This window comes from Pongo pygmaeus, chromosome 9, assembly GCF_028885625.2.
Source record: "Pongo pygmaeus isolate AG05252 chromosome 9, NHGRI_mPonPyg2-v2.0_pri, whole genome shotgun sequence".
NCBI classification, from domain to species: Eukaryota; Metazoa; Chordata; class Mammalia; order Primates; family Hominidae; genus Pongo; species Pongo pygmaeus.
Genome location: NC_072382.2, coordinates 541,868 through 645,723, shown reverse-complemented (window position 1 = coordinate 645,723; position 103,856 = coordinate 541,868). Strand labels below are relative to the sequence as shown.

The 103,856-nt window shown below is 56.6% G+C and overlaps 2 protein-coding genes across 14 annotated transcripts; one reads left to right on the top strand and one right to left on the bottom strand.

Annotated features, from left to right (window-relative positions):
- Positions 1-17,731: 17,731 nt before the first annotated feature.
- On the bottom strand, positions 17,732-50,797 carry EPS8L2 (EPS8 signaling adaptor L2). Of its 11 annotated transcripts, XM_054437699.2 has the most exons (28): positions 50,168-50,687; positions 50,033-50,079; positions 47,461-47,480; positions 46,113-46,206; positions 45,638-45,730; positions 43,158-43,359; positions 41,657-41,758; positions 40,027-40,174; positions 36,883-37,004; positions 36,726-36,781; positions 35,848-35,912; positions 25,356-25,517; positions 24,790-24,939; positions 24,627-24,706; positions 24,371-24,513; positions 24,221-24,291; positions 23,882-24,008; positions 23,632-23,720; positions 23,463-23,537; positions 23,079-23,227; positions 22,822-22,954; positions 22,134-22,246; positions 20,661-20,766; positions 19,645-19,764; positions 19,316-19,388; positions 18,980-19,160; positions 18,707-18,839; positions 17,732-18,557 (listed from the first exon to the last, which is right to left on the bottom strand). In XM_054437699.2, exons 4-28 carry the CDS (start codon positions 46,183-46,185, stop codon positions 18,477-18,479), a joined length of 2,847 nt encoding a protein of 948 aa, XP_054293674.1. In that variant the 5' UTR covers positions 46,186-46,206; positions 47,461-47,480; positions 50,033-50,079; positions 50,168-50,687; the 3' UTR covers positions 17,732-18,476. The 11 variants fall into 11 exon arrangements, with proteins under 11 accessions (XP_054293674.1, XP_054293673.1, XP_054293672.1 ...); XM_054437698.2 differs by lacking the exon at positions 50,033-50,079 and having other exon boundaries at positions 50,666-50,797; XM_054437697.2 differs by lacking the exon at positions 50,033-50,079 and having other exon boundaries at positions 50,642-50,752.
- On the top strand, positions 39,235-103,623 carry DEAF1 (DEAF1 transcription factor). Of its 3 annotated transcripts, none has more exons than XM_063670647.1 (12): positions 39,235-39,743; positions 54,888-54,985; positions 58,054-58,183; positions 58,459-58,605; positions 59,518-59,657; positions 61,541-61,606; positions 65,370-65,496; positions 66,621-66,749; positions 67,613-67,741; positions 74,419-74,666; positions 96,473-96,562; positions 103,204-103,623. In XM_063670647.1, the coding sequence occupies exons 5-12, from the start codon at positions 59,580-59,582 to the stop codon at positions 103,306-103,308; spliced, it is 972 nt and encodes a 323-aa protein (XP_063526717.1). In that variant the 5' UTR covers positions 39,235-39,743; positions 54,888-54,985; positions 58,054-58,183; positions 58,459-58,605; positions 59,518-59,579; the 3' UTR covers positions 103,309-103,623. The 3 variants fall into 3 exon arrangements, with proteins under 3 accessions (XP_063526717.1, XP_054293683.1, XP_063526716.1); XM_054437708.2 differs by lacking the exon at positions 39,235-39,743 and adding an exon at positions 51,440-51,728; XM_063670646.1 differs by lacking the exons at positions 39,235-39,743; positions 103,204-103,623 and adding exons at positions 51,440-51,728; positions 96,802-99,118 and having other exon boundaries at positions 96,473-96,587.
- Positions 103,624-103,856: the final 233 nt, after the last annotated feature.

Below are 103,856 nucleotides of genomic sequence, written 5' to 3'. Positions count from 1 at the left end.
CGTGAAGACCCTCAGGAGGGATTCCGGCTCCAGCAGTGGCGCCCACTCAGCCCCCGTGAAGACCCTCAGGCGGGGTTCCGGCTCCAGCAGTGGCGCCCACTCAGCCCCCGTGAAGACCCTCAGGAGGGGTTCCGGCTCCAGCAGTGGCGCCCACTCCGATCCCGTTTAGACCCTCAGGCGGGGTTCCGGCTCCAGCAGTGGCGCCCACTCAGCCCCCGTGAAGACCCTCAGGCGGGGTTCCGGCTCCAGCAATGGCGCCCACTCCGACCCCGTGAAGACCCTCAGGCGGGGTTCCGGCTCCAGCAGTGGCGCCCACTCAGCCCCCGTGAAGACCCTCAGGAGGGATTCCGGCTCCAGCAGTGGCGCCCACTCCGACCCCGTTTAGACCCTCAGGCGGGGTTCCGGCTTCAGCAGTGGCGCCCACTCCGATCCCCGTTTAGACCTTCAAGCGGGGTTCCGGCTCCAGCAATGGCGCCCACTCAGCCCCCGTGAAGACCCTCAGGCGGGGTTCCGGCTCCAGCAGTGGCGCCCACTCAGCCCCCGTGAAGACCCTCAGGAGGGATTCCGGCTCCAGCAGTGGCGCCCACTCAGCCCCCGTGAAGACCCTCAGGCGGGGTTCCGGCTCCAGCAGTGGCGCCCACTCAGCCCCCGTGAAGACCCTCAGGAGGGATTCCGGCTCCAGCAGTGGCGCCCACTCAGCCCCCGTGAAGACCCTCAGGCGGGGTTCCGGCTCCAGCAGTGGCGCCCACTCAGCCCCCGTGAAGAACCTCAGGCGGGGTTCCGGCTCCGGCAATGGCGCCCACTCCGATCCCGTTTAGACCCTCAGGCGGGGTTCCGGCTCCAGCAATGGCGCCCACTCCGACCCCGTGAAGACCCTCAGGAGGGATTCCGGCTCCAGCAGTGGCGCCCACTCCGACCCCGTTTAGACCCTCAGGCGGGGTTCCGGCTCCAGCAGTGGCGCCCACTCCGATCCCCGTTTAGACCCTCAGGCGGGGTTCCGGCTCCAGCAGTGGCGCCCACTCAGCCCCCGTGAAGACCCTCAGGCGGGGTTCCGGCTCCAGCAGTGGCGCCCACTCAGCCCCCGTGAAGACCCTCAGGCGGGGTTCCGGCTCCAGCAGTGGCGCCCACTCCGATCCCCGTGAAGACCCTCAGGAGGGATTCCGGCTCCAGCAGTGGCGCCCACTCAGCCCCCGTGAAGACCCTCAGGCGGGGTTCCGGCTCCAGCAGTGGCGCCCACTCCGACCCCGTGAAGACCCTCAGGAGGGATTCCGGCTCCAGCAGTGGCGCCCACTCAGCCCCCGTGAAGACCCTCAGGCGGGGTTCCGGCTCCAGCAATGGCGCCCACTCCGATCCCCGTGAAGACCCTCAGGAGGGATTCCGGCTCCAGCAGTGGCGCCCACTCCGATCCCCGTGAAGACCCTCAGGAGGGATTCCGGCTCCAGCAGTGGCGCCCACTCAGCCCCCGTGAAGACCCTCAGGCGGGGTTCCGGCTCCAGCAGTGGCGCCCACTCCGACCCCGTGAAGACCCTCAGGCGGGGTTCCGGCTCCAGCAGTGGCGCCCACTCCGATCCCCGTGAAGACCCTCAGGCGGGGTTCCGGCTCCAGCAGTGGCGCCCACTCCGATCCCCGTGAAGACCCTCAGGCGGGGTTCCGGCTCCAGCAGTGGCGCCCACTCCGATCCCCGTGAAGACCCTCAGGCGGGGTTCCGGCTCCAGCAGTGGCGCCCACTCCGACCCCGTGAAGACCCTCAGGAGGGATTCCGGCTCCAGCAGTGGCGCCCACTCCGATCCCCGTGAAGACCCTCAGGCGGGGTTCCGGCTCCAGCAGTGGCGTCCACTCAGCCCCCGTGAAGACCCTCAGGAGGGGTTCCGGCTCCAGCAGTGGCGCCCACTCCGACCCCGTTTAGACCCTCAAGCGGGGTTCCGGCTCCAGCAATGGCGCCCACTCCGATCCCCGTGAAGACCCTCAGGAGGGATTCCGGCTCCAGCAGTGGCGCCCACTCAGATCCTGTGAAGACCCTCAGGAGGGGTTCCGGCTCCAGCAATGGCGCCCACTCCCACCCCGTGAAGACCCTCAGGCGGGGTTCCGGCTCCAGCAGTGGCGCCCACTCCGACCCCGTGAAGACCCTCAGGAGGGATTCCGGCTCCAGCAATGGCGCCCACTCCGACCCCGTTTAGACCCTCAAGCGGGGTTCCGGCTCCAGCAATGGCGCCCACTCAGCCCCCGTGAAGACCCTCAGGCGGGGTTCCGGCTCCAGCAGTGGCGCCCACTCAGCCCCCGTGAAGACCCTCAGGCGGGGTTCCGGCTCCAGCAGTGGCGCCCACTCAGCCCCCGTGAAGACCCTCAGGCGGGGTTCCGGCTCCAGCAGTGGCGCCCACTCAGCCCCCGTGAAGACCCTCAGGCGGGGTTCCGGCTCCAGCAGTGGCGCCCACTCCGATCCCCGTGAAGACCCTCAGGAGGGATTCCGGCTCCAGCAGTGGCGCCCACTCAGCCCCCGTGAAGACCCTCAGGCGGGGTTCCGGCTCCAGCAGTGGCGCCCACTCCGACCCCGTGAAGACCCTCAGGAGGGATTCCGGCTCCAGCAGTGGCGCCCACTCAGCCCCCGTGAAGACCCTCAGGCGGGGTTCCGGCTCCAGCAATGGCGCCTACTCCGATCCCCGTGAAGACCCTCAGGAGGGGTTCCGGCTCCAGCAGTGGCGCCCACTCCGACCCCGTGAAGACCCTCAGGCGGGGTTCCGGCTCCAGCAGTGGCGCCCACTCCGATCCCCGTGAAGACCCTCAGGCGGGGTTCCGGCTCCAGCAGTGGCGCCCACTCCGATCCCCGTGAAGACCCTCAGGCGGGGTTCCGGCTCCAGCAGTGGCGCCCACTCCGATCCCCGTGAAGATCCTCAGGCGGGGTTCCGGCTCCAGCAGTGGCGCCCACTCCGACCCCGTGAAGACCCTCAGGAGGGATTCCGGCTCCAGCAGTGGCGCCCACTCCGATCCCCGTGAAGACCCTCAGGCGGGGTTCCGGCTCCAGCAGTGGCGCCCACTCCGACCCCGTGAAGACCCTCAGGAGGGATTCCGGCTCCAGCAGTGGCGCCCACTCAGCCCCCGTGAAGACCCTCAGGAGGGATTCCGGCTCCAGCAGTGGCGCCCACTCCGATCCCGTGAAGACCCTCAGGAGGGATTCCGGCTCCAGCAGTGGCGCCCACTCAGCCCCCGTGAAGACCCTCAGGAGGGGTTCCGGCTCCAGCAGTGGCGCCCACTCCGACCCCGTTTAGACCCTCAAGCGGGGTTCCGGCTCCAGCAATGGCGCCCACTCCGATCCCCGTGAAGACCCTCAGGAGGGATTCCGGCTCCAGCAGTGGCGCCCACTCAGATCCTGTGAAGACCCTCAGGAGGGGTTCCGGCTCCAGCAATGGCGCCCACTCCGACCCCGTGAAGACCCTCAGGCGGGGTTCCGGCTCCAGCAGTGGCGCCCACTCCGACCCCGTGAAGACCCTCAGGAGGGATTCCGGCTCCAGCAATGGCGCCCACTCCGACCCCGTTTAGACCCTCAAGCGGGGTTCCGGCTCCAGCAATGGCGCCCACTCAGCCCCCGTGAAGACCCTCAGGCGGGGTTCCGGCTCCAGCAGTGGCGCCCACTCAGCCCCCGTGAAGACCCTCAGGAGGGATTCCGGCTCCAGCAGTGGCGCCCACTCAGCCCCCGTGAAGACCCTCAGGCGGGGTTCCGGCTCCAGCAGTGGCGCCCACTCAGCCCCCGTGAAGACCCTCAGGCGGGGTTCCGGCTCCAGCAGTGGCGCCCACTCAGCCCCCGTTTAGACCCTCAGGCGGGGTTCCGGCTCCAGCAGTGGCGCCCACTCCGATCCCCGTGAAGACCCTCAGGCGGGGTTCCGGCTCCAGCAGTGGCGCCCACTCAGCCCCCGTTTAGACCCTCAGGCGGGGTTCCGGCTCCAGCAATGGCGCCCACTCCGATCCCCGTGAAGACCCTCAGGAGGGATTCCGGCTCCAGCAGTGGCGCCCACTCAGCCCCCGTGAAGACCCTCAGGAGGGGTTCCGGCTCCAGCAGTGGCGCCCACTCAGCCCCCGTGAAGACCCTCAGGAGGGATTCCGGCTCCAGCAGTGGCGCCCACTCCGCCCCCGTGAAGACCCTCAGGCGGGGTTCCGGCTCCAGCAGTGGCGCCCACTCAGACCCCGTTTAGACCCTCAGGCGGGGTTCCGGCGCCAGCAATGGCGCCCACTCAGCCCCCGTGAAGACCCTCAGGCGGGGTTCCGGCTCCAGCAGTGGCGCCCACTCAGCCCCCGTGAAGACCCTCAGGAGGGATTCCGGCTCCAGCAGTGGCGCCCACTCCGCCCCCGTGAAGACCCTCAGGCGGGGTTCCGGCTCCAGCAGTGGCGCCCACTCCGATCCCCGTGAAGACCCTCAGGCGGGGTTCCGGCTCCAGCAGTGGCGCCCACTCCGACCCCGTTTAGACCCTCAGGCGGGGTTCCGGCTCCAGCAGTGGCGCCCACTCAGCCCCCGTGAAGACCCTCAGGCGGGGTTCCGGCTCCAGCAATGGCGCCCACTCCGACCCCGTGAAGACCCTCAGGCGGGGTTCCGGCTCCAGCAGTGGCGCCCACTCAGCCCCCGTGAAGACCCTCAGGAGGGATTCCGGCTCCAGCAGTGGCGCCCACTCCGACCCCGTTTAGACCCTCAGGCGGGGTTCCGGCTCCAGCAGTGGCGCCCACTCCGATCCCCGTTTAGACCTTCAAGCGGGGTTCCGGCTCCAGCAATGGCGCCCACTCAGCCCCCGTGAAGACCCTCAGGCGGGGTTCCGGCTCCAGCAGTGGCGCCCACTCAGCCCCCGTGAAGACCCTCAGGAGGGATTCCGGCTCCAGCAGTGGCGCCCACTCAGCCCCCGTGAAGACCCTCAGGCGGGGTTCCGGCTCCAGCAGTGGCGCCCACTCAGCCCCCGTGAAGACCCTCAGGAGGGATTCCGGCTCCAGCAGTGGCGCCCACTCAGCCCCCGTGAAGACCCTCAGGCGGGGTTCCGGCTCCAGCAGTGGCGCCCACTCAGCCCCCGTGAAGACCCTCAGGCGGGGTTCCGGCTCCGGCAATGGCGCCCACTCCGATCCCGTTTAGACCCTCAGGCGGGGTTCCGGCTCCAGCAATGGCGCCCACTCCGACCCCGTGAAGACCCTCAGGAGGGATTCCGGCTCCAGCAGTGGCGCCCACTCCGACCCCGTTTAGACCCTCAGGCGGGGTTCCGGCTCCAGCAGTGGCGCCCACTCCGATCCCCGTTTAGACCCTCAGGCGGGGTTCCGGCTCCAGCAGTGGCGCCCACTCAGCCCCCGTGAAGACCCTCAGGCGGGGTTCCGGCTCCAGCAGTGGCGCCCACTCAGCCCCCGTGAAGACCCTCAGGCGGGGTTCCGGCTCCAGCAGTGGCGCCCACTCCGATCCCCGTGAAGACCCTCAGGAGGGATTCCGGCTCCAGCAGTGGCGCCCACTCAGCCCCCGTGAAGACCCTCAGGCGGGGTTCCGGCTCCAGCAGTGGCGCCCACTCCGACCCCGTGAAGACCCTCAGGAGGGATTCCGGCTCCAGCAGTGGCGCCCACTCAGCCCCCGTGAAGACCCTCAGGCGGGGTTCCGGCTCCAGCAATGGCGCCCACTCCGATCCCCGTGAAGACCCTCAGGAGGGATTCCGGCTCCAGCAGTGGCGCCCACTCCGATCCCCGTGAAGACCCTCAGGAGGGATTCCGGCTCCAGCAGTGGCGCCCACTCAGCCCCCGTGAAGACCCTCAGGCGGGGTTCCGGCTCCAGCAGTGGCGCCCACTCCGACCCCGTGAAGACCCTCAGGCGGGGTTCCGGCTCCAGCAGTGGCGCCCACTCCGATCCCCGTGAAGACCCTCAGGCGGGGTTCCGGCTCCAGCAGTGGCGCCCACTCCGATCCCCGTGAAGACCCTCAGGCGGGGTTCCGGCTCCAGCAGTGGCGCCCACTCCGATCCCCGTGAAGACCCTCAGGCGGGGTTCCGGCTCCAGCAGTGGCGCCCACTCCGACCCCGTGAAGACCCTCAGGAGGGATTCCGGCTCCAGCAGTGGCGCCCACTCCGATCCCCGTGAAGACCCTCAGGCGGGGTTCCGGCTCCAGCAGTGGCGCCCACTCAGCCCCCGTTTAGACCCTCAGGCGGGGTTCCGGCTCCAGCAATGGCGCCCACTCCGATCCCCGTGAAGACCCTCAGGAGGGATTCCGGCTCCAGCAGTGGCGCCCACTCAGCCCCCATGAAGACCCTCAGGAGGGATTCCGGCTCCAGCAGTGGCGCCCACTCCGCCCCCGTGAAGACCCTCAGGCGGGGTTCCGGCTCCAGCAATGGCGCCCACTCCGATCCCCGTGAAGACCCTCAGGCGGGGTTCCGGCTCCAGCAGTGGCGCCCACTCAGCCCCCGTGAAGACCCTCAGGCGGGGTTCCGGCTCCAGCAGTGGCGCCCACTCAGACCCCGTTTAGACCCTCAGGCGGGGTTCCGGCGCCAGCAATGGCGCTCACTCCGACCCCGTGAAGACCCTCAGGCGGGGTTCCGGCTCCAGCAGTGGCGCCCACTCAGCCCCCGTGAAGACCCTCAGGCAGGGTTCCGGCTCCAGCAGTGGCGCCCACTCCGATCCCCGTGAAGACCCTCAGGAGGGATTCCGGCTCCAGCAGTGGCGCCCACTCCGATCCCCGTGAAGACCCTCAGGCGGGGTTCCGGCTCCAGCAGTGGCGTCCACTCAGCCCCCGTGAAGACCCTCAGGAGGGGTTCCGGCTCCAGCAGTGGCGCCCACTCCGACCCCGTTTAGACCCTCAAGCGGGGTTCCGGCTCCAGCAATGGCGCCCACTCCGATCCCCGTGAAGACCCTCAGGCGGGGTTCCGGCTCCAGCAGTGGCGCCCACTCAGATCCTGTGAAGACCCTCAGGAGGGGTTCCGGCTCCAGCAATGGCGCCCACTCCGACCCCGTGAAGACCCTCAGGCGGGGTTCCGGCTCCAGCAGTGGCGCCCACTCCGACCCCGTGAAGACCCTCAGGAGGGATTCCGGCTCCAGCAATGGCGCCCACTCCGACCCCGTTTAGACCCTCAAGCGGGGTTCCGGCTCCAGCAATGGCGCCCACTCAGCCCCCGTGAAGACCCTCAGGCGGGGTTCCGGCTCCAGCAGTGGCGCCCACTCAGCCCCCGTGAAGACCCTCAGGAGGGATTCCGGCTCCAGCAGTGGCGCCCACTCAGCCCCCGTGAAGACCCTCAGGCGGGGTTCCGGCTCCAGCAGTGGCGCCCACTCAGCCCCCGTGAAGACCCTCAGGCGGGGTTCCGGCTCCAGCAGTGGCGCCCACTCCGACCCCGTTTAGACCCTCAGGCGGGGTTCCGGCTCCAGCAATGGCGCCCACTCCGATCCCCGTGAAGACCCTCAGGAGGGATTCCGGCTCCAGCAGTGGCGCCCACTCAGCCCCCGTGAAGACCCTCAGGAGGGGTTCCGGCTCCAGCAGTGGCGCCCACTCAGCCCCCGTGAAGACCCTCAGGAGGGATTCCGGCTCCAGCAGTGGCGCCCACTCCGCCCCCGTGAAGACCCTCAGGCGGGGTTCCGGCTCCAGCAGTGGCGCCCACTCAGACCCCGTTTAGACCCTCAGGCGGGGTTCCGGCGCCAGCAATGGCGCCCACTCAGCCCCCGTGAAGACCCTCAGGCGGGGTTCCGGCTCCAGCAGTGGCGCCCACTCAGCCCCCGTGAAGACCCTCAGGAGGGATTCCGGCTCCAGCAGTGGCGCCCACTCCGCCCCCGTGAAGACCCTCAGGCGGGGTTCCGGCTCCAGCAGTGGCGCCCACTCCGATCCCCGTGAAGACCCTCAGGCGGGGTTCCGGCTCCAGCAGTGGCGCCCACTCCGACCCCGTTTAGACCCTCAAGCGGGGTTCCGGCTCCAGCAGTGGCGCCCACTCCGACCCCGTTTAGACCCTCAAGCGGGGTTCCGGCTCCAGCAATGGCGCCCACTCCGATCCCCGTGAAGACCCTCAGGCGGGGTTCCGGCTCCAGCAGTGGCGCCCACTCAGCCCCCGTGAAGACCCTCAGGCGGGGTTCCGGCTCCAGCAGTGGCGCCCACTCAGCCCCCGTGAAGACCCTCAGGCGGGGTTCCGGCTCCGACAATGGCGCCCACTCCGACCCCGTGAAGACCCTCAGGAGGGATTCCGGCTCCAGCAGTGGCGCCCACTCCGACCCCGTTTAGACCCTCAGGCGGGGTTCCGGCTCCAGCAGTGGCGCCCACTCCGATCCCCGTTTAGACCCTCAGGCGGGGTTCCGGCTCCAGCAGTGGCGCCCACTCCGACCCGGTGAAGACCCTCAGGCGGGGTTCCGGCTCCAGCAGTGGCGCCCACTCCGACCCCGTGAAGACCCTCAGGAGGGATTCCGGCTCCAGCAGTGGCGTCCACTCAGCCCCCGTGAAGACCCTCAGGCGGGGTTCCGGCTCCAGCAGTGGCGCCCACTCAGCCCCCGTGAAGACCCTCAGGCGGGGTTCCGGCTCCAGCAGTGGCGCCCACTCAGATCCCCGTGAAGACCCTCAGGAGGGATTCCGGCTCCAGCAGTGGCGCCCACTCAGATCCTGTGAAGACCCTCAGGAGGGGTTCCGGCTCCAGCAGTGGCGCCCACTCCGATCCCCGTGAAGACCCTCAGGCGGGGTTCCGGCTCCAGCAGTGGCGCCCACTCAGACCCCGTTTAGACCCTCAGGCGGGGTTCCGGCGCCAGCAATGGCGCCCACTCCGACCCCGTGAAGACCCTCAGGAGGGCTTCCGGCTCCAGCAGTGGCGCCCACTCCGATCCCCGTGAAGACCCTCAGGAGGGGTTCCGGCTCCAGCAGTGGCGCCCACTCAGCCCCCGTGAAGACCCTCAGGCGGGGTTCCGGCTCCAGCAGTGGCGCCCACTCCGACCCCGTTTAGACCCTCAGGCGGGGTTCCGGCTCCAGCAATGGCGCCCACTCCGATCCCCGTGAAGACCCTCAGGAGGGATTCCGGCTCCAGCAGTGGCGCCCACTCAGCCCCCGTGAAGACCCTCAGGAGGGGTTCCGGCTCCAGCAGTGGCGCCCACTCAGCCCCCGTGAAGACCCTCAGGAGGGATTCCGGCTCCAGCAGTGGCGCCCACTCAGCCCCCGTGAAGACCCTCAGGAGGGATTCCGGCTCCAGCAATGGCGCCCACTCCGCCCCCGTGAAGACCCTCAGGCGGGGTTCCGGCTCCAGCAGTGGCGCCCACTCAGACCCCGTTTAGACCCTCAGGCGGGGTTCCGGCTCCAGCAGTGGCGCCCACTCCGATCCCCGTGAAGACCCTCAGGAGGGGTTCCGGCTCCAGCAGTGGCGCCCACTCAGCCCCCGTGAAGACCCTCAGGCGGGGTTCCGGCTCCAGCAGTGGCGCCCACTCCGACCCCGTTTAGACCCTCAGGCGGGGTTCCGGCTCCAGCAATGGCGCCCACTCCGATCCCCGTGAAGACCCTCAGGAGGGATTCCGGCTCCAGCAGTGGCGCCCACTCAGCCCCCGTGAAGACCCTCAGGAGGGGTTCCGGCTCCAGCAGTGGCGCCCACTCAGCCCCCGTGAAGACCCTCAGGAGGGATTCCGGCTCCAGCAGTGGCGCCCACTCAGCCCCCGTGAAGACCCTCAGGAGGGATTCCGGCTCCAGCAATGGCGCCCACTCCGCCCCCGTGAAGACCCTCAGGCGGGGTTCCGGCTCCAGCAGTGGCGCCCACTCAGACCCCGTTTAGACCCTCAGGCGGGGTTCCGGCTCCAGCAGTGGCGCCCACTCAGCCCCCGTGAAGACCCTCAGGCGGGGTTCCGGCTCCAGCAGTGGCGCCCACTCCGATCCCGTTTAGACCCTCAGGCGGGGTTCCGGCTCCAGCAGTGGCGCCCACTCCGATCCCGTTTAGACCCTCAGGCGGGGTTCCGGCTCCAGCAGTGGCGCCCACTCAGCCCCCGTGAAGACCCTCAAGCGGGGTTCCGGCTCCAGCAGTGGCGCCCACTCAGCCCCCGTGAAGACCCTCAGGCGGGGTTCCGGCTCCAGCAGTGGCGCCCACTCCGATCCCCGTGAAGACCCTCAGGCGGGGTTCCGGCTCCAGCAGTGGCGCCCACTCCGATCCCCGTGAAGACCCTCAGGCGGGGTTCCGGCTCCAGCAGTGGCGCCCACTCAGCCCCCGTGAAGACCGTCAGGCGGGGTTCTGGCTCCAGCAATGGCGCCCACTCAGCCCCCGTTTAGACCCTCAAGCGGGGTTCCGGCTCCAGCAATGGCGCCCACTCCGATCCCCGTGAAGACCCTCAGGAGGGGTTCCGGCTCCAGCAATGGCGCCCACTCCGACCCCGTGAAGACCCCCAGGCGGGTTTCCGGCTCCAGCAGTGGCGCCCACTCCGACCCCGTGAAGACCCTCAGGAGGGATTCCGGCTCCAGCAATGGCGCCCACTCCGACCCCGTTTAGACCCTCAAGCGGGGTTCCGGCTCCAGCAATGGCGCCCACTCCGATCCCCGTGAAGACCCTCAGGCGGGGTTGCGGCTCCAGCAATCGCGTCCACTTGGCTGTGTCAACGACCCGTGGCTTCGTGGCTGTCCTGGGAGCTAGCGCTTTCACACTTAAAGAGCGTATTTCTATAAATAGTTATACATTTTTTTTGAGACAGGGTCTCGCTGGGTTGCCTAGGTTGTAGTGCAGTGGTGTGATCATGGCAACCTCCATCTCCTGCACTTAAGTGATCCTCCTGCCTCAGCCTCCCAAGTAGCTGAGACTACAGGCACGTGCTACCGTGCCCAGCTAATTTTTGCGGTTTTTTTGTTTTTTTTTCTAGACGGAGTCTCGCTCTGTCACCAAGGCTGGAATGCAGTGCCGCAATCTTGGCTCACTGCAACCCTCGCGCCTCGGGTTCAAGAGATTCTCCTGCCTCAGCTTCCCAGGTAGCTGGGATTACAGGTGCCTGCCACCACTCCTGGATAATTTTTGTATTTTAGCAGAGACGGCTTTTCACCATGCTGCCCAGGCTGGTTTCAAACTCCTGAGCTCAAGTAATGCATCTGCCTCAGCCTCCCAAAGTGCTAGGATTGCAGGTGTGAGCCACTGCACCTGGCCTAGTACATCTTTGTTAAACAAAAAATCTAGTGAGCAGAATGGCACTGGTATCCACGTTTGCAAAATCTCTGTCATGCTTGGGTTGCTAGCAGCTCTCTCATGCCGGGGTTCCTAGCAATGCCAAAGTGCTGGGATTGCAGGTGTGAGCCACTGCACCTGGCCTAGTACATCTTTGTTAAACAAAAAATCTAGTGAGCAGAGTGGCATTGGTATCCACGTTTGCAAAATCTCCATCATGCCGGTTTCCTAGGCCCAGGGGTCCTCCTCCCAGGGCCTGCCTAGGCCTCTGGGAATCATTGTTCTAGGTGAAGTATGTGAGGAAAATCTGGCTTCATCCAGATTTGTAGTCGGAACAGGGAAGGGCACCCTGATAGCCTTTCTGGATCATTGTGGACCTTCTGTGACTGGCTCTTAGGCCCGTGAGTGATGCTGGAATGTCCTGCCTTGGTCATGGGGTTTCCCAGACCCCCAAGTGCTGACCCCTCCAGTTTCAATAAGGAACATGCACGCTCCCTAACTGAGCCTATCAGAAGGAGCTTCAGGGCTGGGCACAGTGGCTCACGCCTATAATCCCAGCACTTTGGGAGGCTGAGGCAGGCAGATCATGAGGTCCCAGCTATGAGGTCAGGTCACTGCACTCCAGCCTGGGTGACAGAGCAAGACTCCGTCTCAAAAAAAAAAAAAAAAAAAAAGAGCTTCAGGTGGTGGAGCAGCCTTGCCTATGGTGGCAGTTTCCAAAACTCTAATGTTTACTGGAAAATGCAGATTTATCACGGCAGCGAAGACAGTCCATTGTTTTCACTTTATTCATCTTGGAGACAATGACTACCCACGTCTCGACACAAGAGGTTCTTTCAAGTAACGTGGAGAAGCTGGCCAGGTCAGTCACGGCTGGGACATGGCTCCCAGCTCTTCCCGGGCAGCCCCAACACCTGGGCAGCCGGCGCCCGGGATGCCGGATGCTTACGCTTCTGGGCCAGGTGAGACTGCATCAAATCAGTGACGTTTGCTGGTCCACCCAGGGCATCCCCATGAGTGTGTGTGTCGGGGAAGAAGGGGGGCTGCCCATATTCGAGCAAAGGTGAGTGCGGTTGAGAAGGCAGGCTTCTGTGTTTCACGGGGCTGCCATGGCAAACGCCGCACACTGGATGATGTGGACGACAGACGCGTCTCCTCTTTTGGTTCTAGAGGCTGGAGTCTGAGATGCAAGCGTGGCCAGGGCTGGTTCCTTCCAGGCTGTGTGGGAATCTCTGCTCCCGGCCTCTCCAGGCTTCTGTGGGAGCTGCCGCTCCGTGTTGCTCCTTGGCACGTAGAAACCTCCTCCTCCGCTGGTGATCACCCCGATCATGACTGTGTCCACGTTTCCCCTTTTTATTTGTTATTTTGTTTTAATTTTTTTTTGCCCAGGCTGGAGTGCAGTGGTGGGATCTTGGCTCACTGCAACCTCCACCTCCCAGGTTCAAGCGATTCTCCTGTCTCAGCCTCCCGAGTAGCTGGGACTACAGGCGCCCGCCACCACGCCCAGCTAATTTTTGTATTTTTAGTAGAGATTGGGTTTCACCATGTTGGCCAGGATGGTCTTGAACTCTTGACCTCAAGTGATCTTCCCACCTCAGCCTCCCAAAGTGCTGGGATTACAGGTGTGAGCCACCTCACCCGGCCTCCCCTTTTTATGTATTAGGGCCACCGTACTCCAGCATGGCCTCATCTTAATTATATCTGCGGTGACCCAAATAGGGCAACAGTCTAAGGTGCTGGGACAAGGACTGAAATATGAATTTCGGAAGGACATAATTCAACCCAGAGCACCCTTTTTTTTGAGACGGCGTCTTGCTCTGTCACCCAGGCTGGAGTTGCAGTGGCACCATCACAGCTCATTGCAGCCTTGAACTCCTGGGCTCAAACAATTCTCTCGAATCAGCCTCCTAAGTAGCTGGGACCACAGATGCACATCACCACACCTGGCTAATTTTTACATTTCTTTTTTTTTTTTTTTTTTGAGATGGAGTCTTACTCTGTTGCCCAGGCTGGAGTGCAGTGGCGCGATCTCGGCTCACTGCAAGCTCTGCCTCCCGGGTTCACGCCATTCTCCTGCCTCGGCCTCCCGAGTAGCTGGGACTACAGGCGCCCACCACCAGGCCAGGCTAATTTTTTGTATTTTTTGTAGAGACGGAGTTTCACTGTATTAGCCAGGATGGTCTCGAGCTCCTGACCTCGTGGTCCGCCCGCCTCGGCCTCTCAAAGTGCTGGGATTACAGGTTTGAGCCACTGCGCCTGGCCAATTTTTAAATTTTTAGTAGAGACAGGGTCTCGCTATGTTGCCCAGGCTAATCTCAAATTCCTGGGCTCAAACAATCCACCTGCTTCGGCCTCCCAAAGCACTGGGATTACAGATGTGAGCCACATGCCTGGCCTGCTTCTCAGTCTTGCTATAAAAGCAGTGTAGAGGGCCGGGCATGGTGGCTCACGCCTGTAATCCCAGCATTTTGGGAGGCCAAGGTGGGCAGATCACCTGAGGTCAGGAGTTCAAGATCAGCCTGACCAAGATGGAGAAATCCCGTTTCTACTAAAAATACAAAACTAGCCAGGCGTGGTGGCAAGTGCCTGTAATCCCAGCTACTCGGGAGGCTGAGGCAGGAGAATCGCTTGACCCAGGAGACGGAGGTTGCAGTGAGCCGAGATCACGCCACTGCACTCCAGCCTGGGCAACAAGAGCGAAACTCCGTCTCAAACAAACAAACAAACACACACCGTCTAGAGCTCACAATGCTCTGAAAGGGTCTTAGGTCTCCCAGAGACTGTCCTTGGTGTCTGCTGTGCTTGCCAGTCAGCGTCCCATCCAAGTGGCCTTCGGTGAATGCAAGTCTTTTAAAAAAATGTTTTCATTAAAATTTTTTTTTTTTTTTTTTTTTGGCTGGGTGCAGTGGCTCACGCCTGTAATCCCAGCACTTTGGGAGGCCAAGGCAGGTTGATCATGAGGTCAGGAGATTGAGACCATTCTAGCTAACATAGTGAAACCCTGTCTCTACTAAAAGTACAAAAAATTATCCGGACATGGTAGCACCCGCTTGTAGTCTCAGCTACTTGGGAGGCTGAGGTAGGAGAATCAATTGAACCTGGGAGGTGGAGGTTGCAGTGAGCCGAGACTGCGCCGCTGCACTCCAGCCTGGGTGACAGAGCAAAATTCTATTTAAAAAAAAAAAAAAAAGAATTTTTTTTTTTGAGACAGGATCTCACTCTGTCACCCAGGCTGGAGTGCAGTGGTGCCATCTCAGCTCACTGCAACCTCCGCCTCCCAGGCTCGAGGGATCCTCCCCACTCAGCCTCCCGAGTAGCACAGGCAGTGAGACCACAGGCACTCACCAGCACGCCTGGCTAATTTAATAATTTTTTTTCTTTTCTTTTTTTTGAGACAGAGTCTCTCTCTGTTGCCCAGGCTGGAGTGCAGTGGCGCGATCTCTGCTGACTGCAACCTCCACCTCCCAAGTTCAATCGATTCTCGTGCTTCAGCCTCCTGAGTAGCTGGGACTACAGGTGCCCACAACCATGCCCGGCTAATTTTTTGTACTTTTAGTAGAGACGAGGTTTCACCGTGTTAGCCAGGATAGTCTCAATCTCCTGACCTCGTGATCTGCCCACCTTGGCCTCCCAAAGTGCTGGGATTACAGGCGTGAGCCACCGCGCCCGGCCTAATAATTTTTTTTTGTAGAGACAGGGTCTAGCCATTTGCCCAGGCTGGTCTCGAACCCCTGGGCTCAAGCTATCCTTTGCCTTGGCCTCCCAAGGTGCTGGGATTACAGGTGTGAGCTACTGCACCTGGCTGCAAGTCTTTAATTTTGCCAAAATCAAATTCATTGACTCCTTTTTTTAAATTTTCATAATTTTATTTTTGAAACAGAGTTTTGCTCTTTTGCTCTTTTGCTGGAGTGAAGTGGCATGATTTTGGTTCACTGCAACCTCTGCCCCCTGGGTTCAAGTGAGTCTCCTGCCTCAACCTCCCGAGTAGCTGGGATTACAGGCACGCGCCACCATGCCCGGCTAATTTTTGTATTTTTAGTAGAGATGGGGTTTCACCAGGTTGGCCAGGCTAGTCTTAAACTCCTGACCTCAGGTGATCCACCTGCCTCGGCCTTCCAAAGTGCTGGGATTACAGGTGTGAGCTGCCGCGCCTGGCATCCGCTGCTTTTGAAGTTTTGTACAGAAAATTCTTTTTCCGCTTTGTCACATGGATATCCTGGTATCTTCTGTGAACTTGGTCATTTTGCCTCTCATGACGTCTAGTACTGCTGGGGCTGGTTCAGCTTTGTGGGGTTAGTGGGGGGTCCCTGTTGTGTTTCTCCACACATTTTCCCAGCACCACTCTCACCACCTTCCCGGGTAACGGGTGCCCCGGGCTGGGACTGTGGCATCCCCACAGGTGTGAGGAACATCTTACCGCACGTGCTGCTGTGTCAACCTCTTGGGAAATCAACTGTTTTGTGATTTTTTTTTTTTTTTTTTTTAAAGAGACAGCCCTTTCTAAATGGCATGGGAAGCCCCTATTGGGTCCTGCGGGGCCTGACTGGGCATGGGCGGACAGGGCCAGCTGTGGGGGAGGACAGAAGGGGAGCAAGCGCCACAAAGACATGCTTGTCCCGAGACAGACAGGCCTTGTTGGTGGAGATATTTGCTTGTGGCTACTGGCGGCCCCACTGGCAGCTCAGGTCACCCACCCTGAGGTCTGAGGTTCAAAGCCCCGCCCTCCCTCCTCACCCAGTGTGGACTCTCCCATATCCATGGCCAGACCCTCGGCAACCCCGGCCCCACCGGGGCCAGCACCAGCAGACCCTCCTTCTTTCTATGGACCTGCCTGATGGGGAGGTGGGTAGGGAGGCCGGGGAGGGGATGAGTGGTTAAGGACACGTTGGAACTGAGAGAGATTGCATGTTAACCCCAGCCCCTGCCCCAAACTCGGGCCTCGAGCAGGTGACCTGGCCCCTCTACAGGTCATTCTCATCCACGCCTACCTCACGGGGCTGCCGCTGGGGCCTCCAGAGGCCGCAGGCAGCACTCAAAACACCACAGGCCCCCAACAGTGATGCCCTCAGGGCAGGAAAGGGGGCAATCCTCACCCCTGGGGCGGGCGGCCAGAGGGGACACAGAGAGCCGGCCCACCCGATGCCGGGTAACCCTGTGCCCATCACCAGGCCGGTGGGGTCGGTGGTCCCATCTGCTCTTGAGGGGGTCTCAGGAGGTGGCAGGAAGCCCCTTGGAAGAAACGGGAGGTAATTTCTGGAAGCCCAGAGGTCTGAGCAGACAGCTGGGGCCAAGGTGCCTCAGACTCAGGGCTCCTGGGGTGGGAGCCTGCTTGGGGCCTAGGGCTGGGATCTGGGGGTTGGAGTCTGGGGGTCTGGCTTCCTGGGGCCTCCTCAGCTGTGCAGGAGGCAGAGTGGGGCACAGCAGGTGGGGGGGCTCTAAATGGGGCTGGGGGAGGTGGGCAGAGAGGGGGCTGAGGAAGCAGGTGTAGATCTGGGGCCCTCAGGAGCTGAGCAGCCCAGCCTGGAGGCTGCATATGAAGCCCAGACCATCCTGGTGGAGGCAGGGCCCTGTTGCTGGGGGTGGTCGGGGAGTGGGCAGCCTCCCTCACTTCCAAGGCCTGGCATCCTGGGGCCCACAGAGGCCCCTTTTGGAGCAGATGTAGCCCTGGTGCCTATCCCTGTCCTGAGGTGGTGGCTCAGCAGGCAGCGGGAGCTGCAGGTTGCAGGGAGGAGGGCCGGTGCTCCCATCCCTCCCCTTTTCCTCTTGGGCCTGTCTCTCTCTCTGCAGGGTCCATCTGGCAGGGTGGGGGGGCCTCTTCCGGGGGCCTGGAGGAGCGGTGGTGGCCATCAAGCCTGGGTCGTGGCTCAGAGGGCACCAGACACTCCCTGCTGCCCCGACCGGACACTGTGGTTAAGAATTGGCCCAGTGTGGCCTGAGCTGAGTCAGGGCTTCTGTGGCCTGGTGTCCAGGCCTGGCTGGGTGGTGGACCAGGCAAGGGACACGCCCCCCCCAGCCCAGCCCCACAGTCGCCCCTGCCCAGGCCAAGACCCCAGGACTGCCTCCCCGGATGCTCCGCACCAGGGTTGGGTTCACGGCTGCTATGGGGACACGTGGGTTGTGGGTTGCCCCCTGCCACCAATCCAGGGCGAGGACACCCCTAGCGGCCACCCACGGCAGCACATGGAGCGGCCGGCAGAGGGCACCAAAGGCCCTTCCAAGGGTGCGGCTCAGGTGGACGCCAGATGGGCGGTCAGGTGCCCCTCCCAGGCAGGGCGCTGAGTGTGGCCTGCTCCCCCTTCTCGGGAGCCCCCGTCAGCCTGGGCTAAGATCTCCAAATCCAGTTTCGGCCTTGCCCTCTGACTCATGGCCCTCCTGGGGCCTGCCGACCGTCTGGCTGAGCTGGCTCTGTCCCCACCGCTCCCACTAGGGTTGTGCCCAGCGAAAGCTGGGCTTGGGTGACACACTTTGGGCCTTCTGGTCGCCGGGCCTGGGAGGGCCACAGGAAGAGAAGTGGGCAGGGTCCCCTCTGGGCTCAGGGGCAGAGCAGCCTGGCGGCCGGCCGGCCCTCTGCCCGGCAGTGCTTAGAAAAGGTGCAGTTTCCGGGGGCTCCAGGACCCACTTCCGCTCCCAGGGAACTGAGACACACGGCTCCTGGGAGACTTAACTGGTTTAATTGCTTAGCCCTGATGCCTCAGCCACCTCTTATCTGTAAGGTGAGACTCAAGTCCAGGCACCAAAACACACCAGCACCCCCAACACCATGCGAGGATCAGTGGCCTGAAACTTGGCTGGAGAAAGCTCCAGTCCTGTGCCTGTGAGGGTGGGCGCTGGGAGTGTCTGAAGCCGGCACGGTGTCCCCTGCGTCGTTGGCCCTTGCAGGTCAAGTGTGTGTCGTCCCCCCACTTTCCCCTGAATGGCAGCCATGGCCTCCTGCTGGAGCCCCTCCCAGGCCCCCCTCAGGGAGCAGAACCCTGCGTATGTGCGGGGATCAGCCCCGCCAGCCTGGAGCTCCAGCCCACCCTGGGGTGTGGATGGATGTAGAAGTAGGTGGGGATAGGGGAGCATCACAGGGGCCAGGACCCCCCAGGTGCACAGGGGAGGACAGAGAAAGAGGCCCCAGCCCCAGGGAGTTCTGTGGCTTCAGAAGAAGGTGGACAAGGGGCTGGTACCACCAGGCAGCAGGTTTGGCTGAGATTGGTCTTGGTGTGGGCTGGGCCTTGGGTACTGCTGGGCCTAAGGATGGGCCTTGTGCCTCCAGACAGGGGCAGGGACCCCTAGCCAGCACCACACCCCCTCCGTGTCCTTGGTACAAAATACATACACATATAAAAATAATACTCCATGCATTGCGGGTGGGCTTCCCCTCCGCAGGCCCCCGCCCAAGGCAGCTGGGCCTAGCTGTCCTCCCCCCTCCTCTGATTCATGGAATGAAACTTGTTCATGAGTTCTTCCAGCTCCGACCCACTTTGCTGCTTCTAGGGAGGAGAAATGGGGGCATCCTCAGCCGGGGGTCCCACGGGTCTGGGTGCCGGCCTCCCCCCTGCTCTGCGACCCCAGGAACCGGCGGGGGCGGGGAGGGCGCAGAGGCAGGAGGGGCGTGGCGCCGGAGCGCAGGCGGGCTCACCTCCAGGAAGGCCTTCTGCACGGTGAGCTGGCTGTACACGCGGACGCCCTCCTCGCCGCACACCTTCTTCAGCTCCTCCTTGTTGAGGGAGAAGAGCTGCGGCCCGGTGAGGATGCCCAGGTTCTCCACGATCCTGGGGCGGGGGGCGGGCGGGTGGGCGTCAGGGCCGCGCTGTGGGCGAGGCTGCCTGGCCCCCGCCCCGACCGCTGCGCACCTTCGGCCGCGCCTCCCACCCCTCGCCCGGGCCCCAGCTCATCCCCCGCCCCCGCTCACCGCGGGCTGAAGGCCTTGGCTTCCAGCCAGGCGCGGACCTCGTCCGGGCCCGACTCGTAGGTGAGCGGCTGGCTCACGGGCTGGCTGCGCTCCACGCGGAAGTGCCTCTGTGGCTGCGCCCTGATGTTGCTGATTTTCCGGATGAGCTCGTCGTTGACCTCGTCCATGTGCTGCATGAGCTCTGAGGGGGCGCGCGACTCAAGCCCGCCGCTGCCTTGCCCCTGCTCCCGCCGCTGCCTTGACCCTGACCCCGCCCCCGGCCCAGGGACCCCCCCACACTTCCTCCCCCAGTTGGCCCTGGGCCCAGGACCCCCGCCTCGAAGCAGCAGCTCTCACCGTCTTTGTTCCCCGGGAAGCTTGGGGGCAGCTTGTGGGTCGGGCTGGCGGGGCCCCAGTACTTCTGACCGGCCTGCGGGGGCGGGGGGCGATCAGGCTCCCCACGCCCTGCCCCCGCCTCCCAGCACCTGCCCGGGACACCCCCCCACCACCACCACCAATCCCCCTACAGCCCCGGCCTGCGGACCAGCCCTTCCCTTCTGCCCAGGGAGCCCTGCACCTGCCCCAGCCTCTCCCGCCGCGGGGCTGGCCTTGGGGCGGGGCTAGGCGCAGGCGGGGCTGCTCCAGGAGGCTGGGGGCTGCGACCCCAGGGACCCCCGCGGGCTCACCTGCTCGAAGGGGGCGCCGGCGTCCTCGGGCCGCGCCTCGCCTAGGATGTTACAGGGCACGTACCCAGCCTGGCCGCTGCGGCTGCGCAGCTTCCACCACTGCCGGCCGTCCTCCAGCACCTGCGGGGCGCGCCGTCAGCCCCTCCCCACACCCAGCCTCTGCGGGGCTGGGACCACCAGCTGGCGCCGCTTTACAGAGGTCGGGGAGCGCCCTAGGGTCTCCTGGAGCCCCGCTTCGCTCCATCCTCTCCGCACCCGTTTCCACCCCTCCAACCCTCGCTGGGCTGCTCCTCCCCCACCCTGCCTCAGGGAGTCTGGGAGACCCTTTTTTTCTTGAGACAGGGTCTCACTCTGCCGCCCAGGCTGGAATGCAGTGGTGCAATCACTGCCCACTGCAGTCTCGACCTCCTGGGTTCAGGCGATACCCCCACCTCAGCCTCCGGAGTAGCTGGGACCACAGGTGCACACCACCACATCCAGCTAATTTTTATGTTTTTTGTAGAGACGGGGTTTCGAGGTGTTGCCCAGGCTTGTCTCGAACTCGTGGGCTAAAGGGATCCTCCCGCCTTGGCTTCCCAGTGCTGCGGTTACAGGCGTGAGCCGCGGAGCCAGGCTGTGGATGTGGCCCACTCCCCCCTAGCTTGCTCCACTTTCTGTCCCCCAGTGGGTGGCCTGGATTCCGGCTGGCAGATGCAGCCAGTGCAGATGTGGGGGCTCCTGGGTGGGTGTGAATGACAGGCCCCCGCTGGGTCCACGTGGTGCAGATGCTCCCCCCAGCCTGGCACAGGGGTCCCTGCACGCCTTTGGGGATCCCCAAGATGGGAAGGCCCCTCCAACAGGCTGGGGATCCCGATCACAGTCCAAGGGCGGGGACCCTGGAGAAAGGGGCCGGCAGCCGTGCCCCGTCCTGGCATCACCCAGCCTGGCCCTAGACCGCTCCCCATCTCCCCTGGTAGCCCCTCCCTTGAAGCCCTGCCCTGTTTCCCCCTCTTGGACCCCCTCCTCCAGCCCCTCACCTCTAGGACCTCATCCTTGAGCACCGATAGCTCGTTGGCATTTCGGGCTGTGAAGTCGTACAGGATCTTGACGTACTTGGCCATGGCTGGTGTTGGCTGGTAGCCCCTGTGAGGAACAGGAGGGGCTGAGGCCCAGGCTGGTGGGGGTCTCCTCTGAGACCTGGGAAGTGGCTGGGGGGCAGCAGCTTCCCAGGTGCACGACTGGCTGCCTCTTTTCTGCTCTCGAGGTCACCGTGGAGAGAGGCTGCAGGCAGCGTCAGCCGGGAATGGAAACTGTGACAGCCCCAGAGCTTTGGGGCCCTGCATGGAGGCGGGGCAGGCAGGAGGTGGGCGTGGCGCAGGGGCCTGTGGTACAGCAAGGCTGGCCCATCCCAGGCCACCTCAGGGGTCTCCAGTCTGGCACCCCAGGGGAACCAGAGCCAGGGGCGTTCCTGGGAAACGCCAGGGTCACAGCTCCCCCCAGCTGGCCAATGAGGGCCAGCATGTCTTCAGAGCCATGGCCCCTCTGAGGACTGAACACAGCCCAAATTGTCCAGTGGAGGAAGGGTCTCAAGCTCCTCTCTGTGGGGTGGGACCTGCACCTCAAAAGTGCGTGGGGGCTGGCCCTGGCTGAGGGGTCCTGGCTTTGGCATGTAGCAGGCCTGTGGCTGTCACCTGGCCAGGCGGTCCGTCCTGGTCAGTGTGGCCCTGGTCATCAGGGCAGCTCCCGTGTCCAGGTGCTCAGGGAAATGAAGGGGCCATGAACTGTCAGGACAGGGCCAGGGTGGACAGACCAGGAGCTGAAGTCAAAGGGTGGAAATGTTTTTAAGTGTGGTCCTAGGCCAGGGACTACGGGAGCCAGGCTGACACTGTGGGCAAGGGGAGGCCATGCTTGCTTAGAAGATGGATTTCTGGCCCCCCTTTCCCACAAAATTGAATCCTGGGGTGTGGCAGGGTCAGGGGCTTCCCATGCAGATCCTGGACCAGGAATGAGCACAGAAGGGAAGAGGGGAGGCAAGGAAAGACGGGACTCCCCTAGTGCCATGGGCTTGTTCTTTGTCCTCTTTGGAAACGGTTGGGGCTGGGGGTGGGGGGAGGGGAGAGGCTTCAGTAGCCCAGAACCCCAGTCTCCTCTTTTGGCTCTACCAGAGGTTGGGTCTGAATCAGTCCCAACAGCCCCAACAGGATGACAGTGTTTGGTGAAACCACTCAAGTTCAGTGGTTTAGTAGTTTCTAACCTTGGTTCTAAAACATACATGTGGATGCACAGAAAGAGCTGATATATTAGGGTAGAGAATTTGTGCACGAGTTTTGAAATGTTTCCTTTAATTATATAGCATGCAATTGAAAACCGCTTCAAATCTGGAAAAGTATTTTAAACCACTTGAACAATGCACTTGCCACCACCTGATGGCAGCGTACTCATATGTTTTTAGAGACTGTAGGTTCTGAAGGATTTCACTTTCATGCTCCCTCACTTTGAGGGGGGCTTACCTGTGAGTATGTGGGGAGCTGACTGGTGGTAGGGCATCCCCTGGGGGGGTGGGCTCTGAAGTGGGGCTGTGCTTCTGGGAGTTTCGTATGGACTGTCGGCTCGCTGGACTCACCTGTGGGGAAGGTGGGCGGCCTGAGTTAGACATGGGGCGGGGCTGGGTAAGGAGGGCAGGGGCAGGCTGGGTCCCAGGACGAGGGGGCATAAGACAGGGGCTGGGCTAATGTCCTGTGACTGACGCACCACTGAGGGTGATGGAGCCTGATGCCTGGTGATGCCAGCATGGGCTGCCTCTCTTGGCAGGGGCTAGGGGCAGCTGAGCTGCGGCTAAAGGGGCGGTGGGTGGAGGTGGGCTGGGGAGGGGAGCTCTGGGGAGGGGTGGGTGTCGGGGCCGGGGAGGGGAGCTCTGGGGAGGGGTGGGTGTCGGGGCCGGGGAGGGGAGCTCTGGGGAGGGGTGGGTGTCGGGGCCGGGGAGGGGAGCTCTGGGGAGGGGTGGGTGTCGGGGCCGGGGAGGGGAGCTCTGGGGAGGGGTGGGTGTCGGGGCCGGGGAGGGGAGCTCTGGGGAGGGGTGGGTGTCGGGGCCGGGGAGGGGAGCTCTGGGGAGGGGTGGGTGTCTGGCTTGGGGAGGGGAGCTCTGGTGAGGGGTGGTGTTGGGGCTGGGGTGGGGATGGGGGCTGCTGGTGCTCTCACCTCCTCGATGGGGGCAGACGCCAGCCCCTCCACTTCCCAGGGGGCTTCCTGCAGCACATCCATGGGAGGCTCCCAGCCGCTGTGGAACTTGGGCACGTACAGGGGTACCTGCGGCTCCCACGGCCACTCGGAGCTGGGGTGAGGGGTCCTGAAGTCAGCCCTGCTTCTCCAGAACTGGCCCACCCAGAACTCCCTTGCTGGCCCCCATGCAGTGCTGGCCCCCTGTGAAACCCCGGCACCGCTCCGCCCTGCCCTACCGGGGCCGCATCCAGCTCTCTCCCAATGACTCCCACAGCGACATCTCCTTAGGGACCAGGTGGCCGCGCAGGAAGTCCACGGCATCTCGGGAGAGCAGTGGGCAGGAGACGGAGCGTGCGATGTCTGGGCCACCGCAGGTGTTGACAATCTGGGGCACAGTGAGGTTCAGAGGGGACTGAGGCCCACAGACCCTGGCCCAGCACCCCCGTAGCTCCACAGGCTGGCCCTCGGGAAGAGACTTTGGACCCCAGGGAGAGTGGCCACACAGCGTGAACCGGGCTGCCCAAGGCGGGCACTTGCTGCCCCAACCCTGACCCCGGGGCGATGCTCCAGAGGCCTCTGGGCCCCCACCCTGCGCGCCCCTGCCGCCCGGCCCCAGGCACCAGGTCCAGAGGCCCGAAGAGGAAGTGCACGAGCTCCGCGGCGCTGGGGTTCTGGATGTGCTTCTGCAGCTTTGCCTGGGGGTGGGAACAAGTGAGCAGGGGCCGGGGCGGGGCCTCCACCCTCCCCTCATCACAGATGGTGGGGCGGGGCTGGGGCCACCAGACTCACCAGCAAGTTAATCGCCAGCTTGATTTTCTGGAAGCAGTCAATGAACTCGCCCTCAGAGGGGGGCCGTGCCCGCAGTGTGAGGACGCCCTCTGGCATGGGAGGCACCGTGTGAGCCGGGCTGGCCCTGGTCTCCCCAGCCCCTGCGTCTTCTGTCCCATGCAGCCCATCTGTGTGGGCTGGACCTTCCCCCACCTCCATGAGTAGCCCCCATGGATGTCCCTGGCCCCGTCCCCATCCCCGTCCCCTGCACCTGCTGGCGCCTTCTTGCCCTTCTTCTTCCCCTTCTTCCGCTGGTTCAGCTGCTTGAAAGCCTCAGCCGCCTTCTGCAGCCGGGCCACAAACCACTCGATGTCGTCCAGGGCGCAGTTGAGGATTTGCTGGGGTCAGAGGGGGTCAGGGGTCAGACTCAGATACTCCCCACCGCCCCGCCCTGCCGCAGGGACAGCCCCACAGGTGATGGGAGGAGCTGGGCCCCACACCGTCGGAGGGGCAGCCACAGGCTGGGGACTGGCCGGAGGGACAGCAAGGACCAGTGTCCACTGCTGAGGGCGGGGAAGAGAGGGGCCACCTGCCAGGCCCGGGCACCCACCGTCTCCTTCTCTATCTTCTGAGCCAGCAAGGCCCGCGGCTCCTCCTCCTGCGACTCCCGACGGCGGAAACCTGATGGGGGACACGGCGGCTGCTCACCGAGCCCCCGCACAACGAGCTCTGTGGAGCCCCCTCCAGCCCCTCGGCCTACCTGGCTCGCTGAGTGGCACCTGCGGGCCCACGCGATTCTTGGCCTGCGGGGAATCCCCGCCGCGGTGCTGGAAGGGGATGGGCGCCGGGCCCTGGGGAGGGGGCAGGATGGACTGCCGCTGCCGAATCTTCTCCTGGTGTCCCCTGGAGGGCGAGGGGGTCCTGCTCAGCCCCGCCGGGAACACACCTGACCCTCCCTCCCTGCCCGGCTCTTCCCCTCCCCGCCACCTGTGACCCCGCTCCGCCCGCTGCCCTACTTCAGGGTCTGCGGCCGCATCTTCTTGCCCAGCCGGCAGTCGGCCAACGCGCTCTCGATGTCCTCGTGCACCAGCTCTGCCTGGGAAAGCGGGCGTCAGGCGGCCAGGAGGGCGGGGCGCAGCGCTGCGGAGCCCCACCCTGCCCCGCCCGGAGCCTCCTCACCTCCACCTCATCGCAGTGGAAGAAGTGGACATCCGGCTTGCTCTGCTCCGAGTCCTGGCACACGAGCAGCAGCACAGATGGGTAGCGCAGCTGGTTCAGGACCGTCTGGCTGCGCTGCACAGTGGGCAGTGGGAAGTTTTCCAGCTCCTCCTGCGGGGCACATAGCGCGGACACGACTCGCACCCGGGGTCTGGGCACTCTGGCAGGGAGTGGCCGGAGCTATGGGCACCCGCGGGGCACTGGCAGGGAGTGGCCGGAGCTGTGGAGACGCCTGGAGCACAGGCCCCTCTGGCGCCGCTGGGGAATGGGCTCCCAAAGATGAGGACTAGACCCAGGACACACCCCGCAGCTGTACAGCAAGGCTGACCCCGGCTTCCAAACTTCCCTGGACTCTCAGCTCTATGCGGCCCTCTCTGCCCACCCTTGTCCCATCGTGTTCCAGGCACCAGAATGATGGGGCATGGCCGGCCCTGCAGAGAGGACCGGCCGCACATCTGGGCTGCAGCCGGTGGCTGCCACCGCCTCTACCCACTGTGCTCCCTGTCCCCCGCGGCACTGGGCCCCACCTGAGACTCGATGTCCAGCAGCCGCAGCGACTGGTCGTTCACCTGCAGCAGCATCTCCTGGGTCCAGATCTTCTCCTTGGAGCTCAGCTGCACCAGCTTCCGGATGGCGTCGTCCACAGACGTAATGGCTTCGCTCTTGTCCATGATGAATGTGGCCAGGTGCTGGGGGTGGGCGGACGGTCACTGCAGGGCAGAGCCCTCCTTGTGTCGAAAGCCCAGCCCCCAGGGGGAACAGCCTGAGGGGCTGAGGAACCACAGCCAACCCTGGGTAGGGGGCTAGAATGGGGACCGGCCCCGCCTTTGGTGGGGGGAGTCTCTATTCTGCCTTGGCAGGCATCTCTAGGGGCCACGCTTGTGCCCTGAAAATATCCTCAAAAGAATTCCAACTGCTGCCCGGCCCCGCGCCACTGTCCTCACCCCCCCACCTCCTGGTGCAGGCTCAGCACCTGCCCACTGCACTGGCTGCGCCAGCCTCCCCAGCTCTCTTCCTTCTCAGACGTCCCCTCTGTGACCAGCTGGCTACAATGCCAGCCATCACCCCATCCCGACCTGTCCTAATTCCCTGAATCAGACCCAACGTCGCGCTGCACGTGGCGTGCTGTGCGTCCAGCGTGCTCACTACTCCAAGGCACTGTTCCGGTTGCCACTTGCTAAGCTGTGTCCCCAGGTCCAGGGCAAAGCCTGGTGCACAGAGGACCCTCGACAAGTGTGTGCAGGATGCGTCCATCCCTGAGGATCTGCGGCCAGCCTGGCCCCTGCCCTGTGCCCTCCACCTCTCCTCTTTCCAGGCCTGGCTCAGACCCCCTCCTCCAGCCAAGCTGCCCTGTTCGCTAAGTAAAACCCTCCCATGAAGGGTTGGCCGTTCAGTGCACAATGCTGGCACAGCTGGATAAACACTAACTTGAACTACAGGACAAAGGCAACCACAAAACGCAAAACATAAAAGTTTGTGTGGCCGGGCGCGGTGGCTCACATCTGTCATCCCAGCACTGCGGGAGGCCGAGACGGGTGGATCACCTGAGGTCAGGAGTTCGAGACCAGCCTAGCCAACATGGTGAAACCCTGTCTCTACTAAAAATACAAAAAATTAGCCAGGCATTGTGGCGGGCGCCCGTAATCCCAGCTACTCGGGAGGCTGAGGTGGGAGAATCACTTGAACCCGGGAGGCAGAAGTTACAGTGAGCCAAGATTGCATCACTACACTCCAGGCTGGGCAACAGAGCAAGAATCTGTCTCAAAAAAAAAAAAAGATTGGGCGCTGTGGCTGACGCCTGTAATCCCAGCACTTTGGGATGCGGAGGCAGGCAGATCACGAGGTCAGGAGATCGAGACCATCCTGGCTAATATGGTGAAACCCCGTCTCTACTAAAAATACAAAAAATTAGCTGGGCGTGGTGGCAGGCGCCCGTAGTCCCAGCTACTCGGGAGGCTGAGGCAGGAGAATGGTGTGAAACCGGGAGGCGGAGCTTGCAGTGAGCCGAGATTGTGCCACTGCACTCCAGCCTGGGCGACAGAGTGAGACTCCATCTCAAAAAAAAAAAAAAAAAAAAAAAAATTAAAAAATTAGCCAGGTGTGGTGGTACACGCCTGTCATCCCAGCTACTTGGGAGGCTGAAGTGGGAGGAATGCTTGTGCCCAGGAGATCAAAGCTGCAGTGAACCATGTTCGTGCCACTGCACTTAGCCTGGGCAACAGAGAGAGACCCTGTCTCAAACTAAAAAAAAAAAAATTAAAAAATTATTCAAAAACTCAAAGAAAAAATTGTATGCAAACCCACTGAATAAAAGAATTACAATTTGAAACTCTGAGCCTCTTTTATTTTAGTGTTTTGTTGCTTTGGCGGTTTTTTTGTTTTTGTTTTGTTTTTGAGACAGTCTCGCTCTGTCACCCAGGCTGGAATGCGGTGGCGTGATCTTGACTCACTGCAAGCTCCGCCTCCCGGGTTCAAGTGATACTCCTGCTTCAGCTTCCCTAGTAGCTGGGATTATAGGCACCCACCACCACGCCCGACCAATTTTTGTATTTTCAGTAGAGACAAGGTTTCTCCATGTTGGCCAGAATGGTCTCAAACTACTGACTTCAGGTTATCTGCCCACCTCAGCCTCCCAAAGTGCTGGGATTACAGGCGTGAGCCACCATGCCCAGCCTCTGTTTGGTTTTTGGTTAACTTTTTTTTTTTCTTTTTTTTGAAACGGAGTCTCACTCTGCTGCCCAGGCTGGAGTGCAGTGACGTGATCTCGGCTCCCTGCAATCTCCGCCTCCCGGGTTCATGCCATTCTCCTGCCTCAGCCTCCTGAGTAGCTGGGACTATGGGCGCCTGCCACCACGCCCAGCTAATTTTTTGTGTTTTTAGTAGAGACAAGGTTTCACCATATTAGCCAGGATGGTCTTGATCTCCTGACCTCGTGATGCGCCCGCCTCGGCCTCCCAAAGTGCTGGGATTACAGACGTGAGCCACTGCGCCCGGCCTATTTATTTTTTCTAGAGACAAGGGCTTGCTTTGTTGCCCAGGCTGGTCTTGGACTCCTGGGCTGAAGCGATCCTCCTGCCTGTGCCTCCCAAAGTGCTGGGATTATAGGCATGAGCCACCTTGCTCAGCCAGGAATTGTATTTTTTTTACCTATTCTATTGCCCAATACTAATAGTCATTGTGAGTTATACTTATGGGTTAGGATGTGGAGAAAGGGTGCCCTCATCCAGCACCTGCCCAGCCTCTCTGGGGAGAGGCCAGTGGCACCTCTAAAGCTGCACAAACCATCCTCTCCCAATTCTACTACAGGTAATCTGCACACGTGCAAAATGTGGCATTGGTACCAGGTTGCTCATTGCAGAACTATCTGTAATAATAAAGACTGGACCCAGCCTACATGTCCATCAACAGGTTAAAGAAGTGGGCAGGTCCAACAGGTTACAGTGGGCACAGGGCCAGGCACGGTGGCTCATGCCTGTAATCCCAGCACTTTGGGAGGCCAAGGCGGGTGGATCACAAGGTCAGGAGTTCGAGACCAGCCTGACCAACACGGTGAAACCCCGTCTCTACTAAAAATACAAAAATTAGCCCGGCGTGGTGGTGGGCGCCTGTAACCCCAGCTACTCAGGAGGCTGAATTAAGAGAATCGCTTGAACCCGGAAGGTAGAGATTGCAGTGAGCCGAGATCGTGCCATTGCATTCCAGCCTGGGCAACACAGCGAGACTCTGTCTCAAAAAAAATAAAAAAATAAAATAAGTGTGCAGAAACATGCAAGGGACTATGAGGCCGTTCATCTCTGCGAGAGGCAGAGTAAAACCTGAAACACACAATACAACCAAACAAGAAAAACCAGGCTGCTGGGCCACAGAACAAGTCTCAGTAAATCTCGAGTGACTGCAACAGTACAGAATACGTTTTCTGATCATAACAAAATTAAAGCAGAAACCCATACTAAAAAGAAAACCAGAAAATCCCAAATGTTTAGAAATAAAGCAACATATTTCTAAATAACCCATGCATCAAAGATGAAGTCACAAGAAAACTGAAAGCATTCTGAACATACATATCACAATTTGTGGAATACAACTAAACTAGTGCTGCGAGGGGAATGTAGAGCTTTCCATGAATATCTTAGAAAAGAAGAAAGACTTAAGATCAATAATCTGGCCGGGCACGGTGGCTCATGCCTGTAATCCCAGCACTTTGGGAGGCCAAGGAGGGCGGATCACTTGAGATCAGGAGTTTGAGACCAGCTGGGCCAACATGGCAAAACTCTTGTCTGTACTGAAAATACAAAAATTATCCCAGCACTTTGGGAGGCTGAGGCAGGCAGATCACAAGGTCAGGAGATCGAGACCATCCTGGCTAACACAGTGAAACCCCGTCTCTACTAAAAATACAAAAAATTAGCCGGGTGGGGTGGCGGGCGCATGTAGTCCCAGCTCCTCAGGAGGCTGAGGCAGGAGAATGGCATGAACCCGGGAGGCGGAGCTTGCAGTGAGCCGAGATGGTGCCACTGCACTCCAGCCTGGGTGACAGAGCGAGACTCTGTCTCAAAAAAAAAAAAAAAAAAAAACACACACAAAAATTAGCCAGGCATGGTGGTGCACACCTGTAACCTCAGCTACTTGGGAGGCTGAGGCAGGAGAATCGCTTGAACCCAGGAGGCAGAGGTTGCAGTGAGCTGAGATTGCACCAGTGCACTCCAGCCTGGGCGACACAGCGAGACTCCATCTCAGAAAAAAAAAAAAAAAAAAAAAAAAAGATAAATAATCTAAGGTTTCACCTTAAGCAGGTAGAAAAAGTGAATTAACGCCAGGCGCGGTGGCTCATGCCTGTAATCCCAGAACTTTGGGAGGCTGAGGCAGGCAGATGGTGAGGTCATGAGATCGAGACCATCCTGGCTATCACGGTGAAACCCCGTCTCTACTAAAAATACAAAAAATTAGCCAGGCGTGGTGGCGGGCATCTGTAGTCCCAGCTACTCGGGAGGCTGAGGCAGGAGAATGGCATGAACCCAGGAGGCGGAGCTTGCAGTGAATCAAGATTGTGCCACTGCACTCCAGCCTGGGCGACAGAGCAAGACTCCATCTCAAAAAAAAAAAAAACAAAAGAAAAAGAAAAAGAAAAAGTGAATCAAATAAAACCCACAGTAAGTGGAAGGTAGAAAATTAAGAGGAGGTCAACGCACTTTACACAGACTATTGACAGAGACAAATCAACAGAGCCCAAAGTTAGTTATGAGAAGGTTAATAAAATTGGTAAATCCCTAGCAAGGCTGATCAAGAAAAATACTAGAGAAAACACAAATTCTCAAAAACCAGAACAAAGGAGAGGGTATCACTACAGATCCTACAGGCAGGAGAGGGAATTAATAACCAAAACCTTCCCACAAAGAAAATCCTGCGCTCTGAGGGCAGCACTGGCAAATCCTAACAAATATCTAAGGAAGAAACAATAACAAGCTTTCAGAAACTCTTTTTTTTTTTTTTTGAGATGGAGTCTCGCTCTGTCACCCAGGCTGGAGTGCAGTGGCTCAATCTCCGCTCACTGCAAGCTCCGCCTCCCGGGTTCACACTATTCTCCTGCCTCAGCCTCCCGAGTAGCTGGGACTACAGATGTCCGCCACCACGCCTGGCTAATTTTTTGTATTTTTAGTAGAGACGGGGTTTCACCGTGATAGCCAGGATGGTCTCGATCTCATGACCTCACGATCTGCCTGCCTCAGCCTCCCAAAGTTCTGGGATTACAGGCATGAGCCACCGCGCCTGGCGTTAATTCACCTTTTCTACCTGCTTAAGGTGAAACCTTAGATTATTTATCTTTTTTTTTTTTTTTCTGAGATGGAGTCTCGCTGTGTCGCCCAGGCTGGAGTGCACTGGTGCAATCTCAGCTCACTGCAACCTCTGCCTCCTGGGTTCAAGCGATTCTCCTGCCTCAGCCTCCCAAGTAGCTGAGGTTACAGGCGTGCACCACCATGCCTGGCTAATTTTTGTGTGTTTTTTTTTTTTTTTTTTTTTTTTTGAGACAGAGTCTCGCTCTGTCACCCAGGCTGGAGTGCAGTGGCACCATCTCGGCTCACTGCAAGCTCCGCCTCCCGGGTTCATGCCATTCTCCTGCCTCAGCCCCCTGAGGAGCTGGGACTACATGCGCCCGCCACCCCACCCGGCTAATTTTTTGTATTTTTAGTACAGATGAGGTTTCACCGTGTTAGCCAGGATGGTCTCGATCTCCTGACCTCGTGATCTGCCCGCCTCGGCCTCCCAAAGTGCTGGGATTACAGGCATGAGCCACCGCGCCCGGCCCACAAACTCCTTCTGAAAACAGAAGAGGAGGGAATACTTCCCCACCCATTTTATAAAACCAACATAACCCTGCCATACAACCTGCCGTAGGCATTATCAGAAAATTACAGACCAGTACCTCTAATGGACTTCAACGCAAAACATCCCTAACAACAATATTACCACATCAGTCCCTCAACACAGGAAAAAGGATCACACATTTGGAATAAATGAGGATTAGGCTGGTTCAACATTCAAAACTGTCAATCAGTGTGGTCCAGTACATTGAGACTCTGTCTCAAAAAATAATAAAATAATAAAATAAAATAAAATAAAATAAAGAAAATAATAAAATAAAAAATAAAATAATAAAATAAAATAAAATAAAATTTAAAAAATAAAATAAAATATAAAATATAAAAATAAAATAAAATAAAATATAAAATTAAAATAAAATAAAATAAATAAAATAAAATAATAAAATAAAACAAAACAAAACAAAATAAAATAAAATAAAATGGATCCTGGCCCTAAATGCAAAAGCCTACACTGCGAAGCATCCAAAAGAAAACACAGGAACTGGCCGGGCGCGGCAGCTCACGCCTGTAATCCCAGCACTTTGGGAGGCTAAGGCTGGTGGATCACCTGAGATCAGGAGTTCGAGACCAGCCTTGCCAATATGGTGAAACCCCGTCTCTGCTGAAAATACAAAAAATGAGCCGGGCGTGGTGATGGGTTCCTGTAATCCCAGTACTCAGGAGGCTGAGGCAGGAGAATTGCTTGAACCCAAGAGGTGGAGGCTGCAGTGAACCAAGATCGTGCCACTGCACCCCAGCCTGGGCGACACAGCAAAACTCCACCTCAAAAAAAAAAAAAAAAGAAGAAAACACAGGAACATTAGGAACACTGTGAACATTAGGAAGACAGTGAATTCCTAGTTTACAAAAAATAAAAGAAAACACGGAAGAAATCTCCAGAAATTTGGTCAAGGGATGACTTCTTAGGATACCAAAAACCCTAAACCATAAAAGAAAAACACATACGAATGGACATCATAAAAATTAATTTCCACTTATCAAACCACAGTGATGGAGGCCGGACGCAGTGACTCAGTCCGTCATCCCAGCACTTTGGGAGGCAGGTGGATCACCTGAGGTCAGGCATTGGGGACCAGCCTGGCTAACATGGTGAAAACAGGTGGATCACCTGAGGTCAGGCGTTGGGGACCAGCCTGGCCAACATGGTGAAACCCCATCTCTACAACAAAAATTAGGCCAGGCGCGGTGGCTCACGCCTGTAATCCCACCACTTTGGGAGGCTGAGGTGGGTGGATCACTTCAGGTCAGGAGTTCAAGACCAGCCTGGCCAACATGGTGAAACCCCATCTCTGCTAAAGATATAAACAATTAGCTGGGTGTGGTGGTGCATGCCTGTAATCCCAGGTACTGGGGAGGCTGAGGCAGGAGAATCACTTGAACCCTTGAGGCGGAGGTTGCGGTGAACCGAGATCACGCCACTGCACTCCAGCCTAGGTGATAAGGTGTGACTGTCTCAAAGAAAAAAAAATTTAGCCAGGCGTGGTGGCGGGCGCCTGTAGTCCCAGCTACTCAGGAGGCTGAGGCAGTAGAATGGTTTGAACCTGGGAGGCGGAGGTTGCAGTGAGCTGAGATCGCGCCATTGCGCTCCAGCCTGGGTGACAGAGCGAGACTCCGTCTCAAACACACAAACAGAAACTGTGGTGATGAAGGCAGGCAGGTGTTGCCAGAGGTTGGGGGTGGCCACCAAGGTCGGGGATTCACAGGTTTGGAGTGATGGGGCTGATGAGTCTGACTGTGGTGGTAACAGAGCCACACCCCCACATACACATGGCTTTTACTGTGTGATAATTTAGAAAAAAGCAAACCATGGACCCGGGCTCAGGTGCCCCCCACCCACTGTCAGGGCCAATCTGATCCGGCCCCCACCTGGCTGGAGAGACTTCCCACCAGATTCTCACCCTCTCTCTGGTCCCCAGTGTCCTCACCCGGGAGAGGCAGGAAAGCCCCACACACCCTCCACTCCTCACTCTGTTGGCCTCTGGGCAGATGAGGGGAAAGACTCCTGCTGGCTGGGGGCTGGGCCAGGCCAGCTGGGGCCATAGTCCAGGAGCCAGGCTGAGAGGCTCCAGGCTCCTTCCCAAGAGGGCAGAGTCCCTGAGAAAGGTGGTGGAGCTGCCCAGGAAGAGGGGACTAAAGTGAACTCGGCCACCGCTCCGTTCCTTCCCCTGGACACTGAGTTGGCCGAAGTCACCAGCCTGGCTGTATGCAGGGTCTAGCTGCCCAGGCTGCTGGGAGGGCCCTGGTCACCCAAAACAGCCCGATTCAAGAGCTCAGGGACTCCTGATGGCTCTTTGGACCCATTGTACAGACGAGGAAACTGAGGCTCAAAGAATAGTGACCTGTCTCATCTCTGCAGGTGTGGAGGACAGCAAGGGGGAACCAGGGGGCACTGTGGGCCCCCAGCCAGGGCTGTTTGTGGCAGAAAGGCCTGGCCCTGCAGGAGGACCCAGCTCCAGGCTCCCTCCTTTTCCTAGTCCTGTAGGCTTGGACCACAACCAGGACCCCAGCTCGTACCCAGGCTTGGACCACAACCAGGACCCCAGCTCATACCCAGGCTTGGACCACAACCAGGAGCCCAGCTTGTACCCAGGTGCAGGGGCCTTTTTTTTTTTTTTTTTCTTTTTGAGACGGAGTCTCGCCCTGTCCCCCAGGCTGGAGTGCAGTGGTGCGATCTCGGCTCACTGCAACCTCCACCTCCCAGGTTCTAGTGATTCTCCTGTCTCAGCTTCCCAAGTAGCTGGGACTACAGGCTCCCACCACCACGTCCAACTAAATTTTGTATTTTTAGTAGAGATGGGGTTTCACCATGTTGGTCAGGCTGGTCTCGAACTCCTGACATCAGGTGATCCACCCGTCTCGGCCTCCCAAAGTGCTGGGATTACAGGTATGAACCACCGCGCCTGGTTCCTTCTTTTTTTTTTCTCTTTTTTGAGATGGAGTCTTGCTCTGTCGCCCACGCTGGAGTGCAGTGGTGCTATCTCGGCTCACTGCAACCTCCTCCTCCCGGGTTCCAGTGATTCTCCTGCCTCAGCCTCCCGAGTAGCTGGGATTACAGGTATGCACCACGATGCCTGGCTAATTTTGTATTTTCAGTAGAGAAGGGGTTTTGCCATGTTGGCCAGGCTGGTCTCGAACTCCTAACCTCAGATGATCCACCCACCTCAGCCTCCCAAAGTGCTGGGATTACAGGCGTGAGCCACCGCGCCTGGCCTAAGACTTTGTTGCCCAGTCTGCTGGAGGGCCGTGGTGGGATCCTAGCTTGAACTCCTGGGCTCAAGCAATCCTCCTGCCTGAGCCTCCCAAGTAGCTGGACTACAAGCTCACACTACCAGGCCTGGCTAGGAGGTGGGAGGACTGCTTGAGCCTAGGAGTTTGAGACCAGCCTGGGCAACATAGGAAGACTTCCATCTCCACAAAAAAATAAAATAATTAGACGGGCATGGTGGTGCCCGCCTGTAGGCCCAGCTACTGGGGACGCTGAGGCGAGGGGGTCACTTGAGTCCAGGAGGCGGAGGCTGTAGTGAGCCAAGATTGCGCCACTGCACTCCAGCCTGGGCACCTGGGTGACAGAGCTAGACCCTATCTCAAAATGAAAGAAAAGAAAAGAGAGAGACACAGAGAAAGAAAGGAAGAAAGACACACACACGCACACACACACACACACGCACACAAAAACCCCCCCAAAAAATTTCCTGAGTTCTCCGTGTCAATGAAACTGACCTAGGAGAAAAGAAAAGCCCTCAGGGCTGGCGGCTGGTCCAGCGCGCGCAGCAGCCCCGTCTGAGCCCTGAGAAGCAGCCTGGGCCTCCGTGAAGTCTCCATCAAGGGCGTCTTTGTTCTGCCTGCTCCCTCCCGATCCAGTTCCTTGTTTTGGGGCCAGGATGATCATTTCCTCCAGGGGCTCTTCCCATCCAGGGCTGTGCAGCAGCCAGTGTTTTCCCAGCACACCCTGGGCTGCCTCACCCCCCAGGCCGCGAGTTCCCAGGACTGGAACCAGAGGCGCGCTTTCCCCCACCCCGTGGCTGAGCCTGGAACAGTGTGGGCAGTTCTGGCTCTGGCCTCCCCCGGCCCCTGCGGGGGTCAGAACCCGGGCTGACCACTCTCCCTGGAGCTCTTTTCCTTCCTTCCTTCCTTCCTCCCTCCCTCTTTCTCTCTCTCTTTCTTTCTTTCTCTTTCGTTTTGAGACAGGGTCTAGCTCTGTCACCCAGGTACCCAGGCTGGAGTGCAGTGGCGCGATCTTGGCTCACTACAGCCTGACCACTCTCCCTGGAGCTCTTTTCTTTCTTTCTTTCTTTCCTTCCTTCCTTCCTTCCTTCCCTCCCTCCCTTCTTCCTTCCTTCCCTCCTTCCTTCCTTTCTTCTTTCGTTTTGAGACAGGGTCTAGCCTTGTCACCCAGCTTCCCAGGCTGGAGTGCAGTGGCGCGATTTTGGCTCACTACAGCCTCCGCCTCCCGGGCTCAAGTGACCCCCTCGCCTCAGCCTCCCCAGTATCTGGGCCTACAGGCGGGCACCACCATGCCCGTCTAATTATTTTATTTTTTGTGGAGACGAGAGCATGAGGACAGCCATGTCCTGAGGGTGCTCCCTGGGGGCGGGGCCTACCTGGGGGGCGGGGCCTTACCTGGGGGGCGGGGCCTTACCTGGACGTGGTACTGCGAGGTCTCGTGCATGATGACGTTGGAGTTGGAATACTTCTTCCTCTGCTCTGAACCGGGAGACACCAGTCACTTCCCCGACGGGCGGGACCCACAGCCTCCCGTCCAGTTGGGACTGGACCCACAAGGGAAGGTGAAGTCAAGCGGAGGGAGGCTGCTCTGTGGACCTCTTGGCCACCAGGAAGGATGTGGGTGTGAAATCAGGACCTGCAGGAAGCCCCCTCCCTCCCTCCAGGGAAGCCCCCTTGGAGAAGGACGCAGCTCGGAGAAGGCGACGGGCTTGCTCAGAGTGGGGACCGGGAGCCTGTGCCGGGGTGGGGGGGGTTCTGTCCCAGAGGGTGAGGGGACAGGAAGGTGGTCCCAGCCCAGCTTCTTCCCACTCTGAGAGCTGCCAGCTTCACTCTCCCTGCCCTCCCAGGTCTTCTCGCTTTCCAGACTAGGCACCTTGTCCAAAGACATAAGTGAAGGGTGCATCTAGCTAGGGAGAGAGCAGGGTCATCTCTGGGGAAGGGCAGAGTTGGGGGAAGTGGGGGCTAGCCAGGCCCCCCTCCTGGAGCAGACACCTGGCGGCTCATCCTGCCTGAACCCCCCTGTGATCAGGTTGCAGCGAAGAGTGCAGCGGAATCAATATTGATGCTCCCTGAATTATTAGTAAAGGCCTCTCCCCTTACGGGTGTGGGGGAGGCGATCCAGTGGCCAGGAGCTTTCGGAAGGTTGATTAGGGTCCAGAGGCCTCCCTGGGCACTCAGGGATCCCCTGGGCCAGGCCAGGCACAGCTGTGGGGCAGGAGCGGCTGTCCCCCGCCTGGATGCAGTGCTCATTTCTCCCCTGTGACGTCCAGCCCGTTCTCAAACCTCACTCACCAAACAGGTCCTTGGGGCTCATCTTGGCCACACCGTCGGACCGGCCCAGGCTGCCGCTGCAGGGGAGGGGCTGTCAGGGCAGGGCCAAACCGCACCCCTCCCCGAGGACTGTTTGGACGATGAGGGTGGGGTATTCGGGTTGGGTAGGGGGGCTCACTTGGTGGCACCCGGGCAGCAGCTCATGGTCCCGGACTGGCTCATGGTGTCCTGGGTGGCGGCCAGTGGGAGAAGGGCAGACCTCAGTGTGGCCCGGGTCTGAGGCCAGTGCCTGTCCCACACCTGGGTGGACAGAGGAGCTGCGCTGACACTTCCTCCGGCCTGGCTGGTTCCTCCCCTCCTTCCCTGGGCCAGAGCCCTGACTGGCCTGGCCTGGGCGGGGGTCCCTTGGGGGGCACAGCCCCTGCCCGACATCCCAGTTGGCCCCACGTCCCAGTTGGCAGTCGATCAGCCTCGTCATGCGCCAGACCCTAGGTGCTCCACAGGGACCCCCAGAGGCTGACTGGGAGGCTCTGACAAGGGCCTGGGGGGAGAAGGCGCCTTCCAAGCCAGGCAGCATCGAGTTTAAGGCCCTGGTGCTGGGGGGAGGTGGGTGGGATGGGTAAGGGGAGGGGGATGCGGCGGAGGTGTGGGGGGAGGGGGGTGTGGTGGGGCATGGGGGGGTGCAGTGGGGGTTGGGGGAGGGCGGGTGGGAGCTGCAGGACCGCAGGAGAGGTGAGGCTGGAGCTGGGGGGTAGGTCCTGAAGTCTAGAGGGAGCCCGGCTCTAATCGCCACTCCTGCCCCACCCCAGGCCTGCACCCCAAGGGGCTCCTGCACCCACATGTGGACTTGCCACCCACACATGCCACCTCTGTCCAGGCCCCACCAAAGAGGTCGGCCCTTGGCTCTTTCCTGGGCCTGGGAGACCTGGTAGGGAAGAGGCTGTGCGGGCAGGAAACCCTGGGGTCCCCGGGGTGCGGCGTTTCCTCACCCCGAGGGCAGGGATGTGGCCAGGCAGCCAGCGCAGAACCCTTGGCAGCAGCCAAGCCCAGGGGAGGGACTGGGGGGCGGGTGTGGTGGGGGCTGAGACTGGGAGCCAGTCCAGTGGCCCCAACACACAGTATCACTGCCCCTCCAATGAGGTAGGGTGGCTATGGGGCAGGCGCCTCTGGCCTCCCCAGGGGCAGAATCCTCAGAGCCTGTCTCTGGGCTCCTAGCGCTGACCTCTCCCCCGAGCATTTTGGGGAAACTAAGGCCCAGCTGCCAGGGCAGACAGGTGGGCCTGATTTGGGCTGGACCCTAGGGCCTTCCCGGGGGCATGGACAAAGCCTGATGGCCCTGAACCAGGCTGACTTGTCCCAAGGGGACTATGCCCTGTGGGGACCTGGCTGTTCTGTGGCTCTGTGGTCAGCTCCCCACAGGTCCACACCATCCGCCTCCTGCCAGGGCTGCAGGGCCGTCCCCTGTGGCTTCAGAGTTTGGGTCTGCCAGGGTGGGGGTCACCAACCACTGCTGTTGGTATGGAGGGTCAAGGGAGTGGCCCGGAGCACCCGGGACTTTCTGGTTTGACCAGGTCTGGCCTAGTGGGAGGGTCTGGGAGGCCCGGGGGCACTGCCTCTGACACGAGGGGCTGGCCGCACCAAGGGGGCATGGCCACTTCCTCCATCCATCTATCCATGGAGAATGTCTGGAATGCTCACGGGCTCAGTGGCGAGCCTGAATGTTTGCTTAATGGGATTCCTGGCGGGCTCCACCAAGGGCGCCAGGCACGTGTGTCCAGGCACACACCTGGGCGAGACACCAACGCACCCTTGCAGACTCAGGCCTGCGGGCACGCAAACGTGGAGGGCTGTGACACGAGATCCCCCGGGGAAGGCCAGATTCCTGGCCTTCGGTTGCCTGTAGGGTATGGGGGACCTCAGGCCCAGGCAGGGCCGAGCAGCAGTGGGGTGGGTCCAGGTATAGTGTCTGGGTCTGAAGCACCTGGGTATGGGGCTGCCTCCTGACCTGTGGGAGCCCTGCCCCCCGGGGGAGGCTTCTTTGGCCCACGGCGGGTGGGGATGAAGCCCTGGAGACCCAGGCTGCACTTTGTACTGTCGTCATTTTCCCGGTGTGAAGTGAGGCAGAGCAGGGTGCCCAGTCAGTCGGGCTGTGGAGGGGAGGAGGTCCCAGCAGAGCAGGAGGGTAGAGGGACAGGCTCCAAGTTCAAATTCCAGCTCAGCATGCTGAGTGACCTCGGGGAGGAGTCAGCTGAGTCACAGGGGTTCCAGGCTGCCCTCATGGGCGCTGGGTGGGGCCCTGGAATGGGGATGCCCCTCAGGCCCTGGCCCTGTCCTGGTTTGGAAGCTATGGCTTGAGGGAGGAAGGGATAAGCTGGGGAAGCTGAGGGTGGGAAACGAGACCGAGGCAGGCGGAAAAGGCCCGGTGGGAGTGCTGTGCCAACAAGGCCTGGGTGCTAAGCAGGCCCAGGAGAGGCTGGGACCGAGGAGGGGCCGCGAGGGGAGGGGCTGCTGCCAGCTGGGCCTGCCTCCCAGCACAGCCGACCCGGGACTGGGCACGGGGTGGGTGGGGGCAGAGGTCCAGGCATGCCCGGCCCTGCCTCCCCCTCCCCTGCCACCAGGGACACCCCACAGCAAGGGGCAACACCAGGCAGCTGGACCCAGGGACCAGGAATCTAGGATGGCTGAAGTTCGCATGCCCACAGACTCCTGCCAGCCCACCCTCCTGCCTCGCCTGGCAGGGCCTCTGCAGCCCCTGTCCCAGCCTCCCCTCCCTGAAACTCTCACCGCCAACCCTGACCTGGAGACTGACCCAGCTGGTGCTTCCCGGCCACTGGTTTCCTTCTGGGCTCCGACACCCAGGAAGTGCCTCCTGGCTCCGGCCCACAGGGAGTGGGTGTGCAGTGCTACCTCCACGGTCAAGCCCTCGGCAGGGTCCTGCTGCCCACAGAACCGGGAGAGGCCTCCCTACCACCAGCGCTCTCTCGACGCAGGGATTGCCCCCACCAAGCCCCAGAGCTGGGAGTGGGCAGGACGGGGCAGGTGAGTCACCCATCGCTGGCTTAAAAATATCCTTGCTCGCCGGCCGCCGCCCAGGACCGACGGGGGCAGGCCGGGCTGCAGCAGGACCCGTCCAGGAGAGGTGGGGACTTGGCCAGGCCCCCAGCCCCTTGACCCGCGCCCCGGGCCCGGCCGCCCTCCAAGTGCCCCGCGCCCTGCGACGCCGCGTTTGGCCCGGTGTCCTGAACCAGAAACGCCGCGTCCCATCGCCACCGGGTAAACTGAGGCCCGGGCGGGCGCGCTCCCCCGTGTCCGCAGCGCTCACCTGCCTCTGGCGCCCCGCGCTCGGCCTGTCCCCTCGGCGCTCGCCCGTGCGTCCGTCTGTTCGCGCCTCGGCCGCGGCGCCAGTTCTCCCGCGGGCGGGTGGGACGCTCGGCGGGGCCGGGCCGGGGCGGGGCCGGGAGAGGAGGAACCTGAGCGACAGGTTGCGGAGTCACCGGAGAGCGGGCAGGCGCGCGGGGGAGGAGGAGGGCGTGGGATTGAGGCGCCCCCGCCGGCCTCGGACCCAGCTCCGCCCCGCCCCCGGCCCCGCCTGGGCTCCGGCTCCAGCCCCAGCCCTCTCCGTCCTGCCTAACACCCGCCTGGGGTGCCCCTCCGCGGGCCTCACCCCTAGAGCTGGGGCGCTGGGGACAGGCGGGGCGCAGGGCCGCCTCCGCGGGATGAGCAGAGCGAGGCCTCGAGCTCTTCCTTGGGCAGGGCCTAGCTGCGCCCCAGCAGGCCCGGGGACGGGGGGACGCTGCCAATGGGACTTCGGGGGCAGCGCTGGCGCCATGCTGGGGAGGACTCCAGCTCTGGGGAGGTCAGAGCCTCGGCCGGGCCAGGTGCGCCCCTCAGGTGCCCCAGGCGTGGGGCAGAGTTCCTTCCCTCAGCGGGCCCACCCCAGGCCCAGGGAAGCTGGGGCAGAGGCTTCAGTGAGTCGGTGGGTGTCAGGCAGGACCCAACTATGCCCACCCCAGGCCTGGAGCCCTGAGCTCACAGTGCAGGGGCTCCTCCAGGGCCCCCTTTCTGCCCAGCCTGGACACTGAGGGATGGGGTGTCGGGGGAGGTGGGGACACCTCAGGCCCTCTCAGGATGCCTCTCTCCTTGCACTGCCCCGTGGTCAGGCCCAGGCTCCACCACCATCTGCCTGGCTCCTAGGATGGCCCTTCTGCCCAGCTGCTCTGACGGCTCAGAACAGGGCCAGGGTGCAGTGGACACAGTGGGGAGCACCGGCTGCCACAGCAGTAAACTGGAAAAGGAGGAGGTGAAGGGGCACAGGGCACCCCAGGCCCATGCAGGGACCCCAGGCTCTGGCTGCCGGTCCTGGATAGGGGTGAGAATGAGCATGGACAAGAGTCTGGGTCCCCGGGCTGTGGTCCCAGAGGGGCAGGGCTAGCGTGTTTACCCTGGGCTGGCCAGAGCACTTCCTGGGGAGGCGCCATAGGTGAGCTCGGTGGAGGGGTGGCAGGAAGTGGCCCTCCTCCTTTGGGCCCAGTGCCTGCCCCTGAGCCCGGGCAAGGCCTGGCTTCCTGGTTTACGGCCTTTGCAGTTTGATCTCCAAGAACCTGCCGTGATCCTGCTCCATGCATGAGCTTGCCCTGACCCAGAGCTCAGGGTCACACACGCCAACCCCACGGTGCACCCGTGCCCTCACCCTTCCTGGAGGCAGAGCTGGGAGTGGCCAAGTGGGAAATAGGCGCTGGAGAGGACAGCCAGGGGGTGGGGTCCCTCCCCACTCCTAAACGGGTGCCTGTCAACACGATTGTGAGCGCAGAGCCTGCCCTCAGGAGACAGTCCAGGCTGGTCTCTCAGGCCCCATCCACTCTGGGCCACCTGGAGCCACGGCGTTCCCTGTGGAACAGGTGACCGCTGCCTTTGTGCGCCCACTGAGACTGGAGGTATCAGGATCCACTAACCATGAAGGCAACAGGTCTCCAGCTTCAGGGAGGAGGCCCTTCGTTGGTCTGCACGGTTCGTGGGCTGGGTCCTCCAGATGGCAGCTGTGCCCAGCCGGTCCTCTGCGAGTGCAGGCGCTGGTGAGGGAGGCGGCCCGAGGCACTCAGGCGCTGGTGTGTGAAGCGGGTCCTCAGGGCTGTCCTGCAGCTCACCGTGGCCTCTGGGGGCCACACACAGGTCAAAGGAAGTTGGCCCAGGACAACTGGGTGCTCCCACCGCTTCCACGAAGACAGGCAGGAAAGGCTGTCCAGGTGCCACAGCCACAGCCACCCCAGCTCAGGGAGCCCCAGTGGAGGCCCAGGACAGTCCTGCAGCCTCCTGCCCTCAGGAGTCCACCGAGCAGAAGGCGACCGGCAGCCAGGGCCCGAGGGCGAGGCCAGCCGGGAATTGACCAGCTGGCAAGTGGGGTGTGCTCTCTTGCAGGGCAGGAGAACTGGAGATGGGGTGGGGGAGGTGGCCATAATTAGGAGAATTCAGAGAGGCATACACACCTCTTTATTTACAAAATGCGGTGAAGAGAAAATATCTAGATATTTGGGTGTAATTATTCCAAACATAAAAAACACACAATAGAACCAAGTGAAGGGAAAGCTACTATAACAGCTTAGATACTTTTTAAGGAGAACACATAGTAAATCTGGGAATGGGAAAAAAAAATAACAGAGCTAGAATTTGTTTAGCACTCAGTGCAAAAGGCAAAAGTTGATAAAACTGGAGTGGACAGAGGCTCAGAATGTGGGCCCCACAGCTGCTCTCTCTCCTGCAGTCCCGTCCCCGGCCTTAGCCCTGACCTCTCCTCCGAAGCTCCTGAAGGGAGGAGTGTGGCTGAGATGGAAACTGCTAGGCAGCAGAGCTGCTGGCTTGTTTGCATTTATTGCTTTAGGAACCCAGAGTGCACTCTTGCACCCAGGCCTGCCTGCCTGTGAGGCAGAGCTGGGGTCGCTCAGAGCACAAGGCCTACACCATCCTGTGTCTCCAGCCCGACTTGGAAACACAGGTGGGGCCTGGCCACGGAGTAAACTGGGCTCTCGGAACACAAATTAGGACCATCGGGGAACTAGGGGGTGATGGGGGATGCAGTGAGATGAGGCCTCTGTTCCGAAGGGCTCTGTCCTCCCTCTCGGCCCTGGGGGCCCATGGGGGTCTGTGGAGGCCTGGCTGCTGAAGCCAGACCCCACTGACAGGGCTGAGTGTGTGCTCCTGGGACTCACCTCGAAGGCAGTTCTGTGTGGTCCCTACCCTCCCTGCAGCTGTTCCCAACACCGGGGCCGTCAGCAGTTTGTTCTGCCCTGACTCCTGCTCCCACTCCTGCCAGGACAGACGGAGCCATCCAAAACCACCTATGGCCAGTCCCTAGGAAAAGTGCCCTTCCTGTCCAGGAATGGGGAGGTGACAGCTGGGGGACTGGCCAGGCCCAGGAGGAGGGCCCCAGTGTGGGGCATCCTGGGTGTCCGTAGCTACCTGGTGAAGGCCGCGATGGCAACCACCTGCAGGACGGCCTCCAGGCCGTGAAGGGCCAGGAGCGTGGCGCTGAGGGCCCAGTCCGCCCACAACACCAGGGTCTGCCAAAGCAGGAAGTGGGCAGAGAGGAGGGCGGTGCCGGCCGTGAGGGCCAGGCTGGCGGCCAGCGGCCTCTCAGCCTCTGTCAGGTTGCCCCTGGTGCCTGCAGAACAGAGCAAAGGGGGAGTGAAGGTGGTGCGGGGCGCTCCCCGGAGCCCACCGCCCACAGGTGCCTGGAGGGCTGCTGGGACCAGAGCAGCTCCTTGCCCTACGTCCCTCCTGGGGAATTCCAAGGAGACAGCCTCCATGGCCACCCAGAACTCAGGAGAGCCAGAGCACACGGGCAGCACGGGCATGAGCCCCTCCTCAGGGAGGTGCCCGGAGAGCCAGAGCGCATGGGCAGGACGGGTGTGAGCCCTTCCTGGGGAGGTGCCCCTGCAACACCATGGTTTGATCTGTCTCTGGGTCTCTGGGTCAGCTGTGTGGCAGGGGTGAATTTGGCTTCTAAAATGATTCAAGTGCATTGGCCATGTTTTCCTAATTCCAAGTGGAACTGAAGGGATTTTTTTGAAAAATTCCCAAAGTATTTTTCTCTGGTCCAAGGCCAGCTCTAGAAAATTTCATGAATATGTATTAAAAACAAAACTGCATATTTAGCAAACAAATGGGTCAGTCACTGGCTAGGCCAGGTGCCTGGAGACCCTGCAGGGTGCGGCGCGCTTGGGGAGGGTCCCGTTGGCCTAGCAGCCCCCAGCAGGGCCAGGCCACACCCCGTCCCCACAACCTTGGGGCAGGCCCAGGCCCCCGAAGATCCGGCCAAGAACCGGGCCTCCGAGCAGCAGCCGCGCTTGCACCCTCCCAGCAGTGCCTGCTCTGGCGGGCAAGCTGTAGAGGCTCTGGGAACATCAGTGAGTACAGACAAGACACTGATGGCCAGGCACCCCTGAGTGGGATGGGCAGCTGAGAGAACTCGCCTCCATCCTCCTAGTGTGTCTGAGGCCTGATAACAAGAGGAAGGGTGGGGGCCACCCTTCCCCGCAGCCTCGGTTCCTCACTGGACATCGGGCATCAGGGGTGTATCTGTATGTGAACAAGAGGGGCCCAAGATTCCAGCCTGGCAGGGGCACAGCGCCCTGGAAGTGCCCATTGCATTCCCCACGGCAGGACAATGTTTCACAAACACGTGTGTTTAGGTGCACGTGTTATGACCACGAGCATGCAGAGGGCTGGAAGTCTGCACCCCGCTGGCCACAGAGGTGAGCTCTGGGGAGGGCAAATTTCCATGTTTTACTTCTGCACCCCTTGAATCTTGTACAGGAACATACCCTTGAACAAACTGTGTGGTTAAAAAAAGGGGAGTGAGGCCAGGCACTTTGGGAGGCCAAGGTGGGCAGATTGGTGGAGCCCAGGGTTTCAAGACCAACCAGGGCAACATAGTGAAACCCTGTCTCCGGCCGGGCGTGGTGGCTCATGCCTGTAATCCCAGCACTTTGGGAGGCCGAGGCGGGCAGATCACGAGGTCAGGAGATCAAGACCATCCTGGCTAACATGGTGAAATCCCATCTCTACTAAAAATACAAAAATGAGCCAGGCGTGGTGGCAGGCACCTGTAGTCCCAGTTACTCGGGAGGCTGAGACAGGAAACTGGAATGAACCTGGGAGGTGGAGCTTGCAGTGAGCCGAGTTCACGCCACTGCACTCCAGCCTGGGTGACAGAGCGAGACTCTGTCTCAAAAAAAAAAAAAGAAACCCTGTCTCCTTGTCTCTACCAAAAAAAAAAAAAAAAAAAAAAAATTAGCTGGGTGTGGTGGCGGGTGCCTGTAGTCTCAGCTACTTGGGAGGAGGGGGAGGGCTAAGGCAGGAGGATTGCTCGAGCCCAGGAAGTCAAGGCTGCACTGAGCTGTGACTGCACCACTGCACTCCAGCCTGGGCAACAGAGTGAGAACTTGTCTCAAAAAAAGTAGGTCACTTGAAGGGGTTGCAGACTTGGGGGTCCCTAGAGCTGGAGTGGGGAGGCTGGGAGCTCCCACCCCTCCAGATTCTGCTGCCTTTTGGGACCTAGCAGAACTCTCCAGGGCTCTCTCCTCAGACAGCTAAGGCCAAGGGGAAGGAAAGGGGTGCTGGTGAATATTCTGGAGCTCCGGATGTGGTGGTGGGCTGGGCTTCTGATCTCAGTGCCATTACCCGGTGGCTTCTACAAGACATGCTTCCAAACACAGAGTCTCTCCCAACGATGCCCCCGGTGTTACTTGTCTCTGGGACAAAACTTCTCGATTAATACTTAATGACACTGTAAGGTGAGCCTGCAAAGCAACTGGGTAAGCAGTTTGGATAAAAAATGTCTCCGAGAACCATACTATAAAATAATTACTCTTAAAAGGCTGTGGAAACAGATAGCAACTCTTAGGACAGGTTCTTCACAGTGTTAACAGTCCACTCACCCAGGTATAACCGAACCGCTTCCAGAATCCCCATCAGAAACAGCAGAGCAAGATCGAGGACCAGGTAGCGGTGAGGATAGCTGAACACCTGACCTGAAAAGCAGAGGTACGGACGAAACATAAGTAACCTGGCGCAGCAGCAGCAGCCACCTCAGCTTGCCTTTTCCTTTTTCTGTTTTTTTTTGAGACAGGGTCTTGCTCTGTCACCCAGGATGGAGTGCAGTGGTGCAATCTCGGCTCACTGGAACCTCCGCCTCCTGGGTTCAAGCAATCCTCCCACCTCAGTCTCCCGAGCAGCTGGGACTACAGGTGCCCACCACCACGCCCGGCTACTTTTTGTGTTTTTAGTAGAGATGGGGTTTCCCCAGGTTGACCTGGCTGGTCTCGAACTCCTGACCTCAAGTGATCCGCCTGCCTCAGCCTCCCAAAGTGTTGGGATTACAGGCGTGAGCCACTGTGCCCGGCCCTGACTTACTTTTATACGTGATCATCAGGAGCGTGGCGAGGAAATACAGGGCGTAGTATGTTCCGCTGAGATAAAACAGCATTTGAAGGGGAACTGAAGAGAGCTGGTGAGTGGTTAAGGATCCTCAAGCTCAACAGGCTTGGGAGCAGCCTCCCAGGTGGCTGAACAAGAGGGGCTGGTTCTGTCATCTGTTTGGTGGCCACAGACATCAAGGGACCGTGGGGTCCTGCCAATGGCTCACTGCCGATCTGAGGCTTCTATCACTATGCTGGCTGCCAATGTGGTCCCATGAGCTGACAAGGCCTTCGTGGGACCCCCCTCCATGCCAGAGCAATGTGGTCTGTGCACCGCAGCCCCTGCCCTCAGTGACTGTGGACAGGACTGGTCAGGGGACAACCTCCACACACTGGTACTCCCAGTGATGTCACCCTGACTCTGGCCCCAGTTATGAGTTAGAGAGAAAAAATAACTTTGTCATTTTTTTTTTTTTTGAGATAGAGTCTTGCTCTGTTGCCCAGACTGGAGTGCAGTGGCACAATCTTGGCTCACTGCAACCTCCGCCTCCTGGGTTCAAGTGATTCTTCTGCCTCAGCCTCCTGAGTAGCTGGGATTACAGGCGTGTACCACCATGCCCAGCTAATTTTTTGTATTTCTAGTAGGGACAGGGTTTCACCATGTTGGCCGGGCTGGTCTGAAACTCCTGGTGTCAAGTGATCTGTCCACCTCAGTCTCCCAGAGTGTTGAGATTACAGGCATGAGCCACTGTGCCCGGCCACTTTTTTCATTTTCTTCAGAGGAAATATATTTCTGTTTGGGGGACTTAAGTATTTAGTAGCCATTTCCTGAGCTGTGTACATTTCCTATTTGTTTATGTTAACATGAGTCTATGGGGCCAGGCACAGTGGCTCACGCCTGTGATGCCAGAGCTTCAGGAGGCCAAGGCTGCAGTGAGCTGTGATCGCCACACTCCAGCCTGGGTGAGAGGAAGGCTCTGTCCTTAAAAAAACATAAACAAACAAAAATAAAATAAAATAAAATGAATCTAGGGACAAAGTGAGGGATTTCCATCTTCCTGCCACTAGTGGCCGAGACAGAGGCAGGTGGCCATCCCCTTGGGAGCCGGGCAGTGTGGCACGCTTAGCCACTTTGTGCAGGGCTGAGCAGGTAGGGGATGGAGCCAGCTCAACTGATCCGAGGAAGTTACATCAACTCTCTAAATCTGTCAAGGAACACCCCCTCTCCAAAGTGGCATTACTAGACAGAACTTAGGGAAAACGTGGGGTGAGGCCGAGTGCTCTCTGTGCATCAGTAATTCGGGCCTCTGGGTGCTGTCCTGGAGGGGCACGCAGCAGGATACCACTGTGGAGGATCCTCTCCCTGAAAGAGAAAGGGGCCGTGAGCAAGGCCTGACAGCCACCAGGATGCTTTCCTGGGTCTCGCTCCACACTGATAGGAACCACCCCTGCTTTACTTTCCTTTGATCTCATATTTGTAGAAAGCAGCAAACATATACCGTGGGCCTGCCCCCAGGTATCTCCCGTGCCTCTCTAACCATCCTTCAACGAGGCTAGGAGTCTCTGCCTTTCAGAACCTGAGGCTGGAGACAGTGAGTACTGGGGGCACCGGAGTGAGAAGTGAACCTGCGCCAGACCCAGCTGGCCCTCAGGGAAAGCAGCACCCTGGAGCCTACCCCAACAGCTGCTCTCCTTGTTGTCTGTGGCTGTCTGTGGCTTCTCCGTATTTGCCACACATGTATGACTAGATGAAAACCTTTTCTGACTTAGGTTGTAACAAATCTTTTTTTCATAATTGGAGACATTTGCTTTCCTCTGAAATTTTATCCCCAAATATCCCTCCAAAAATAAGAATTTTCCAAACCAGCAATGCAGCTGTCCAATCTTTTCATCATGCAACCTCTTGGGCCTTCTCCCACCCCCACCTGAGAGATGACAGGAAGCCCGAGGAGTGAGTGGAGTCTCTTTCCTCCTTTTTGATTCTGAGGTTTTGCATCTGAAGACTCCTCTGACTCATCCTGGATCCACAGTGACCTGGAGCAGACTGTCTGAAAAGGGCTCACGCTAGTTGCACATGTGATATGTACACGTCTCTTCATGTGTAGATACATCAATACAGATCAAGAATTGGGCAGAAACCTCTCATAAAAGGAGGCTTAAGCTGCACCGCTGGGCGGCAGGCAGGACAGCAACCTGAACACAGCCTCTGTTCTATTTCCCCTTCAGCGCCAGGGAGGGCAGGACAGAAACCTGGCGTTGGTGAGATTTTGTGGCTGATCCCACAGCTTCTTGGGCAGATCTGGGGCCTTCTGTGCTAGAGTTTGTGGAATCTCACACGGGCAAGAGTCTTAAGCCAGTAAGTACAGGACGTCGGCATCAGAGACTCAGAACTGGGCTCCTGGAAGAGGCAACACAGGCTGGAAGCAGGAAGCCAAGTGCACGGCAGACCACGTCGCATCACGTTACCGGCAGGCCACTCTTTAAACCGGATCTGTTCTTTTCCAGGCCCTAGCTAAACCAGGCCACCTAAATACCTGTCATTATCTGTGATGATTTCGCATTAATTGGGGTTTTTGTCCCTTCTGTTCCTTTTCTTAAAGGTTGGCTTCTTGAACACTTCCAATGTGTCTGCTAGTTGCTCATTGTTATAGATTGAAGTTATGGGGCTGGGGGAAAAACTGTATAAAAGCCTTAAGTGATGTAACATTTCAATAATTAATATGAAGGGCGGCTATAACCAGATACGCTGTTCTAACAATTCCAGACCTGCAGGAGCTCATTCTGACTGAACGTAGCCTTGGTTTCAGGACATTTTTTGTCAGTGACTTACTATAATCATAATGTGGCTACGAATAGCTGTGTCAGGCAGAAGTTAAACATGGAAGTAAAAAAGAACAAATGTTTTCCCTGATGTAATGGACAAGGTGTGTTAAGAAATCTTGTTCTGGTATACACTTAATTTTTTTAGAGACAGGGTTTTGCTCTGTTGCCCAGGTTGGAGTGCAGTGGCCTGATCACAGCTCACTGCAGCCTCAACCTCCTGGGATCCAGTGATCGGCCAGCCTCAGCCTCCCACGTAGCTGGGACCACAGGCTCCCTGAGGTAATTTTTTTTTTTTTTTTTTGAGACAGAGTTTCGCTCTTGTTGCCCAGGCTGGAGTGCAATGGTGCGATCTTGGCCAACCGCAACCTCTGCACCACCCCGCCCCCCCGGGTTCTAGCGATTCTCCTGCCTCAGACTCTCAAGTAGCTGGGATTACAGGCATGCACCATCACGCCAGGCTAATTTTGTATTTTTAGTAGAGACGGGGTTTCTCCGTGTTGGTCAGGCTGGTCTTGAACCCTCGACCTCAGGTGATCCGCCCGCCTTGGCCTCCCAAAGTGCTGGGATTACAGGCGTGAGCCACTGCGCCTGGCCTTCCCCGGGGTAATTTTTAATTTTGTTTTGTAGAAGGGGGTCTCTCGCTCTGTCGCCCAGGCTGGAGTGCAGTGGCCTGATCACGGCTTCACTACAGCCTCAACCTCTTGGGCTTAAGTGATCCACCAGCCTCAGCCTCCCACGTAGCTGGGACCACAGGCTCCCCGGGCTAATTTTTAATTTTTGTAGAGGGGGGTCTCGCTCTGTCGCCCAGGCTGGAGTGCAGTGGCGCCATCACGGCTCACTGCAGCCTCGACCTCCTGGGCTCAAGTGATCCGCCAGCCTCAGCCTCCAGAGTAGCTTGGCCCACAGGGGTGCGCCACCACGCCTGGCTGATGTTTACCATTTTTTGTGTAGCGAGGGGGTCTTGCTATGTTGCCCAGGCTGGTCTCAAATGATCCTGCAGCCTCGGCTTCCCAATGTGTCAGGCTTACAGGCCTGAGCCACTGCGCCCAACCTAAACTTAATTTTTAACCAAATGAAAATACACAAACAAACCTGGTTACTAGACGCTGCCCTGCCTATGGTGTAGCCGTTCTTTATTCCTTCAAAACAAAGCACCTAATTACTAGAGAACACGCACGAAGGTTTGGCACTTCAGCGCCCGCGTATGAGAGTTCTGGCTGTACCCACAGACAGCAGAAGGCGGTTCCTCTGCAGGATGGCCGATTTACTGCTTTGGTCTGTCCCTTTCTCCTCTCGGAGGCGAGTCTCTCAGGCAGGACGGCTGAGGCACCGGCAGCCGCGATTTTCTTGGGCGAGAGTTCCAAGGCTACCGAAACCCCGCGCCCATCCCGCCCACGTATCTTCACAAAAACCACGCGCGGGACAAGAGCTGCTGGGGACCGGGGCCCCTAGAGCCGCTCCACACCCACCCTGCCCGGGGCCAGGCGCCCGCGCGCGGGGGAGCTCCTCGGGGTGCAGGACGCCCGGCACCCAGGCCAGACCACGCCGCGCTTCTCGATGGGGTGACGGAGCTGTCTCGCTCACGTAGAGACGGTGGCACGGCCCCGTGAGCACACCGAAAACGGAAACCGGATTGTCACCACAGGGAAACGCCGCGCCCGCCGCTGCAAGGCCGGAAGCCCCCACCCCGCCTGAGCTCACCTCGCCGCGCGGCCGCCATCTTACCCGCCCCGCCCGCCGGTCCGTCGCGATCCCGGCAGCCTCTCGGCCCGCGCGCTCACGCTCCTTCGGCCATTTTCGCGTCTCCTGACGAAGGGGCCCGACCGCGCCGCGTTTCGGGAGCGGACGTCCGAGCCACGGCCGAGGCCCGATTTGTCCGTCCGGCACCGCTCGGACACTTTCGGAAGGGAGGAGGTGGAGAACCGAGGTTCGGGAGCATTCGGGCTCGGGGACATTCGGCTCGTCTCGGCTCGGCCTCGGGCTGACTCGGCTCCCGCCGGCGGCGGGAACGGGCGAAACCCGCGGCACTAAGCTGTCTCTGAGAGGCGGAATTGCGCCGGGCGCCGGCGAGAATCTGCCTAGAGCCGTCCAGCCCTGTCGGCCGGGGACGACAGCCGCCTCAGCCTGTAAGACAGTGAGGAGAGCCGGAGCCAAGTCTCTCGGAAGCCCTCGTGCGGACTCGGACCTATTCGTACTGATTCGGCTTCCCACTTCGGGGAACTTCGACCCTCCTCGGTTCAGGACTCGGTCTCGGCTCGGCAGCTTCGTGCAGGTTCGGCTCCTACTCGGGCAGCCTCGGTTCGCCTCGGCTCCGCTCTGCGGGCGGACTCGGCTCGGCTCTGCTCGGCGGCTGGCTGCGTTTTCGGTCCTTATTCGGGCGGCGGCTTCGGGCGGCCTCGGCCCAGCTCGGGCGTCCTCTTCGGGCTCCGCTTCGGGCTCCGCGACCGGCGCTTCGGGCGGCCCCGGACGGCACCTTCGGGAAGGCTCGGCGGAGTCCGGATGGAGGACTCGGACTCGGCGGCAAAGCAGCTGGGCCTGGCTGAGGCGGCGGCGGTGGCGGCCGCGGCCGCTGTGGCGGCGGCGGCCGCGGCCGCGGCAGGAGGCGAGGCGGAGGAGCCGGTGCTGAGCAGGGACGAGGACTCGGAGGAGGACGCAGACTCGGAGGCGGAGCGGGAGACGCCGCGGGTCACGGCAGTGGCGGTGATGGCGGCGGAGCCCGGGCACATGGACATGGGCGCCGAGGCCCTGCCCGGCCCCGACGAGGCCGCCGCTGCCGCAGCCTTCGCAGGCAAGTGCGCCCGCCGGCCTCTCGCCTCGTCCGGTTCCCGCGCGCCTACCCCGCGCGCCTGCCCCACACAGCTGCCCCACGTGACCAGCCTGCCACACCTGTCCCTCACACCTGCTCCACGTGACCAGCCCGCTCCACCCGCCCTGCACACCTGCCCCTCACACCTTCCCCACGTGACCAGCTCGCCCCTCACACCTACCCCTCATAACTGCCCCTCACACCTGCCCTACGTGACCAGCCTGCCTCACCCGCCCCTCACACCTTCCCCACATACCTGCTCCAGGTGACCAGCCTGCCCCACCTGCCACAAATACCTGCCCCGCACACCTGCTCGACGTATCCAGCCTGCCCCACCTGCCCCACGTGATCGGCCTGCCCTACCTGCCCCGCACACCTGCCCCACATACCTGCCCCAGGTGACCAGCCTGCCCCACCTACCCCGAACACCTGCCCTGCACACCTGCCCCTGGTGACCTGTCCAGCCTCACCTGGCCTGGCCCTGCCCTGCACACACCTGTCCCCTGCCCCCCTTTTCTTTGTGGCAGCCCCGCCTCCTACTGGTCCCCCCTGTGCAGCTCTGCCCCTGCCCTGCCTTCGTCCATCCTGGCTCCCCCCACCCACCTGTCCTGGAGAAGCCCTGGGGCGGGTGGGTACCTGTGGTCACCAGGAACCCCCCACTTCCTGAGGGCCAGTTCAGGCATGACCTGAGCGCTAGGGAGCCAGGGGTGGGCAGCCTGCTGGAGGCCATGATGCCAGAGGTCGGCGTGGCTGTGTGATGGCCCAGGGGGGCTGTGGAGCCACCTGTGCAGCCTGTCCTCCCAGTCCTCCCTCTTCCTCTTGCCTTTTTCCCTAAGGACCTGCTCCTCCTGCCCCGCTTCCTGTCGGGCTCCCTTTGGGAAGGCCACTGTGGCTTGCCAGCCCATATTTTTATATAACCTGCTTATAGTTTCTTGCCACACAGAGCAGTCTCCTTCTCAGGCTCCAAAACACTGGGAGCCTGGGACAGAGCTCACAGATGCCCTACGGGGCTGGTGCCGTCCAGCCACCTCCTGTGTCCCGCCCTTGTGTCAGTGGGGCATAGACTTCCCCACCCACTGGCTTCCTAACGCACTGTACTCTTCACCATTTGAGCTCCCGAGTGTCCCCCAGGGACTCACAGCTCAGTGTTGAGACCCTTGGGAGGAGCTTCTTGTTGCGTTGTGAGGCACTTTTCCCCTAAGGAGCTTTGCGGGTTGAGGAACTGGATCCCAGTCCTGGTGTGCTGGGTATGTCAGGGCATTGCATGTGCTCTGGGTGCTTGTTCGGCCTGGGGGCTGGGTGGGGGCCAGCAGCAGCGTCTGGGCTGCCCTTGGTCAGCTGAGTGGCCCTTGAAGGCAAAGGGGTCACTGCTGCTTGTTTGGTTGGTTAAGAAAAAAAATGAGGGAAGGCTTTGTGACTCTCAGGGGTTGGCGTTCATCGCTAAACTGGTTTGACATTGGGATTTGGAGCCATGAGGTTGATTTCAGGTTTTTGTCATTTTTGCACGTATTTTTCTGAATGCATAAAAGAAAAATGATGCTGTCCATCATGATGTCAGAGAAATGTGTTGACGTGTGTTTTCTTCTGAAAAATATGGTAGTTGTGTTTTGATGTGGTAAAAGCATTTTAATACTTTTAAAAAATTATGAATAGCTGAAGTCAAGTGGTTTTCAGGTTTAAGTAACTCAGCAGGACACGCTGCTGCCTGAGGAGCCTTTGGGTGGCTGCTTCCAGGGCTGCCGTGGGCCTGGCGTTCAGCACTCACTGTGGCCCTGCGCCGCATGCCGGGGCTTGTGGTGCTGAGAGGCGAGGATGATGAGCCGTGTGCCTGGTGTGGTCTGGTCGTGGAGACAGACAGCAAACGTGCCTTTTTTTTTTTTGAGATGGAGTTTCGCTCTTGTTGCCCAGGCTGGAGTGCAATGGTGCGATCTCAGCTCACCGCAACCTCTGCCTCCCGGGTTCAAGCAATTCTCCTGCCTCAGACTCCCGAGTAGCTGGGATTACAGGCATGTGCCACCACGCCCAGCTAATTTTGTATTTTTAGTAGAGATGGGGTTTCTCTATGTTGGTCAGGCTGGTCTCGAACTCCTGACCTCAGGTGATCCGCCCACCTCGGCCTCCCAAAGTGCTGGGATTACAGGCGTGAGCCACTGCGCCCGGCTGCAAACAGGCATTTTTAGGGCAGTTTGGTGAGTGCTGGGTTAATGGTATGGTCAGGACTCATTCAACCAGTATCTTTTAAGCATCTGCTGTGTGCCAGAGATTGCCCTGGACACAGGACATCCTAGAACTCTGGGTGACAGAAGAGCCACTTGCTTGGCCTAGGAGCATCACAGGAAGACTTCGCAGAGGCAGAGAGGAGGGTGTGGGGGTGTTGGCGGCAGAAAGTGTTTCTCTAGAAACACTCCAGCACGCAGAGGCTGGAGCTGCAGGACCTATCTGGGATGACAGGGCCAGGAGGTGGGGTGCAGCTGACCTCTGTGGTACCTGCCCTCTGTGCAGATGCTGCCGGAGGGCCTGTCTGCATGCCAGGGGGCTGAGTTCCATGTTGTAGGGGGTGCGGTGGGGTGGCACCAAGGGACACAGGCAGGTTAGATGTACTTTTTAGGAGGAAGGGGTCAGAGACCAAGGGCAATGGCAGTGAGCATGGGGCCGAGGTCACCTGACGATGGTGGCCTGACCCCTGCGGTGGGGGAGAGGCAGGAATGGAGCTACAAGAGTGGGTCCAGGAGGTGTCCTCACCTGCGGGGAGGCTGAGAGCTCCTTGTAGGCGCAGGGCACACCTGACCGGCAGAACACACAGCTGCGCTGCAGAAGGAGATAGAAGCCCCATGGTGGTTTGGTAGAGCTGGGGCTAGCTGGGGTGTTGGGGGGCGGGTTTGTTGTATGCATTTTTTTACTGCACATAAAAGGCTTTACTGGGGAAGAATAGATTTCCTCTCTTTTTCCTGGAAGAGCCGAATGACTTAGACAATGGAATAGAAATGTTGGTCGAGCATGTTCATGGAGTGTTAAGATCTTCCTGGTTACAAGGGCACATACCTGAGGGGGAGTCCCTTTGTTTGAAGCACCTGAGTGAGGCTGTTTGCTTTGTCTGTTCTGGCTTTCGTTGCTTGTTAAATGAGGCTCCTTCTGTTGCAGAGGTGACCACAGTGACAGTGGCCAACGTGGGGGCTGCTGCAGACAATGTCTTCACCACGTCCGTGGCGAACGCAGCGTCCATCTCAGGACATGTTCTGGTAAGCTGCTCTGAGGGGCATAGCCCAGCACGGGTGGTGCCACTCTGGGGGCCTGGGGCTTCCCTGAGGCTCTCCCGGGGTTCAGCCCGCTGTGTGTGAACGTCTGCTCTGTGAGCTGGGGAGGGACGCACTGGCTTGCTCTGCTCTCAGAAGCCTTTGGGCTGTGCTGGGGGCGGGAGAAATTACAGCTGAGGTAGAAGCTGCCTCAGAAGGCCAGGTGAAGAGTCACACCTCATCAGATGGGCTTGTGGCCTGCGTCGGGCGGGGACTCCCAGCTCCCGACCCAGTCCAGGCTGCTGTCTGGCCACAGTTCAGCCTCTGCCTGAGGCCCGGCCCTGCCTGTGCTCCTTATCCTATAGCTGCAGGGCCAGCTGAAAGAAGCACGGCGTTTCCCTCCCCCATATGCTGTTCTTGTAGCATTTATGGTGCAGTCTCCCACGCTCCTTCATTCTGCACGCCTGACTGCTGTCTACTTAGGAAACTGCTGAAAGCCAGTTGTGTTTCAAATAGTGTCTGTGCCAGTTTCAGAGCCCTTTTGTGATCATGTTTTATCAGCTTGTTTTATGTTTTATATGTGGGGCCTTCGGCAATCTGGGGACATCTGGTCAACCAGGGCAGGCAACCTTGTTTCCAAGTGGCAGGTGTCGGGGTGGGTCCAGTCTCCAGAAAGGGATTTTCCCTGGAGCCTTTGGCACCTGTTACTTGTGGTCTTTTCAGCCTTGGTCAGACACCTGGGACATCATCTACATATACCTGAAAGCAGAGTGGTTATTTGTTTGTTTTGTTTTTGAGACGGAGTCTTGCTCTGTCACCTAGACTGGAGTGCAGTGGTGCGATTTCGGCTTATTGCAACCTCCGCCTCCTGGGTTCAAGCCATTCTTGTGCCTCAGCCTCGTGAGTAGCTGGGATTACAGGTGTGTGCCACCATGCCAGGCTAATTTTTGTATTTTTAGTAGAGACAGGTCACCACGTTGTCCAGGCTGGCCTCAAACTCCTGACCTCAGGTGCCCGCCTTGACCTCCCAAAGTGCTGGAATTATAAGGATTATAGGTGTGAGCCACTGCACCCGGCCGGAAAGCAGAGTTATTGTTAGAATGGTAGCAAACAGAAAACTTGTGAAGGACTTCAGTAAAAACATAAGAAACTTGGAAACCCCCCGCCCTGCCCTGCCCTCCCCTCCCCTCCCCTCCCCTCCCCTCCTCTCCCCTCCCCTCCGTCCCCTCCCTCCCCTCCCCCCTCCCCTCCATCCCCTCCCCTCCCCTCCCCCCCTTCCCTCCCCTCCCCTCCCTCCCCTTCTTCCTTTTTGACAGAGTCTTGCTCTGTTGCCCAGACTGGAGTGCAGTGGAGTGATCTCAGCTCACTGCAACCTCCACCTCCTGGGTTCGCCATGTTGTCCAGGTGGTCTCAAACTCCTGACCTCAGGTAGCTACCATCTCGGCCTCCCAATGTGCTGGGATTACAGGCATGAGCCACCACGCCCAGCCCAGAAACTTGGTTTATTTCTGGTGGCTGTGAAAACACACACAAGCTGACCGATGGCCACGTGGCGATCTGTCTTTTCAGTCATGCTGCTCCTTCCTGGCAGCGGGGTCTGGGCCTCTCCTCATTTCCTAGGAGGGGCTGAAGCCCAAGGCACCTGTGGGTGCCTGGAACGTGCTGATGTCATGGAGCCGGGGTGTCCTGCAAGTGCCTGCAGAGGCTGAGGCTGGTCTTCTCTCCTCCAGGCCAGGAAGAACAGAGACTGCTGTGTTCCTGTTTGGAAACTGACAACAAAGCGGGGCACGGTCTGAAATAACTGTATGTTCCCTTCCTAAGAAAAATACTCTGTGACTCTTAAACAAACACAAGACATTCCTTTTCTCCAGTGAAGAGCTGCAGGTCTTTGGTGACTCAGGCACAGTGGTAGGACCCCCTTTGTGAGCCCAGGCGCCAGGCATGTATGTTGGGGGTCCCTCCACTCCATGATAAACTTCTACTCAAGTGCCCTGATTTGACAGTGACATTTTCAGATATAGGAAACAGTTGTCGGCTGGGCGCGGTGGCTCCTGCCTGTAATCCCAGCACTTTGGGAGGCTGAGATGGGCAGATCATGAGGTCAGAAGATTGAGACCATCCTGGCTAACATGGTGAAACCTCATCTCTACTAAAATAAAAAAAATGCAAAAAATTAGCCGGGTGTGGTGGTGGGCATGTGTAGTCCCAGCTACTTAGGCGGCTGAGGCAGGAGAATGGCGTGAACCTGGGAGGCGGAGCTTGTAGTGAGCCGAGATGGCGCCACTGCACTCCAGCCTGGGCGACAAAGCGAGACTCCGTCTCAAAAAAAAAAAAAAAGAAAAAGAAAAAAAAGAAACAGTAGTCTTCTCGCTTTGCCTCGGTTTTGTATTCAGAATGAAAACCTTGGGGCACCCAGAACACTGGGTTCAGAGAGGCCCCTGGAAGTCTCTGGTCTGCCCCACCGCTGGGTGAACAGAGCCTGCAGGCCAGAGTTTGCCGGATGACTTGGCCAAGGTAGGGTTCAAGTTCCAGCAGTGGTGTGTGGGCATGGGGACTCTGGCTGCCTGTGGCGGGATCTGTGCAGCCTGAAAGTTGATTTTGGAAGCAGGCAGCAGTTGCAGCAGCTTCAGCCAGTGTGGAAATGTGGTTTTGAGGCCCTGGTCTCCAGTCACCATCTGTAAGGGGGTCTGGAGGGTGGTCCTGCACAAGGCCTTGTCTGTGGCGGCCAGCTCAGTCTGTTGGAAGCTCTGTATGAAGACGGTGACCTTGCGGGAGCTGCTCAGGTAGAAGGGAGGGTGTTTCCTGTTTGTGGAGCACCTTTCTTCCTTCCCTTTGACAAATGATGGCAAGCATTTTCCTCAGCACCACACAGACTTTGGCATTGTCTGTTCTTGTTCTTGGCTCTGTTTTCAAGTCTTTGAGAGCTATCTTTGGAAAAGATATGGGGTGTCTAGGTGAGCATCCCTTCTTGGTGAGAACAGCCAGAGCCCTGCTGGAGGACAGCCCAGCTGGGCTCAGTGACACGCCTGGTGTCATGCTCGGACGTGACCTGACGGAGCGGTTTTTCCTTCTAGTCTGGTAGGACGGCCCTTCAGATCGGGGACAGTCTGAACACCGAAAAAGCCACACTGATTGTCGTCCACACGGATGGGAGCATCGTGGAGACCACCGGGCTGAAGGGCCCGGCAGCTCCCCTCACCCCAGGTACAGCGGTGCCTGCACCCCAGGCCTCGGGCAAAACACGTTTCAGAATAGTTAGAATTTATTTCAGGGATTTATTTACTTGTTTCTTTTTGTGGTAAATTTGGAATATCAACTATTAATAGATTTTAGGTAGAAGCATTGGAATTTTTCCGGCCAAGAAGAGTTTTTCCGCCATTGAAGGAGGTGGTGCTGCCGGGGAGGTGGTGTCTGAGATGAGAGTGTGCTGTGCTTCCCGGCGTCCGGCCTCTCACCTTCAAACACTTTCTCTGCCCAAGGTCCTCAGTCTCCTCCAACCCCTCTGGCTCCCGGCCAAGAAAAAGGTGGAACTAAATACAACTGGGACCCTTCTGTGTACGACAGTGAGCTGCCCGTACGGTGCCGGAACATCAGCGGTACTCTGTACAAGAACAGGCTCGGCTCAGGTGAGGACTGCCACTTCAGACTCCAAAGTTGTATTCCCCTTTGTAACTCCCCAGGATAAATTGGGGGCTGAGAAAGATGAAAATCATGGCACCTAGAACTAGTTAAGAAGACAGGGCTGGGCACGGTGGCTCATGCCTGTAATCCCAGCACTTTGGGAAGCCGAGGCGGGCGGATCATGGGGTCAGGAGATCGAGACCATCCTGGCTAACACGGTGAAAACCCGTCTCTACTAAAAATACAAAAAATTAGTGGAGCGTGGTGGTGGACACTTGTAGTCCCATAGTCCCAGCTACTCGGGAGGCTGAGGCAAGAGAATGGCGTGAACCCAGGAGGCAGAGCTTGTAGTGAGCCAAGATCATGCCACTGCACTCCATCCTGGGCGACAGAGTGAGACTCCATCTCAACAACAACAACAACAAAAAACAAGACATAAGGTGCAAGTGACGCCCAGTTCCTGTGAACTGAGCTGAGGCCTGGGAGAGGCATGGGACAGGGCTGGGCCCGGGAACCATCTGGGGGTGAAAAGCCATCGTGACCCACGGGACAGGAGACAAGCGAGAAGAAGCGGGAGGGAGGCAGGGCTGGGACGTGTTCCTCAAGTTGCCAGGTTAGCTTGGGACTTGTAGATGAAGGCTCTGGAAGTGGGTGCCAGAGGTGCTCAGTGTGGGGCCTGGTTGAGCTTGCAGTGCCTGCGGACAGCAGCTGGAGAGATCACGCAGGGGATCAGAGGCACAGGCTGCAAAGGCAGACCCGTGGTGGCCCTGTCAGGGCCAAGTATGTGGGTGGGTGAGGTCACATGAGCCGCTGGGGCGCTGGTGCTGGTGGAGGGGTTGAGGAGGCGCCAGGAGGTAGGCGATGGCAGAGGTGACACTCCCACCTGCCATCATCGTGACTACTGCCCTTCCTTGCAGGCGGCCGGGGACGGTGCATCAAGCAGGGGGAGAACTGGTACAGTCCCACCGAGTTTGAGGCCATGGCAGGAAGAGCCAGCAGTAAGGACTGGAAAAGAAGCATACGCTACGCGGGCCGACCCTTGCAGTGCCTCATCCAGGTATCGTCCGCGACCTCACCTGTGCTCAGCACGCAGCTCAGACGTGGGGCCCTCCGAGGCGGCCCAGCCAGAGGGAGGGCACAGACCACGGGGCCAGACAAATGGGGTTTGCAGCCTCCACCTGCTGTCTGTGTTGCCTTGGGCGAGTGATTTACCCTCTCGTATTTCAGTTTCCGGGTCTTTCACATGGGGATGACGATGATCGTGACCCTGTGAGGATTGTTGGGAGAAGTGCATGAGGTCACAGCGCCTGGCACAGAATAATTGCAGAAAGGAGGCGTGTCAAATACACAAAAAATGCAAACAGTGGAAGTTAAGATAATCGCTTCTGTTTGAATGCATGTGACCTTTTCAAAGTCACCTAACTTCTCGTCAGTCTACTAAGAAAAGAGGACTTCTAATTCCTATTCCATTTTAGCTCCTTGGGTGTTGTTAAGGAAGCAGTTCCTGTAGAGTCTTTTGCAAATCTTGAAAGAGGTAGGTCCTGCCACCAATAATGGCATTGTGAAAAGGAGAAGGCTCTGGAAATTACTGTTTTTGTGTTTTTTGTTTTTTTGAGACAGAGTCTCACCCCGTTGACAGGGCTGGAGTGCAGTGGCTTGATCTTGGCTCACTGCAACCTCCGCCTCCCAGGCTCAGAGGATTGTCCCACCTCAGCCTCCTGAGTAGCTGGGATTACAGGTGCCCGCCACCACACACGGCTTTTTTTTTTTTTTTAATTTTCAGTAGAGATGGGGTTTCACTGTGTTGGCCAGGCTGGTCTTGAAGTCCTGACCTCAGGTGATCTACCTGCCTCGGCCTCCCAAAGTGCTGGGATTACAGGTGTGAGCCACAGTACCTGGCCTATTTTTTTTTGCATTTTTTAATAGGGACGGGGTTTCACCAGGCTGGCCAGGCTGGTCTCGAACTCCCGACCTCAAGTGAGCCACCTTCCTCGCTTCTCAAAGTGCTGGGATTACAGACGTGAGCCACAATACCTGGCCTAATTTTTGTATTTTAATGGAGACCAACCATGTTGGTCAGGTTGGTCTTGAACTCCTGACCTTAAGTGAGCCACCCGCCTCGGCCTCCCAAAGTGCTGGGATTATAGGCGTGAGCCACCACACCTGGCCTGGGCATTACCTGATTTCTCATAATTTTTTTTTTTTTTTTTTTGAGGCAAAGGCCTCCCTCTGTTACCCAGGCTGGAGTGCAGTGGTGCGATCTCAGCTCACTGTAACCTCTGCCTCCCGGGTTCAAGCGATCCTCCTGCCTGAGCCTCCCAGGTAGCTGGGACTATGGGCATGCGCCACCATGCCCAGCTAATTTTTGTATTTTTAGTAGACACGAGGTTTCACCATGTTGGCTAGGCTGGTCTCCAGCTCCTGAGCTCAGGTGGTATGCCTGCCTCAGCCTCTCAAAGTCCTGGGATTACAGGCATGAGCCACCATGCCTGGCCCTGATTTTGCAGAATTTTTATCTTTATGAGGTTGGGCACGGTGCCTTACGCTTGTAATCCCAGCACTTCGGGAGGCCGATGAGGGCATATTGCTTGAGGCCAGGAGTTCGGGACCAGCCTGGTCAACATGGCAAAACCTGTCTCTACTAAAAATACAGAAATTAGCTGGGTGTGGTGGTGCAAGCCTATAATCCCAGCTTCTTGGGAGGCTGAGGCATGAGAATTGCTTGCACCGGGGAGGCAGAGGTTGCACTGAGCCGAGAACGTGCCACTGCACTCCAGCCTGGGCAACCCAACAAGACTCTGTCTCAAAAAAAAAAAAAAAAGAATTTTTATATTTATGAATGGCAGGTAAGTGGTAAAAGTGGTTGAAATCTTCTATTATTGAATGATTCACATTTAGGGGCTGACTTTCTAATGTGTGGTGGTTCTTTTTACATCTCAGGATGGGATCTTAAACCCTCACGCTGCCTCTTGCACCTGTGCTGCCTGCTGCGACGACATGACCTTAGTAAGTTACCAGCGTGTCTGGAGCAGGAGCACTTGGTGGGGCTGGGGGTGGCTGAGTGGGTCCCACAGCCCTTGGCCTCTTGGCTGTTTCCCTCCTGCCCTCTGCCTTGGAGAGAGACACTGTCCTCACTTCTTCTGGGTTGTTCTGTCCCCTGCTCCCTGATACACCACAATGAATCTTGATGTCTCGATGGGGGACATGTGGTTGGCCCCCAAGATGTTGCTCAAAGAACATTCATGGAAACCTTAAATAATGAAAAGCGGTTACAATGTCACCACCTTAACTCTAAAACTAAACATACACACTTTTCCTTGTATGCGTGCCATTTTATATTCCGCATTTTGTAACGTCAGAAAAATGCTACTGTAAACTTATTCATGTATAGAGCTTTTAACGTCTTTTTGACGTATTTCCTTATTCTAAATTCTTAACTGCTTCACAAAGACCCAAAATAATTTTCTTTTTCTTTCTTTTTTTTTGAGACGAAGTCTCACTCTGTCGCCCACGCTGGAGTGCAGTGGCGCAGTCTCGGCTCACTGCAACCTCCGCCTCCCGGATTCAAGCAATTCTCCTGCCTCAGCCTCCCGAGTAGCTGGGATTACAGGTGTGCGCCACAATGCCCGGCTAATTTTTGTATTTTTAGTAGAGATGGGGTTTTGCCATGTTGGTCAGGCTGGTCTCAAACTCCTGACCACATGTGATCCGCCCGCCTCAGCCTCCCAAAGTGTTGAGATTACAGGCGTGAGCCACTGCACCTCAAAAAAAAAAAGAACATGGAGAGACCTACCATTTTCTTGGGGTGAAACACTAAACATCCTAGAATTATGTAGTTCATATATAGATTTCATGTGATTCTAGTGGAAAAAACAATTTTGTGAACGTAAAATAATTTTGAAGTTGATTGGGAAAAGCCAGTAGGTGAGACTCTTAGAGACGCTACAGGAGTAAAGGAGCCGGGAGGAGGCGTCGGTCCCATTGGCAGTTGAGCCTGTGGGTAGATCATTTGCAGGGGCTCCAACACTGAAGTACTTAGATGTCAGTCTAGGAAATCATGTACAGGGTTTGTATGTGGAAGATACTGAAGAAAATGCTGAAGAAAGAGACCAGGGAAGACTGAAATACGTCAAAAGACATCCTGCGTCCGTGGATTAGAAGACTCAGTATAGTAAAGATGTGATTTTTTCCCAAGTTGATTGATAGGTTTAACACAATTACTATCAAAATCCCAGCAGGATTCTTTTTAGATGCAGACAAGCTGATTCTAAAATTTGCATAGAAACGTAAAGGAAATAAAAAAGCCAAACTAGTTTTGAAATAAAAGTTTAAAATGGGTGGAATCACATTGCGGGGTCTTAAGCCTTACTAGGTCGTGACAGTAATCAAGACACTGTGGCATTGGCAGAGGGAGAGACCCCACGATCTGGGTCAGACTAGAGCGTCATGGTAGACTCCAGCAAATGGCCTTGGAGCGACTGGACGTTCATCGACAGAGACAAAGGATGACCTAAACTTCACACTTGGTACAAAAATGAATTCAAAATGGGTCATCAATCTAAAGTGAAAGGTAAAACTATAACATTTTTAGGAGAAAACACATTGGAAAATCTTCCTGACCTGGAGTTAGAACTAGGATTTCTTGGATTGGACTTTATCAAATTTTAAAACTTTTGGCTTCCACTTGGGGAATGGTGGTGTGATGAGCTCAGTGGACCAACTCTCCAGAGAAATAACCGCTGAAAATTGTGAAAAAATAACCCCTTAAGGTCTCCAGAAATTGTCCTAGGGGCATACAGCAAATAAAGAAACATCCAAGAAAATGTAGTAAGTCTTGGAAAGAGCAGTGAGGATTGTGACATTTGAGCTACGACCAGCTCCTTCCCTCCCTTTCTGCCCCCACCTCCCTATGGAGGAGGCTCCATTCTGGGTGGTTGTGACCAAGAAAACAGGGTTCCTACTCCTTGCAGCTCCCAGTCAAGGGATATGGTATCTCACTGGGAGGGGTAGGCCACCAGCATTTCTCAACCCCTTCAGCTCCAAGTTGCAGTAAATTCCTGGGAAGTGTGACTGAAAATCTCTTCAGTCAGCCCCACTCAGAGGGCAGAGGCTTTACCCAGGCGTGGGAGGCCAAACATAGGGAGGCCCCAATTTCCCTCAACCCAGATTGCCCGTAGGGTGGAGTGTCCACACGGTGAGAGGCTGCTGCCCCCCACACAGAGCCCAGCTGATGCAAGAGAGTTTCCTCTGATAGACTTAGGCACTGTTCCCGCCTCTAGGTCTACAGTAGGGGCTCAGACATTCAGCCTAAAAGAGAGAGAGGCTGTAAGAACAGAGTGCTCCAAAGCCCCTCCCAAAGGAACTGACTTGATTTGAAATAGTACGGGGATGCTCAAGCCTAAAAGTGCCCTGGAAAGTAATGGACATTTTGGTGGCAAGCACTTAAGAGGAGGCCGGCAGTCCATTAGAGCAAGAAACTAAACCGTAGGTCAGCACGTTTACCAGAGGCGAGGAGAGCCACAGCTAAGAACCCACCTGGGAAACCCACCTTCGAGATCGAACCTCCTGATAAAGAAGCCCTAATTTAATTGGCTCAGACAGTGGAGCCGTGTGTGCCCCAGGGCGTTGTTGAAAGTAATAGAGCAGGCTGCTGGCAGTTAGTTGATTCTGACACTTGACTAAACCAACAGCTTAACAGATCAGGGAGAGAGACAGCCAAAACCCCCACCACCAAAGGTGACTGCACCCCACCCAGGGCCGAGGCCTCAGAGGAGCAGCAGCCGAGGCCGCCCCCGAACAGGCTCAGTAAGACAGTCCAGCCCTGTCCAGCCCCGTCCCTGAATAATAAACAAGCCGGCAGCAGCAAAGAGCCCGGAGAAAGAAGAACTGCTTTCCACTGTTGCTACAATGTATCACCTGCGGTGTCTGATTCTTAACAAAAGATGATAAGACATGCAAAGAGCCTTGAACCATACAAAGGAAGAAAGCAGGCAATAGAAATTGTCTGGAGAGGCCCCGATGTTGGGTTTAACAGGAAAAAGCTTTAAAATGGCCATCCTCAGTATGTTCAGAGGACTAAAGGAAACCACAGCTAGAGATTGCATGGAAGGTCTGAAGACACTGTCTCCTCACTGGAGAATGTCAATGAAGAGATATAAATTATTAAAAAAAAGAAAAAAGTCGGCCGGGTGCGGTGTCTCACGCCTGTAATCCCAGCACTTTGGGAGGCCCAGGCGGGCAGATCACGAGGTCAGGAGATCAAGACCATCCTGGCTAACACGGTGAAACCCCGTCTCTACTAAAAATACAAAAAATTAGCCAGGCTTGGTGGCAGGCGCCTGTAGTCCCAGCTACTCGGGAGGCTGAGGCAGGAGAATGGCATGAACCCGGGAGGCAGAGCTTGCAGTGAGCCCAGATTGTGCCACTGCACTCCAGCCTGGGCAACAGAGCGAGACTGTCTCCAAAGAAAAAAAAAAAAGAAAAAATTAGCCGGGTGTGGTGACACATGCCTGTAATCCCAGCTACTCAGGAGGCTAAGGCAGGAGAATGGCATGAACCCGGGAGGCGGAGGTTGCAGTGAGCCGAGATCGCGCCACTGCACTCCAGTGTGGGCAGCTAAGAGGTGGGATTTTTAGGGGCGCTTACCATCTTAATGTGGTCTCACCATGTGACTTGCACACCCTGCGGTGCCCCCACTTAAGGAGGAGTTGCAAGAGCAGCATAGCTTTTGCACACATGGACACGGTGGCCTCTCTCCTTTCTCCCCCAGAGTGGTCCAGTCAGGCTTTTTGTGCCTTACAAAAGGCGCAAGAAGGAGAATGAACTGCCCACAACTCCCGTGAAGAAGGACTCCCCCAAGAACATCACGTTGCTTCCAGCCACCGCGGCAACCACCTGTGAGTTTGAGAAAACACAGCTCTAGTTTACTGAGGGGACCTGAGTGCATTGCCTTCTCTCTCCGCCACTCCCACGGCCACTGCGGGATTCTCATTTCTAAAGCACATTGCGTGGCCGGAGGGATGCCAACACCTTCACACTCCTTTGCAGTGCAGCCCCCAGGTGGGAGCTCGGTCTTGCTTCCCTGGGACCCGGGCACTGTTGGCCTTGTCCTGGGCTGTTTCCCAGTGTGAGTGAGCACGGCCGAGTGCCCAGCACACGCTCGGGGGACGTTTCCTGAAAAGGGCGTCCTTGGTGAGGGATTCTCAGTGCGCTGGACGAGGGCTGCGGAGAGCTCTGTGGGTCTTTCTCTGTGGCTGGGCTGGAGGGCAGCATCAGGATCCCGGCTCGCTGCAGCCTCGGCCTCCCAGGCTGAGGCACTCCTCCCACCTCAGCCTCCCAAGCAGCTGGGACCACAGGCACATGCCACCATGCCCAGCTAATGTTTTTATTTTTTTTGTACAGACAGGATTTAAATGTGGAGAGGTAGCAATAGGAGACAATGTCTTTGTAATAGGCTTTTGTTAACTAATGTAAGTCTGGGTTTTTGCATTTATAGAGCAAGGTCTTTCTAAAACACCCTGTCAGCTCCTTCCCGAGGCCCTGGGTGGTGGGTGCAGGAAGAGTCCTACAGCAGCAGAGTCTCAAGATCTGTCACCAGGATTTTTTTTTGAGCTGGCGAGGCAGCCTTGCTTTGGGACACAGGGCAGCCTTGCTGTGGGACACGGCTGCTTTTTACCTTCAGCTTGGATTAAAGATTTTTTCTTAATTCAAACCGCAAAGTACTTAAAAATCTTTGAAAGTTTTATTTTATGTTTGTTTTCTGGCTGGGCAGCACATTGCCATGGTTCACAGTTTAAACAGTGAACAATTGGTGGTGGCAAGTTGCCATCCTGGCCATCCTGGTTGAGGTCTTCTCCAAGGTCTGGGATTTCCCCCGTGTCCTTCACATGGGAGGGTACGGTTACCATTGCCCGCACTTCAGCCCAGGCCCCTACAAGGATTGGCGCCCGCAGGTGGCACAGGACCTGTGTGCCGTGGGCGCCACTGCCTGGCCACTTGAAATGTGCTTCTGCCTTTCCAGTCACCGTGACCCCCTCGGGACAGATCACGACCTCAGGGGCACTGACCTTTGACCGAGCATCCACGGTAGAGGCCACTGCTGTCATATCAGAGAGTCCGGCCCAGGGCGACGTCTTCGCAGGAGCCACAGGTGAGCTGCTCCAGTGCCTGCCTGACACGTCCTCAGCATATCCTTGTCTATGACATCACATCCCCGACGCCATATTGGGCTGCGTAGGCTGCTGGGTGCCTCGAGAGGGGCCTTGAATCAGGCGTTTGTTGGTGGGGACAGCGTGTGAGCCACATCAGGTGGGCGGTGCAGTGTGGATGGGGTTGGCATGTGGCAGTGGGTTCCTTGTGACAGATACCAGAGCCAGCAAAGCTGAAAATACTCTGTCTGCCGGCTCCTGCTTTTGACTGCAGTTGTGCAACAGAAATGCGGCCTAGCCGGTTGTGTGCTGGAGAATATTCTAGTAGCCACACTGAGGAAATGAAAGAGTTAGAACTGATTTTTTTTTTTTGAGGTGGAGTCTCGCTCCGTCCCCCAGGCTGGAGTGCAGTGGCGCCATCTCAGCTCACTGCAAGCTCCGCCTCCCGGGTTCACACCGTTCTCCTGCCTCAACCTCCCAAGTAGCTGGGACTACAGGTGCCCACCACCATGCCTGGCTAATTTTGTTTTGGTATTTTTAGTAGAGACAGGGTTTCACCATGTTAGCCAGGATGGTCTCCATCTCCTGACCTCGTGATCCGCCCGTCTTGGCCTCCCAAAGTGCTGGGATTACAGGCGTGAGCCACCGCACCTGGCCTGATTTTTATAATCTATTTTATTTCACCTGATATACCCCCAATCCTATTATGTCAACAATTCAGGCCCACCACATTTCAGGGGCTCAGTAGCCACGTGTGGCCATAAGCTACTATGTGTACTGAATGGCGCAGCCATACAGCGTGATATTTAGAGTCTGCTGTGTGGACAACCGTCCCGAGGCTCCCTGTCCTTTTTCTCCCCAACAGTCCAAGAGGCCAGCGTGCAGCCCCCATGCAGGGCCAGCCACCCTGAGCCTCACTACCCCGGCTATCAGGACAGCTGCCAGATCGCACCGTTTCCAGAAGCTGCGTTGCCAACATCACATCCCAAAATAGGTAGGTTTGAAAGAATTCACACATGGACGGGTTGTTGTCCTCAGAATTGCTTCCTATGAAAGAATTTCTAAGTGAAATGGGATTCGTTTTGGTTTGTTTTGTTGTTTTTGTTGATGCATTAGATCAGTGGCTGGTAAAGTGTGACCCACTGCCTGTGTTTGTAAATAAAGTTTTACTGACACACAGCCACCTCCATTCATGTGTGTGCTGTGGAAGTTGCTTTTGGTACAACAGCAGGGCACGCCCCTGGAAACCAACTGGCCTGTGAAGCCTGAAGTTCTTTCTGGTGAGTTTGCTGTTGTCCTCTTGAGGGTAGACACTCCCCAGTGGCAGGTCTTGGTCTCTCCACAGCTGGAATAGACATTCGGTATCTGGTGAAAGAAAGAAAAACCAAGGCCTAAATGTGGCCTAAATCTTTAAAATGACGATACACTGTAAATGCATTCTAACTTTGATTTTTCGTTTAACTGCACTTTTATTTTTTTTGAGATGGAGTCTCGCTCTATTGCCCAGGCTGGGGTGCAGTGGCACAATCTTGGCTCACTGCAGCCTCTGCGTGGTTCAAGTGATTCTCCTGCCTCAGCCTCCCCAAGTAGCTGGGATTACAGGTCTCGAACTCCTGACCTCAAGTGATCCATCCACCTCAGCCTCCCAAAATGCTGGGAATACAGGTGTGAGCCACCACATGCAGCCAAGATTTCTGTATAATTGTACTTTTTTTTTTTTTTTTTGAGACAGAGTGTCACTCTGTCGCCCAGGCTGGAGTGCAGTGGCGCGATCTCGGCTCACTGCAACCTCTGCCTGCCAGGTTCAAGCAATTCTCCTACCTCTGCCTCCTGAGTAGCTGGGACTACAGGTGCACGCCACCACGCCCAGCTACTTTTTTTTTTTTTTGTATTTTTAGTAGAGACAGGGTTTCACCATGCTGGTCAGGCTGGTCTCGAACTCCTGACCTCATGATCCACCTGCCTCGGCCTCCCAAAGTGCTGGGATTACAGGTGTGAGCCATCGCGCCCGGCCATCATTATACTTTTTTAAAGGGTGCGTATGGTCAATACATGATTGATTGAACCCCCCCTGCTGGTGACAAATGCATGTTTTCCATTTCTCACTATCAGACAGTGCAAGAAACTTGTTTGTGAAAAACTTACCTTTTCATTTTCATTTGCTTGTTTCATTATTCTCTCTTTTGCCTATCTAAACTCTTTCCATCTTTAAAGCTTACCTCAGGGCTGGGCGTGGTGGCTTACCCTTTTTTTTTTTGAGATGGAGTCTTGATCTGTTGCCCAGGCTGGAGTGCAGACTACAGGCACGCACCACCATGCCCGGCTAATTTTTGTATTTTTAGTAGGGACGGGGTTTCACCATGTTGGCCAGGATGGTCTTGATCTCTTGACCTTGTCATCTGCCTGCTTTGGCCTCCCAAAGTGCTGGGATTACAGGCGTGTGGCTCACCCATTTAATCCCAGCACTTTAGGAGGCTGAGGCCAGGAGTTTGAGACCAGCCTGGGCAACATATGGAGACCCCCATCTCTATTAACTGGAAAAAAAAAAAAAAAGTATGGGGTGGGTGTTGGTGAAGTATTTATACCAAGAAATCAGCAAATGCTTGAAATCAGAGCTTTTTCTCCAGGAGGGCTGGGGTTCGCATCGACCGCTCGCCGTGGTACAAGGTGTGCACGTGGCTCCTGGATTTCTGTCCGCAGGTGCCCTTGGTGGGCAGAAGTCAGAAACATTCTCATGTGCATGTGTGCGTGTTTGTGCTCCAAATCTGTGTGTGTTGAAAGCCATGAGTTTGCCCCAGTGTCTCTAGTTCCAGTGCAGAACCTCAGGGTTTGTGCTAGTTCCTTTGTAAATTTCTTCTCCAATTGTAAGAAACCCCGCTGGGCGCAGTGGCTCATGCCCGTAATCCCAGCACTTTGGGAGGCCGAGGTGGGTGGATCACCTGAGATCAGGAGTCCGAGACCAGCCTGACCAACGTGGAGAAACCCCATCTCTACTAAAAATACAAAATTAGCCAGGCCTGGTGGCAGATGCCTGTAATCCCAGCTACTCGGGAGGCTGAGGCAGGCGAATCGCTTGAACCCGGGAGGGCAGTGAGCCAAGATGATGCCACCGCCCTCCAGCCTGGGCGACACAGCGAGACTGTGATTTAGCCACTTCCCTCCCCGGGTCATTGTCCATGGCGCTGATTCTGTGAACATTTCTGGGTTCAGCAGCCGCATTCCGATGAGTTTACAACGTGGAGCTGGTGGGTGGAGCAGGAAGGGGTGGGACGTCCTCCCACCTCTGTTGCCTGCTGGGGGGATGTCAGGTGCTGGGGGTGTCGGGTGCTGGGGGGATGTCAGGTGCTGGGGGGATGTCAGGTGCTGGGGGTGTCGGGTGCTGGGGGGATGTCAGGTGCTGGGGGGATGTCAGGTGCTGGGGGATGTCAGGCTGCGTGCTGGGGGATGTCAGGTCCTGGGGGGATGTCAGGTGCTGGGGGGATGTCAGGTGCTGGGGGGATGTCAGGTGCTGGGGGTGTCGGGTGCTGGGGGGATGTCAGGTGCTGGGGGGATGTCAGGTGCTGGGGGATGTCAGGCTGCGTGCTGGGGGATGTCAGGTCCTGGGGGGATGTCAGGTGCTGGGGGGATGTCAGGTGCTGGGGGATGTCAGGCTGCGTGCTGGGGGATGTCAGGTGCTGGGGGATGTCAGGTGCTGGGGGGATGTCAGGTGCTGGGGGGATGTCAGGTGCTGGGGGATGTCAGGTGCTGGGGGGATGTCAGGTGCTGGGGGTGTCGGGTGCTGGGGGGATGTCAGGTGCTGGGGGGATGTCAGGTGCTGGGGGATGTCAGGCTGCGTGCTGGGGGATGTCAGGTCCTGGGGGGATGTCAGGTGCTGGGGGGATGTCAGGTGCTGGGGGATGTCAGGCTGCGTGCTGGGGGATGTCAGGTGCTGGGGGGATGTCAGGTGCTGGGGGGATGTCAGGTGCTGGGGGGATGTCAGGTGCTGGGGGATGTCAGGTGCTGGGGGGATGTCAGGTGCTGGGGGATGTCAGGCTGCGTGCTGGGGGATGTCAGGTGCTGCAGGGATGTCAGGTGCTGGGGGGATGTCAGGTGCTGGGGTTGTCGGGTGCTGGGGGATGTCAGGTGCTGGGGGGATGTCAGGTGCTGGAGGATGTCAGGTGCTTGGAGATGTCAGGTGCTGGGGGATGTCAGGTGCTGGGGGATGTCAGGTGCTGGGGGGATGTCAGGTGCTGGGGGATGTCAGGCTGCATGCTGGGGGATGTCAGGTGCTGCGGGGATGTCAGGTGCTGGGGGGATGTCAGGTGCTGGGGGTGTCGGGTGCTGGGGGATGTCAGGTGCTGGGGGGATGTCAGGTTCTGGGGATGTCAGGTTCTGGGAGGTGTCAGGTGCTGGGGGGCATGTCAGGTGCTGGGGGATGTCAGGTGCTGGGGGATGTCAGGCTCTTGGGGGATGTCAGGCGCTGGGGGCATGTCAGGCGCTGGGGGCATGTCAGGCGCTGGGGGGATGTCAGGCGCTGGGGGGATGTCAGGCGCTGGGGGGATGTCAGGCACTGGGGGTGTCAGGCGCTGGGGGATGTCAGGCGCTGGGGGATGTCAGGCGCTGGGGGGTATGTCAGGTGCTGGGGGGTATGTCAGGTGCTGGGGGGATGTCAGGCTGCATGCTGGGGGGATGTCAGGCTGCATGCTGGGGGATGTCAGGCGCTGGGGGGATGTCAGGCGCTGGGGGGATGTCAGGCGCTGGGGGGATGTCGCGCTGGGGGGCATGTCAGGCGCTGGGGGGCATGTCAGGCGCTGGGGGATGTCAGGCGCTGGGGGATGTCAGGTGCTGGGAGATGTCAGGTGCTGGGGGGATGTCAGGTGCTGGGGGATGTCAGGCTGCATGCTGGGGGATGTCAGGCGCTGGGGGGATGTCAGGCGCTGGGGGGATGTCAGGCGCTGGGGGGATGTCAGGCGCTGGGGGATGTCAGGTCCTGGGGGGATGTCAGGTGCTGGGGGGATGTCAGGTGCTGGGGGATGTCAGGCTGCGTGCTGGGGGATGTCAGGTGCTGGGGGCATGTCAGGTGCTGGGGGGATGTCAGGTGCTGGGGGATGTCAGGTGCTGGGGGTATGTCAGGTGCTGGGGGTGTCGGGTACTGGGGGATGTCAGGTGCTGGGGGGATGTCAGGTGCTGGGGGTGTTGGGTGCTGGGGGGATGTCGGGTGCTGGGGGGATGTCAGGCCGCATGCTGGGGGATGTCAGGTGCCGGGGGGATGTCAGGCGCTGGGGGGATGTCAGGCGCTGGGAGGATGTCAGGCGCTGGGGGATGTCAGGTCCTGGGGGGATGTCAGGTGCTGGGGGGATGTCAGGTGCTGGGGGATGTCAGGCTGCGTGCTCGGGGATGTCAGGTGCTGCAGGGATGTCAGGTGCTGGGGGGATGTCAGGTGCTGGGGTTGTCGGGTGCTGGGGGATGTCAGGTGCTGGTGGGATGTCAGGTGCTGGAGGATGTCAGGTGCTGGGGGATGTCAGGTGCTGGGGGATGTCAGGTGCTGGGGGGATGTCAGGTGCTGGGGGATGTCAGGCTGCATGCTGGGGGATGTCAGGTGCTGCGGGGATGTCAGGTGCTGGGGAGATGTCAGGTGCTGGGGGTGTCGGGTGCTGGGGGATGTCAGGTGCTGGGGGGATGTCAGGTTCTGGGGATGTCAGGTTCTGGGAGGTGTCAGGTGCTGGGGGGCATGTCAGGTGCTGGGGGATGTCAGGTGCTGGGGGATGTCAGGCGCTTGGGGGATGTCAGGCGCTGGGGGCATGTCAGGCGCTGGGGGCATGTCAGGCGCTGGGGGCATGTCAGGTGCTGGGGGGATGTCAGGCGCTGAGGGGATGTCAGGCACTGGGGGGATGTCAGGCGCTGGGGGTGTCAGGCGCTGGGGGATGTCAGATGCTGGGGGATGTCAGGTGCTTGGGGGTAGTCAGGTGCTGGGGGGATGTCAGGTGCTGGGGGGATGTCAGGCTGCATGCTGGGGGATGTCAGGTGCTGGGGGGATGTCAGGTGCTGGGGGGATGTCAGGCGCTGGGGGGATGTCAGGCACTGGGGGGCATGTCAGGCGCTGGGGGGCATGTCAGGCGCTGGGGGGCATGTCAGGCGCTGGGGGGATGTCAGGCGCTGGGGGGATGTCAGGCGCTGGGATGTCAGGCGCTGGAGGTGTCAGGTGCTGGGGGATGTCAGATGCTGGGGGATTTCAGGTGCTGGGGGGTATGTCAGGTGCTGAGGGGATGTCAGGCTGCATGCTGGGGGATGTCAGGCTGCATGCTGGGGGATGTCAGGTGCTGGGGGATGTCAGGTGCTGGGGGATGTCAGGCTGCGTGCTGGGGGATGTCAGGTGCTGGGGGGATGTCAGGTGCTGGGGGGATGTCACGCTGCATGCTGGGGGATGTCAGGTGCCAGGGGATGTCAGGCTGCGTGCTGGGGGATGTCAGGTACTGGGGGGTGTCAGGTGCTGGGGGATGTCAGGTGCCGGGGGATGTCAGGTGCTGGGGGGATCTCAGGTGCTGGGGGGCATCAGGTGCTTGGGGGATGTCAGGCAGTGATTTGTTATTTGTTGGTCAGTTTTTTACCCGACTTCCCAACGTTTGTGAGAGTTTTCTTTTCTTTTCGTTTTTGAGATGGAGTCTCACTCTGTCACCCAGGCTTGAGTGCACTGGCAGGATCTCGGCTCACCGCAACTTCCGCCTCCCGGGTTCAAATGATTCTCATGCCTCAGCCTCCCAGGTAGCTGGGATTATAGACGCTTCCACGCCTAACTAATTTTTGTATTTTTTGGTAGAGATGGGGTTTCGCCATGTTGACCAGGCTGGCCTCGAACTCCTGACCTCAACGGATCTGCCCGCCTCTGCCTCCCAAAGTGCTGGGATTATAGGTGTGAGCCACCGTGCCTGGCCTCTTTTCTTTTTGAGACAGGGTCTCATTAGGTCACCAAGGCCGAAGGACGGTGACGCAGTCATGGCTCACTGTAGCCTCGATCACCTGGGCTCAAACCATCCTCCCGCCTCAGCTTTCTGAGTAGCTGGGATCACAGGTGAATGTCACCATGCCCAGCTAGTTGTTTTGTTTTTGATTTTTGTTTTGTAGAGACAAGGTCTTGCTATGTTGCCCAGGCTGGTCTTGAACTCCTGGGCTCAAGTGATCCTCCCACCTCAGTCTCCCAAAGTGCAGGGATTACAGGTATGAGCCACTGTGCTGGGTGATGAGAATTTTTATTTATTTTTTATTTTTAAATTTTATTTATTTATTTTTTTGAGATGGAGTCTCACTCTGTTGCCCAGGCTGGAGTGCAGTGGTGCAATCTCTGCTCACTGCAAGCTCTGCCTCCTGGGTTCACACCTTTCTCCTGCCTCAGCCTCCCGAGGTAGCTGGTACTACAGGCGTCCATCACCACGTCCAGCTATTTTTTTGTATTTTTTTTAGCTAATTTTTTGTATTTTTTCTATTTTTTTTTAGCACAGTGAAACGCGGGGTTTCACTGTGTTAGCCAGGATGGTCTCGATCTCGTGACCTCATGACCCGCCTGCCTTGGCTTCCTGAAGTGCTGGGATTACAGGCGTGAGTCACCGCGCCCGGCTGAGAATTTTTAACAGAGGCCATTTTGAAGCTAGGAAATGTATTGATTTCTTGGTTTATTTTGCTTTCCAAATGCTCTAGTGTTGACATCCCTGCCTGCGCTGGCGGTCCCACCCCCAACTCCCACCAAAGCGGCACCTCCCGCGTTGGTCAATGGGCTGGAGCTGTCAGAGCCGCGGAGCTGGCTGTACCTGGAAGAGATGGTCAACTCCTTGCTCAACACCGCGCAGCAGCTGAAGACGCTGTTTGAGCAAGCCAAGCATGCCAGCACCTACCGAGAAGCTGCCGCAAACCAGGCCAAGATCCACGCTGACGCAGAGCGGAAGGAGGTAACGTTGGAATAAATGGGAAGACACGACCTGTGCTGAGTAACCCCAGGCCACCCTGGTGCCTGCGCCCAGCTGTGTAAGACCCACCTTGGCTCACAAGGCCCCTGCCCCACCTTTCTGGAAAAGGGAGCCGTGGAGAGTCATTTATAAATGAAGCTTTTCCTATAGAAAAGTGACAGCTATTATTGTTAAGGTGGTTTTGGTTTTTGTAAATAAGGTTGCTTTGTTTCAGAAAGGGAAACAATTTTATGCACATCGGCCGTTGTGAATACTTACCTTTTCTAGGCATTATTCATCCTTTGTCTTCCTGTAGTGAAATGTGCTTATGTTTTACGAAGTTTGGAGAACATCATCTATTGAGTCTCTGAGTATCGGCGACTGGCAGGGCGAATGCTCAGCCCCTTCTGGGAACCAAGCTCCGTCCATCTGCTGTCACAAAGCCCTCCCAGCTTCTGGCACGTTCTTCAGAAGGCAGCTCCTGTGCGTGGTGGGAGGCTCACAGGGCGTCGTGCCCATGTATTCTGCAGCTTCCTTTTACTGCAGCACAAGCAAAAGGTTACTTAGGCCCCTTCGGCCTCTTTTCATATGGAGTCTCTACCTCATATGAACCCTTTACTTAGATTGAAGACTTTGAGGTAATATAAAGGTTCGGGTGGATGACGTGAATAGGGTAGATAGGAATTACTAGAGCCAGAGTAAGCTGGAGAGAGGGTGGAGGTTTCTCAGCTACTTCTCAGCAGACAGGTACCGTGTGTCACGGCATGGGGACGAGAAGGTGAGAGAGGAGGGTGCCTATCTGCTCAGCACAGGTGGGGAGCTCTGAAGGCCATAGGCCATAGGAAAGGACAGGGATGGATTTTGTCGTAGCTGCTTTTTCGGGTACAGTAGCGTGGACTTTGGTTTGTAAACAAAAGTCAAATTCATATTTTTCCCACCAAATCTATGTAAGAAATGTTTTCCCCCATTTCTTTTCTACTTCCTATTTTTATTTTTATTTGTGGAACAGGCTGTCACTCTGTCGCCCAGGCTAGAATGTAGTGGTGCAATCTCGGCTCACTGCAACCTTTGCCTCCCGGGCTCCAGCGATTCTTGTGCCTCAGCCTCCCAAGTAGCTGGGACTACAGGCACCCACCACCACACCCGGCTAATTTTCTGTATTTTTGGTAGAGAAAATGGTAAACATGGTTTTACCATGTTGCCCAGGCTGATCTCACACTCCTGAGCTCAGATGATCTACCCACCTCAGCCTCTTAAAGTGCTGGGATTGCAGATGTGAGCCACCATGCCCAGCTTCTACTTTTTATAGAAGAACTTTTTATTTATGTATTTATTTTATTATCATTATTATTATTTTTTTTAGTTGCTGCTTTATTTTACTTTATTTTATTTTTTGAGACGGAATCTCGCTCCATCACCCAGGCTGGAGTGCAGTGGCAGGATCTTGGCTAACTGCAACCTCCACTTCCTGGGATCAAGCAATTCTGCCTCAGCCTCCCAAGTAGCTGGGACTACAGGCGCCTGCTGCCATGCCTGGCTAATTTTTGTATTTTTAGTAGAGACAAGGTTTCACTGTGTTGGCCAGGCTGGTCTTAAACTCCTGACCTCAAGTGATCTACCCGCCTCAGCCTCTTAAAGTGCTGGGATTATAGGTATTTATTTATTTATTTATTTATCTATTTTTAATTTTTTTTTTTTTTTTTTTTTTTTTGAGACAGAGTCTTGCTGTGTCGCGCAGGCTGGAGTGCGGTGGCACAATCTCAGCTCACTGCAGCCTCCTCCTCCTAGGTTCAAGTGATTCTCCTGCCTCAGCCTCTGGAGTAGCTGGGATTACAGGCATGTGCTACCACACCTGGCTGATTTTTTGTGTTTTTAGTAGAGACGGGGTTTCACTATGTTAGCCAGGCTGGTCTCGAACCCCTGATCTCAGGTGATCCACCCACCTCAGCCTCCCAAAGTGCTGGGATTTCAGGCATGAGCCACCGTGCCCAGCCTATTTATTTTTTAATTTTTAAATTTTTCTGTCATTCAGCGCACATCAGGTACTTGTTACAGATTCTACTAGACAAGCACATAACGAACAGTGATTCTCATCCCAGGCCGTATTCAATGTTAGAGGTTTGTTACGGATTCTACTAGATAAGCACACTCCAAACAGTGATTCTCATCCCAGGCCATATTCGATGTTAGGGGTTCGTTACGGATTCTACTAGATAAGCACACTCCGAACAGTGATTCTCATCCCAGGCCGTATTCGATGTTAGGGGTTCGTTACGGATTCTACTAGATAAGCACACTCCGAACAGTGATTCTCATCCCAGGCCGTATTCGATGTTAGGGGTTCGTTACGGATTCTACTAGATAAGCACACTCCGAACAGTGATTCTCATCCCAGGCCGTATTCGATGTGAGGGGTTCGTTACGGATTCTACTAGATAAGCACACACCGAACAGTGATTCTCATCCCAGGCCGTATTCGATGTGAGGGGTTCGTTACGGATTCTACTAGACAAGCACACACCGAACAGTGATTCTCATCCCAGGCCGTATTCGATGTTAGGGGTTCGTTACGGATTCTACTAGATAAGCACACTCTGAACAGTGATTCTCATCCCAGGCCGTATTCGATGTTAGGGGTTCGTTACGGATTCTACTAGATAAGCACACTCTGAACAGTGATTCTCATCCCAGGCCGTATTCGATGTGAGGGGTTCGTTACGGATTCTACTAGATAAGCACACTCTGAACAGTGATTCTCATCCCAGGCCGTATTCGATGTGAGGGGTTTGTTACGGATTCTACTAGATAAGCACACTCCGAACAGTGATTCTCATCCCAGGCCGTATTCGATGTGAGGGGTTTGTTACGGATTCTACTAGATAAGCACACACCAAACAGTGATTCTCATCCCAGGCCGTATTCGATGTGAGGGGTTTGTTACGGATTCTACTAGATAAGCACACTCTGAACAGTGATTCTCATCCCAGGCCGTATTCGATGTTAGGGGTTCGTTACGGATTCTACTAGATAAGCACACTCCGAACAGTGATCCTCATCCCAGGCCGTATTCGATGTGAGGGGTTTGTTACGGATTCTACTAGATAAGCACACTCCGAACAGTGATTCTCATCCCAGGCTGTATTCGATGTTAGGGGTTTGTTACGGATTCTACTAGATAAGCACACACCAAACAGTGATTCTCATCCCAGGCCGTATTCGATGTTAGGGGTTTGTTACGGATTCTACTAGACAAGCATATAACGAACAGTGATTCTCATCCCACGCCGTATTCAATGTTAGGGGTTTATGTAGTTTCCCCAGGACCTGTAGTGGTGATTGTCCAGAAGCCTTCCATAGGAGGAATGCACGGTCTTTAGGTATGCCGCAGCTCCAAACACCAGCAACACCACTCAATGACTGTTGAGGTAATGGCAGTGACACTGCAGCTCCACATGGCTGGGGAGGTCTCACCATCATGGCAGACAGCAAAGCTAGAGGAAAGGCATGTCTTAATGGTGACAGGCGAGCAGAAGAGCTTTTTAGATTCTTAATTTTAAATGACTGATCAGTATGTGATTAGTTTTTTGTGTGTGTTTGTTTGTTTTTTGTTTTTTTTAAGAGGTAAGGTCTCACTCTGTTGCCTAGGCTCATGGCTCATTGTAGGCTCAAACTCCTGGAAATACGGGTGCATGCCACCACGCCTGCCTAATTTATTTTTTTATTTTTTATTTTTTGTAGAGACTGGGTCTTGCCATGTTGCCCAAGGTGGTCTCAAACTCCTGGGCTCAAGAGATCCTCCTGCCTCAGCCTCCCAAAGTGCTGAGATTACAGGCGTGAGCCACTGGACCCAGCCTTAATTTTCTTTCAAGGAAGAAAAGTGTTTCTACTCCTGAAGACAAAGATAATTTAAAAATACTTTTTCACTGGGCACAGTGGATCACGCTTGTAATCTCAGCGCTTTGAGAGGCTGAGGTGGGAGGATCTTTTGAGCCCAGGAGTTTGAGACCAGCTTGGACAACATGGTGAAACCCCATCTCTACAAAAAAATATAAAAATTAGCTGGGTGTGGTGGTGGGCACCTGTAGTCTCAGCTACTTAGGAGGCTGAGGCAGGAGACTCGCTTAAACCCAGGAGGCGGAGGTTGCAGTAAGCTGAGATCGGGCCACTGCACTCCAGCCTGGCGACAGAGCAAGACTCTATCTCAAAAAACAAACAAAAAGGCCGGGCGCGGTGGCTCACGCCTGTAATCCCAGCACTTTGAGAGGCCGAGGCGGGCGGATCACGAGGTCAGGAGATCGAGACCATCCTGGCTAACATGGCGAAACCCCGTCTCTACTAAAAATACAAAAAATTAGCCAGGCATGGTGGCGGGTGCCTGTAGTCCCAGCTGCTCAGGAGGCTGAGGCAGGAGAATGGTGTGAACCTGGGAGGCAGAGATTTCAGGGAGCTGAGATCGCGCCACTGCACTCCAGCCTGGGTGACAAAGTGAGACTCTGTCTCAAAAAAAAAAAAAAAAAAAAAAAACGAAAAAACGAAAAAACCCCAAAAATTAGCCAGGTGTGGTGACATGCCAGTCAAGAGGCTGAAACGTGAGGATTGCTTGAGCCTAGGAGGTTGATACTGCAGTGAGCCGTGATCACATCGCTGCACTCCAGCCTGGGCAACAGAGTGAGACCTTGTCTCAAAAAAGAAAAAGAAAAAAGAAATTAAAAAGGAAAAAAATAAAGAAAAAGATGTATATATTTTTGAGATGGTCTTGCTGTGTCACCCAGGCTAGAGTGCAGTGGTGTGATCTCGACTCACTGCAACCTCCACCCCCCGGGTTCAAGTGATTCTTGTGCCTCAGCTTCCCAGATAGCTGGGATTACAGGTGTATGCAACCACGCCCAGCTATTTTTTGGTATTTTAGGAGAGAAGAGGTTTCGCCATGTTGGCGAGGCTGGTCTTAAACTCCAGGCCTCCAGTGATCTACTTGCCTTGGCCTCCCAAAGTGTTGGGATTACAGGTGTGAGCCACCACACCTGGCCAGAAAAATACTTTTTTTAAAAAAAAGTATACTCCCAAACAAACAGCTACTTAATGCTGAAATTTATAGAGGAAAAGAAAGTTTAAAGGCAAAAAAATCTATAACTCTGCACCCAAAGATAATGACCATGAACACTTACTGTGTGTCCTTTTGGTCTTTTTTGGTAATTGAGGTAAACTGTATGTACAGCAAAGTGCCTCAGTCTCCACCATAAAATGTAGTGAGTTTTGATGAATGCATGAACCTGGTCATGAGACCATTTCAATCCCTGCAGAAGCACCACTCATGTCCCCTTCCATCGGTCCCCTGCCCCATGGACAGCCACTGCTCTCATTTATTTATTTATTTTTCTTTTCTCTTTTGAGACAGATCTCACTCTGTCACTCAGGCTGGAGTGCAATGGCATGATCTTGGCTCACTGCAGCCTTGCGCCACCACGCCTGGCTAATTTTTGTTTTTTTTTTAAAGATGGGGTTTCTTTTTTTTTTTTGAAACAGTCTCACACTGTCACCCAGGCTGGAGTGCACTGATGCAGTCTCGGCTCACTGTAGCCTTCGCCTCCCAGGTTTAAGTGATTCTCCTGCCTCAGCCTCCCGAATAGCTGGGATTACAGGCACATGCCACCATGCCCAGCTAATTTTTGTATTTTTAGTAGAGACGAGGTTTCACCATGTTGGTCACGCTGGTCTTGAACTCCTGACCTCAGGTGATCCTCCTGCCTCAGCCTCCCAAAGTGCTGGGATTACAGGCATGAGCCACCGCACCTGACCTCTTTTCTTTTTTTTGAGACAGAGTTTCGTTCTTGTTGCCCAGGCTGGAATCCAATGGCGCAATCTTGGCTCACCGTAACCTCCACCTCCCAGGTTCAAGAGATTCTTCTGCTTCAGCCTCTCAAGTAGCTGAGACTACAGGCATGCGCCACCACACCCAGCTAATTTTGTATTTTCAGTAGAGACAGGGTTTTACCATTTAGGTCAGGCTGGTCTCAAACTCCTGCCCTCAGGTGATCTGCCCACCTCGGCCTCCCAAAGTGCTGGGATGACAGGTGTGAGGTACTGCACCCAGTTGATTTTCTAGATTTCCTACCACGACTGATTTCTAATTCAACTCCAATATGCTTAGAAAGTATACTCTGATTTCAGTTCTTTTAAATTGATTAAGATTTATTTCGGCCAGGCATGGTGACTCACACCTGTAATCCCAGCACTTTGGGAGGCCAAGGTGGGAGGACTTCTTGAGGCCAGGAGTTTGAGACAAGCCTGGACATTGTGAGACCCTGTCTGTACAAAAAAAAAAAAAAAAAGGATCGGGTGCGGTGGCTCACGCCTGTACTCTCAGCACTTTGGGAGGCCGAGGCGGGCAGATCACGAGGTCAGGAGATCGAGACCATCCTGGCTAACACAGTGAAACCCCGTCTCTACTGAAAATACAAAAAATTAGCCAGGCATGGTGGCAGGCGCCTATAGTCCCAGCTGCTCAGGAGGCTGAGGCAGGAGAATGGCATGAATCCAGGAGGCGGAGCTTGCAGTGAGTCGAGATTGCACCACTACAGTCCAGCCTGGGCTACAGAGCGAGACTCCATCTAAAAAAAAACAAAAAACTTTTTTTTTTAAAGGGTTTCACTTTGTCACCCAGGCTGGAGTACAGAGGTGTGACCTCGGCTCACTGCAGCCTCAAGTTCCCAGGCTCAAGCAATCCTCTCGCCTCAGCCCCCCAAGTAGCTGGGACTATGGGTATGTGCCACCATGCTTGGCTACTTTTTGTATTTTTCATAGAGAGAGGGTCTCGCTGTGTTGCCAGGCTGATCTCGAACTCCTGAGCTCAAGCCATCCACCCACCTCAGCTTCCCAAAGTGCTGGGATTACAGGCATGAACCACTGTGCCCGGCCAAAATGTTTTGTTCATTAGCCGGATCACTGGAGCCCAGGGGTAGAGGCTGCAGCTAGCTGTGATCACGCCACTGTGCCTCAGCCTGGGCAACAGAATGAGACCCTGTCTCAAAAAAACAAAAAGGTGTTTTATGATCATGTATATACTCTTCGTGGTGAATATTGCATATACACTTGAAAAGAGTTTTATTCAGTCACTGGTTTTCGTTTTCTGTAACGTCATTAGGTCAACGTGGTTCATAGTGTGGTTCAAATCTTGTTTTTTTTCAACCTAAAGATGTACTTTTAGCTTTTCTTTTCATATAGGTCTGTTGACCATGAATTCTCTGTTTTTGTTTGTCTGTAATGTCCCTCTTTCACCTTTATTTTTGAGGGACATTTTTGAGTGACATGGAATTCTGGGTTGTCACTTATATGTATATATATTTTTGAGACAGAGTCTCGCTCTTGTTTTCCAGGCTGGAGTGCAGTGGCGCGATCTCGGCTCCCTGCAACCTCCACTTCCCAGGTTCAAGCAATTCTCCTGCCTCAGCCTCCTGAGTAGCTGGGACTATAGGCGTGTGCCACCATACCCAGCTAACTTTTGTATTTTTGGTAGAGACGGGGTTTCGCCATGTTGCTCAGGCTGGTGTTGAACTCCTGGGCTCAAGTGATCCACCCACCTGGGCCTCCCAAAGTGCTAGGATTACAGGGATGAGCTAACATGCCGGCCTATTTATTTATTTATTATTTTTTGAGACAAAGTCTTGCTCTGTCACCAGGCTGGAGTGCAGTGGTGCCATCTCGGTTCGCTGCAACCTCCAACTCCATGGTTCAAGCGATTCTCCTGCCTCAGCTTCCTGAGTATCTGGAATTACAGGCACACACCACCATGCTCAGCTAATTTTTTGTATTTTTTATTAGAGACAGGGTTTTGCCATGTTGGCCAGACCGGTCTTGAACTCCTGACCAACCTCAGGTGATTCACCTGCCTTGGCCTCCCAAAGTGCTGGGATTATAGGCGTGACCTACCGCGCCCAGCCTGGGTTGTCACTTTTTGTCATTCACCAGTTTAAAGATGTCTTTCCATCATCTTCTGGCCAGCCTGCCTGCCTTCCTTCCTTCCCTCCTTTCTTCCTTCCCTCCTTTCCTCCTTCCCTCCTTTCCTCCTTCCCTCCCTCCCTCCCTCCCTCCCTCCCTCCCTTCCTTCCTTCTTTCCTTTTTCTTTCTTTTTTGAGACAGGGTCACTCTCTGTCACTGAGGCTAAGAAGCAGTGTTGTGATCACATCTCAATGCAGCCTTGACTTCCTGGGCTCAGGTGATCTTCCCTTAGCCTCCAGAGTAGCTAGGACTACCAGCACGGGCCACTACTCCTGGCCAATTTTTTAGCTGGGGTTTCACCATGATGCCCAGGCTGGCCTCAAACTCCTTGGCTGAAGCGATCCTCTTGCCTCAGCCTTCTGAGTAGCTGGGACTACAGATGTGTACCACCATGCCCAGCTATTTTTTTATTTGTATAGATGGGGTTTCACTGTGTTTCTCAGTCTGGTCTTGAACTCTTGGACTCAAGCAACCCACCTTCCTTGGCCTCCTAAAGTACTGGGATTACCAGCATGAGCCACTGCTCCTGGCTATAACTATTTCTTTTTTTTTTTTTTTTGGAGACGGAGTCTTGCTCCCCAGGCTAGAGTGCAGTGACACGATCTCAGCTCACTGCAAGCTCCACCTCCCAGGTTCAAGCGATCCTCTTGCCTCAGCCTTCCAAGTAGATGGGACTACAAGTGTGCACCACCACACCTGGCTAATACTTTGTTTTTTTGTTTTGTTTTGTTTTGTTTTGAGATGGAGTCTTGCTCTGTCGCCCAGGGTTGGATGCAGTGGCACGATCTCAGCTCACTGCAACCTGTGCCTCCTGGGTTCAAGCGATTCTCCTGCCTCAGCCTCCCGAGTAGCTGGGACTACAGGTGCATGCCACCACGCCTGGCTAATTTTTTGTATTTTTAGTAGAGAGGAGGTTTCACCGTGTTAGCCAGGATGTTCACAATCTCCTGACCTCGTGATCTGCCCGCCTGGGATTACAGGTGTGAGCCACTGTGCCCAGCCTCAGGATCTACTTCTTTTGGCTACTTTTTCCCTTCAGCATGGATCCTGTTATCCCTTCTTCACACATCCAGTACTTCCTCATTGTCTGGTGGAATTTTAGTTTATATACTGTTTATATGGTAGAGTTTATATGGTAGAGACTCTGAATTCTGTTGAATTCTGTTGTCTTCCCCTGAAGAGTGTTGGGCTTTGTTCTTGCAGGCTGAATTCTTACGGATCACCCTGAAGAGGCTCAGTGTTGATGCTGTTAGGGCAGGTCTGTCTGGCTTTTTCTTCTGCCTGACACATCCTTAGTCTTGGATCTGCGAAGGTGTGGTTTTTCTGGATGTTGCTGGGAAGCCCGTGGTGTTTTTAAGCCTCTAACTTGTGAGGGTTCCAACTCCAGACTTTCAGGTGGTGAGCAGCAGCCGCGGTCTCTGCTCAGTGTTCTCGGTCTTCAGCCATCCATTTCTGCTGGTACCCTGGGAGTCTTCCCCACACGCTGTGTCATCAGCTCAGGGTCAGACAAGGACGTGGGGAGCGTTTATGTGCTGCATGGGGATGTCCTCTCTCTGTGCCTGCTCCTTTCTAGGGTTTCTCCCCTCATTTTCCAGCCACTTTGTCAGCTCTGGCCAGGGTGACTGCAGTCTGCTACCACGGTGTGGCCACCCATGTCTGGTGGCCTGGGGCTGCCTCCGGGAGAAGCCATCCTGGCTCCATCTCCCTGCTACGTCACCTGTCCCTGCTACGTCACCTGTCCCTGCTACGTCACCTGTCCCTGCTACGTCACCTGGCTGCCTCTCTCCCCTGCTCATTTGGCAGCCAGAGTGTCTGATGCTGCTGCATCAGCTGGGTCCCTGCCCTGAAAGGCTGGGCTTTGAATTTTATTTGTAATTTTATGTATTTCTATGAAAGAAATGTGGCATGAAATCCCTTTACCCTTAAAATCCCATTTGGTAGACAGCTAAGCCTTTTAAAACGTTAGAAAGGGCGGCCCCTTTCTCAGCTGGAAGCAGCTGTTGCAGTGAACATCCCGTGCTTCTGAAAATGTCAGGAGTTAGAAGAAATGTCAGGAAGTGTTAGAAGCGATGTGTTCCCTTTCTCTAAAGCTGTGTATCGGACATGTCATTCGTAAAGCCATTAGTTGAATAGCTGAGCCAGGACTTACAGGCTCTGAGTGTGACACCCTGTCCTCCTCCTCTCAGTGTGAGTAGCTGAGCCAGGACTTAGAGGCTCTGAGTGTGACGCCCCATCCTCCTCCTCTCAGTGTGAATAGCTGAGCCAGGACTTAGGGTGACCGAATGTGACACCCTGTCTTCCTCCTCTCGGTGTGAATAGCTGGAGTCAAGATTTAGAGGCTCTGAGTGTGACGCCCTGTCCTCCTCCTCTCACTGTCAATAGCTGAGCCAGGACTTAGAGGCTCCAAGTGAGACACCCTGTCCTCCTCCTCTCGGTGTGAATAGCTGAGCCAGGACTTAAAGTGACCAAGTGTGACACCCTGTCCTCCTCTTCTCGGTGTGAATAGCTGAGCCAGGACTTAGAGGCTCCAAATGTGATACCCTTTCTGTCTTCCTCCTCTCAGTGCCATGGCTTGGGGTGGACGCTGCTTCACCCTCCTGCAGGGTGGCCCAGACACAGTGGGTTTCATTTTCCTTTTTTTTTTCTTTTCTCTGGTGGCTACAAAAGTGAACTTTTTTTCTTTTCTTTACTTTTTCTTTTTTTCTTGAGACAGAGTTTCGCTCTTGTTGCCCAGGCTGGAGTGCAGTGGCATGATCTCGGCTCACCACAACCTCTGCCTCCTGGGTTCAAGGGATTCTTCTGCCTCAGCCTCCTGAGTAGCTGGAAATACAGGCATGTGCCACCATGCCCGGCTAATTTTTGTATTTTTAGTAGAGACGGGGTTTCTTCATGTCGGTCAGGCTGGTCTCGAACTCCCAACCTCACGTGATCCGCCCACGTCAGCCTCCCAAGCTGGGATTATAGGCATGAGCCACCGCACCTGGCCCTATTTTGTCCGTTTTCTTGAGACATCTTTAATAAATGAACATATAACTTCGGGAAGCCAGGCTAGCAGACAGGACCACAGTGCTTTCTGTGATGTGGCCATCTCCTAGAGTCCAGCAGAATGGACCTTCGCAAGAAAAACCGCTGAGGAGATGGAGGAGGAAAGGCCAGAAGCCTGGTATTCACTCCAGAGGCAGTCGCTGAGGAGATGGAGGAGGAAAGGCCAAAAGCTTGATATTCACTCCAGAGGCAGTCGCTGAGGAGATGGAGGAGGAAAGGCCAAAAGCCTGGTATTCACTCCAGAGGCAGTCGCTGAGGAAATGGAGGAGGAAAGGCCAAAAGCCTGGTATTCAATCCAGAGGCAGTCGCTGAGGAGATGGAGGAGGAAAGGCCAAAAGCCTGGTATTCAATCCAGAGGCAGTCGCTGAGGAGATGGAGGAGGAAAGGCCAAAAGCATGGTATTCACTCCAGAGGCAGTCGCTGAGGAAATGGAGGAGGAAAGGCCAAAAGCCTGGTATTCACTCCAGAGGCAGTCTTTTTTGTTGTTGTTGTTGAGTCTCACTCTGTCACCCAGGCTGGAGTGCAGTGGCAGAATCTCAGCTCACTGCAACCTCCGCCTCCGAGGTGCAAGCGATTCTGCTGCCTCAGTCTCCCAAGTGGCTGGAATTACAGGCATGCGCCACCAGGCCTGGCTAATTTTTGTATTTTAAGTAGAGATGGGGTTTCGCCGTATTAGCCAGGCTGGTTTTGAACTCCTGAGTTCGGGTGATCCACCCTCCTTGGCCTCCCAAAGTGCTGGGATTACAGACGTAAGCCACCATGCCCAGCTAGGTTTTGTGTTTTTTATAGAGACAGCATCTTGCTATGTTGCTGAGGCTGGTCCTGAACACCTGGTCTCAAGATATTCGCCCAGTCAGCCTCCCAGAGTGCTGGGACTCTAGGCGTGAGCCCCTGCTTCTGGCCCCCAGGCCAGTGGTAAAAAGCAAGATATCATCCCTTTCAGAGCATCAGGACAGCGTTGTGCTCAGGGAGGCTGGGAATGGGCATGGTGCCCTCTGGGGGTGCGGCAGGGTCACTTGGCTGGAGGAGCTATTCATGGTGCTGCTGCCCCCTGCTGCCCTGCTGAGGGCTGACATGGTGAACAGTCACGGGCACTGGCAGACGTGGTTGTGCCCAGTGCTGTATGCATGCAGCCGTTGTAGCAAAGGTGGTCACTTGGACCATTGTGGTGCCATCATGGCTACAGCACCCAGGCAGGAGCAAGGCCGCTGGGTTCTGGCGAGATGATGGTTCTGAGTTAGATGTGGAGATTTCTTTGAGATCAGCCCCACAGGTATCTTACGAGGGCTCGGGGGTGAGGCTCAGAAGTCCTACAAGGAGGGGCCTCTAAACCTGTGTCCCTTCAGCCTGCGGCAACAGCAGCGCGGAGCAGTGTCCGGGAGCCTGGGGGGCGCCTGGGCCGGGCGGGAGCCGGAAGTCGGCGAGGGGAGGAAGGTGTCGCATGTTGGCTTCCTCCTGCCCTGTAGGAAGTACTGAATGGTTCCCCACAACAGTAGGACGAAAATGAGTTTCAGTTCCCTGATCCCACACCACTGCCGAATGGGAGGAAGGGTTTATGCCGGGGTGTCCGGTCTTTTCTCTTCCCTGGGCACACTGGAAGAAGAGGAATTGTCGTGGGCCACACATTAAAAATCTCATAATTTTGTTTTTTGTTTTTTTGTTTCACGAGACAGAATCTTGCTCTGTCGCCCAGGCTGGGGTGCAGTGGCGCGATCTCAGCTCACCACACACAACCTGTGCCTCCCGCGATCAAGCGATTCTCTTGCTTCAGCCTCTCAAGTAGCTGGGATTACGGGTGCGCACTACTGCACCCGGCTAGTTTTTGTATTTTGCCATGTTGGCCAGGCTGGTCTTGAACTCCTGACCTCAGGTGATCCGTCCACCTCGGCCTCTCAGAGTGTTGGGATTATAGGCGTGAGCCACCGCGCCCGGCCCATAATGTTTTAAGAAAGTTTACGAATGTGTGTTGGGCCTCATGCAAAGCCATCCTGGGCTGCATGCGGCCCACGGGCCGTGGGTTGGACAAGCTTGCTTTGTGCCATTAAATTGTTATTTGTAATTAGTGCTGGAAAGTTGGGGTTTGAAAGGCAGACACCGCTGTCTCTGAATGGAAAGGTCCACGTGTGGGAATGAGGAAGCCTTGCTCATGAGCACCCTGACGGAGCACCCGTGCCTCCAGCAGTGGGAGGGCAGGCCTGACGCTGCCGCTTCCACATTGTTTCTGGAATGTTTGTTTTTGAGACGGAGTTTCGCTCTTGTTGCCCAGGCTGGAGTGCAGTGGTGCGATCTCAGCTCACTGCAACCTGTGCCTCCCAGGTTCAAGCGATTCTTCTGCCTCAGCCTCTCGAGTAGCTGGGGTTACAGGCACTTGCCACCACGCCTAGATAATTTTTGTATTTTTAGTAGACGTGGTATTTCACCATGTTGGCCAGGCTGGTGTTGAACCCCTGACCTCAGGTGATCCACCTGCCTCGGCCTTCCAAAGTGCTAGGATTATAGGCACGAGCCTCTGTGCTCGGCCTTTTATCTGGAATTAAAAAAAAAAAAAGTCAAATGTAGCCCAGCTGAAGCTATTAAGGGGATTGTTGCCAGTTTTAACCATGGGAAATCTGCATTCGTGTGTATGTAATGAGCTCTGCAGAGATTCAGCAAGGCAGAAGAGCAGATGCCCTTGGCTGTCAAGGGCACAGTGTCCAGTGGAAGCCAGCCAAGTGGCTGCAGGGTCTTGGACTCACTGCCCTGGCCCCGGCTTGTTGTTGGCCATGCTGCCCTGAGCACAAACCCCGTTCCTCCAGCCTGTCCCCGTTTCTAGTAGCTCTCTCTCAGGCTTTCTCCAGTCTCCCTAACTTCCTTTTAAAGTGTTAAATATAGTACAGCACAGAAGAGTATGAAAAGGGAGAAGAATGCGTAAGTTGGACAGTAAATAACAATGTCATTGACTCCTAGGAAGCTCAGAAATAGGTCTGTGCTGTGCCTGGATGGTGCCTCCGTGCCTGGGGATCTGGAAGGGTGGAGCCAGACCCTAGAGCAGCCGCTTCCCCGCAGGGCCTCTCCTGACACGTAAGGCCACCGGTGCCTCAAGCAGCACTGAGAGGGGCTTGTGTTTCAGTGACATTTCCTTGAAGTCCAGGTTTGGGGCTTTTGTAAATGAGGGCTTTTGCCTGCCTTGTTCTCCAGTGTCAGCCTAACACTCACGTGAGCCAAATAGGCCTGGCCAGACCCAAGACAGCTTAGTCACCTGTTCTGCATCAAAGGTCAGATTCCAAAGCTGGACCGATGTCCTGCCATGGCCGAGTGAGCGAGGGTTGCTGGTGTCTTTGGGATACTCAGGAGCAGCCCGCCATCCCTGTCTCCCCAGGGAACTCTTCAGAGCACCCCCGGCAGCGTGGAAGCCCCCGGAAATGCAGCCTTGGAGTCCCCCGAGGGAGCCAGGGGTGTTGTAGTGGGAGGGGTGGCCAGGTGCTCGGGGCCGGGTGAGGCGGCGCTGGCGGGGCAGGCTGGGAAAAGCACAGAGGTGGCTTTGTAGTCCCACTTCAGTGGGACCCTGCCTGACCAGCGGGATGAGGTGTGTGGGCTTTCTGGGGCAGGGGCGGGGACAGGTTGTAAATTTGATTTTGCCTGATGCTTCCTCAGAGATCTGTATCATGGTCATTTCATAGAAACGGCAAACTCTGTCCCAGCTCAAAAAGATGCTGTTAGACTAATCCTTTGCTCTCCTTACGTGTGTGGCTCAGCTTTCAGATAAACCTGCTTGATTTTTGGAGGGTTTTCTCTTATTTCAGTTGCTTCCTCGAGGGAGAGTAATCCAGTCTAATTTGCATTTCTCTTACGTTTCAGCTGAGCTGCTGCGCCCTCACGGGACACAGTCATGGGGAGCCCTCTGCCACATGGTAGGCATTGGTGAAGCCACAGTGGTCCGGGGGGCAGACCTCAAGGGTGCACAGCAGCAGCCCCTTGGGCCCTGCCTGCCCGAGCCCCGCCTGGCCCCACCTGCCCTGTGTTGGGGACTTTGTATTTCAGCCTCCATGCAGGGTGACGCTGGGACTCCCCAGCTTCTGGTTCACGGCTTCAGGGTCCAGCAGGTTCTCCTGAAGCCCCGTCTACTGCCGGCTTCCTGTTCACTCTCCCCTTTCCCGCTCTGTCTCTCCAGAGGAGGCCAGGCCTGTGGAATTAGGCGGCTGCTTCACCTGAACTTACCACAGTGCTGGGAAAGGAGCCTCTGGGACTAGACCCAGGAGCGGATCTGCAAAGGCTCCTCAGGGTTCTCCCAGCGGCTCTGAACCCCGAGGCCAACTCGCCCTCCAATCACCTGGCCCCTGGAGCAGGCGGAGGCCCCTGTGCACAGTGGGCCTGTGGCCCCATTTGGTTCAGGAGTGATGGTGACACGGAGTTGGCTCCATCGAGGCTCCTGGCAGCGTTCACATCCTCTAAGAATAAGTCGTAAAGAAAGCACTGCTCGTGAGATACACGATCCACCAGGCTGCCTCCAACCACAGCCTCAGCTCCATCCGGGGCGTGTCTAGGTTTTCTTTTTTATTATTACTTTTTATAATTTGAGACATGTTCTCCCTCTGTCACCCAGGCTGGAGTGCACTGGTGCACTCACTGCAACCTCCACCTCCCAGGCTCAAGCAGTCCTCCCACCTCAGCCTCTCTAGTAGCTGAGAAGTGCATGCCACCATGCCCAGCTAATTTTTGTGTTTTTTTTGTTTTTGTAGAGACAGGGTTTTGCCATGTCACCCAGGCTGGCCTTAAACTCTTGGGCTCAAGCGATGCTCCCGCCTCGGCCTCCCAAAGTGCTGGGATTACAGGTGTAGCCACCATGCCTGGCCAGTATCTAGGTTTTCAAGTTAGACTTAGTTTTATTTGCAGAAAGAATAATGAATACATTATTAACTTATTCTTTGATAGTTAGAAATTAATAGGCATTTTATGTGTGATCTTATGGTCTTACTCTTGGTTGGCTGTTTCTGAAGGAGTGGCTTTGTTATCTGTAATTCGTCTAATTTAAAAATCAATTATAATGAAACCAGCATATGTGATTCACAAGGCTTTTTCCACCTGAACCAAAGTACACCAGCTATTGTGTTGCCAAAGGTAGGTGTGTTCCTGTTGTGTGATGTGCAGATGGGGGCCCCTGCAGCAGGGAAGGCAGGCCAGGAAACCCCTTCGCAGTCTCTGCTGAGGGGCTGGACCCGCTTCTCGGGCGGGACTCCCCGCAGGGTGCTCTGCTGCAGTCTCCTCCTCTGCCCGCCTGCGGCCCAGAGAACTCTGAAGGCCAATGGCAGTGCCAGCTGCTTGGCAGCATGAGCTTCTCGGGGCGCCTGGCAGGCCTGGGCACTTCTGCCCTTTGTGCCGTCCGCAGTCCTGTGATTTCCTGGCGGTCTCCTGCAAGCGCAGAATGGGACTCGTCGACGTCCTTGGCCACAGAAACGCGGTGTCTTGTCCTAACCTTCTGCAACGCACGCTCACCTCTTCCGCAGTAATGAATGGTTTTTTTTTTTTTTTTTTTTTTTGAGACGGAGTCTTGCTCTGTCACCCAGGCTGGAGTGCAGTGGCGCGTTCTCGGCTCACTGCAAGCTCCGCCTCCTGGGTTCACACCATTCTCCTGCCTCAGCCTCCCGAGTAGCCGGGACTACAGGCGCCCACCACCACGCCCGGCTAATTTTTTTGTATTTTTAGTAGAGACGGGGTTTCACCGTGTTAGCCAGGATGGTCTCGATCTCCTGACCTCGTGATCTGCCTGCCTCGGCCTCCCAAAGTGGTGGGATTACAGGCGTGAGCCACCGTGCCCGGCTAATGAATGGTTATTTTTAAAAATAAACGTATTTCGGGATAATTTTAGGTTTACAGAAGAGTTGCAAAGTGAGCACAGAGGGTCCCTTCTGCCACTCCGCAGCTTCCCCTCTGTAACTTCTAAGCCCACAGGGCATGGCTGTTGTAGCTGAGAAACCAGCACTGGGTGTCACTGTGAACTCCGGACTTTGAATTTCATTATCAACGTCCTGTTTCTGCTCTAGGACCTTGTCCCCGCTGCCACCTGTGGGAGACAGCCTCCCGTGCACCATTTGCCCAGCACCCTCAGGCCTGTGACGGTCTCTCAGTCTTTCTTTGTCTTCCGTGCCCTGCAGTTCTGAGAGGGCCTGGCCAGGCAGTTTGTCCAGGTGCCCCGATCCAGGCCTGTCTTGTGCTTTCTTGTGGGGGTGGACGACAGGTTTCAGGGAGGAGTGCCGCCGCCTGTCGCACCCCACTGTGGCGTCCCTGATATCCAAGTGACATTACAGACAGCTCTGACCTTCCTCACCAGAGTCAGGTGTCTGCAGGTGTCTCCTTGGTGACAGGACTGCTTCTCCCTTTGCACATTTAGTCAGGGAGCAAGTCCGTGGCCGTGGGGGGCTTCTCCTAGACAGGGGAGGATCTGGAATAGCTTGGACTTGTATTTATTTATTTGATCATTTGTTTGTATCAGGATGGGCTCATTTTATATATGTTTTAAACTCTGAGCTAGAATGCAACACTACTTTTTTTGTGAATCACACTGTCTGTCCTTGGCCCTAGGGAGCTCCTGCCATCGGCTCCTGGGTCCCCTGACGCACCCCCATCAACAGAGTTTTCATTTTGGGGTACGTCCTGACTTCCTGGCACTGCAGGGTGCTCCAGGCTCCTCTTGCATTCCCTGTCCTGGCCCGGGAATCAGCCCTTCTCCAAGGAGATCCGGGTCCTTTTATTGGCGAGTCTTAGAGAGTGAGGCCTGGGTGCCGGGCAAGGAGCCCCGGGTCCTTTTATTGGAGAGTCTTAGAGAGTGAGGCCTGGGTGCCAGGCAAGGAGCCCTGGGTCGTTTTATTGGCGAATCTTAGAGAGTGAGGCCTGGGTGCCAGGCAAGGAGCCCCGGGTCCTTTTATTGGAGAGTCTTAGAGAGTGAGGCCTGGGTGTCAGGCAAGGAGCCCCGGGTCCTTTTATTAGAGAGTCTTAGAGAGTGAGGCCTGGGTGCCAGGCAAGGAGCCCCGGGTCCTTTTATTGGAGAGTCTTAGAGAGTGAGGCCTGGGTGCCAGGCAAGGAGCCCCGGGTCCTTTTATTGGAGAGTCTTAGAGAGTGAGGCCTGGGTGCCAGGCAAGGAGCCCCGGGTCCTTTTATTGGAGAGTCTCAGAGAGTGAGGTCTGGGTGCCAGGCAAGGAGCCCCGGGTCCTTTTATTGGAGAGTCTCAGAGAGTGAGGCCTGGGTGCCAGGCAGGGAGCCCCGGGTCCTTTTATTGGAGAGTCTTAGAGAGTGAGGCCTGGGTGCCAGGCAGGGAGCTCCGGGTCCTTTTATTGGAGAGTCTTAGAGAGTGAGGCCTAGGTGCCAGGCAGGGAGCCCCGGGTCCTTTTATTGGCGAGTCTTAGATAGTGAGGCCTGGGTGCCAGGTGGGTCCGGTGCTGCTGGGATGTTGTCACTTGGAGGCCCTCAGCTGCAGAGCAGGGATGAGGGTGTCACCTGTTCAGCTGCAGAGCAGGGACGAGGGTGTCACCTGTGTGTATGAACATCTCCGCAGCCGCTTCTGTATCTGTGAAGAGAACATGAGTTCATGCTACTGCCTCTGACTCTAATTCAGACCCCAAAGCTCCTTCTAACCTTCCTAGAACGTTATTTTTTAGTTTTTTTTTTTTTTTAAAAAAAAAAAAAAGGTTTTGCAAAGGGCGTACTGCGAAAGGCCCAAGCGGTTGAAAGTCCCAGCTGAGGCCGAAGAGGTGCCGGCGAGGCAACAGGACAGGCTTCCCATTCAGTTCAGGGATGCTGTCCTCCAGGAACTATGCTGGGGGGCAAGTACAGGACGTCCTGGTGTGTGGTGCACAGGGACTGCTGGACACGGAGCCTTGTGCCCTTCTCAGCCTGGGGGCCGCTACCCGGGACAGTGACCACGCTCCCGCCAGCCTCCTACCCCACCTGACCTCTTGTCTGTGAGGGGCTGGACCAGGGTCCTGCCTGGCCCGGCCATCCACGGAGCAACCCAGGATGTTAATAAAGCCTACAGAAGCTGTGTTCTCCTTCCAGAAAATTCTCTGTGGTTACAGACTTTTTAAGAAATATTTTGTCGGCCAGGCGCAGTGGCTCATGCCTGTAATCCCAGCATTTTGGGAGGCCAAGGCAGGCGGATCACCTGAGGTCAGGAGTTTGAGACCAGCCTGGCCAACAGGGCAAAACCCCGTCTCTACTAAAAACACAAAAATTAGCCAGGCGTGGTGGCAAGCGCCTGTAATCCCAGCTACTTGGGAGGCTAAGGTGGAAGCATCGCTTGAACCTGGAAGGTGGAGGTTGCAATGAGCTGAGATCGCGCCACTGCACTCCAGCCTGGGCGACACAGCGAGACTCCATCTCAAAAAAAAAAAAAAAAGAAATAGTTTGTCATTTAAAGTAGAGGCAGAGGCCAGGCACGGTGGCTCATGCTTGTAATCCCAGCACTTTGGGAGGCCGACTCAGGTGCATCACTTGAGGTCAGGAGCTCGAGACCAGCCTGACCAATATGGTGAAACCCCATCTGTACTAAAAATACAAAAAAAGTAGCCAGGCCTGGTGGCCCATGCCTGTAGTCCCAGCTGTGGGGAGACTGAGGCATGAGAATCACTTGAACCCAGGAGGTGGAGGTTGCAGTGAGCCAAGATTGCGCCACTACGCTCCAGCCTGGGCGACAAAGCGAGACTTTGTCTCAAAAATGAATAAATAAATAAATAAAAGGCCAGGTGCAGTGGCTCAAGCCCGTAATCCCAGCACTTTGGGAGGCCGAGGCAGGTGGATCATGAGGTCAAGAGATCGAGACCATCCTGGCCAACATGGTGAAACCCTGTCTCTACTAAAAAAAAAAAAAAAAAAAAAAATTAGCCAGGTGTGGTGGCGAGCACCTGTAGTCTCAGCTACTCGGGAGGTTGAGGCAGGACAATCATTTGAACCCGGGAGGCAGAGGTTGCAGTGAGCCAAAATCGTGCCACTGCACTCCAGCCTGGCGACAGAGTGAGACTCCATCTCAAAAACAAAAATAAATAAATAATAAATAAATAATGTAGAGGTGGGGGGCAACCTAAATTAGCACCAAAATTCCTCCTAATGCTCCTGTTTTCTGAAGTGAGTGACTGAATGTTGGAGCTCTGAATGTCTTACAACTGGAAAAACGTTAAAGATCACATTTGCGAAGAAGGGAGGCAAGCATCAGAACAGAACCTTGGAGCAGGTCTGCACGCATGCAGGAGCCGTGTGGCCGCGCTGGAGTCATTTCCCGTGCTGCTCACAGACGCTGCCACTCACCCACTGGCCACGGCCCCTCCCGCAGCGCCTGCAGATGATCTGGGTGCGTCCCGGGCATGCGGGTCGCGGCACCAAGGCCTCTCCTAGGCCTGGTGGTCTTCTCCGTCTCAGAGAGCATTGGTGGAGCTCACAACCGTCAGGCACCTTAGTCATGCCGCAAACATTAATCATTGACCGCATGTTGACCTGTGCGCTGACTAAAAAGAAAGGCTCCAATAATGTAATTCCAGGAGGAAGTACACAAACCTCTGGTGGCATCTTTTCAATCCACCACAGAAACCGGCTTGGGTGGGGCATGGGGGTGTTGGCTGTGGCGCCGCCGCAGCAGTTTGGGACACACGCCTGCCACGGTGCGCCCAGGCTGATGCCCACAGCCCTGCTCAGGAGTGTTGGGAGCGGTGGACTCCTGAGTTTGATTTTCTGTGCTGGCCTGGCTGGAGTGAAGCTCCTCGGAGTTTGAAGAAAGATTTCCATGCTGATTTCCCTTTGTTTTTTTTTTTTGGAGACAGTCTTGCTCTGTCGCCCAGGCTGGAGTGCAGTGCTGCAATCTCGGGGTTTCACCGTGTTAGAGCCAGGATGGTCTCGATCTCCTAACTTCGTGATCCTCCTGCCTCGGCCCCCCAAAGTGCTGGGATTACAGGCATGAGCCACCGCATCTGGCCCTGATTTCCCTTTTTTTTTTCTTGAGATGGGAGTCTCGCTCTGTCACCCAGGCTGGAGTGCAGTAGTGCAATCTCGGTTCACTGCAACCTCTGCCTCCTGGGTGCAAGCGATTCTCCCACCTCAGCCTCCCAAGTAGCTGGGATTACAGGTGGCCACCACTACACCCAACTAATTTTTGTATTTTTAGTAGAGACTGGGTTTCGCAACGTTGCCTGTGCTGAACTCCTGACCTCAGGTGATCCACCCGCCTCGGCTGCCCAAAGTCCTGGGATTACAGGTGTGAGCCACTGCTCCCGGCCCATGCTGATCTTCCAGTGAATGAATGTAGGGGGCAAACTGCACTGAGGCCAGTAAAGAGCTGATTCTGGAGGTGACGAGAATGTTCTGAGTAGCACTGGGGCGGAGGTGCAGTCAAGAGTCCAATGGGGGCTGGGCGCAGTGGCTCACGCCTGTAATCTCAGCACTTTGGGAGGCCGAGGCAGGTGGATCACGAGGTCAGGGGTTCGAGACCAGCCTGACCAACACGGTGAAACCCCGTCTCTACTAGAAATACAAAAATTAGCTGGGCGTGGTGTCAGGCACCTATAATCCCAGACTCAGGAGGCTGAGGCAGGAGAATTGCTTGAACCCGGGAGGCGGAAGTTGCAGTGAGCTGAGATCGCGCCACTGCATTCCAGCCTGGGTGACAGAGCGAGACTCCATCTCAAAAAAAAAAAAAAAAGAGTCCAATGGGGAGACCTCGGGGCCTCCCGCCTGCACCTGCCTCTGTCCCTGGCATCTTAGGGGCTCTCCGCAGCCACGTCACTGACCGGCCTGTTGTGTCCTTCTTGCAGCAGTCCTGCGTTAACTGCGGCCGGGAGGCTATGAGCGAGTGCACAGGCTGCCACAAGGTCAACTACTGCTCCACCTTCTGCCAGCGCAAGGTAGGTCTCACCTGCACCACGCTCAGTGCCCCCGCCTCCTCCCTCACTACGAAGACCCCTGGGTGGCCCTCCCTCCCCTTGTGCTCCTGGTGCCACACCTGACTCCCCTCCCTGTCTCTCCCTCTGGGAATCCGGGGCTCCTGCCTGGCTCCGTGAAGACCCTGCGGAAGGCTCACATGTGACATGGCCAGGTAGTGCTCTCATGTGAGGCCCCACAGGTGGTGGCCGGAAACCCTGAGGGCTGCTGGTCAGTGCTTCCCAGCCCTCCACACCCCTGCACAGCCACGCAACAGAGACTATCCACGGTTCCTCTATTATTCAGCCCTCCACACCCCTGCAGAGCCACGTGAGAGAGACTGTCCACAGTTTCTGTTTCCATTATTCAGCCCTCCACACCCCTGCAGAGGCACGTGAGAGACTGTCCACAGTTCCTCTGTTTCTATTATTCAGCCCTCCACACCCCTGCAGAGCCACGCGAGACTGTCCACAGTTCCTCTTTTGTTCAGCCCTCCACACCCCTGCAGAGCCACGCGAGACTGTCCACAGTTCCTCTGTTGTTCAGCCCTCCACACCCCTGCAGAGCCACGCGAGACTGTCTACAGTTCCTCTATGATTCAGCCCTCCACACCCCTGCAGAGCCACGCGAGACTGTCCACAGTTCCTCTGTGATTCAGCCCTTCACACCCCTGCAGAGCCACGCGAGACTGTCCACAGTTCCTCTATTGTTCAGCCCTCCACACCCCTGCAGAGCCACGCGAGACTGTCCACAGTTCCTCTATGGTTCAGCCCTTCACACCCCTGCAGAGCCACGCGAGACTGTCCACAGTTCCTCTATGGTTCAGCCCTTCACACCCCTGCAGAGCCACGCGAGACTGTCCACAGTTCCTCTATGATTCAGCCCTCCGCTCCACAGAAATTCAAGAGAAATTTTGTAGGCTACAAACGGTAGTTCAGGATTGTATAACTTTTTCTACCATAATCAGAGTACTTGGGAGCATTTAGTCACTCTTTTTTTTTTTTTTTTTGAGACAGTCTCATTTTGTTGCCCAGGCTGGAGTGCAGTGGTGCGATCTCGGCTCACTGCAACCTCTGCCGCCCGGGTTCAAGCGATTCTCCTGCCTCAGCCTCCTGAGTAGCTGGGATTACAGGCATGCGCCACCACGACCGGCTAATTTTTGTATTTTTAGTAGAGACGGGGTCTCACCATGTTGGCCCAGCTGGTGTCAAACTCCTGACCTCAGGTGATCCGCCCACCTTGGCCTCCCAAAGTGCTGGGATTTAGAGGCGTGAGCTACTGTTCCCAGCAGCTTTACTAATCTTTTTGATGGTTTTTTTTTCTCATATTTATGAGAGATGCTGGTCTGTATTTTGTCCTGTGATGTCTTTGTTTCATTTTTGAGTCAGGGCAACACTGGCCTTTCAAATCAATTGGGAAATGTGCCCTTCTGCCCTCCTTCTCTATTTTCTTTTTGAGACAGTTTTGTTCTGTAGCCCAGGCTGGAGTGCAGTGGCACGATCTCGGCTCACTGAAACCTCTGCCTCCCGGGTTCAAGTGATTCTCCTACCTCAGCCTCCCGAGTAGCTGGGATTACAGGCATGCACCTCCACCCCCGGGTAATTTTTATGTTTTTAGTAGAGACAGGGTTTCACCATGTTGCCCAGGCTTGTCTCAAACTTCCGGCCTCAAGTGATCTGCCTGCCTCGGCCTCCCAAATTGCTGGGATTACAAGTGTGAGCCACGGCACCCGGCCTGTGTTTCATCTTTATTCAGTTCGAATATTTTATGCAGTTGAAAATATTTGCCGTGTGATTTTTTTCTGTGACCTATGAGTTATTTGGAAGTGTGTGCTGGATTCAGGAGTAGATCTAAAAAAGAAGTAGAAGTATGCTAATTTCAAATATTTCTGGATTTCTTAAATGTACCTTTATAATTAATTTCTACTTTAATTACATTGTAGTTCAAGAACATACTTGGTATTTTTCAGTACCTTTAAATTTACTGAGATTTGTGTTAGGGCCTAGCGTATGGTCTTATCATGGAGAGTGTTGCTTGTATATTCTGCTCTGTTGGGTGGAGTATTAGATAGATATCAGTTAGGTTGGTTGATAGTATTGTTCAACTCTTTCATATTCTCGCTGATTTTCTCTACTTGTTTTACCCCTTATTTAGAGTGAAGTGTTGAACTCTCCAGCTATTACTGTTGAATTATCTGGTTTTGGTTTTTGGTTTTTTTTGAGATGGAGTCTCACTCTGTCGCCCAGGCTGGAGTGCAGTGGCGCCATCTTGGCTCACTGCAAGCTCCGCCTCCCGGGTTCACACCATTCTCCTGCCTCAGACTCCCGAGTAGCTGGGACTACAGGTACCCGCCACCACACCCGGCTAATTTTTTGTATTTTTAGTAGAGACAGGGTTTCACTGTGTTAGCCAGGATGGTCTCGATCTCCTGACCTTGTGATCTGCCCTCCTCAGTCTCCTTTCAAAATGCTGGGATTACAGGTGTGAGCCACCACGCCTGGCCGAATTATCTGTTTTTATCTGCAATTATGCCTGTTTTTGCTTCATTTATTTTGGGACTCTGTTGTTAGGTGCATATATGTTTAGTTTATAATTATTCCTGATGAATTAGCTCTTTTATCATTATAAAACATCCTTCTTTGTCTCAGTACTTTTTTATTTCTTTAATTTTTTTTTTCTTACAGAGATGGGGTCTTACTATGTTGACCAGCCTGGTCTCCATCTCCTGGCTTCAGGCAATCCTCCCATCTCAGCCTCCCAAAGTGCTAGGATTATAGGCATGAGGCACTACACCAGCCAATAGAAGTTTTTATATTAAAATTTATTTTTTCTAGCTGGGCACAGTGGCTCACGCCTGTCATTCCAGCACTTTGGGAGGCTGAGGCAGGTGGATCACCTGTCAGGAGTTTGAGACCAGCTTGGCCAACATGGTAAGACCCCGTCTCTACTAAAAATACAAAAATTAGCTAGGCGTGGTGGCACGTGCCTGTAATCCCAGCTACTAGGGGGGCTGAGGCAGAATTGCTTGAACCTGGGAGGCGGAGGTTGCAGTAAGCCGAGATCACGCCACAGCACTCCAGCCTGGGCGACAAAGGGAGACTCCGTCTCAAAAAAAAAAAAAAAAGGCAGTGATAATTTTAAAAATTCATTATAGAGGACTTGGTATGTACACAGAAGTATACATGAGTTTATGCATGTTATGAAGCCCCAACAGGAATCCCCTGCACCCAGCACCCACCTGAAGAAAGCCAGCCTTGGGGACCAAGCTCAGTGTGATTCAGCCCCTCCTAGGCCTGGGGGCCGTCAGCTGAGGCGTGTTTCTGGCACGTGTGCTCTTTATGCTTTCTCCACACGCGCCTGTAGACAGGGCACCTCTGTAGTCCCCACAGCAGGGCCTGTTGCCCAGGAGGGTCTGGGGGCTCTGGGCATTTTTCCCCACCCAGCCCTGGTGTCCTGCCTGTGGCCTGCTCCCAGCACCGCCTGGATTGAGTCACCTACCTGCTGTGGTGCCAACACTTTCTTTTAATCCTTAACTTTGGAAAATGTGAGACGTGCACATGAGTTGGATCACCCAGGAGAGGCCCGTCACCCTCGCCTGTATCAGCTGCTTTAGCGTCTGCCCTCCTGGCTTGTCCCCCTCTCTCTTTGGGCTGAGGGCTGAGCATTTTAAAGCAAGCCCCACGCATCATTATTTTCATTTGTGAGGCCTGGATCACTGTAAGTCACATTTGGATTGTGTTTTAATTGGATTTTTAGTCACTGTTTTTATGTCATTACTTATTTTTGGTTTTTATTTGTTCGTTTGTTTTTGGTTTTGTTTTCTGTTTTTGAGACAGGGTCTGGCTCTGTTACCCAGGCTGGAGTGCAGTGCGCGATCTCGGCTCACTGCAACCTCCACCTCCCAGGTTCAAGCGATTCTCCTGCCTCAGCCTCCCTAGTAGCTGGGATTACAGGCGCCCGCCACCACGCCCGGCTAATTTTTGTATTTTTAGCAGAAACAGGGTTTCATTATGTTGTTGAGGCTGGTCTTGAACTCCTGACCTCATGATCTGCCTGCCTCGGCCTCCCAAAGTGCTGAGATTACTGGCATGGGCCATGGTACCCAGCCTATTTTAGGTTTTCTATAGACAGGGTCTTGCTTTGTCACCCAGGCTGGAGTCCAGTGGTGCCATCACAGCTCACTACAGCCTTGACCTCCTGGCTCAAGTGATCCTCCTGCCTCTGTCTCCCAAGTAGCTTGGACCACAGGCATGAGCCACCACACCCAGCTAATTTTAAAACATTTTTTTTATATAGAGATAGGGTCTTGCTATGTTGCTCAGGCCGGTCTCCAACCCCTGACCTCAAGTGACCTCGACCTCCCGAAGTCTGTGATGTTGGCTTTTGTCATTTATTTGTATCAGGCACTTTCATTGTTAGCTTCTTGTGAATTTAACCATTTTTTTCTATTTTTCAAAAACTGAAACACTTCTAATTCTGGCTTTTCAGATAATGATTTTTTTTCAAAAATATTTTAACATTATACTGTAAGAAGCATCACATTGATGTTTAAGATGGAAAAATTTGCTTTAAAAAAGAACTCAGTAGTTCTGATTTTAAAAGTCTACCCTGGGCATTTGCCTCTTTGCTTGAAGAACTTGATGGAAGCTTCTGTAGCTCAGAGTCAACACTGATGTGTGCCCTCTCTCCCTCCATCTGCACAGGCCCCAGGGAGTGGCTCAAACCTGTAGACCAGAGAAGGAAGCCTCTAGAACTCGTGAGGGCCTTGTCCAGGGCCCACATCTTCTCACTGGGGGCAGTTCCCATGAGGGGTGCAGGCCCCTCACCCCACACAGAGTCTGGGCAGGAACCGGAACCCTTCCTGGTTGCCCCAGAGTGGAGGCCGGGGAGGGGTGGGTAGTGGGTCTGCACCCGATGCTGCAGTTTGCTGATGTGTGTGCTTTCATGCTATGTAGATTTATAGTCTATTACCAGGTAATTTTAATTTTTTTTTTTTTTTTTTTTTGAGACGTAGTCTCACTCTGTTGCCTGGGCTAGAGTGCCGTGGCACAATCTTGGCTCACTGCAACCTCTGCCTCCCAGGTTCAAACGATTCTTGTGCCTCAGCCTCCCAAGTAGCTGAGATTGCAGGTGCGCGTGACCACAGGCAGCTAGTTTTTGTATTTTTAGTAGAGATGGGGTTTTGCCATGTTGGGCAGGCTGGTCTCAAGCTCCTGGCCTCAGGTGATCTGCCCACCTTGGCCTCCCAACGTGATGGGATTGCAGCCGTGAACCACTGCGCCCGGCCTAATTTTGCTTTTTTATTATAATCAGCTGGAATTCTGCCCTCTGGGGAATAACCCTTCACCATTTGGAAGCATTTATTTCTGCTCTGTGTGTTATATGTGTACGTATCACGCCCCCGTGCACAGAGCTGCCTCTGTCTGACGAGGCTGCCTCAGCTTCAGCACCTGGCACTTCCTCTAGAGCTCTGCTCTATTCCGAGGTGCTCGACGTAGCAGGGAGGCGGAGCCTGGTTCTGTGTGCTGACCTCACATGAGCTGTGACTTCTCCCAAGCACCATCCCCCACTTTCTTTCTGCAGAGCCCCTTTGCAGCTATGGGCTGGTTCCAGTTTGCTTTTTCATCTTTGCCATTAAAAACAGAACGGGGGCCGGGCACAGTGGCTCACACCTGTAATCCCAGCACTTTGGGAGGCTGAGGCGGGCGGATCTCCTGAGGACAGGAGTTCGAGACCAGCCTGACCAACATGGTGAAACCCTGTCTCTATTAAAAATGCAAAACATTAGCCAGATGTGGTGGCGTGCACCTGTAATCCCAGCTACTAGGGAGGCTGAGGCAAGAGAATTGCTTGAACCCAGGAGGCAGAGGTCGTGGTGAGCCAAGATTGCGCGTTACACTCCGGCCTGGGAAACGAGCGAAACTCTGTCCCAAAAACAACAAAAAAACCCCCACAGAACTTGATCGTAATTTACATATGTAATATTTACACATTTAAATGTTTTTCTGCATGTGTGATATTTTTTGTTTACATCCCTAACACAAAACAACTGGTTTGGAGAGTCTTACCCTGGTTTGTTGTTTGACTTTTTTTTTTTTTTTTTTTTGATATGGAGTTGTTCTGTCACCCGGGCTGGAGTGCAGTGGCACCATCTCGGCTCCCTGCAACCTCCGCCTCCCAGGTTCAAGCAGTTCTCCTGCCTCAGCCTCCCAAGTAGCTGGGATCAGAGGTGCCTGCCACCATGCCCAGCTAATTTTTGTATTTTTAGTAGATATGGGGTTTCACCATGTTGGCCAGGCTGGTCTTGAACTCCTGACCTCAGGGGATCCACCCGCCTGGGCCTCCCAAAGTGTTGGGATTACAGCGTGAGCCACCATGCCCCGCCTGTTGTTTGCCTTTTGATCCGATTCCTCAAACCAAGAGAGTGTGGGGAAGGCTGTATTGGAGCAGAGACCAACAGAGTATGGGCGCACGGGGGCTGGGGTGGGCATTCTCAGCACCCCCAGGTGAGCTCACAGAGGGCTGCACCCTCTGGGGTGAGGAGCCTGGGGTCTGCCTTGGGGACCCTGCCCAGACCCTGCTCCACCCACTGACCCTGCTGACATGGGTGTGTCCTCCCTTCCAGGACTGGAAAGATCACCAGCACATATGCGGCCAGTCAGCAGCTGTCACTGTCCAGGCAGACGAAGTCCACGTGGCTGAAAGCGTGATGGAGAAGGTGACCGTGTGAGGCTCCGTCGGCCGCCCTGGGAGCTGGGGCCCCTCGCACTCCTGTGAGGCTTTTGCAGGTCGAAGGCCCCCCTGAGGACTCTGGGGGGACGTTGAGAAGAGGGGTGTGGGAAGGTAAAGAAACTTGCTGGACAAGTTATTAACACACTTTAAGCGAATGGTGCCCTGGGGAGCAGACTCCCCCCGCCCGGGCCCCCTGCCCGCTCGCGGACAGATTTTTTATCCCTGGGATCATGAGCGTCCGGTCTTGCCCACAGGGCCTGTGCTGCGACGCATGTACATACGTGTTGTGTCTGTCAATAAAGTGTAAATAAGGTCTCCTGCCCCACACGGCCGGCTGCAGTGCCAGCCCTCGGGGGGGTTTCTTCCCCTTCCTCCTACTGCTCAGGTGGGAAGACCAAGCCCACCGCACCTCCGGTGCACGGGGCAGCGAGGCCAGGCCGGAGCCCTGGCGTCTGGTGGCTCGTGTAGTCCAGGAGGTCTTCATTCCTTCTGTTCTATGAGAACCTCGTGGCTGCTGGGGGGTGCAGCAGGCCTATGGCCCTTCCC

Excerpts from the sequence above, each read along its gene's own strand:
- EPS8L2 (XM_054437697.2), bottom strand. Across the intron at positions 24,940-25,355 it reads TGCTGGACATCGAGTCTCAG|GAGGAGCTGGAAAACTTCCC; the intron begins GTGGGGCCCAGT and ends TGTGCCCCGCAG. Across the intron at positions 24,292-24,370 it reads GGTGCCACTCAGCGAGCCAG|GTTTCCGCCGTCGGGAGTCG; the intron begins GTAGGCCGAGGG and ends GTCCCCCATCAG.
- DEAF1 (XM_063670646.1), top strand. The coding sequence starts at position 51,440 with ATGGAGGACTCGGACTCGGCGGCAAAGCAGCTGGGCCTGGCTGAGGCG. Across the intron at positions 66,750-67,612 it reads CGTCTTCGCAGGAGCCACAG|TCCAAGAGGCCAGCGTGCAG; the intron begins GTGAGCTGCTCC and ends TCTCCCCAACAG. Across the intron at positions 67,742-74,418 it reads AACATCACATCCCAAAATAG|TGTTGACATCCCTGCCTGCG; the intron begins GTAGGTTTGAAA and ends CAAATGCTCTAG.